Here is a 144,179-nt window from a genome sequence, read left to right as displayed (position 1 = left end):
CCCTCACCCATTTTGATTGTACTAGAGAGGAGTTTTTAAACTCTCTTGATGGTAAGTAACCCCCTCGCCCATTTGGATGGTACTGAAGAGGAGATTTCAAACTCTCTTCACAGTAAGTAACCCCCTCGCCCATTTGGATGGTACTGAAGAGGAGATTTTAAACTCTCTTCACAGTAAGTAACCCCCTCACCCATTTTGATGGAACTGAAGAGTAGATTTCAAACTCTCTTCACAGTAAGTAACCCCCCTCGCCCATTTGGATGGTACTGAAGAGGAGATTTTAAACTCTCTTCACAGTAAGTAACCCCCTCCCCCATTTTGATGGTACTGGAAAGGAGATTTTAAACTCTCTTCACATTACGTAACCCCCTCACCCATTTTGATGGTACTGGAAAGGAGATTTTAAACTCTCTTCACATTACGTAACCCCCTCACCCATTTTGATGGTACTGGAAAGGAGATTTTAAACTCTCTTCACATTACGTAACCCCCTCACCCATTTTGATGGTACTGGAAAGGAGATTTTAAACTCTCTTCACATTAAGTAACCCCCTCACCCCATTTTGATGGTACTGGAAAGGAGATTTTAAACTCTCTTCACATTACGTAACCCCCTCGCCCATTTTGATGTTACTGGAAAGGAGATTTTAAACTCTCTTCACAGTAAGTAACCCCCTGGCCCATTTGATGGTACTGGAGAGGAGATTTTAAACTCTCTTCACATTAAGTAACCCCTCACCCCATTTTGATGGTACTGGAAAGGAGATTTTAAACTCTCTTCACATTACGTAACCCCCTCGCCCATTTTGATGTTACTGGAAAGGAGATTTTAAACTCTCTTCACAGTAAGTAACCCCCTGGCCCATTTTGATGGTACTGGAGAGGAGGTTTTAAACTCTCTCTTGACGGGACGGTAAGTAATTAGGAAGAGAAGATCATTAAAATTTCCAAACAAGATTACATTAGTAAATTCTAATTGAGTGAGATTAGTGTTTTATTTAAGATCTTAAATCAACCTTCATCTTATGCACTTTTCAGACCAGAACTGAAATCCGTTGCTCAAAGTGAAAAATATTTTTAGAGTTACTAAATAATTGAATCCTTTTCATGAATTTAGCTTCACAGGCATTTTGTAGAATACTTTAAATAATTGGTGTGTGGATGTTTTGATGGGTATTAAACACATGCTTTTGTGAAATAGTTTGAATTGGCTTAAATACAGATTTGTATTTTGTGTTCGACTGTTTTAATTGACATAGAACAAAATGTGGTATGTTTGTTTGACACAGACAAGGTAGACATGGTCGTCATGGGGACCGGTACTGGTGGTACACTGACCGGTGTGGCCAGGAAGATCAAGTCACGCTGTCCAAACTGTAAGGTAAGATCATATTTACTGTGTGAAATAATTTAAAGTAAATGTTTAAGAGTGAGAGTAAAATGACATTTTTCATTTTACTGGAGTATTTATCTGTATTTAATTTAGTTCTAATGGTTTTGTTATTATGCATTTTGTGTGTATTATTATCATTCGTCGGCCCATGAAGTAGATTTCACTCCTGTAAATCATACCTGAACTTTTTCTTGAAAGATTTTCATTATTCATTTATTCCTTTATTCATCCAAATAATTTTGGCTAAGACTTAATTTCCTTACCAATCAACTTTGACACTGTGTTGTTAGGTTATCGGAGTGGATCCTGAAGGATCCATTTTGGCTGAGCCAGAGGATCTCAACCAAACGGATGTGACGTCGTATGAGGTGGAAGGGACTGGATACGACTTTCTGCCAACTGTGTGTGACCGTGTGGTAAGTCATGTGTGCCAATGTTGTAAGGTCAGTAAGTGCATTGAATCACCTTTCAGGTTACCAATGGTTCTAATGGCTAACAAAACAATGTGTGTCAACAGTTGGTAGGAATGTTGCTATTGGCAGAGATGGTATGAGGGTTGCTATTGGTATAGATGGTATGAGGGTTGCCATTGGTACAGATGGTATGAGGGTTGCCATTGGTACAGATGGTACGAGGGTTGCTATTGGTACAGTTGGTAGGAGGGTTGCTATTGGTACAGATGGTAGGAGGATTGCTATTGGTATAGATGGTACGAGGGTTGCTATTGGTACAGTTGGTAGGAGGGTTGCTATTGGTATAGATGGTATGAGGGTTGCCATTGGTACAGATGGTATGAGGGTTGCCATTGGTACAGATGGTACGAGGGTTGCTATTGGTACAGATGGCAGGAGGGTTGCGATCGGTACAGATGGTAGGAGGGTTGCTATTGGTATAGATGGTATGAGGGTTGCTATTGGTACAGATGGTATGAGGGTTGCTATTGGTATAGATGGTAGGAGGGTTGCTATAGGTACAGATGGTAGGAGGGTTGCTTTAGGTACAAATGGTACAAGGGTTGATATTGGTACAGATGGCAGGAGGGTTACTATAGGTAGGTACAGATGGTTGGAGGGTTACTATAGGTAGGTACATTTGATTGGAGGGTTGATATTGGTACAGATGGCAGGAGGGTTACTATAGGTAGGTACAGATGGTTGGAGGGTTGCTATTGGTACAGATGGTAAGTGGGTTGTGATTGACAGTTTTTGGCAACTCTGGTGTTATTTCTAACTTGATAGATTTAAAGCCACATTATATGTAACTATCAACAAAATATCAAATTAAATTCGACTCCGATATTGTTAGTATTTGTAGATGTAGTCGATATTAAGATATATTAAAGAATGGTTATAATATAATTTTTAATAACTTTGGTACAGCAGTTGTTGAAAGTTGATACATGTAAACATGCCTTCATTTTAAACTGGTCGCCATAGAAGTACGATTATTGCTGAACGGAAGTTGGAAAGTTCATGACCCGTTTTCGGAAGAGTTCAGACAGACATTACACAGTTACGGTAGTCACATGACGTTCTCGGCAAAGACGTTACAATGTTGGACAACTTTGGCTTGTTTGACTAAGTAGGATTCACCTAGCGATGTTTGATATTTATTTGATTTCGATTTAGTCCTGTCTCTGCATGATTTAAAACAGGATTTTTTTTCAACATTCTTCTAAACGAAGAAAAAATATAAGAAAGATACGGATATTGGGCCTTAAATTTTGATGATGTAAGTTATTTGATCTATAAATGATAATATTTGTTCTATGAATATGATACAACCACCAATGAGAAGTTGTCACATGAAATGGAATGAGATTAAGGATCGATATTATAAAGAGATCGCAATCTTCAACACTACTAGCAGATATATTATGATGTACCAGTAGTGGTGTTCCAATTAATCAAGTTCGTCGAGTATCGTTGGTTTGAAGTGTTTGACCCAAGTTTCGATCATCAGAATGGTCCAACATCATGATAAACAAAAGGATATAATTAGTGGATCAGTAAAACGCAAGAAATGTCATGGAAAACTTGTCGCAATGTACCTGGTGTGTGTTGTCACTTATATCATTTCAAATTTCAAGGGTCTAAACGAATTGAAGAGCGCATAAGCCTTAAATGGTAATCTTCAAAGGAGGATTTTATTTGTGAAAATATAAGCGACCCGAGAACTTATACACCAAAGTGAAATATAATTGATTTTGATCGATCATCGATTGGTTACACAAAAAAGACGATCAATCATAAAATTTCAACCGATTCCCAACACATGTACCAGACTATAATGTTACTGTAATTTTAGCTTTTCACTCATTTTTTTATTTATTCTTATTTTTCTCAGATCAGGATCACTTTGTCTTGATACCCAACAAATCGAAAGCCTTGATTGTCTAACTGTATAAATTGTTTATAATACTAATGAATTTTCAGCTGGTAGATAAATGGTACAAGACTCGAGACAAGGAGTCTTTTACAATGTCACGACGTCTGATCAGAGAGGAGGGTCTTTTATGTGGTACGTATCGTTTTAAATTACACCCACTAGTATTATATGGTATTGGGATGGGAATGAAAGCTATATACATGTTCCATATTTTCCTTGTTAAGAGCGCCCCATCTTACAAAGGTGCCACCATGATTTTTGCTGAAAAAAATCAACTAGTTTCCTACAATTATTCTGGCAGATTATGACGATTTGTCTTTACAGGTGTTAATAAAATAATGTTTTACATCAGTTTGACGCTTAGATAAAATATCTATATCATCTTGAATAAGAACTAAATTTTTTGCATTGGACAACTTGGATATTTTTGCCGGGTGTTTATGCATAGAATCATTCAGATCACGATGTTCTTCTGGTGCATACATTTCTTTATAATTATGTAATTTCAATACTTACTTTACTTTAAAACTTCAGTTTGTTTTAGTAAGTTTCAGACAAATATGAAAGAAAAATCAAGATGGCTATAGTCTGTTTCACAAAAACACATCTACCAGGTTTGGTTTGGTTTGTTTAGTTTTACGTCCTATTAACAGCCAGGGTCATGTAAGGACGTGCCAGGTTTGTTGGTGGAGGAAAGCCAGAGTACCCGGAGAAAAACCACAGGCCAGCGGTCAGTACCTGGCAACTGCCCCACATGGGATTCAAACCCGCATCCCAGAGGTGGAGGGCTTGTGGTACCAGGTAAAAATGGTTTCGAATAACAGCGCCCTCCTCAGCCAATTGCCTGCACCTGGCGCCCTTAATAGGAAAAATACAGTATGTCCTTCGCAAGTTTTATTCTGTAATGGGAGTTCCTGGTTCATTGTCTGTCCATAGTTTGGAGGGACCCTCTGGTTCAATTTAATGTTTTGTGACTTTATCTTGTCGTATCGTTACTTGTTTATAGGTGGCAGTTCTGGAGCGTCCATGTACACGGCCATCAAGGCCATCAAACACTTCGGATTGAAGGAAGGACAGACCTGTGTTGTGGTTCTTGCCGATTCTGTCCGTAACTACATGTAAGTACTTCCTCCAGGAATGATTTGTTCGTTACAGTCTAACCTTTCGATAAATAGACACCGAAATTGGTTTGCTAGACATTTGTTATTTGACCACAGAGCCAAGAAAATGTGTAAAATGAGTCAAAAAGATGCATAATTCTCATGTATAACTATGCATTTCTCAATGTCAGTTTAAATATGATTTTTCTCATTTTTCAGAATTTTTTAGTTGAAATAGAAGTATTTGGTATCTTTTTTAATATCTAACTTCATAAAGTGAAAAACTAAAGCGATGATAATACTTGTAATCATACATATGGTCTACATGTTAAAACCCTCTTGATTTATCATTGGTAATAGGACAAAGTTCCTCAGTGATGATTGGATGAGTCAGAGAGACTTCTTGGAGACGGAGAAGAAGGTGGCTCCTTCTGATGGCAAGTAAGTATGGATGACATGCCACATAGACATGTAGATCTTGTGATACATGGATAAAACAAGTTGACTTCATTATTAGCCCACCTGGTCCGAAGGACCGAGGTGAGCTTATGGGATACGCAGCGTCCGGCGTCCGTCAACAATCAACTTCTTCTCCATAACCGCTGGTCGGATTTCAACAAAATTTGACTGGTAGCATCCTTATGGGCTACTAACTATAAATTGTACAAATGATGGGGCTGACCCCCCAGGGGCCTGAGGGGCGGGGCCAAAAGTGGTCAATTTGGCTATTTCCATATAAACGACTTCTTCTCTGAAACCAAGCATGGGATAGCACCCATAATGCTATGGTAGCATCCTTATAGGGTGGGGATTCAAAATTGTACAAATGATGGGGCTGACCCCCGGGGGCCTGATGGGCGGGGTCAATTTGGCTATTTCCATATAAACGTCTTCTTCTCTGAAACTATGCATGAGATAGCACTCAGAATGCAATGGTAGTATAATTATAGGGTGGGGATTCAAAATTGTACAAATGATGGGGCTGACCCCCCGGGGGCCTGAGGGGAGGGGTCAAAAGGGGTCAATTGGGCTATTTCCGTATAAATGACACTCTCTGCAACTAAGCATGGTATAGCACCCATAACGCAATGGTAGCATCCTTATATGGTGGGGATTCCAAATTGTGCTAATGATAGGGTTGACCCCCCGGGGCCTGAAGGGGGGGGGGGGGGTCAAAAATGGTCAATTTCCATATAAATGACTTTTTTCTCTGCAACTTAACATGGGATTCTCTGCAACTTAACATGGGATTCTCTGCACGCTCATAATGCAATGGTTACATCCTTATAGGGTTTGGATTCAAAAATTTGCAAATGATGAGGCTGACCCCCCCCCCCCCCCCCCCCCCGGGGCCTGAAGGGTGGGGTCAAAAGGGGTCAATTTAGTTATTTCTATATAAACAACTTCTTCTCTGCAACTAAGCATGGAAGAGCACTCATAATGCAATGGTAGCATCCTTATAGGGTTGGGATTTGAAATTGTACAAATCATAGGGCTGACCCCCCGGGCTTTAGACGGCAATAGATGCGGGGTCAAAAAGGTCAATTAGGCTAATATTTTCATATAAATTACTTTGTCTCTGAACCAATGTATTGGATAGCATATTTGTATGGTATCAATAGCATCATTGTATGGTTGTGATTCAAAATTAAACTTTGGGAGTCAATTTTGCTTATTTTTCTAATTGTCAGAGTCTTGTGATAATTACTAAAAAAAAAACCAGGTGAGCGATACAGGCCCTCTGGGCCTCTTGTAAAATGAACAAGGTTCAGCACATTAGCTTTAACGTAAAGGTCTTGGCTCTGACTTTGTTAGATACTGTACACATTGGAAATTCATGTGAAGATAAAATTTCCACTGATTACATGAAGGTCCCTTGACTGGAATAATTCCCCCTGTGTGTAATATTTTTGCATGTATGAATTGTGTAGCCAAAAGTATAAAGGTAAAATAACACCACTGCGAAATTAAGCACTCGTGAAAATTATCAATTTTTACAGTATTTTTCAAGATTATTTCACATACTTTATTCTTACGAATAGTCGGGAGATAAACGTATTCTGTCTTTGAATATTACATAGTTATCTGCCCTTCAACTTGATAAATTATGACGTAATAAGTTGAGTGCTTTTCATTCTAAAAATATGACACTACACTCATCAACACATGACATAACAATTAAAACATACCCACAAGGGCAGATAACTATGATATTAAAAAGAGTATGATTAGCAGTTATATGAATTTACATAATATTGTGTATAACTGTAATACCAGTATTCATGTAGCATTATATTGCCATATTAGTTCTGGGAAAGCTTCTGGTAGCCTGGTTGAAGTAGCTGTATACTTGAACATTTGTTTTCATTTTGTCTGTTTCCGCTGACAGTGACAGGTAAATATACACTAGTCCTGTGGGATTTTGCTGTGCCACTGCTGTCTTGTTCATTTACTCACTTTGTAACATGTAGCTTTCTTTGTTCAACAAAACAATATTTCATTTAGCAAATCATCAGAACAAGTAACCCTTCAACCCCTAGAGACATGTTTAACACTTCAGAACATTTTTTTTTTTTGGGGGGGGAGAGGGGGGTATTTGACATAATAAAATTATACTTAATTACACCGTTCTGTCCCATTCTGTAACTTTATGTCCAAATTTGAAAAGACATGGACACAAAATCTTTCTATATTGTCATTATTTGTGTCATTAGCCGGAAAAAAAAATTTCCCACATATTGAAGGAAATGATATATACTGTATCCAACTTTTATTGCCTTGCGATTTACTTTCACGAATTTTGCATTTCAAGTAAATTTACTGAAGTTTATCTCTGCGAATCAATATCTAAAAATAAAACATCATCTACATTGATAGAAATTATCATTCAATTATCAAATCTGTGAATACTAATTATTACAGTATTGTATTAGTCTTAAACTTACTCTCTTTATCTCATTACCACCATTATAAGATAAAAATGGAGGTGGTTCTTATACTAAGTTGTTGATGTGCAGAATTAATCGCATTGCAGTCCAACACAATGGTCTGTTTGAAATAAAGCAATATGTAAAAAGATATATGTCGGAATAAATAGTACAGTCAAACCTGTCTACAAACACTGGTCACTTGAAAAATAGCACTGATAGCCAAGTATTCTTTGTATCGAAATTGAGCATTTTGGACCGGGTGAAAGTAATCTTATTAAGCAGGTGAAAACTCAAATAGGTTTGACTGTACAGTAAAATATATTTAACACAAACTAGACTCGTTTGCTATTAACAAACATATTTTTGTCTGAATAAATTTGTAAATTTCTCAGGTAATAAGAAATCACCAAAAATTAATTGCTATGAAATTTAAAATGTTTCATATAAGATTAAGCAGAAGCATACAAGTAGATGGTGAAATAAAATTTTTGTGATTGGAAGAAGATGTTATATAAAGATATAAAATACAGGAAATTATTATGTTAATGTGGCAAAAATATGCAAATTTACAGTAATTGGAAGGTTTTTTTTTAATAATTTAGTAAATTTTTAACCTTAATATCATCAGGAAAGATTCCTTTTACTAATACTGTTTAATGTATTACAGTAATATTATATTAATATATTTTCTCGCACCTCGGCCAGGGAAATCTCATATGAAACCCGGTGCTAGATTTTCTATCTCGTCCAATTTTTTTGGTACCTTTACATGATTTTTGCCAGAATTTTACCCCATTCATGTAAGAGTCTGCGCATGTGATGCCCATACTCTCGAATTGGTAACGTCTTGTGCTTCAGATAATCAATATTATTAGAAATATATGCATTTAGTCATTTACAATGCATTGTTTGGTTGTTGTTTTTAATTATTAAAACAGTATGAATTGATTGAACATCTTTATTCTTTGAACTTTTTAACTTCAAACTTCAAAAGTTTCATGAGGAATGACTGAATTCATAGCATAGATGAAATGTTTAATCAGTTCTGAACCAGGAGGCCCAAGACGGGATGATTTTACATTCTGAGTGCATGTACATGTATAAATGGGTCTTGTTATATTTTAGAGGTGCGAGAAAAAAAAATCAATTACCTATAAGTGATGGAGATCAAGTATCTCAGGCTAAGATTTTGGTACATTCCAACCAAGGCGTTAGCCTCGGTTTAGATTACAATGCAAAATATTAGCCCTCGACGGAGATAATCTGATCTCGATAAGTTACAGGTAATATGGAATTTATTAATATATCAATTTTGATTGACTGGAAAATGTTTACCAGTCTCCCAGTATAAGACAGCACAGAATGCCTTTCTAGACAACACATAAATCATCAGAGTTCGTTTTCTGATAATTGTTTTTTTTAATTTTTATTTGTGAATCTATCCTACGACCAAAGTATACTGAATCTATAATTACCTAATAAGGCTTTTGATAAACGTTTTTTTTATGATAAACAGATTGTAATTATACATTTCATTTCTGTATTTTTACTTTTAAGTTTGCCCTGGTATGTATTCAGCATTGACAATTTTGTTTTATTGCTTGATACTACATCATTTTCATTCCATTGATATAATTATATATAATATATATGATTTTCATATGACAGTTTCTAACCTTTGGTGTTCCAGATTATTACATGTTCGTAAATCTAATTTAGTACTGTGAGTTGTGTGTTTGAACAAAATACACATCAATATGTTGTGTGAACCAAAAAAAAAACCAATATATTGTATGAACCGAAATCATACTGTCTCTGTCTTTCCATTCCGAATGGAAAGAGTTTGTTCAGACACATGACCTTGACCTTTACTGTCATTATTGTATCTATAAAGAGATTGATTTGGAGTCTTCCACATCACACAAATAAAACTTTCTTTTAATATTTTCTAATTTAAAATTAAAATATGACTGTGATTCAGACCGATTGGGCTTTCTTTAATATTGGTCAATTACTGTCACTGGTAATTAAGGGGAGATAACTATTGATATCATTCAATTTTACTGTGAAACTGTAATGTCATGATGTTAATACATAATGATTTAGGCAGATTCTTAAGTATATAAGGACAAAATCTACATGTATGTCCTGTAAATTCTTAACTTAGACACTATTGTTTATTTAAAACAATATCTTTGTCACTATTTCAATTATTTGATTGTTATGCTTATAACTAATCAACACATGCACAATCAAAGTCTATATAGTTACCATAAAACCTAGCCTCCCCCCCCCCCATAAAAAAGGGAGACTACCAGTACATCATGTACAGGTTTTTACATTACAATGGTACATGTTGTGTAATACCTTGACACATATTATACATTTATTTGTAGTAGAAATAAAAAATTTGTGATTGTGTTTGTGCATTGCAACTTTTCCTTCTGAACAAATATGGTATTTAAAGCATTAACATATATAAGTGGTTATAAATATTCTTCATATATACTTGCCTACTTGGTATGCAAACACACTATTTTGATGACATGTAATTATGGCCTCTCAGTCCATAACTTAATGTGACTCCTATATCTGTACTGCAATCTTAACCTTATTCTGTTTCTATCTAATTAAAATAAGACTTGTTATTCCGCTCCACTACAATGCTCTACGTTACGCTCCAATACAAGATCTACATGTAAAACGCGCCCTGTTCAGGGTTACCTTAGTATGACCCTGGCCTAGAATGAGAATTTCTTGGGACGAACTAGGAGCCGTTTATTCTTCCGAAAGATTCATCCACAAGGAAGATTATATAGGTGACACGCTGATTGGCTAACTGTAGGGGTCATGCTGAGGTGACCCTGAACAGAGAGTTGTTAGATCTTGAATTGGAGCGTATCATAGAGTATCATAGTGGAGCAGAATTATTAGTCTGATTTTAATTAGATTGATTCTGTCTATGCACATTATAGAGTACAGTTACTAGTTATATTGATGTAGTGTCACCAAATGAATTTAAGCATGAGCAAGCTCTCCCCCATGACTCACTATAGTATTGTGGGATCGCACAAGTTGCGAAAACGTGTTTAGGTGGCCATCATGAATTAAACATCACAGTAAATAAAGCAGATGTGTTCTGATTGTAACACGGAGTTACTTCCCTTACAGGTAGGTTTCTGTTGTGATGTCACTATTTTGTGAGCTAAAATATGCAAAAAAAATTTCTCTGAAAAAGGATTATGTTTCGCTCACAAACACATGCCACCATAACCAATACTTGTACCTATCAGCAAGGGCAGATAACTCTACTGTGTACAAGCACTTAATCTAAAAAATATGTACAGTCATCTTTCCTAGTAAACTTCACAAACATGAACAGGTCTAGAGTGACTGAGGCTCGAGACTCTAAAGATGCTCCATCGCCGACAGAGCATATAAATGATACTCATCATTTGAACAATAATTGGCATTTAATCGTGTTTATGTATACATATTAGCACAAAAAATAATATTAAATCATTTATTTTGCTTTTTGTGTATGCCCAATTAGTGCTTCTTTCCATATAGGACATAGTGCCATGGATTTTTTTCGGGATGCAATTAATTATTTTTAATATTTTTATCTTGAAGTAAAATAAGAAGCTCAAACTTTTCAATGGTGGTAATGTTGTAAAGAAAATAACTTTTATTACTGAAGAAAAATAATTAATCCTCTGATCCTGTTTTTGATAGAGAAAAAAATACCATTTGTCAGCAGTGGAGCATCTTTAACTATATTACTTAACAGTTATTTTGTCACTTTTTAACAGGCAGTTTATTACATTGTTAGCTGTTAGACATACTTTGAGGAAGGTTGCCCTCTTTTTCCTTCTTATCTACCGACCACTCAGACATTAACTGCCCAATGTGTAAACTAATTATTACCTTTAGTACTATTTCTTGACTTCCGCTGGTTTTGGTTAAACTTCAAATTGCTTTAAGGTTATATCCCATCAAACCTAGAAAATAGAAAAATCCTCCTTTTTTGAGTTTTGCTTCAGTTTACGGTAGTTTTTTTTTTTTTTTTTTTTCTCAGTGAGAATTGTACCAATTGATTATACTATACCATAGAAAGTTGTTTTTTTGGCATCGAGGTGGACCTTATTACCGTTGCAGTGTTACTGTGTTAATATCACACCAGCGTAATAATACATCTCACTATTTCTTTGGATTCACAACCTGACCACGCTTTAATAACAATTATCAACAACCTAACAATTTTTACATTTTTTCATTGAAACCTTGTATTAGAATAGTAAAACAATTCCAATTAAGTAAAATGGTAATTTTTTCTGCAGAGAAGACAAAAGTAGAGAGGAAATTTGTTTTGCCTGTTTTCTGACACATAAAAAATTTGTAATTAAAAAAAAAATGTTTTGTTGCTGTTCAAAATATTTTTTTTTAATTTTTTATTTTTGTAAAATGTAAACCTAACAATTATTAATTTTGATGATGTTGGTTTGTATTAATTGATTTTAGCTTTCAATTAATACGTGATGCAAAATTGTCTGTAAAAATGAAAAAAATACAATTTTAATCAATAAATAATTAAATTTTTCCAACAGGTGGTGGGATATGAGTGTTAGTGCCTTAGACCTCCGTGCTCCACTGACCGTGACTCCAAACGTAACTATTCAGGACACGCTTGATCTACTGAACCGTGAAGGGTTTGACCAGGTACCTGTGGTCAGTGATTCTGGGTAAGAATGATTGAAATATTGAGGGGTGAGGAGAGTATAGATAAATAAATATGAAGACTTTTTTGTTGGATAGGTATACAGTTAATATAATTACATATCTGATAATTTGAAAAATACCAAACATCTATTTTTGATGTTGATTTTTATCCCCCGCCCAACGAAGTTGGCGGGGGATATACCAATGGGTTCCGTCCGTCCGTCCGTCCGTCCGTCCGTCGGTACGAATGGTTTCCGGAGCATAACTCTAAAACCAGTAGAGATATTTCCACGAAACTTCATACACACATTGGTCTTATGGTCTAGTAGTGCCTTTTGCTATTTTTAGGTTTTCATTTTTTGTATTTTTTCCGTAACCATGGAAACATTGCTGAAAATATCATATTTTTGTACCAGGTTCGTTTCCGGAGCATAACTCTAAAACCAGAAGAGATATTTCCACGAAACTTAATAGACACATTGGTCTTATGGTTTAGTAGTGCCTTTTGCTATTTTAAGGTTTTCACTTTTTGTACTTTTTTCTGTAACCATGGAAACATTGCTGAAAATGGCAGATTTTTGTGTAAGAATCGTTTCCAGAGCACAACTCTAAAACCAGCAGAGATATTTCCATGAAACTAGACACATTTATGGTCTAGTAGTGCCTTTTGCTATTTTTAGGTTTTCATTTTTTGCACTTTTTCCGTAACCATGGAAACATTGCTGAAAATATCATATTTTTGTACCAGGTTCGTTTCCGCAGCATAACTGGAAAAACGGTTGAGATATATGCACAGAACTCCATAGGCACATTAGTCTTATGGTCTAGTAGTGCCTTTTGCTATTTTTAGGTTTTCACTTTTTGTGCTTTTTTCTGTAACCATAGAAACAATGCTGAAAATATCATATTTTTGTAGCAGGTTCATTTCCGGAGCATAACTCTAAAACCAGCAGAGATATTTCCACGAAACTTAATAGACACATTCTATTTATGGTCTAGTAGTTCCTTTTGCTATTTTTAGGTGTTCACTTTTTGTGCTTTTTTCTGTAACCATAGAAACAATGCTGAAAATATCATATTTTTGTAGCAGGTTCATTTCCGGAGCATAACTCTAAAACCAGCAGAGATATTTCCACGAAACTTAATAGACACATTCTATTTATGGTCTAGTAGTTCCTTTTGCTATTTTTAGGTTTGCATTTTTTTGCACTTTTTCCGTTACCATGGAAACATTGCTGAAAATATCATGGTAAATGTTACTTTGCAAAACTCCACCCATCTTTGTGTATATAGTCTAATATAAATGTCAAGGCTGTATACCTGATTCAACAATTGCAGCCCCGCTCTACTTGAATTATACTCCATCTTTCTTTAGCTCAACTTCCTTTTTTCTGTTTTTTTCATACACATAAGTCTCCACAATCAAACTTACTTCAGCTTTGATATCTCCATTGGCGGGGGATCTGAATGACTATGTGCTTGTTAATCTTAATATGTTGATGAAAAGAAATTTGACATTAAATTATTTATTTACAGAGACATCATGGGAATGGTTACCGTGGGCAACATGATGGCACAGGTCGTCAAGTCAAAGGTCAAGCCTTCTGAACCCATTTCTCAAGTGATGTACAAACAGTTCAAGAAGGTTGGTATTGGAATCCCCTTAAATCAACATGTTTTCTCCATAAAAGAAAGTGAAATATTGTATAGCCGATTTTTCATGCAGGCCAAAATTTTTGCTAATTTATCTATAAAAAAAGAATATTTTAAATTTTAGCAGTTTCATACGATTTGACTTTAAGGGTATACATGTATAATATGATTCAACCATTTTTTAGTATTTCTCAGATCAAAATTTTTGTTATCATAATATTGTCCTGCGAAATCGCTAAAATACCATCCCTGCAAAAATAACCAGCTGTAAAGTATATCTATTTTGATAGTGCAGTAAAAGTACATTAATGGGATGGATGGGGACACAGAAAAGTCATTTTTGCAAAATGTTTGAATGTGATAAAATCATGCATTGTTCACAGATTTACAAATACATTTGTGTACAAATGAAATTTTTTTATCATAAATAGGATTTACAAATACTATCCCACGATCATAATTGTGACTTCCACCAAAAATATTTCGATTCTGACATGTACTGTATCCTTTTACAGGTGAAGATGGACATTTCCCTTGGTCAGCTGTCCCGGATGTTGGACACTGACCACTTTGTCCTCATTGTCCATGACCAACGCCAGTGTAAGTCCTTATCACATGTGTTTCTGTACTTTTCTCATGAAAACAAATTCCCATAGGTAGAATGTTTCCCCATGCCATCTAGATCTACTGAGTAACTTTTTGGGCTAATTCAAAATTCAAAATTTAATAATGAGAAAAGTTTAACATAACTGATACATACTACATATTGAAGGGGACTTACTTGTAGTTGAGTCTGATATCCTGGCGGGTCAGTCATTTAGCAGAGTCCCTCCCAGATATGTAGTAGGTTCTGATATCCTGCACTGGGTCAGTCATTTAGCAGAGTCCTGGTTGGTCAGTCATTTAGCAGGGTCTTCCCTGACATGTAGTAGTGTCTGATATCCTGCACTGGTGGGTCAGTCATTTAGCAGGGTCCTCCCTGACATGTAGTAGTGTCTGATATCCTGGTGGGTCAGTCATTTAGCAGGGTCCTCCCTGACATGTAGTAGTGTCTGATATCCTGGTGGGTCAGTCATTTAGCAGGGCCCTCCCTGACATGTAGTAGGGTCTATCTAATATCCTGGTGGGTCATTCATTTAGCTGGGTCCTCCCTAACATGTAGTAGTGTCTGATATCCTGGTGGGTCATTCATTTAGCAGGGCCCTACTTCACTTGTAGTAGAGTCTGATATCCTGGTGGGTCAGTCATTTAGCAGGGTCCTCCCTGACATGTAGTAGGGTCTATCTGATAACCATGGTTGGTCAGTCATTTAGCTGGGTCCCTCCCTGACTTGTGGGGGTCTGATACCCAGTTGGGTCAGTCGTTTAGCAGGGCCTTACTTCACTTGTAGTAGAGTCTGATATCCTGGTGGGTCAGTCATTTAGCAGGGCCCTCCCTGAGTCATCACCAATCTCTTTACCAAAATTGTCAATGAACATTTGGCATGCTTGAAAAGAGTGGCATTTGTAGTAAATTTGTATAATAAATTAATATCTGGTACCAGGTGCAATTACATGTAGGAAACTGTACTATTTATTTCTCCATTAACAGATGAAGGACCAAGTAAAATGTCTAAGAAGCAGATGATTTTTGGCATAGCCACACGAATTGATCTTTTGAACTTCATCACCAAGCAACCAGTCCATGAAGCCTAGACATGTGACATAGGCCTTATAGAAAGTGTTTGTAGGGAGGTCTAGCCAATGGAACCACCATGCTTTCTAGCTGTATTTAGTGCTCTGCTGTAATATTAGGGACACGAAATAGTGCACTGAAAATATATTGAAAAACAGACATACAGTAAAACACGGTTATAACAAACCTCTTGGGACCAACAAAACAACCTTGTTGTAATTATAATTTGTTATACAGATAATGCAGATATATTATGGAAACCATGATGAGGAATGAACATTTCTTTGTTATAACCTTGAATTCATTGTAAGCGTGTTCGTTATAAACATGTTTTACTGTATGATAAATATATTTCCTGGATATATAACACATGTAATAATAATTTATCTTGGATCATACCTGTTTTAATATACATTTATCCTTTTTATCAGTTAACCAAGACATATAAATGTTTATTATGATTTGGGGATAAACTTTGGTTGTGTTTATTATTTTTCTATTGACTTTAAGAATAGCCATTTTGTTAATAAATTACCACTGCATAAAAGCTTATAGCAATCTGAATTTACCTTGTATCGGTATGTGTATATATATACATATACTTTTTTTGGTTTTGAGTCCCCAAATATCTGCGAATTTATCCAGTTTGCAAACAAAATTTCCTTCATACCTCAATGAAATAAAAAAATTGATGCTTTATATAATATAAAATATAATGTTTAATATTGTTTAGTAGCAAACATGAAATAACGAAAACAAATTTCCTCAACATTTAATCTAAAGTTCACACATGTATTAGCTGAAATATACAGACAATTAGATACGTCTTATTATTTCCTTAATTACTTGTTCAAACAGTAAGCCTGTCTAAGCAACCACCTCTGTAGAAAGACCACCTGCCTAATAAGGCCACTCTCCAAGCGTCCCAAATGCTCGACACTAACAAATTTGACTGCGGCCGGTGTATAAAGATTTTTAAAACAGTTTGTGTTTTTGTCCTTAATTAATTGGGAAATTTTTAGACATGTTTTGACTGTGATGTTTGTTGCAACATGTAATTTTATTTTGCAACAGAGGGAATATTACATGCAGTATACATAAATTTATAAAACTTTTTCATTCTAATTCTATAGTATTAGGGAAGGGATGAACGCACAAATCTCAATAATCTGCCTTCTAAATTAGTGTTGATTCTATTAAACAATTTATATATCATATTTAACAGTAATCTAGCTTGTTTCAGAAGGTACATATTAATCTTACTGTTTTTTGTTACAAGGGATTATTTTATTACATGTATACTGTAAATAGTAATACCGGTATGATTTTAAATGTTTTTCGGTGTGAGTGTCCAAGCTTACGATATATATATATGCTTCTTTACACGAACCTCTTAACAAGAGACCTCAATTGTTTCCTGGTGGTATTGAATTGTTGCTTACATTTTTTCTATACTCGTTTCTAATGAATAATGTTTAGAATTGGATTGCTAGTAATCTATTATTTTCATTGTGTCAAGAATCAAGGTTACAGTGATCTAATTGTCACAAGTTTTATCAGTAACTGTATAATTTCTAATTTTACACTATATCTACTGACATATGGTAATTTGTGTCTTGAAACAAATATTTGTTGTGTCACATGACAAATGTTTATTGCTTCACATGACAAATGCATGTTGTGTCACATTACAATTGTATTTTTCATCACATGACAAATGCACATTGTGTCACATGAAAAATGTATATTTTCCACATGACAAATGTATGTTGCGTCACGTGACATCGTATTTTTCAGTACATGACAAATGTTAATCTACAAAGTTTTTTTATGACATGGACCGCGCGTTCCATTTATTGATTCGTACCAGTTGTACTATATTGATACGACACTGCCAAATGGAATGCGTTTGGATTTTTCCATGATGGTGACACCTATATAAAAGATACGCTTCGAAAATAACAGACAAGTACTTTCGATGTTAACAATAACATGGACATAAAAGTAATACCTGAAAAGTTTCGACATACAATTCATATAATTTTATCGAATTATGATTTACGGTCTTAACATTTAAACAAATAGTAAAATATTATTACATAATAGTAATATATATATATATATTTATTATACCTCAAATTCACTGAGTTTTACAAAAACTTTAAGCTTTAGATTTTAACAAACACAGGAGACAAGACAAGAATATTTCACTTAATGCTTATTGTGAGTATTCTTTTTTTACAATGCAATGGTAATAAGAGCTTTTGAGTAGAAGCTGATATGATATGCTATTTTACTTCCGACGGTGAGTTTTTGACTTTTGCTAAAATAAGTTAAAATTTTTCAATAGATTGCAAAAAAACATAGTTTTGTTTCTAGACTTTTGGTATAATAAAATAAATCCTACCTGCATTAGAGGATGACAGTGCCTAGTGTCACCCTGTATTATTATTGTCAAGTATTTTTTGTGCATTTTCTCTTTCATTGAATATGTTATATTATACATATATATGTGAATCTCATGTTAGTGATGCTTTTAATGAACAATATTCCTCAACATTCATCTATTTTATTGTCTAATTTAACTATGAAATATGAAAATATTTTGTCATGCTGAATGCAGTATCCAGATAAAATCATCCCGTAAGAATCTCCTATTTTTATCCTGGTTTGATTGGAATCTCTCCATTGTTAGCTTAATGCAATATTTTTGACTAAAAGTGCTTTGAAATCTTTATTTTTTTTTTACTTTGTTGTTTTCATGAATTGTTTTGGTTCTTTGGGCAACGGTAACGTAATCATATTTCTGAATTGAAATAAATGATGTCTTGTGACTTACCATATTGGAGTTTGTTATTCAAGGCATTAATAATTTGTCAAGTGTTTTATTAGAGCATACATGGTAGTTTCTACCACTGACCAAATTAACACGACGTAATTGTGAAAAAAATGTCTGTCCAATTGTACCATCATTTCCTTACATGACCATAGCTGTTTATATGACGTTAATAAGTCAAACAAACAAACAAAAAAGGTGAGAAAAAGCATCATCGCCTACTTCCCTTCTTTCCACTCCGTCAGTACTTAATTGTCATCATTACTTGAAATGAAGGAAACTGTATATTGTATCTTGTCTAAGCAGCAATAATAAAAGAGAGTTAATGGACATCACAGTGTCTAAACTCCACAACGCTCCGTTTATATCGGACTGCAACATATATAGTACAATAGACTGAATTCGTGGGTAACCGTCGATGCTACAGACCAATCTGGCTACATTACCAAACAAGCCAAATGGCGTTTATAGTTTATATAAGCCAAAATGTTCGTGTTGAGTAATAACTATACATGTAAATCAATGATGTTAATTACAGAGTTATTTTCAGTTACATCAAAATCTGACCGTTGTACATGATTCCTATAGCTACAAGGCATACGAGGGGTGTTCCAAAATTATTGTTACTTTGGTGATTTCTTTTTGATAGAAGTAATTCTGATCACTTTACTTTGCCCTGTCCCTTGAAGTACTCCCCCTCTGCATTTATGCATCGTTTCAACCGATCGATCCACTTTTGGAAACAGTTTTCGTCTTGAATTGGTATACTCATAAGATACTGGTAAATGGCAGAGCCAAGGGCATTTCTTGATTTATATTTTGTTCCAGACAGGTGAAATTTTAGTTTGGGGAACAAGAAAAAGTCACGGGGGGCCAAGTCTGGTGAATATGCAGGGTGAGGGAGGACAGTGACCTTTTCTGCCTTCAAAAACTCCGTTACAATGCGCGCCTTGTGTGCTGGCGCATTATCATGTAAGAGCCTGAGGTACTTCAAACCTGTCTGTGGGCGGCGGCGTTTGTAGACTTTCTTAAGTTTTCGAAGTACAACGTCTCTATAATACTTCGCTGTGACAGTTTTGCCTTTTGGAACAGGGATTTGAATGAATGGACCCTTTTCATCAAAGAATATGACATACAAAACCTTCCTCACGGTGCGTATTCTTTTAGCAATGCTAGGGCGCCTGGCGTTTTTGTTTGCCCAGATTCGATTAGAGCATTTTCTTTTGGGTTCGAAAAAATACACACATGTTTCATCACCTGAGACCAAATTATCAAAAGCCTTTTTGCTGTATTTTGGGTATTTCTTCAATAAGGATTTGGCCTTGTCAACCCGGGACCTCTTTTGGTTGTCATTTAGTAAATGGGGTATCCACCTGGCATTGATCTTGCCCAGCTTAAGATATTTCTTTAAAACGCAATGAATACGTGCTAAAGACAAGCCTGTCATTTTAGCTAACTGCCGGTAAGTGTACCTTGCGTCTTTTTCAAGGATTTGCCGAATTGGTTCAATGTTATGCTTTGTTGTTGTTGTTGCAAGACGACCTGTGTGGGCAGCATCTTTAAGCTGCTGGTGTCCCGACTTAAATCGAGCAACCCACCTACAAATAGTCATATATGACATTTGACCCTTCCCATATATATCACACACCTCACGATGAATATCCACCGGCTTTAAGCCAAGTAGAGACCTACCTTTGAGACAGGCCGTAATTTCAATTACGTTTTCAACTCTCTTGCCAACCAGATTTGTATAGAGTGTAACGAGTGCGCTACAACACAATGTACACAGCACCAAGGTCAGTGTAATTGTGGGCGAGATATTTACCTATATCACAATTCAGATATCACGCTATCGCCACGAGGTAGTTTTAAGCCCATTTAGCACGATTTCCACGAGATATTGCGCAAGTAACATTAATTTCGGAACATCCCTCGTATATACACCCTAGTCCGCTAAACCTGCCTATATTATTAGTTTTTTTTTTTTAAATTTTATTTGTTTTTGATTAGGCAAAAAAAAAAAAGATTTTTTTTAAAAGAAAAAGCCTAATAATATAGGCAGGTTTAGCGGACTAATATACACCCCTGTATAAACTTTCATTGATGTCTGAACAACTTGACCGGCGATATGCGTGACAGGTCCCTAAGGACACAGACAATTAAACATGACCAATATGATACACATAGCTATGTATTACAAATATACAAATATTATTTCTAAATTTAACTTTTCCATATTATATCACAATTGAGTCGCAGTTCACACACATAATAGTTACGAAAACTTGGGTGTACAAGGATATTGTGAAGAAGTTTCGTGGTTGATGAAATGCCACGCTCTCTGCACTGGTTGTATGTCTGATATCTTTCCTTTTTCTCTTTGGGAATTACTACTTGTGACGTTCCGATAACCACACTGTAATCTTCATTATCTGTCGGATATTTGTTTGCCATGTCTTTCCTACAAACCCCTATATGTTTGTTTTCTACCTATATCAACCACAAGACTACTTCTGGCTTCCATAAAATGCTCCACGCATGAGCAATAATAGGAGACACTGAACGACCGATTGCAGTACGGAAGCGATGTTTGTGATGTACAATTGAAAATATGTGTGGTGGTCAACACTACTCGTAGTCTCAGTTCCTTACGTCGGATCTTGTCGGTCATCGAACGATGTCAATATACACTGTAAGTACAGGAAAATACAATGCAAGATGATCTCTTCGTCATTTTAGATTAGAATTATGTTTGACATATAGTACTTCCTGTCAAACTTATTCAATTTTCCGATTGCCCTTACACCAGAGGCAAATACTAAGTTGAATATTACTGAATAAATGTCCAAATCCTTGTCGTTTTCCTTGTTTTTGAACTTCGATTTAAAACAAAATATTACCCAGAATTCCTTTGGATTGAGTTTGGCATTTATAAGTAGATTTTGAGCGCATTTTGATATTATATAATTAACTTATTTTCATTACTTTTGGTTTTATTTTATTTCGACTTGTTCCTGTTAAAATTTACTCAGTTCTGCATGCCTTATCAAACCAAGATTTATTTTCCATTTTTGCTTTCGTTTCGTTGTTGGCCTCTAGACAAATCGTTATATTTACTTATTCATAGGATATTCATATCATTTGAAGATTATCGACGTGAAATTAATGTAGTATGTGTAAAAGATACCGCCTAGTAATAAATTTTACTATTTATTTTCATAAAAGTGAAAATGCTTACAATGTATTTCTAATGCAAAACGTATCACCTTGGCGTATAGGAATCGGATATGGTGTCATGGTGGCTATCTTCGATTTGATATCAACGCAAAACATTTCGTCGAGACCATGCCAGAATCATTTCAGGCAAACTTCAGTCAAATGATACCAGTAGAACTTGAAAAGAAGTTCCAATGATAGCAGCGGTGTTCGACATCTTGGATTTCAGATCGACCCGAAAAATAACAACTCTTTATCGGGACCATGTCAGGACAATTTCAGACACGTTTCAGCCAAATCGCACCTGTAGAACTTAAGAAGTTCAAAATGTTTTTTTTTCAAGATAGTTGCTGTGGTGGCCATCTTAGATTTCGAATTGACCCCAACAATAACAACACTTTGTAAGGACCATGTCAGGATCATTTCAGTCATGTTTTAACCAAATCTGGCCCTGCAGGTAGGGCGTTAGAATTGTACCTACTGCCCCTATTGCATGATCGTAAAAGGCGACTAAATTTAGGATCTGATCTTTTCTCTTCTTCCTAACTGACTTTATTTTTCCTAATGCCTTCCTTGGCACCGCCTCACTTTTGGCCTTGAGTTGAGCGTTCGCCCATGTGAGGAAGGCTCTGGGTTCTGTCCCCTGGCCGAGACACACCAAAGTCTATAAAAGTGGTAGTTTCTGCTCCTGCTTAGCGTTCAGCATACAGGGAGTGGGACGACTGGTTCGCCCGTTGTCAGTATAATGTGACCGGGTGGGGTGTGTTGCTTAGTGTCTTCGGCGGCATGCTTCAGTGATATATTCGTGTTATGTCTTTTTGTATAGTAGAACTCTTGCCCTTTTTATAGTGCTATATCACTTAAGCATGCCACCGAAGACTCCCATGTTGATCAATTTAAAGAACATTCTCAATGACTTCTCCCACTGACGTAAGTTCAGTCTTTTTGCGACCTCTTGAACAATAGTGAAATTAGTATACCAGAGCTGAAACTTGCAGGAAATAATCCTTACATGGTCCCGATCAAGTGCTTTTATTTTTCGGGTCGATCCGGAATCCAAGATGACCGCCACAGCCGCATTCTTGAAAAACATTTTGAACTTCTTCTACAGTTCTGCCTGTGCGATGTGGCTCAAACTTGCCTAAAATGATCCTGATATTGTCCTGACAAAGTGTTGTTATATTTTGGGTCGATCCGAAATTCAAGATGGCTGTCACAGACGCCATCTTGAAAATATGTTTTCAGCTTCTCAAGTTTTACTAGTGCGATTAAGCTGAACCTTGCATGAAATCAGCCTGACATAGTTCCGACGAAATATAAGGTTATTTTTGGGGTTGGTCTGAAATGCGGCCACAGCCACTATCTTCAAAACGCATTTTGAACTTCGACTTGCGATTTGGCTGAAACTTGCCTGACTGATATATAATCTTGATAAAGTGTTGTAACAACTCTGGTTGATCCCAAATCGAGGATGACTAACTGACTTTATATCCTTTCCTAATGCCTTCCTTGGCACCGCCTCACTTTTGGCATTGAGTTGAGCGTTCGCCCATGTGAGGAAGGCTCTGGGTTCTGTCCCCTGGCCGAGACACACCAAAGTCTATAAAAGTGGTAGTTTCTGCTCCTGCTTAGCGTTCAGCATACAGGGAGTGGGACGACTGGTTCGCCCGTTGTCAGTATAATGTGACCGCGTGGGGTGTGTTGCGTAGTGTCTTCGGCGGCATGCTTCAGTGATATATTCGTGTTATGTCTTTTTGTATAGTAGAACTCTTGCCCTTTTTATAGTGCTATATCACTTAAGCATGCCACCGAAGACTCCCATGTTGATCAATTTAAAGAACATTCTCAATGACTTCTCCCGCTGACGTAAGTTCAGTCTTTTTGCGACCTCTTGAACAATAGTGAAATTAGTATACCAGAGCTGAAACTTGCAGGAAATAATCCTTACATGGTCCCGATCAAGTGCTTTTATTTTTCGGGTCGATCCGGAATCCAAGATGACCGCCACAGCCGCATTCTTAAAAAAACATTTTGAACTTCTTCTACAGTTCTGCCTGTGCGATGTGGCTCAAACTTGTCTAAAATGATCCTAATATTGTCCTGACAAAGTGTTGTTATATTTTGGGTCGATCCGAAATTCAAGATGGCTGTCACAGACGCCATCTTGAAAACATGTTTTCAGCTTCTCAAGTTTTACTAGTGCGATTAAGCTGAACCTTGCATGAAATCAGCCTGACATAGTTCCGACGAAATAAGGTTATTTTTGGGGTTGGTCCGAATTCCAAGATTGCGGCCACAGCCACTATCTTCAAAACACATTTTGAACTTCTCAAGTTCGACTGGTGCGATTTGGCTGAAACTTGCCTGAAATTACCCTGATATATAATCTTGATAAAGTGTTGTAACAACTCTGGTTGATCCCAAATCGAGGATGGCTATGGTTTCAATCAGACACACTTGTTTTTTAACTTTTGTCATTTCTATGCGTATTCCTGCAGTGTTTTAAACACGGCTGGTTGGTTGGCTTTTAATAGTCCCAAACCTCATTGGTGTTTCACTTAATGTCTAATTCTCTCATATATGACCTAGAGTTTTATTGGTCAATATGTATTCTCACATTGTAATCACGAGTAACAATAAAACAATATCAGAGTTGAAAAACAGTGTAGACGTTGTCAGTGACTTAAAGCCAGCAACCAAAGGGTGCTTAACATCTATGGAATTGTCGGGATAAGTGAGTGACTAGCTATAGTTACCACATTGAGGTTAACGACTACACGGTACTCGGCGACAAAGATTAGTAATCAGGAGTGACAGACAAAACGTGTGATGCGATGCATTGTGTGTATGAAGTGCTTGTGTATTTTGGGATACAGCGGTATGGTTGTATTATGCCTCTTTGGAATAGTGGCCATAATGCACTTGTATAATGTGGGATTTGCTATTCGGTAGCTTCAGTGAGATAGCACTATAAAAAGTACAGGAGTTATTATAAGAAAATACACACCACAATCTTCCAAAAACATAGAGAGATTCACGCACGCAACCCTTTGTATACAGGAGAGGCCGTCCACAAACGACCTTGAAAAGTCGTTGGTGATAAAACTAAATGTAAGAAAATAAAGTTTTACAAGATCAGAGTCATACGGCTACTTGTGTGTATTTACTTTAAAGTGCATCACATTATGATAAAGAAACATTTACACGCATTCTTCAACGGGGCACCAATCCCACTCAGTGGTTGGGTCCATCGTGTAACACCATGGCTTTCCAAATCCTTCCACAACACAGTAGTTTTCCAAGTCAGTTCTGCCCTGGTTATATTTGGGAATGTGCGGAGTATTGCTATCCCACCGTTGACATTGTACCCCTGTCCACGTGCAGCTAACACGGCCAGAGTATTCTGACGTGGTCGAGTTCAAACAGTCCTGACCTGAAAGGATAAAAACAAAATATATCCATGACGACCCAATCTAGTTTTAACGTTGAGTTATAACAAGAAACTGAGTTATCGAACAGAAATTAATTAATGTTAATTAAGTGTTGAAAACAGCAATATTCAATTGAAAGTGATCATTACTTCAACATGTGTATTAGAGCTAAATTAACATAATTTGAAATTATCTATAGGTATATTTATTTTTCCTGCCCCAGAGTGCCTGCGTGTCAGAACCATTGTATTTACAATATATGCACCCCTTCTCCAAAGATGTTTCTGGCCGGTTTTTATTGATATAATGCACAACTTGAGGGATCCTAAGTATTAGCAATTAAAAAGCAATGTTGACGGACGGACGGACGGACAGGAGTTGGACGATGCGTCATGGCATAAAGACATCGGCTCTCCGACCAGATGAGCAAAGCATGGTATATGAAAGGATAGAAATAAGATAATAATGTAGTTGCAACGCTATTTGGTTTCAGAAGTACGTTCTAAGATGAAAAAGCGATATAGAAAATACAGTATGTAAGATAAGTGATAAATAGATATATTGGTCTAGTGATTCAACGATCTGTAAAAAATGAGAACTTACTAGAGCATGACATAGAGGGTTGAGTCCAATTTGCAGTAGGAAGGCACCTTGTCATTGGACAATGTGCTACGGGAGCTGGATCATCATATGTTTTACACCTGTACCTGCCGACCGAGTAGGCATCGTTGAAGGGATACTCTAAGGAATAGCGGGAGTCGCTGATAGGTTCATCACCGCACACGATCTTTTCATCGAAGGGACAGTAATCCCATCTAACACTAGGGTCTGTGGTATAGCACCAAGGCCGGTCAGATATAACTGGCTGACACCAGTTATGAAGGTCCGACCTATTCTGTAAATACTGCGGGTCGTGAGGAAAGATACTGTCCCATCTCTGGCAAGGAATGCCGCCCAGTGTACAGGAGACTTTTCCTTCATATATTTCGTCTTCAGGATACAAATGGTCCTTAGCTGTGAATGATACAAGCTCATTTAGTGTAGGCGTTCATAGCACGCATGTCATACGCAGTCATAAATAATACAATGTTACACACAGTCACATATTAAAAATATACATACAGCATACAACACTATATTAATTTGAACACAAAATTACATCCAAACATGTATCATGTCATAAGAATCATATATACTTATTAATTTACTACTTTCATATCGGTAACAATATGAGAAATATCATAACAAAACTGGCCCAGTATATGGATAAACTTGGCCAATACATGTACAAGATAAAGTGGGCCAATATTGAAATCGAGCCAATTGATCGATTATAGATTACATACAATGTCACACAGTTATACATTACATACAAAGTACCATAGTATTTGATTAACTACAATGCCACACATTTATAGATTACACACAATGTCAAAAAGTTACAGATTACATGTATTTTCACACAGTTATAGATTACATAGAAAGTCACACAGTTATATAATGCATACAAATTCACACAGTTATAAATTACATACAAAGTCTTACAGTTATAGATTACAAACAAAGTCACACATTTATAAATTGCATACAAAGTCACACAATCATAGATTACATACAATGTCACACAGTTATAGATTGCATACAATGTCACACAGTTATAAATTGCATACAAAGGCACACAATCATAGATTACATACAATGTCACACAGTTATAGATTGCATACAATGTCACACGGTTATAGATTACATACAATGTCACACAGTTATAGATTGCATATAATGTCACACAGTTATAGATTGCATACAATGTCACACAGTTATAAATTGCAATAATTAATTTTTCTTTGTTTTCATACCAAATCTGGCTTTCTGATTGGCCAATATTTTTTTTGCATACCACTATGAAAAAAAAATCCGAGAATGGCGCGAAACCCCGACGTTAACGTGACGTCACAATAGAGACATTGACGTTGCGTATTGATTCGGAAAAAAGAATCCCTTGAAAAAACACTATAATGTTACATTTAAACATACTTCATTTTATCAAATAGAGTATAAAATTAATTATAAGTATTGATGTCACTATTTTTTAATTTTATCGGGTTATGAAAAAAAAATTGTTTGCAAACTTATGTGAGAATCCGCTACGCGGATTCACACAGTTTGCAAACAATTTTTTTTTCATACCCCGATAAAATTAAAAAATAGTGACATCAATGCTTAATACAAAGGCACACAATCATAGATTACATACAATGTCACACAGTTATAGATTGCATACAATGTCACACGGTTATAGATTACATACAATGTCACACAGTTATAGATTGCATATAATGTCACACAGTTATAGATTGCATACAAAGTCACACAGTTTTAGATTGCATACAATGTCACACAGTAATAGATTAAGTACAAAGTCACACAAGATCACATACAAAGTAACACAGTTATACATTACATACACATTTAAAGTCACACAGTTATAAATTACATACAAAGTTGTTGTCGTAAATTACATACAAAGTCAAACACACCATGTATTACCGTACTTACTACACAAAAACCTAAACTGTGGTGAAAATATACGGTCAAAATCAGCATAAGCAATATTTATAATTTAAATTCCTACCTGAACAGGACAAAGTGGCTTGAGTCCACGCATCGTTTACACACCTAGAGACGGGACAGAAACTCTTCGGCTCAGGATCCATAAACTCCTTACATCCATATCGGACCCTTTTGTCGTCATTTAAGAAAGGTCTGGTGACTTCATAGCTACCACTATGGTGACGAAGATCTGGCGTCGTAGCACAGTCGTCTGAAATAATTGCGAAAATTTTATTGAAATTCTAGACCAATATTTACTGAAAATAATCAGTAACAAATTTCTATATTTTTCTAAATTATGGCCTGTGTAAGATCTGATGAGATAGGCAAAGTTTCTGTAGGCAAAATTGATTCTAGATTATCATTTCGAAATAAATACACCAAAATTAATACATATCTAGAAATAAATAAGCAATCTTGAAGTAAACTTTAGACATTTGCACTGTTTCCACATTATGTATGATTATTCATAAGTAAAAATGATTTAATTCTCCTCAGTGTATTGTGAAACATATTCTACAGGCTGGTAAGAATGTTATTTAAATGGTTATTTGACACAATAAAGAAAAGTGTTACTCGTGACGTTTCGATGACCGCACTGTATCTTCATCAAACTTCATCTTCATCAAACGTAAATGACCAGTACAATATATATAGTGTCACCTAACCATTTATTTACATGACCGGTATATAACCGTTTATGTTTGCTTATCTGTTATTTAAATGATCGCCACTTCTATCCGGCATTACTACAAACCATTTTAGATGAAAATATTAAATTAAATCTATTTTGCTATTGAACTATATTAATAAGAAACATGTTTGTAGTGTTATATATATATTATTAAAATGTAATCATTTTCATGGTTATGATAAATATGATTTTTTTTCTATATAAATGCATACATACCACACCGTGGGTCAGCATGGCTTTGTTCACAGTTCCCCGTGTTCTCATTAAACATAAGATTGGCTGGACACACCATCAGATGCGGGTAGCCATTGGAGCAGGCAATGAAGTCATAACAACTCGTTGGATGCTCATAGTTACCGTTAACTTTGCCTTTGCAGAAGTCTGGGGAGAAATATCATATTGTTTGTGAGTTCATGTCTTTTGAGAGACTTCGGCGTATTCGTGCTGTTTCTTGCGATGAGATTATTGTTTCCTTTATGTTCTTAACTAAACCACAGAAACTGCTACTCAGTTCGGTAAGAAAAAACCAGAAAATTAAAAGGTGGAATGGAATGTCAGGTAATTACACAAGGACGTTTTGGTGAGTTTTATCTTAAGATGATATTATATTTACTCGATGTGAAGCGTAATGAAGGTCAGCAGACATTTTTTTCTAAAATTGTTTACCAACAAATGGTGTTTGTATTATTAACAGCAAACTGATAACGTTTTGAACAATGGCTGTGTCGTCCTCGGTACTCCAGGGGTTCCGATCATTGACGATCTTTACACCCCTTGACTATTTCATAGTAAAACTGAAGGCAGCTCAGGGGAACAAATCTGAAACAATCAGAGGCCTACAGAAAATCCTTTGAAGAGAGAGCGATGCTCAACTTCAAAGCCACACAGTCAACCACATTTTACCATTACACGGCTCTTTTAATGTGCATCAAAGGATTAAATTACTGTTCTGTTGCCTCCAGTTTTACTATGCAATAGTCCATTGGTATTGAGATCGTAAGTGATCGGAACCCCTGGAGTATTGAGGATGCAGCTATGTATAAAACAATAGGATATATGGCAAAAAAGGTGATCTGACTACCTTGCAACCCAAACATTCATTCATACTAAGCTTAGTTTTCAAAGAACGTTCAACCGTAAACCATTTCATGCAGAGTTAAATATAACCTGAGACGACGATAAAAATATTATTTAGGTTTAGGGTGAAATCTATGGCTGCCATCTGATGTTGGCAGCAAAACATAAGTGTCTACAATGTGATTTTTTTATCAGTCTTCCTTCCATTTTTTGCACGAGTTTTTTTATATATATTTTCAACAAAATCAGTTGTGAACTTAACAACCAACGACATTAAAGCAATAGAATTCGGAATAAAGAAGGAAATTCGTAATACACGTGTAATTTTACAGTATGTAGGAAAAATGAAGCCGATGAGATAAAAGTGTTCCGTTTGCAGTAGGAAAGGTTTATTTACCGGCTGGAATATCTGGAGGTGCTCCTGTAACCGTATCGGCCATGGCTCCGGGTCCTGTACATCAACAATATAGAACTTTTCGTTTCAACTTCAATAGGAACATTGAATACCGTGTAAGAAGAAATAACCGTGGGTTCTTTCTGTTGTTGTGTGAAACTTTCAAATAATTTCATGAAAAATAGTCATGGTTATTTGATAACATGCCGATACTAATGATGAGAACATTAAACGAACTTCGTTAGATAAATCATAAAGATAAATTGTAAAGGATTTGTCGCTGTAAACCTGAACGTTGTCTCTGGAGAGTAAATAATCTTCAGTATCATTGTCAGATCTTGCAGATACTGCCACCATTGAAGTTTCATGTGCACTGTAAGCATGTTACTTATTTCTTGTGTCCTGCACAGTATTGAATTAGAAATTTATCACTCGCGTATCCCATTTGGTAATGATAATAAAAGGAATACTTACCAAACACCAACGGAACTAAAGCAACGAGAGCAAGCATTAACGCGTCCATCTTGATTCGTCAAGTGCCATGGATCTACCGTCTTCCAGTTTTATACAACGTCATTAGAAAATTAGCGAACCACGTCATTACGATTCTTCAACATTCATTGGTTAGTATAATCTATTATACAAAATGATAACAATTAGTGAACTATGACTGAACCTACGTCTACTGCAATACACCAGAACACAATATGCATTTGTGTATAATATACATATATAATAAGTAGTTCATTTATCATATATAAACAATAAAAAGCGTACTCTTCATAGATATTCTTTTCATATAAATATTGACTAAATTAAATGATGATTAAAGGTCATGTAACATGAAAGTTTTATCAAAACAAAATATAATGTTCAACTTGAAAAAAAAAGTTTTACATTGTAATTGATGATAAGATACTGGATATGACATACAAAAAATAAAGTTATTTTGTATCTAGTGTATTGGCTATACAATACACAACTATCAATCTAATTAATTCTGTATCACTACGATGCTCTACATTCATTACGTTCCAATACAAGATTTCAGATGAATTCGTTCAATAGTTTTCATTTTTGCATAGCCCTATATTTCATATCCATGCAACAATAATGAAGTTTCTCATACATTTTTAAACTGTAAGTCAGCTGGTAGATGTGGATTTTTTATCTTGTGATCAGTTGAGATTTTTGTACTTGCTCACATAGCTTCTGTTTTCATTTGAAAATGTTTTCATTTGAAAAATACCAATGTAAAAAATTACACCCAGGTAACTAAAACTACAAACCTCTTCTATGATTTTAACGTTAAACTTAAATCCATGATGGCTGTAAAATTTGCGTCAGGAAAAAAACATTTACTTTGAGCTTTTATGTTTAATAATATTTTTGAAAAAAACCCATCAAGGGCCTTTGTTAAACATGCGGAAGTTTCCAACAAAAGAATGTTGTCATCAGCATACAATTAAAGTTTTAAGTGAAAATAGGTCTGATTTGTAGGTTAATTGGCTAACATGAGTACATAATTATCTTGATATTTTCATACATATTCTTTATAATATTAATTCCAAAATTTACTTTTACGAAGATTTTTCCATGAACCAACTTTCCATATAGTACCGAACGCCATTCTAAAGTCAACAAATGCTGTTTATAGGTTTTTTTTTATTATGCAAATTAAATGATATAAGTGTCTGAAGAACAAATATATCAACATCAGTTGAATGTCCGTGTCAGAACTTAATTGACTTTTGGATATTGTATTGTATTTGCTTGAAAAAACGGCAAGTCGGCTATTCTAAATACTAGTAAAACGTTTTCCAAGGCAGCTAATTGATGCTTTGCCCTTCGGGATCATTTCAGGCAATTTTCAGTCAAATCGCTCCTGTAGAACTTATGAAGAAGTTCAAAATGTGTTTTAAAGACAGCGGCTGTGGTAGACATCTTTCTAATTGACCCGAAAAATACGAACAATTTGTCAGGACCATATCAGGATCATTTCAGCCATGTTTTAACCAAATCGCATCGGTAGAAATTGAGCAGAAGTTCGAAATGAGTTTTCAAGATAGCGTGTGAAGTCCATCTTGGAATTCGGATCGACTCGAAAAAATTATCTGCACTTTGTCAGGACCAAGTCGTGATAATTTCACGCAATTTTCAGATAAATCTCACCAGTAGAACTTGAAAAGAACTTCAAAATGTGTTTTGAAGATGGTGGCTGTGGCTGATCCCCCGAAAAATAACAACACCTTTTCGGGACCATGTCATACGACGACGGAAGAAACATGATGACTATAGGCGGTATAAAAATTACCTCTGATCCTGTTGACTCTATTTTCTCTTATTGATATCTGGCTGGATAGCAATAATCACGCGACATTAATAAATATTGACTAATGATATGTCCATAGGGATGATCCAGTTTATCCGCCTCGAGATGTATTTGAGAAAACTAATGACTGAGGGATAATTCAGCAGTATTTGATACCATTTGTATTGATATGTCTTTAATATGCCGATATAAAATGTACATGGTAATACATTTTCCGATTTAAAAACACTTACATACACGGGAACCCATCTTTAAAAAATCTGAAAATTCTCACACAATATTGTGATAGTAGTGTTTGACAAACGGAAATAACAGAAGGTCAATGTGAGTGTATTTAGTTGTTGTCATAAAAAGTGGATACATGTGCATTCATTTCTTTAAAACATATTACCGTCATTCATGATGTTGAAAGGTTTTTAACATAGTTGTTTTTACCGCCACGATATTTCCTTATGCTGGAAATGAAATGCACTTTACAATATAATTAAAACCCCCGAAGTCAATTAAAGGTCACTTATACCAAAATGAAATATTAGCCATTATGTCTGATAATTGACAGAAAATCGCTTATCATCCGCTATCTTTATTTAACACTATTCGCTTGTATTGCAGCGGAAACTATAAAATGGAATTATAAGTGATCTCTTTTTATGAATGATTCGTTGATTAAAAGGTGTAAAAGGTGTACACAATAATATTTAGGTCATCTGGTCCGAAGGGATAGTGTACTTATGTCATGACGCATTGTCTGTCCATTGTCTGTCCTTTCGTCGTCCATCTTGAAGTATCCAAACATGTTCCTTTTTCCACTTGGAGGATGTGAATATTGCTATTGGTAAAAAAGCGATGATTTAAACACATGAAATAGACAACTGTAACATTGTACAAGTATATACCAGGGTAACTTCCTGAATTTTGAATTCGTCGAATTAATGTTTATTTATCCCCTGAAGATTCTTCTCAGTATCCAAAAATACTACATGTGGTATTGTATGATGCTATGGGGTCCTTACTGCTTTTTTAAAACAATAATAATCACCATATTTGGATTATTTAAGACATCTTTGAGAGTATTATAAATGATTACAAAAAATCAGCAAGACCTTACCAGGTCTAACTAATTTTTCACTGCTATCCTTTTACTCAGAGCCAAAGAAAGAGGCTACGTCCGCGTAAATATTTTTGCGAACCATTGCGAGACGAGTTTCATAAAATCTAATTTGAATACATATTAAAAACACTTTTTATCGTAGAACTACAACCTACATTTCGAAAAATTTCATCACCAAAATGTGTAACGAAAATTCAACGAAGGCCGCCATTTTGTCACGACGTCCTGGAATAATGACGTCGAGTCAGGAGGTTTTGTCCTTGATTTCCTGTCAAGGAAAAGCGCACCAGGTTATACAGTATTACACTATTGGCATATCCAAGGACGTATATGAAAAGGATAAGTCACACTGGGTTTTGGGAAAGTGCAACGCAGGCGCTTTTGTGTTTGTGCACTGACCGTGACGTTGGGCGATGACTGATTTTCCTTTGATATCTGCCGGCGCAGCCTTTGATGTAGCTTGCGGGTGCGAGGTTTACCGTCTTGCTTTCTGAAGCGGGCCGTAGGTTCATGAGCTGTTGTATTTTTTAAAGAAAATTTAAGACATATCTTCTAAATCTTCCGTCCTTAAAGCAAGCAATAAACGTTGTGAAATTTAATAAACTTTACATTGGTGTTTCGTTTGACTTGATAAGACAAGTATTTGTTGAGAAAAATGGTTTTTATTCCCGGTTCATAGGCGTCTCGCGTGGTGTTTAGTAATGTAAAGTGAAAGTGACGAATCCTTCCCATTTATAAATCCTTGGCATATCCTATTACTTGAGTGAAGTCATTGAATATCGGAGGATTGTTTGATAAAGGCACAATACATACTGCGTTATCTATCGTATATATTACATGTCTAAGTCAAACCAAGGTTAATGCTAAATTTCAGATAAGAATTGCATTACGACAGAATTAACGATACATTTTGGCTGGCGAACGTTAGGCTTCCCTAGCAAATACGGGATACCCCTATCAAATATGGGAGAAAACCCTTGTCAAGTATGGTATAAATAAAACGAATGCAACGAATGTAGCTCTGGTATTAATTTAACAAAGGATTCCCGAATTATATATTATGTAAAACGAGGATACTGTTTCAAAACATATCGCGGAAAACGTATCGTGAATTGTTTACGCTTCTGGAAATAGTCCCTGTATACATAGGAATGCATATATCTTATTTGGCAAACCTCGGTTGATTTTGGCATCATTTAGGTGGGTACGGAATATGCCGAGTAATATTAGCTGCCGAATAACAGCAAAATTAATAACCGAACATTACGGAATATAAAACATGTATGACGTAAGCATTCAACATATCTTGAGGGAAAACTATACTTTTTTACTATATAAATCCATAGGGAATATAAAATGAAGGCATGCCAATAAATGGTTGTTGAATTAAACATTCCATATTTGCGTTATAATCACAATATTTAATTAAACTTTTAACAGTCGTATAAGAATTAGATATGGTGGCTATCTTCGGTTTGATATCAACGCAAAACATTTAGTCCAGACCATGTCAGGATAATTTCAGCCATGTTTCATCAAAATCGCACCTGTAGAACTCAAATAGTTCAAAATTTGTTTTCAAGATAGCGGCTGTGATGGCCATCTTTGATTTTTAATTGACACGAAAAATAACAACACATTGTCGGAACCATGTCGGGATCATTTTAGGCGCGTTTCAGTCAAATCGCAGCGGCAGAACTTGAGAAGATCGAAATGTGTTTAAAAGACGGCGGCTGTGGTGGCCATCTTGGATTTCGGATAGACCCGAAAAAATATCTGCACTTTGTCAGGACCAAGTCGTGATAATTTCACGCAAATTTCATATAAATCTCACCATTAGAACTTGAAAAGAAATCCAAAATGTGTTTTGAAGATGGTAGCTGTGGATGATCACCTTTTCAGGACCATGTCAGATGACGACGGACGAAACATTAATGACTATAGGTCGTATAAAAATACCTCTGATCCTGTTGACCCTATTTCCCTTATTGATATTTGACTGGATAGTAATGATTACGTGACATTAATAAATATTAACTGATGTTATGTCCATAGGGATGATCCAGTTTATTCGCCTCGAGATGTGTTTGAGAAAGCTAATGACTGAGGGATAATTCAGCAGTATTTGATACCATTTTTATTGCTTTTCCTTTGAGATACCCACATGAAATGGCATGGTAATAAATTTTCTGCTTAACATAACCTCTTTACTTCGCGGAAACCATTTTTTAAAACGATCTGAATATTCTCAAATTATAATAGTGTTTTGGCGATAATAATAGAAGGTCAATGTGAGCACATAGATTTAATGTCATAAAATGTACCTACATATGCATTCATTTCTCTAAACATATGACCGTCAATCATGTGTTAAAAGACTTTAACATAGTTATTCTTACCACCACGATAAGCTGGAAATTACACTCCATCATACAATTTTACCTCCAAAGTCACTTCAAGGTCACTTATACCAAAATAAAATATTAGCAATTATATGTTATAATTGACAGGAAAGCGCTTATCTTTACCATCTTAATTCAACACTATTCGCTACTTTCACTGGGAACTATAAAATGGAATTAAAGGTGATCGGTTTTCATGAATGATTCGCTGATTAAAAGTTGTACACACTAATATAAGAGTCATGTCATGGCGCATGGTCTTATTGTATGTTCTTTCGTCGTCCATCTTAAAGTATCCAAGTATGTTCCTTTTTCTCAATTGATGGATGTGAATATTGCTATTGGTATTAAAAGCTAGGATATAAACACCTGAAAAAAGACAATTGCAACGTTTACAAGTGTATACCAGGGTAACTTCCGGATGATGTCACAAGAAATCTTTTGTTTTAAAAATTTGACATCCCCTTTTAGAATTTTTAGTAGGCTGTAACAAATTCTAAATTCGCCAAATTAATGTTTATTTTCCTCGAAAATGCTTCTTGGTGTCCGAAAATATTACATAATAATTAATATTATAGTATGATGTTTTGGAGACCTTACTGCTTTTGTAAAACAATAATTATCACCATATTTGGATTCGTTAAGATATCATTTAGAGAATAATAATTACATTACCAGGTCTGACCATAATTACATTACCAGGTCTGACGGAGTTTTCACTGCTATCCTTTGACTCAGAGCTAAAGAAAGAGACCAATCTTTAGAAACGTCCAAGTACATATTATTCCAATGATGTTTTTCTCCTAATTTATACTATCACATCCATTCAAATATAATTAAACCTTCAAATAATTCAATCTTGCTCGTAGCAAGCATTTTTATTGGTTTAAACATGTATATTATCATTTTATACCGTAAAAGTAATTTTGTCTCTGATTGGCTGAAATGGTTGCATAGAGCACATTAGAAAACATGGAAATATCCGTAAATTGGTTGAAAAAATTAAAGTATTAAATTTTACTACTAATCATAACATACTGCATGGATGTTAAGCTCTGTCGAGGCGCGGCTGAGTTTTGTGGGAGACTGCGGTATACTCTTATGTTTTTTGTATAGTGGAACTCTTGCCCTTTTTATAGTGTTATATTACTGAATCATGGCCGTCGAAGACTACAAGAATCAGTACCACCAATAAACCAGATGTGCAAAGATAAATATAGCACGCCGATCTATTTGGAATATTTTAATCGTAATAATTTTCGTATTGATCAATTTTCAGAACTTTCTTCAATGACTTCTCCCACTGACGTAATCTCAGTCTTTTTGTGACCTCTTGAACATTAATGAAATGTATGTTAACTTTTCCCTGCTTTATCTCTCATACGTGTATGTAAACTTTTCCTTGCTTTATCTCTCATACATGTATGTAAACTTTTCCTTGCTTTATCTCTCATACATGTATGTAAACTTTTCCTTGCTTTATCTCTCATACATGTATGTAAACTTTTCCTTGCTTTATCTCTCATACATGTATGTAAACTTTTCCTTGCTTTATCTCTCATACGTGTATGTAAAACTTTTCCTTGCTTTATCTCTCATACATGTATGTAAACTTTTCCTTGCTTTATTTCTCATACATGTATGTAAACTTTTCCCTGCTTTATCTCTCATACATGTATGTAAACTTTTCCCTACTTCATCTCTCATACGTGTATGTAAACTTTTCCTTGCTTTATCTCTCACACTCGTATGTAAAATTTTCCCTGCTTTATCTCTCATACGTGTATGTAAACGTTTCCTTGCTTTATCTCTCATACGTGTATGTAAACTTTTCCTTGCTTTATCTCTCATACATGTATGTAAACTTTTCCCTGCTTTATCTCTCATACATGTATGTAAACTTTTCCTTGCTTTATCTCTCATACATGTATGTAAAATTTTCCTTGCTTTATCTCTCATACATGTATGTAAACGTTTCCTTGCTTTATCTCATACATGTATGTAAACTTTTCCGTGCTTTATCTCTCATACATGTATGTAAACTTTTCCCTGCTTTATCTCTCATACGTGTATGTAAACTTTTCCCTGCTTTATCTCTCATACGTGTATGTAAACTTTAACTTGTTTTATCTCTCACACATGTATGTAAACGTTTCCTTGCTTTATCTCTCATACATGTATGTAAAATTTTCCTTGCTTTATCTCTCATACGTGTATGTAAACTTTTCCCTGCTTTATCTCTCATTCATGTATGTAAAATTTTCCTTGCTTTATCTCTCATACGTGTATGTAAACGTTTCCTTGCTTTATCTCTCATACGTGTATGCAAACTTTTCCTTGCTTTATCTCTCATACATGTATGTAAACTTTTCCCTGCTTTATCTCTCATACATGTATGTAAATTTGTCCTTGCTCTATCTCTCATACATGTATGTAAACTTTTCCTTGCTTTATCTCTCATACGTGTATGTAAACTTTTCCCTGCTTTATCTCTCATACATGTATGTAAACTTTTCCTTGCTTTATCTCTCATACATGTATGTAAACTTTTCCCTGCTTTATCTCTCATACATGTATGTAAACTTTTCCTTGCTTTATCTCTCATACGTGTATGTAAACTTTTCCCTGCTTTATCTCTCATACATGTATGTAAACTTTTCCTTGCTTTATCTCTCATACGTGTATATAAACTTTTTCTTGCTTTATCTCTCATACGTGTATGTAAACTTTTCCCTGCTTTATCTCTCATACATGTATGTAAACTTTTCCTTGCTTTATCTCTCATACATGTATGTAAATTTGTCCTTGCTCTATCTCTCATACATGTATGTAAATTTGTCCTTGCTCTATCTCTCATACGTGTATGTAATCTTTTCCTTGCTTTATCTCTCATACGTGTATGTAAACTTTTCCTTGCTTTATCTCTCATACATGTATGTAAACTTTTCCCTGCTTTATCTCTCATACATGTATGTAAACTTTTCCTTGCTTTATCTCTCATACGTGTATGTAAACTTTTCTTTGCTTTTTCTCTCATACATGTATGTAAACTTTTCCCTACTTTATCTCTCATACGTGTATGTAAACTTTTCCTTGCTTTATCTCTCATACATGTATGTAAACTTTTCCCTGCTTTATCTCTCATACGTGTATGTAAACTTTTCCTTGCTTTATCTCTCATACATGTATGTAAATTTGTCCTTGCTCTATCTCTCATACATGTATGTAAACTTTTCCTTGCTTTATCTCTCATACGTGTATGTAAACTTTTCCTTGCTTTATCTCTCATACATGTATGTAAAATATTCCCTACTTTATCTCTCATACATGTATGTAAAATTTTCCCTGCTTTATCTCTCATACAGGTATGTAAACTTTTCCTTGCTTTATCTCTCATACGTGTATATAAACTTTTTCTTGCTTTATCTCTCATACGTGAATGTAAACTTTTCCTTGCTTTATCTCTCATACATGTATGTAAACTTTTCCCTGCTTTATCTCTCATACATGTATGTAAAATTTTCCTTGCTTTATCTCTCAAACGTGTATGTAAAATTTTCCTTGCTTTATCTCTCATACATGTATGTAAACTTTTCCCTGCTTTATCTCTCATACATGTATGTAAAATTTTCCTTGCTTTATCTCTCAAACGTGTATGTAAACTTTTCCCTGCTTTATCTCTCATACATGTATGTAAAATTTTCCCTACTTTATCTCTCATACATGTATGTAAAATTTTCCCTACTTTATCTCTCATACGTGTATGTAAACTTTTCCTTGCTTTATCTCTCATACGTGTATGTAAACTTTTCCTTGCTTTATCTCTCATACGTGTATGTAAACTTTTCCCTGCTTTATCTCTCATACATTGTACATGTATGTAAATTTTTCCTTGCTTTATCTCTCATACATGTATGTAAACTTTACCTTGCTTTATCTCTCATACATGTATGTAAACTTTTATCTGTTTTATCTCTCATACGTGTATGTAAATTTTTCCTTGCTTTATCTCTCATACGTGTATGTAATTTTTTCCTTGCTTTATCTCTCATACGTGTATGTAAACTTTTCCGTGCTTCATCTCTCATACGTGTATGTAAACTTTTCCTTGCTTTATCTCTCACACTCGTATGTAAACTTTTCCTTGCTTTATCTCTCATACGTGTATGTAAACTTTAACTTGTTTTATCTCTCACACATGTATGTAAACGTTTCCTTGCTTTATCTCTCATACATGTATGTAAACTTTTCCTTGCTTTATCTCTCATACATGTATGTAAACTTTTCCCTGCTTTATCTCTCATACATGTATGTAAACTTTTCCTTGCTTTATCTCTCATACGTGTATGTAAACTTTTCCGTGCTTTATCTCTCATACGTGTATGTAAACTTTTCCTTGCTTTATCTCTCATACGTGTATGTAAACTTTAACTTGTTTTATCTCTCACACTTGTATGTATATTATTCTTGCTTTATCTCTCATTCATACATGTAAGCTTCCTCTTGCTTTTTATTTTAAACAACATAGGATTTGAAATGATTGTTCCATTTCGTGCGATGTTTAAAAACAACAATTATAAAAACTTGTTATCTTTGCGAGCCTTTTGGGTGTGATATTTAAAAACCCGAGCCTTTTGCGAGACGAGTTTCATAAAATATCATTTGAAATGAATACATATTAAAGACACTTTTCATCTAGTAATACAACCTACATTTCGACGAATATAATCATGAAAATTCAGCGAAGGCCGTCATTTTGACACGACGTCCTTGAATAATAACGTCGAGTCAGGATGTTTTGTCATTGACTCCATGTCAAAAATAAGCGCACTAGGTTATTCAGTATTACCATCTATTTTCGAATAGCAAACAGATGTCGTTATTGAAGGAAGGCAGCCAGAGTAATCTCCCCTTTCACAATTAATATGTTTAATTAATGTTGTTAGAACATTCTTGTAGTTTCCCTTTCTTTACAGGAATTAAGTACAGCGCATGCGCTTCCTTGAACTTCCTCTTAGAATATTTTAGAATATCAACTCCTGAACTTTGACCGCGGACACTCTGAGTATCCAGGGTTAGATAATTTTGTGCCCTCGTGAACTTGTGACCTTGAACTTGTGCCCTCTTGAACTTGTGAACTTTGACCCCTTTTGAATGTGTGTCCTTGAACATATTTGCTTCATTTAAGGCTCGCCATAATATTTGTCGGTAGCCCGGTTTTAATCTTTGTAAAAATAGAGCCGTGACCATTTACGCCACAATAATTATAATAATGAATAAGAGTAATTACAGTGGAACTTCCCAAAACCGAACCTTCTCAAAACCGGCCGAAATTATGTGCACCCACCATGATCGGTTTCGGGAGGTTCCACTGTAATAGGCTTTATTAGTTATGTTTTATTTGCCTTATCTTAGGTAATACACTTGTGGCATTTCCTATTACTTGGGTGAAGCCATTAAATATCGGCTATCAACATCAGTTTTCTAATGACCTATACAAACTAGTGTCTTACATTTAAGTGTTTATTGTCTAAAGAAGGGGTATTACCTTTGACCTTTGACCTCTGAAATTATCATGATCGCAGAAAAAATAGGATAATTCTGAATAGCATACAATATATAGCTGACCCTAATGTATCTTCATGCAAAATATTTTGCTTATCACTGAGTGGACGTAAAACGGCCCAAAGTGATATCCTTCCTTTGTCTTGAGTACGAAATTATTTCAGAAATACATTTATTCAAGTTCTCCAGTATTTATTGTAAACTCGATATTTATCTACAAAGTCCTGGAATCTGATTGGCTCAAACATTCCAAATGGCATCATATCATAATGGCAAATAGGACATTGTCAGATCCTCTATATACCACAGTAAAATATTATATACGTATAACAAATTTGTTGGATTACTATCAATAAAACTTTCATTGCGTTAATTACTCGACTTGTATTAGAACTAACGCATGTCGTAAAACTAACGGAATCCTTCATGGGTGGACAGCGATATCTCATCCCGAGTGAAATATATTGGCTGGCGAACCCGAGGCTTCCCTAGCAAATGCGGGATACCCCTATCAAATATTGGAGAAAAACCCTGTCAAGTATGGGATAAATAAAACTAATGTAACGAATGTAGCTCTGGTATTAATTTAACAAAGGATTCCCGAACTATATATTATGTAAAATGAGGATACTGTTTCAAAAAAATTCGCGGAAAACGTATCGTGAATTGTTTATGCTTCTGGAAATAGTCCCTGTATGGCAAACCTCGGTTGATTTTGGCCTGTATGGCAAACCTCGGTTGATTTTGGCATCATTTATGTGGGTACGGAATATGCCGAGTTATATTAGCTGCCGAATAACAGCAAAAGTACTAACCGAGCATTACGGAATATTAAACATATATGACGTAAGCATTCAACATATCTTGAGGGAAAACCATACTTTTTTACTATATAAATGCATAGGGAATATGAAATAAAGCCATGCCAATAAAATGTCGTCAAATTAAATATTCGGTATTTGCGTTATAATCACAATACATAAAAACCAACCAACACTGTACACATTTTACATACAACAACATGATTTACGATACATATTTCAGATTTTGCTTAAAATTACTGTAAACCAATTTCTTTCGAGGCTTCTTAATTTCATTTCAAAACATGTTCGCGAAGATTAACATTCACGGATTGAAAAAAAATCAGTACCAATGATTTTGATGTTAGCTCGCGGAGAAAAACTTTCGCAAATTTATTCGGATCGCGAAGTTGGTTTACAGTACTGTATGGTTTGCTTTAGTCATGACACCAACGTACAATATGTTTAGACGCAAAACGCTGTCTACCAAACCTTACAAAACCATGGTCGTTATTCAGAAATAATAGCAATTAAAAATCATGTCCGTTATTCAGAAATAATAGCAATTAAAAATGACTCATTAAGAATGTCTCTTTATATAGAAAAGCTTCTTTGGCCGTGTGACATACTAATGGGAATATCAGACATATTCGATTTGTTTGTCTCTCCATTGCACGGTAACGGCGGGTTATTCATAGCAAACCAATCACCGTGCGCTGATATATTTACTTCCCTCCTATTTGACAGATCCATTTACCAGCGACGTACCGGTAGGGGGCGCAGATGTACCTGTAGGAGGTGCAGATGTACCGACGCCATTCAAGTCCAAGGCGGTATCCCTCCTAAAATATAGAAGTCGAAAATGATGCAGTTTTCTTTGCAGTAAATGTAAATACATGTATACTTAGTTCAACAAACTATCGCTGTGGGGCATTCTAATAGTTCAAAAATAATGGCCAACGTGGTTTCTTATCGTTTATGTCAAGTCTTCATGTCTAGGAATACACATTCAACAATTTTGTGTCAGGATCTTACAACTTCGAAATATATTTGTCATACAAAAAAAAAACTTCAGAAGCACTAATTCGATCGCTGTTGCATCTTATGACAGTGATTGCGATCACGGTACTTTAAGATATTAAAACGTTACAATGATACAGCCGTGACCAGACAGTGTTCAAACAGACAGGACATTATAATGTTTGAACACAACACCGCGAAATTATTTTAAGACGTGGTTTTAATCGTTGAGGGAATAAAGTTTTAGAAGAACAACGTTTATCTAGCACAGTTTCTTTTGTGTTTCATACAATACAACCATGGTTATATAACCCAGCCAATTTTACAAAATAAAGAATAAAACAGTTGTAACTCGAAATAAGATGATTTAGCGGGATTTGTAGCATCAGCTTATGTTTGTGTTTCAAATGCATTGCTTTGATTGGTTGATTAGGATTAACCTTCTATTAACAATCAGGGTCAATTCTCCCCTGTATGTAATACGTTGTTGTGTGATATGTACATAATGTGTTGTTATGTGATATGTATGCAATATGTTGTTGTGTGATATGTATGCAATGTGTTGTTGTGTGATATGTATGCAATGTGTTGTTGTGTGATATGTATGTAATGTGTTGTTGTGTTATATGTATGCAATATGTTGTTGTGTGATATGTATGCAATGTGTTGTTGTGTGATATGTATGTAATGTGTTCTTTTGTTATATGTATGTTTTGGGATTCTAAGATATATGAATGTTTTGGGAGGTTATGTTATATGTATATTCTGGAGGCTGTGTTAAATGAATATTTTGGGAGGCTGTGTTATATGAATGTTTTGGAAGCTGTGTTTATATGAATGTTTTGGGAGGCTGTGTTATATGTACATGTTTTTGGAAGCTGTGTTATATGTATGTTTTGGAGGCTGTGTTTATTATGTTTGGGGCTGTGTTATATTATGTTTGGGAGGCTGTGTTATATTATGTTTTGGGAGGCTGTGTGTTATATATGTTTTGGGGCTGTGTTATATGTATGTTTTGGGAGGCTGTGTGTTATATGTTTTGTGAGGCTGTGTTATATGAATGTTTTGGAGGCTGTGTGTTATATGAATGTTTTGGGAGGCTGTGTTATATGTATGTTTTGGAGGCTATTTAATGTATGTTGAGCTTGTTTTGGGTTGGAGGCTGTGTTATATGTATGTTTTGGGAGGCTGTGTTATATGAATATTTTGGGAGGCTGTGTATGTATATGTTGTATGTTGTTTGGGAGGCTGTGTTATATGTATGTGTTTGGGAGGCTGTGTATATATGTTTTTGAGGCTGTGTTTTATATATTGTATGTTTTGGGAGGCTGTGTTATATGTATGTTTTGGGAGGCTGTGTTATATGTATGTTTTGGGAGGCTGTGTTATATGTATGTTTTGGGAGGCTGTGTTATATGTATGTTTTGGGAGGCTGTGTTATATGTATGTTTTGGGAGGCTGTGTTATATGTATGTTTTGGGAGGCTGTGTTATATGTATGTTTTGGGAGGCTGTGTTATATGTATGTTTTGGGAGGCTGTGTTATATGTATGTTTTGGGAGGCTGTGTTATATGTATGTTTTGGGAGGCTGTGTTATATGTATGTTTTGGAGGCTGTGTTATATGTATGTTTTGGGAGGCTGTGTTATATGTATGTTTTGGGAGGCTGTGTTATATGTATGTTTTGGGAGGCTGTGTTATATGTATGTTTTGGGAGGCTGTGTTATATGTATGTTTTGGGAGGCTGTGTTATATGTATGTTTTGGAAGGCTGTGTTATATATATCATTAACACAAAAACATATTTATTCCCCTTTGGTGCATGCGCAATAAGTACATCATTCCATAAAGGATATAGTGTCACGGAATTTTTTCGGGATGCAATTAATTATTTTTCATATTTTCAACTTGAAGTAAAATTAGAAGCTCAAACTTTTCAACGGTGGTAATGGTGCAAAGTAAGTAACTTTTGTAACTGAAGAAAAATACTAAATCGTCTGCTCCTGTTTTTGATAGTGAAAAAATACCATTTGTCAGCGGTGGAGCATCTTTAAGCAGTGGCAGAAACTACCATTTCTAAAGGGGCAGGTTTTATAAACCAAAACCTTCCTCACAAGGGCGAAGGTCGACTGAGGCCAAAAAATAAATGCATTGTCAAGGGAGACATTAAGAAAAAGATAATAACTTAAGAGGAAGAGTAAAGATAATATCCCCGGATTTAATTGCCTTTTATGATCATGCAATTGGTGCAGGAGGTACAATTCTAACAGCATATCTGCTTCACAGCGAGTGGGACGACTGGTTCGCCCGTTGTCAGTATAATGTGACCGGGTGGGGTGTGTTGCTTGGTGTCTTCGGCGGCATGCTTCAGTGATATAGCACTATAAAAAGGGCAACAGTTCCACTATACAAGAAGACACAACACGAACATACCGCAGTCTCCCAGTACACTCACCTCGCACAACATACACGCAACACACCGCATACATGGGAGGCCGTCCTTACATGACCATAGCTGTTAATAGGACGTTAACAAATCAAACAAACAAACAAACAAAGCTTCACAGTATTGAAAGAGTTTCTCCTTATATTTAAAAATAACATGTCCTTACCCAAAATCTTGTGGTTTCACCTTTGGTCCAAAATACTTTCGTTTAAAAAGTAAAGTCCGGAAACCTAAAAATTTGAACCAAATGAAAAACACATGTATCATAATTTCAAATATTTCATTGATATAAACATGTTTTGAAATTTGCTTGCAGTATAAACTAATATGCTGCTATGTTAGTTTATTTTTATAACATTCCTCAGGTTTTATAACCTTGATGACACGGTCTCGTTTATTTTATTTAAAATTAATAGGAAAAAAAACAAATTCTTATTATCAAATTATTGGATTTCGATATATTATTGTCATTGTAGATATTTTTGAAGGTATATAACTCTATATAAGTTTATACCTGGGAACTTCCAGAATCCAAATAGGCCTATCAGAAGCAGTAAAAGGAGCAATGGCGCCACTACGGACGCCACAATTACCGCTGACGTCACACCATCTGACGGTGTGGAGGGTTCCGGTTTAGAGCAATCTCCGTTACAGGGTACTACAAAAAACACAAACATCGGTGACGTCAGTATGACGTACAACGCAAAAACATCCATCTTGTTCAGCCTATAGTAGATAGTAGCATTGTTGAGGTAAGCCATTCTGTATGTTTGTCTTTTTTCATTTGTTGAAATAGGCTTTAGTCCAAATTATTTTTTTCACTCAAGGCCCCACAACACAAGAGAAGTACTCCAAAACAGGTATAAATATATCAAGTGAAGTCAGATTAAGAAATAGGTCTTTTAGGTCAATTCATTACAAAAGTCGAATTATTCTTAATGAACCAACCGCATTCATAACACACTGTAACTATGATTCGCTGGACAGTCATGTACAATATAGCATATTGAAGAATTTAGGACTGTTTCTTTGATTATCTGTCTTTACTTAATTATGTGTTTTACACAAATCATACTGTCATCACCACAACTGTTAATTCGAGACTTATATAATTAAATTTATAAAATATATGATGGCATATTTTATATTTTTTTCCCAAAATCTAAGCCCGAGCTCAGTTGAATACTTTTTTTATAACAGTCGTTCATATTATTGCAGATACACAATCCAGATAAAAACAACAAAAGGCAATAGGAATTACTAGTACAATTTAACAATGTAATTTATTTTCAATTATATGCAAAAGACATCAAATGAAAAAATAAAACTAAAAAAAAAATCATGTTCCTCCTTTGTAAGGTACTGTCTCCTGGTAAACAGAAGACATAAACTAAGTGTGCAATGCGCATCGATGTTTTAAGGTTTTGTGAAGTCATTTTTGTTTTGTTTTTCATATTACAATGGGAAATGCTTTATTTATCCAATACACCAAATAAAAACTTGCATCACGTCCGTTTGATTCCCATTATTAATATAGAGAGGCATCTTAAACAAAACCATTCCCTGCATAAAATCTTTCCATTGCAAGAATCCTTTTAAACATTGAAGATGCTCCATCGCCGACAAATGGTATTTTTTGCTCAAAAACAGGAGCAGACGATTAAGGGAGCAGACGATATTTTTCTTTACACCATTATCACCACTGAAAAGTTTGAGCTTCTAATTTTACTTCAAGATTAAAATATTTAAAATAATCAATTGCATCTAAAAAACTTCCGTGGGACAATGTCCTATATTGAATGAAGTACTGATTGCGCATGCGCCAAAAGCAAAATAATTTATTTTATATCATTTCTTGTGTTAATTAGAAATATGTATACACACGAATAAACACCAAATGTTGTTCAAATGATGAGTATATTTTATGCTCTGTCGGCGATGGAGTATCTTTAAACTAAAAGTGTGTGTTTTGATTTCCGACACTTTACATACAGTTGTCTTTTATGATGTGTAAAAACAATCACTGAGAGCTATTCAGGTGCGTCTAACCACCATCAGATGTGTTCATGAAATAACAAGAATTATTACAGCATAAAAACTTAATTTGAGTTGCGATTGATATATGGTGAAACACAAAGAAAATGGTGTAATGTATCTAGCTATGATCCATGAACAAAGTCAAGATTCTGACAATGACAAAATGGCAAACCGTGGTAACGTCGATTAAATTAACGTATTAACAGTCAGGGTCATTTTAAGGACGGTCTCCCGTGTGTGTAGCGTGTGTGAGTACATGTGGGTTTTGAAGACTGCAAGACGTTCGTGTTGTGCTTCTTTATAATAGTGGAACTGTTGTTTTTTGTATAAAGCTATCTCACTGATGCATGCCGCCAGACACAGAACAAGTATACACCAACCGGTCATATTATACTGATAATTTTTCAAGCTCCCGCAAATCATATGAGTTGACATTTGATATAATATACAATATATATTTGTAATATTTAATTGTTCCTTACTTGCAATAATGGTAAATGTTGCATTAAGATACGCGCTGTTTGGTGTCGGTCCGACGATACAGTTGAACACCGTCTTCTCATCGGCTGAGGTGACTGTCCAAAGGAGTTGACTAATACGTCTAAGCTGACAGGAACCGGTGCCAGCCAGCTCTAAGAGGTCACTTCCGTTTATGAACGTGTAATCTGTGTCATTAACACGCTTGAATCTCCAGAAAAGGTTTAAAGGAGGGTTCCCTACTGTGCTGTTACATGTGATTGATACAGTCCGACTGACGGGAAACCTTCCTTCAACGGCCAATACGAATTCATCTAACTGCCCTTCAATCGGCTCTATTCTATCAGGCAACGCTGACAAAGATTAAGGGAAAGGTTAGTATATATTCCTCGAATGAATCGCCTCTTGGACCGTTCTACTGATGCAATTGTAATTATAATTTTACATAATCATTTGAACCTTTTAAGGCAAATCATTTGAGGAACTTACAGCTTAAAGTAGAGTATTTTGTACAATATCTTAGAAAGTGCATATATATTTATAGCCGCATTATCTGAAATACGCGCATAAAACGATGATTGTGAAGGAATATGAAAGTAATAACAATTGGTTTAGAAACACAATGCCGTAAAAGAAAATTGTACCTTTCATTTCAATTCCTCTCTGGTACATTCACACATGGCTTTCTAAAATATTATTTTCAGAATCAAGATACTACATACCTTGTACCTCCACATCTAGCCTATCTTTCTTCGTGAAACCATAGACCCCTACTTGTCCCTGTAAGACACACTCATAAGCCCCGCCATTCCTACAATTGGCATGTTTGAGTGTCAACTGCAGGTATGAGGTGACTAATGGTGCAAGACTTCCGTTAGCTGACCACAGTTCATCCACTCCAGTGTTATGCCAGGTGATGACATCATTTCCGGAACTTATATTATTTGTTAAGGTTACAAGTAGGTACCACTGAGATCCCTGCGGTTGGTGGTATATAACCATTGACGTGTTTTCAATTAGACCAATGCCTGTCGCGTTTTGTGAGCACGTGATCTGAAGGTCGTCAATTCCACCAATCACAGACTTCGTCCCTTGTATGACCATATCTACATCAACTGTAGTAAAACATTCTATTACATTTAGTATTGCATAACAAGCACAAGAAAGTAATATTTATCCCTATTTCACCTATTGTCAAATATTCAATTAAGAGGAAGTTATATAATTAATATAATTTGTTTGTAGATTGTTTGACAGTCAAATGAACAAAATCATCATTATGAAAAAGGTAGAAAGTTACATTACATATATTTTCGAAGTTTTAGATTACTTTTTTGAAGTATCGTTTTAACATTCAACATTTTATATCATATATGGCCAATATAGATGTCAAGAATGTTAAAAACGGTATGCATAAAGCGCAGTAGCTTCTGTCTGAAAGCTTCTGTCTAAGCATTTTGTAAAAAGAGTAAAAAGACTGGTTTTCCCAAGTAGCAAATGCCAATAGTATGTTATCCCCAGTGAGATTGTTTTCTCGGAGACTTTGACAGTTTGATGGGGTATCAAATCATTTCTATCACAATGAGACTATCAATGATTTTATTTCCTAATTGTAGAAATAGTAAGGGATTACCCTTGTTGAAGATGAATATTTACCGCCGTATACAGAGAATGTTGAATTGAGAACGCTCTGTCCACATGTCGAATTGTCCCCCACTTCACAGCGGTATAGGGTTGAGATGTCGGTGTCCTTAACCTCGGATGTCAGTGTGCTGATACTCCAATAGTTACAGGAATCGGATAGAGAGTAAGTCTGGTTGATGTGTGATGTGTTTGGATACGGTATCCAATGGCTTTCATTATACATTTTCGTACACCAGTGCATGTTCATTGGGGGATTTCCAAGGGAACTGTTACACGTCAAAACGAGGCTTGAATTTACTGTGAATATTCCGCCACTATTGGCTTGAATAGCATCACCCTTACCATTCACCTCCTCTATCTTGTCAGGAAGAACTAAAATGATATGGAAAAGGTCATAAGTCACTTAATGGACGAGTTTTACATGCATTTAAATATATAGTATTTTGATATTCAAGTTGTACAATGTATAATAAAATGTGAAAGATAATAGAACCGTGCAATATCTACACGCTTGAATTATATACTCTTATTGAACTTCAGAGCTAACGAAGTGGTCCTGCAGGTAGGGCGTTATAATTATACCTGCTGCCCTATTGAATTATCCTAAAACGCGACTATTAGGATCTTATTTTTTCTCTATTTCCTGACTGACTTTTTTCCTAACGTCTCCCTAAAATACCGCCTGTTGAGCGCTCATCCTTGTGAGGTAGGTTCTGTCCAGTCCTTAGCTGACTGTTAATAGGACGTTCATTAATCAAACAAACAAACAAAAGAGCTAACGAAGACAGCTGATAATACGCTAGGTCTTACCAATAACAGTCACCGAGGTAGTATTGTCTTGCTTTTCAGTACCGCCTGATGACGTATTTCCAGATATTTCACATCGGTATAATCCACTGTCTATGCACGTAACGAATTCACCTTGAAAAGATAATTCTAACTTCATGGTATCAATATCTGTGAGAACAATAGAGTAATCTGCCCTTGTTTGCAGTTCCGGTTCCCTCCAGATGACATCGGTGCTATTGGTTTTGCCAGCATGTAGTAACGAAATAATTATTATTTCCTCCTCTGTATCTCGGGATGTATTATGGTATATACTGAACATCCAGTCGTAAAGTAGACGCAGACCGCTAACAGAACACGTGACGGTAATATTATCCAATCCGCTTGTGGCTAATGGTGTGGATTCGGCATTAACACTGATAACAGCTAAAAAGTAAACAAAATTAACTTTTAAAAGTTTGTTTTATTTGTACAAATTGCTGCATACACTCGTCAGAAAAACCATTTCCATTTGTTATATTGTCGTCCAATATGCTAAATTACTGTGACGTCATAAAAATGACATGTACGAATGCCTAATTAAGTTCAGATCATCACCTACTAATGGCAATGGCTAGTTGGAATTTATTTTTTGGTCATGATTGCAAATACAAATTAACCTTATGGATATTAGTTAATGAGATAATTCAAAGTACTTTGCCTTCAACCGACAAAGTGTTTTATGATTTGCTCGAGAAGATATCGTGACAATCAAGTTTTGTAGTATGATATATGTATCGTTTTAAATGATTTGGCAAGGTCTAGCGACAATAAAATGCAAACAATATACATCAATTCAAAAGCAAAAACAAATTGTTTACTCCATTTAAATAATCAATTTTTCAATAATTATTTGTAACTAGTTTCATAACATCACCATCCATTAAATGCTGATATCATTTCATCGCGTTTCTTTGAAGATTTATCTCGTATTAACATTTGTGATTTCTAGTGGTTAGTGGTGTAATTTTATGTTCAAAACTTCTTCGTGTAGACTACTATTTGCCCTTTTCACAAGGTTAGATTAAAAATGGCATGACCCATATCATAAAAATTTATTACACTCCGATAAGCAACTTAATTATCTGGACTGAAAGGAATTCTTTTTACTAGACAGGTATTATGACAACATCTGTACAAACTCACAAGTTTGGTCGCAATCATTTTGTACGACCATATTACCTTAGCTGTAAACAAAAACAACAAACACTGTGTATCCGCCCCTCTTTTTATTAATCCAAACTATGACAGTCAAACAAGCTCACCTGCATACAGTGTGAAAGCTGAGCTAAGATGACCGAGACCACAAGTTCCATTTGATCCGACGACACAAATGAAATCCGTTTGGGTATCCTCGGACTTGATGGTGTACAACAGTGAGCTTGAGCGGGTGAATTGACACTCTCCTATTGGATTAGGTCCCGTGTCATTGCTGAAACCTTCGTACACTACCGGAAACTGCCCCTCTTTTCTAACACACCAATGCAGTCCCAGGGGTGGGTCTCCAACCGTACTGTTACAAAAGAGTGTGGCACCAGTCCCCACCGAAAAGACACCCTCCTTGGAGTATAGTCCATTATCTGTCTGGGCGATTACATCAGAGATCGAGACTGGTTTCACTGTAAGAATACAAAAGATAACCAGACATATCAACAGCTTAACTGAATGTGATGTGATAATCTAGTAATTGCATGTGCTATATTTATTTATAGCGGCAATTGCAGTAATATTGTATATTTAAAATTGCTATCCCATTTATCCACACATTTCATATGGTCAAATTATGGTAATAACATGCAAATCAGTATTCCGCCTTCTTTATATTCAGCTTTGCGAAGTAGGGAAAGGGAAGTTTTGATAACTCTCGGTTAAGTGTCCTCTGACAATCAATTCTATAATATGCACGTTTCATTTACAAACGACATACCGTAAACCTCCACTCTAGCCTCTTCCCGCCACATAAACCTTTCGTATGTTGGTGACACACCCACTAATTCACATGAGTATAACCCGGAGTCAGAACACGTCACTTCCGCTTTGTCGATGGTAAGGTTAATGTATGCAGTTACCATGTCAACAACAGACCCATGTACAGATGCTCGATGCTGTGTGGATAAATCAAACCACGTGATGTCGCTCTGATTGGTTGAGCTGTTGTATGTCACAGACACTATCATTTGTAGCGCTGTAATGTTTCCAGAGATTGGGGCTCTTGACAAGATAAATATGAGATCCTGAATATCACCTAGTATTTCTCCAGACAGCATGCATACGATACTTAGACTGTCTTGACCACTGGTTACATAAGTGGTGGCATCCATTGTTAGATCTGCAGATACTAAGGTTTAAAACAAACAAAATATTTAGTGTTAATCACACAATACGTATATCACTTTTACGCAAGTACATTTGAATAAATTTTTATGTTTTGAACTTTCCAATACATCGCCAATATTTTAAATGCCTTATTTAAATCACCACGCTTTCTAGAAGGCAAATATCTGAAGGATTTTTTTATTTATCTATTTGGCCCCATTTAAACTGTGTCTACATGAAAAACTCAGCACATCCAGCACATCCGTGATGTAGTTGGGTATTTGATAAAATACTATATTCTCGTAATAACAAAAAAAATAGAAAAAAAATATCTAAAAGACTACGTATGGTTTTTCCCGTTTTGACCCCCAAATCCATCGGGTTTTTTTATCAGTAATAAAGAATCCAAGTTGTATTAGATAATTCATTCTCTCATGCCTATGGTTGTAATACTGGCTGGTCTAGTGCAAAGCACACTTGTCGCCTGTGGTAGAATTGTATGACTACACATGTAATACAGCCTCGTGATGTCACATACGTTGTCAATAATACTATTTTCTCTGTAACATTTTTTTTTTCAGAAACTATACTGGTTTTCTTATAATAGATGTAATCAACGGTACTTGCGTTTTTCACGTATGGAAAATTGAATTGAAGTCGCGGTTTTTTTTCGAACTATTTCAAAATGGCAGGTTATTATAGTTGTAAAATTGCAATAAAACGTCGAGATATGATAGCAATATACTCTTTCATAGGTGGATATGAAGAATTGGGATATACTCTACCCTCGAGATTACAAAATTTTTACAACATTTTGTGACCTCGAGTAGAATATCCCTATTCTTTATATCAGACCACATATACCAGAAGTTTTCTAATTTTACCGTTTTAGTTATGATAACCATACGAAATATGCATATATTAAGCGAGATTTTAAATGTTGTCACTTTTCTTTTCAACTTTATATAGTTAGCTCTGATAGGTATGATTTTTACATTAGAAACTTTGTAAAAATTAACTGGCCACAATTGCTTTTCAAAAGTTATGTATATTTAGAACGGCTACTGAAGTAACTGCAGCTCCAACTATGCACAACCATTATACCTTTAAAAGATGAAGTCGAGTTTAGGAATTCAACAATTCCATCACTTAATTACAGTTTTGAAAATTTCACGGACTTTGTGGGCCAAAATGACACAAACCATACATAGAACGTATTAGGTGAAGACAACACTTTGAATATGTTGCCGAAATCAAACCTATCAATTAAATCCAAAGTTCTACCACTGCGTTAAATCTTGTACAACTGTAACAATACAGATATGTACAAACCAACCAGCTAATAATTCGAAGACTTCGTTAATGTATCCTCCATCACATATCCAGTCGTTTCCTGCTTCACACATAAATATGGTGTGCGCGTCCTCTGACGTCACATTGATGTATACGTCACTGGTTCGTGTGTACTGACACGGACCCACAAATGTGGCCTCCTGTTGTATACTCCAGCCTGTGTACCGGATGAATTCTGTGTTGTTGACTCTCCGGACGCACCAGTGTAAATCGACAGGCGGGTTACCAACTGTGGCGTTACATGAGAGCATCAGGGACGTCCCTACAGATAACGACGTTCTACCTGTAACATGTCTACCGTCCATGACGCCATGTATTAGTTCCATATCGCCTGGTTTCACTGCGGATAGATATAAAAGGAATATTTCACACTGAATCTTTTCTATAACGCATACTTTACAGCAAGAATGAAAAAGTTTACTCAATATTTCATGGACTTTGACGTTTGCTTCAAATATATATCTTTCGGTTGACCCAATGACAAACTTGTTGATACTCTGAAGAGCATTGTTCCATTTAAAATGACAATGTAAACATATTTATTAATTTCATTGTCTATTCGACATAACCGTTGACGTGATGTTAGCCACATTTGACCTTTTCGACAATAAACAAATAAAACAATTTCTACATTTTGGTACGTGAACATGAATTTTTATATAATAAGTATAACATAATCATTACAACTATAATATTGGAGACCATGTAAACTATCGAGGTCGTGTTCCAAGTCTTACGTCAATAATTTAAATTCTGTGGTTACACCCTCAGAAAGTAAACATTATAAGCCATTAATTTCCTTTATAGCGCCCTAATAACACGATTATGATTATATTTTCAAACCCAACTCTTTCCACTGAAGTGCCCATACCGTCGATATGTATCTGTGTTGTGTTCCCGCGGGTATGCCAGTCATCCGTTGGTGTGACACCTGTCATTTCAAACCAGTAAAAACCGCCATCTAGACACGTGGCATTGTTGATGACCAATGATAAGTATGCTGACTCTGGGTCCATCACATCTCCATCAATCGTCGCCCTGCCTTCTACTGTATCGTCATACCATAAGATTGTCGATATGTTAGTTGTACTGTTAAATGTAAGGGAGAAAACTGGTTCATTTGTTGCACTGATTGCATCCGAAGTGTTCCGGTACAACGTTATGCCAATGTTACTAAGTTTCCCGAGACCGGAAGCAGACTGGTAACACGTAATGTTAATTGTTTCTCCGCTAGAGACTGTCGATGTGACGTCAGTTGTCAGAGCCAGGTCAACTGAAAGAAAATGTTTAATTTTATTATATATATTTTCTGTTTGAACTATTTATCTATGGCTTAATGCCCGATACCAAACCTACTTTTGCAACCATTTTAAGTCCTAAATAACAAACACATCTCTATGAAAAAGAATTATTTTGAATTTTATACTTTAATTTATTCTCGTCAACTAAAGTTATTTCATACTTTACTAAAATTACTAAATTTTAATTGTCAAGATATTTGAATGAAATGTGAGTCTGCACTGCTGTATCTAATTTTTAAGTTATATTCCTGTTCAACGACCCTTTCAATAAAGTATTTTAAAAACCAACCAGCAAATAATTCGAAGACTTCGTTAATGTATCCTCCATCACATGTCCAGTCGTTTCCTGCTTCACACATAAATATGGTGTGCGCGTCCTCTGACGTCACATTGATGTATACGTCACTGGTTCGTGTGTACTGACACGGACCCACAAATGTGGCCTCCTGTTGTATACTACAGCCTGTGTACCGGATGAATTCTTTGTTGTTGACTCTCCGGACGCACCAGTGTAAATCGACAGGCGGATTACCAACTGTGGCGTTACACGAGAGCATCAGGGACGTCCCTACAGATAAGGACGTTCTACCTGTAACATGTCTACCGTCCACGACGCCATGTATTGAATCCATATCGTCTGGTTTCACTGCGGATAGATATTAAAGGGATATTTCACACTAAATGTTTTAAAGATTTTTATAACGCATACTTTACAGCAAGAATGAAAAAGTTTTCATTGACTTTGACGTTTGCTTCAAAACTCTCTTTCGGTTGACCCAATGACAAACCTTTTGATACTCCGAAGAGCATTGTTCCATTTGAAATGACAATGAAAACATATTTGTTAATTTTATTGTCTATTCGACATTACCGGTGACGTGATGTTAACCACATTTGACCTTTTTGACAATAAACAAACCACAATATTTCTACTTTTTTGATAAGTAAACTTGACTTGTTATATAATCAGTATAACATAATCATTACAACTTTATCCTTGGACTGAAACCCTCTCTCAAGATCAAGTTTCAAGCTTAGCGTCAGGAATTTAACTTTTCTTGCGAGACACTGAATATTTCACACTTAATTTCTAATTGTTTTCTTTAACACATACTTTGCAGCAGGAATAAAAAAGTTTACTCAATATTTTATGGAGTTTTACGTTTGCTTCAACTACTTTTATCTTCTAATGTAGACCCAATGACAAACTTTTTGATATTCTGACGAGCGTTGTTCCATTTGAAATTACATTGAAAGCGAATTGTTTCATTTTATGGTCTATTGGACATTGCCGTTGCCGTGATGTTAATCACATTTGACCTTTTCGACAATAAACAAATCAGAATATTTCTACCTATTAATAAGTAAACTTGAATTTTATATAAAATGAATCAGTAAAACATAACCATTACAACGTTATTCTTGGACGGAAAAACTCTTTCAAGATCAAGTTTCAAGCCTTGCCTCAGAAAACCCTCAGAATGTAAACACTAGTTTTTTTTAAATTCCTATACAGAACCCTAATAACACGATTGTTAAAATTATATTGTCAAACTAAACCCCTTGAAGTACCCATACCGTCGATATGTATCTGTGTTGTGTTCCCGCGGGTATGCCAGTCATCCGTTGGTGTGACACCTGTCATTTCAAACCGGTAAAAACCGCCATCTAGACACGTGACATTGTTGATGACCAATGATAAGTATGCTGACTCTGGGTCCATCACATCTCCATCAATCGTCGCCCTGTCTTCTACTGTATCGTCATACCATAAGATTGTCGATATGTTAGTTGTACTGTTAAATGTAAGGGAGACAACTGGTTCATCTGTTGCACTGATTGCATCCGAAGTGTTCCGGTACAACGTTATGCCAATGTTACGAAGTATCCCGAGACCGGAAGCTGACTGGTAACACGTGATGTTCATTGTATCTCCGCTCGAGACTGTCGATGTGACTTCAGTTGTCAGCGCCAGGTCAACTGAAAGAAAATGTTTAGTTTTCATAATTTACAAAAATGACAGATACCGAACTTATCTTTGCAACCATTTCAACTCCTAACTAATAAAGATATTTCTTCGGAAAAGTATTATCTTGAATATTTTACTTCATTTTATTCTCCTCGTCTAAAATTATTTCAAACTTTGCTAAAATTAGTGATTTTCAACTGCTGGAATATTTGGATAAAATTGCGTCTGTACTGCTGTGTTCGTTTTTAAAGTTATTATCCTGTTCCTCAACCCTTACAACAAAGTATTTTATAAACCAACCAGCAAATAATTCGAAGACTTCGTTAATGTATCCTCCATCACATATCCAGTCGTTTCCTGCTTCACACATAAATATGGAGTGCCCGTCCTCCGACGTCCCATTAATGTATACGTCACTGGTTCGTGTGTACTGACACGGACCCACAAATGTGGCCTCCTGTTGTATACTCAAGCCTGTGTACCGGATGAATTCTTTGTTGTTGACTCTCCGGACGCACCAGTGTAAATCGACAGGCGGGTTACCCACTGTGGCGTTACATGAGAGCATCAGGGACGTCCCTACAGATAAGGACGTTCTACCTGTAACATGTCTACCGTCCACGACGCCATATATTGTTTTCATATCGTCTGGTTTCACTGCGGATAGATATTAAAGGAATATTTACCCGAAGTTTCTAATAGGATCTAAGGACGCATACTTTCAATCAAAAATATATTAATGGAATGCTTAAAATTCAGAGACTTTTCCCGCAAATATCTTGGTGTATTCTGTTGACCAGCTGACTCATTCTTTTGATATTCTGACAATTTTTTTCTATCTTAACTGTCAATTTAAACATATTTTTCAATGGCATGACCAATTCGACCATAAATGACCATACACTGACCACATTTGACTTTGATCTTTAAGTGACCATGATCGTGACCTTTTCAACCATTCGCAAATTACAATATTTCAACTCATTGATCAGTAAAATTTAATTCGCATCAAATTATTACAACTGTAAACTTTTTTTTCAAATTCAAGTTACAACCCTTAATTCATTGTTTCCTTGTTAGACCCTCAGAAAGTGATCACTAGTCTTGTTTCCCATATGCGACCCTGTTGTTATAGTCATATTGTCAAACTAAACCCCTTAAAGTACCCATACCGTCGATATGTATCTGTGTTGTGTTCCCGCGGGTATGCCAGTCATCCGTTGGTGTGACACCTGTCATTTCAAACCAGTAAAAACCGCCATCTAGACACGTGACATTGTTGATGACCAATGATGAGTATGCTGACTCTGGGTCCATCACATCTCCATCAATCGTCGCCCTGTTTTCTACTGTATCGTCATACCATATGATTGTCGATATGTTAGTTGTACTGTTAAATTCAAGGGAGACAACTGGATCATCTGTTGCACTGATTGCATCCGAAGTGTTCCGGTACAACATTATGCCAGTGTTACGAAGTATCCCGAGACCGGAAGCTGACTGGTAACACGTGATGTTCAGTGAATCTCCGCTCGATACTGTCGATGTGACGTCAGTTGTAAGAGCCAGGTCAACTGAAAGAGTAAGTGAGATCTATGATGTACATTTACTCCCTACTTATCCAAAAGACTTGATATTGCAAATAATTCTAACGAAAGAAATATGATGCTTAAATGACTGATACCTTACCTATATTCCCAACCATTTCAACCAACATCTTACTAAGAAAACAACTCGTTGCAACAGTTACATACCATTGATATCAAAAAAAAGTATATTGAAATATTTCTTATTAGTTTAAACAATGCCTACCCGCATAGATCCGTGTCCGTCTGCCCACAATCCCAGAATTACATATTGATACGTTCCCAACCTCGCACTGCACAAGTGTGTCTCTATCCATCCCCGTCACATTTAAGTTTATATCACTGGTTTGTCGGTTCTGACAGGAACCGGAAATCACAGGGCCAGAGGAGGTTTCTTGTCCAATCAAAATGAACTTGTCGTCGGATTCACGACGTACACACCAGAACAGAGCAAGAGGTGGAATCCCTATTGTGCTGTTACAGGTCAAGGTCAGCTGTGATCCAACCGGAAATGCTCTTTGATCTGTAGTCTCATTTGTGTTGGTCTTTACAATAATTTCCGCCATGTGTTCCGGACGAACTATTACAAACCAAATGACTTTGTTTTTGTAAGTAAGAAAAACAAATTTTTTACGTAGTCATTATAATTAACACCCTTCTATAATTAAAAAGAATCACAAGCAAAGAAGAAATAATACAATAATCAAATTATATCATAAGAGATTTTGAACATATCTACTTATAAAAGTGTCCTCATTAAATCACACCTCTGTCCCACTTGTACCTTTTCCGAAATAAGATTTGGACTATAACTACAAGTACCTACCTTTAACATCCAGGAAATCAGCATCTTCGTAAGAAAAAACTCCATTCCCAATATAACCATTCAAAACACACTTGTAATTCCCGCCGTCGTTACAGGTCACGTTGTTAGCGTTTACGGAAACATTCAAATATGCTGATGTGAGGTCACTTACATCCCCGAAAGCAGCAGCCCTCGCTTCAAAGTCTTCGTCAAACCACGTGATCGTACTCTGATTGGTTGCTTTGTCGAAAGTCAGTGACAGAACAGCGGTGTCGTTTATGACAGACGAGTTGCGATACAATCGTATTTCAGGGTCGCGTAACAGACCGATTCCTGCAGCCGTTTGGGAGCATCTTATAAGCAAGTCATCAACACCAGCATATATCTCTTCTGGTACACGTGAACGTATTGCAATGTCCACTGAAAACATACCCAAGACCTTGTAATTTAAACAGTACCATTTACCTTGGGTCAACTAAACAGTTGTTATTTTAAGATTGGATTAGATATTGATTGCTGTATAATAATGATAGAGATGAATAAGATGTACTTCAAACCTATAAGCTTAATGTATTATTTATCTTCCCCCATGACAGTAATACACAACCTTCTCTGTATATAGTTACATCCATCCCTTGTCACAAACCAAGACAAAGTGAAGTCTATGGGGATATGACTGACAACCAAAACGTGACCATTATGACGTTAATAATGCTGACATGAGAACGTCATCTATTACCGTCAAAATCACTTTTCTTGGTCTAACTTACTTACACAATGCTAATGCAGAATCTCCAAAAATGCTTTAATACTGTACATATAAGTGGTTCGCATTATGAGATGATTGTCTGAAAAGCTCTCTCTCTAGCATCTACATAGACCATAGATTCCATAGGAAAACGGTTAAATGCTTAAATTGTGCATATGTTTTGTGAGTGCCGTCGAGATTTTGGGGGACTGTGATATATGAATTATCGTTCTCTTCTGTTGACAATAGATCATGCCGACTACATATGGCATTATCTGATGTCACCGTGTCCGCAAACCGATATCCTCATACTGACAGCGAGCAAACCAATCACTACATTAATGATAGTGAAGCCTTTGTAGCAGCAATTACTACTATATTCAGATGTTCTTGGTTATGAAACAGATCGTTTTTCTTTACATGTACAACGTTACAAGAGACGGTAGAAAAAGAGAAAAATGCAAAACCTTTATCGGAAATTTCATCGAAATTTGCGGCCAGGGGACAGAATCCAGAGCCTTTCTAACAGGGTGAGTGCTTAACTCGTGGTCAAAAGGCGGGCAGCAATGGGGTGGAGGGCGGGCTAGTGTGGTAATACCGGTACATGACATGATATTCAGAGACACGGCTCTTCCAATTACAGGGAGATGAGAATGAGATTAGGTTTTGATATAAGCATATGTGGGGTATATTGTTCGTCACAGCATCCTTCTTCCTTTAACATTTATAGATAGACGTCTAAAATGATATATGGACATTGGTGTTCTTCCCTATAAACTTACATAATTCTTGGATCACTGTGTTTCCAAACAGGTGTCATTGATTCATGATATTTCAGCGCTAGTGACTATAAAAATCGATTTATTTACCTGCATAAATGGATACTTCTGACGCCAAGATGCCATCACCACATACTTCGCCACCAATTTCACACATAAACGTCGTTTCTATGTCCCCTGAGGTAACGTCATATGTAAGTGTACTGTTCATAAAATTTTGACAGGCATCGGCAAAATTCACATCCGATGTAATGACGTCATCATTGTGTGGGTAGTTTAAAAATATACCTCCATATTTTCTTATGCACCACCTCATTGACTGTGCAGGACGTCCAACAGTCCCATTACAAACAATAGTGATTGTCTCCCCTACCTGAACAGCACCCCCTGGCGGTACAGAGTCTCCAGCGCTGTCCTGGATCCTTAGCGGACTTATATCCTCTGGCAATGCTGACAAGACACAAACATCCTACATTGACCGGAAATACTCTATTACTGTATTAAATTGATATATATTGAAACTGAAATTGTTTCTCTACAATGGAGGCAATACAGCATCATTTTGGACAGCTAATACAAGTACTGCTACAGAGGAATAAATCAATGTATACATGTAAAACGCTTTCAGAAGTAAAATAATACCATAATGCGATGTCCGACAAACATTATGTTTGCTGATATTGTTATCTAACTATATTGCAATGTTTAAACACTTACTTTCTGAATATATTGAGATATCCATATAGTCATTGACAACAGTCTCAGCTACGCTGGTTGCAGTCAGTTGGCACCTGTAGGCGGCGATATCGCTACACTCACTCGCGTTGGCAGGGATAGTGAGCTTGATAAAAGCACTAGAGGGCATTGTGATATCTGCTGTCAGTAGTGACCTCCCCTCCAAGGAATTGTCCCACCATTCAATTGCGGTATTACCATTCTCTAGAACAGCAGACACGACGCTGGTATTATCACGGAAAATTTCCATTCGGTCCACGGATTTCAAACCTTCTCCTGTGGTGGCCTGGTAGCAGAAAACCTCTACATCATCTTGTCGTAACGTGATATTTGTTGTTGCATTCATGTTCACCCGACCAAATACTGAAAACAGAAGACTGCAATGCAAGTAAACTAATCTGAACTATCAGAACTATCATGTATTTAATATAAACATGACATAGATATTTCGTACTTTATTTACACGTGATTTGTGTAGACCATTTTCGTTTTTCACACCAGAGAACTGGATTTGATTCCTGTTCGGAGCACTCAATAGAAACGTGTATTTTCCCCCGTCCTGTTCAATATACCGATAGTGAATTATCACTTTCTTTAGATTTACTTTAGATATAATCACTTAAGAATGCGAGAAGAGAATGTTTACTAAATTTAACCGGATTCAGATTTCACAGATATCGTATGGTAGATGTTGTAAATAGTCTGCCTGTGAGTTTGCTTTTCATGTTGATCAATATGTAATTCTTTATGAACGGCTTTTAGTTTCATGATTGTCGATTTTTTCTAAACATAATAATAATAGCGATTTGATCTGCCCCTACTTTACTCTCAACCTATAATGATTTGGACAAGATCCAGAAATTAAAACACCATACGTGAACACTTAAAAATTACTGTTGATGTACAGACGGAGGGAACAAATGTCATCAGAACATTACTTATAGTGGAATGTCCTCGTAACCTACAAAACTTGTGTGATACTTATAGTGGAATGTCCTCGTAACCTGCGAAACTTGTGATACTTATAGTGGAATGTCCTCGAGTGGAATGTCCTCGTAACCTGCGAAACTTGTGATACTTATAATGGAATGTCCTCGAGTGGAATGTCCTCGTAACCTGCGAAACTTGTGATACGTATAATGGAATGTCCTCGAGTGGAATGTCCTCGTAACCTGCGAAACTTGTGATACTTATAATGGAATGTCCTCGAGTGGAATGTCCTCGTAACCTGCGAAACTTGTGTGATACTTATAGTGGAATGTCCTCGTAACATGCAAAACTTGTGATACTTATAGTGGAATGTCCTCGTAACATGCAAAACTTGTGTGATACTTATAGTGGAATGTCCTCGTAACCTGCAAAACTTGTGTGATACTTATAGTGGAATGTCCTCGTAACATGCAAAACTTGTGATACTTATAGTGGAATGTCCTCGTAGCCTGCGAAACCTGTGAACGTTTTCATATGCAAGTGAATAAACATGACAGATATAACAAAAATAGACATACCGACATCAAATGAATAGGATGCGTTGAGTTGATTTGTCACACAATCTGAGACGTTTGTAACCTCACACATGATTTGAGTTCCCATGTCAACTTCTGTCACGTGGTACACCAGGGTGCTCTCCTGTCGGTTCTGACACGCCCCGTCCGCCATAACTCCTGACGTACTTATCTGATCGGCGTTTGGGAAGGGTGATAGATCTGACATGTTCGATGTTTTTGCACACCAGTGCATGTCGAGTGGTGGAAGGCCAATTGTAGCATTGCATGTGACCACAAGTACAGAGTTGTAATCGTAACGGCCAGTAGCGGAACTGAAACCACTCTGAAGGACCACGTCAAGTCCATAGATCTGGTCCGCCTTACCTGTCAACATAATGCATAACGTATTGTGTATTTTAAAATATCTAAGAGTCGGTTATCTTCATTGAGATAGCACTATAGAAACGGACATAGATGTAAAAAGGTAATATCAACAGTTAGGAAGAAGAAATCTCGCCAGAAATAATCTAAATATGCGTCAATGTTCTGAGATCAAACAGCAATCACACATTAGATTATATACAAGGTAATTTACGAACGGTCCTGTATGCACGTTAAACTTTATGAATACCGAATATCAAATGTTTGCAAGGGAAAAAAAGAGAGATTAAATTCAGAAAGAAATTGTTTAATTCCTTATATTACCTTACATTTGAATGTATCCTTAAGAACATTAAATGTAAGATATATCTACCTAGACCAGTAACGCTGAAATCCAGCAGACGAGAAGATGGGGCGCCAAAGTTGGTACCCGAAATCTCACACCGATAGTTTGCGGCGTCCTCACAGAGTGTAGTATTAGCTGGTATAATCAACCGCAAGAAACTGTCAACCGTGGGACTGAGAGCACCAGTTGCCTCTCCCCTCTCTTTAACTGACAAATCACTCCATTGAAACTCCTCTTTCAGAAATGTAAGGTCGAGGTACATAAACACGAGCTCGGATAAAGGAGAGCCTATCGTCCCTCTTGTGTCTTTGTAGAGCTGTATTCGTGTTATACTCTGTATGGTCCAGGACGGATTAGGCCTACATGTGATATCCAGGTCTTCGTATCCAATTACGACAGATGGCATGGTCTGGATGATGACATCAGTCTGGCACTGGGCTGAAATATAGAAAAAAAATGTGCATACCATGTATTAATATTGGTTTATGATTTCCTTTTAACATTTTAGTACCGGACAACAAACTCCACCTCGTTACATTATACTGACAACGAACGAACAAACCAGTCGTCCCACATCATATATTCTGAGCGCTAAGTAGAAGTAGAAACTAACACTTATAAAGACTATAGTGTGTCTCGGCCAAGGAACAGAACCCAGAGCCTAGCTCACAATGGCGAACGCTAATCTGAAGGCCAATACTGGGCGGTGTGATGGGAGACATTAGGAAGAAAATAAGTCAATTGGAAAGAAGATAGAATATCCTAAATTTAGTTACATCATGCAATAGAGGCAGAAGGTACAATTCTAATGCCCTATCTGCAGGAATGTCAACACCAAGCGGGGTGAAAACTAGATCTTCATTGGGATATGAACTCAAATCCCTCTAATCATGCTCTGACTTTGTAAACATTTATCTGCGACCTTATTACCTGAGAAGTGTTATTTGAGGAGCTTTTTTACTTTGTTGGTCCCCAAAAAAGTTTATAGTCGCCGACGGCGATGTCTTATGAGAGAAACATCGCTAGTGTCTAGAGGCATAAATATAAAGTATTACTGAAGAAACGAAGTTTAGTTAAGTTTAGTTCATCAGCTTATCAGCTGTAAAGGTTGTCTTAGCTGCTGTTTGATGGAATAACAGGATTTCCTACACAGTACTATGCTTAACCTTTCTTATACTGTCTTTTATCTATAAAAGGATGTCGGCGAAATCCATTAGTACTGTAAGTAAGTTATTTCCGTGCATTTTTTTGTTTGTTTTTTGTAATAATATCATTTAAGTCATCGATGTCATTTGGTTGCTTTCATCTAATAACGGGTGAAGTTGGGGTATTATTCATTTGAAGTTCTAGTTGTTTTTGCTTAACGAGGGTTATCAAAGACTATCCAATGTTTCTTTAAAAATAATAACGAAAAAGAATTTAGTCGTATCTTACATACAATGCAATGGCTGAAACAGGTACACTGTTATCTTCCCAGTTATAGGACAATTTACGCTAAGGGTACAAGTAAAGGTCTAAAGTGATGGTTGTCACTTCAAATACAAGTGCACTTGATCTACAGTATGTGTTTCTGGCAGCTCGAGTCCAAATACATGTAAACTAGGTGAGAAGTTAAACACGTACTGGGGTGATGTGGCATTAACTACCACCAGTATTGTCGTGAGTGTTTACTGAGTGATTAGTAATCAATATTTAATGACAGAATTTTATTGTATTATTATATTTATTCCTGACTGTCCTACTGTTTGTATACACTAGATCACCTCTCTGTCACTAAATCATTCGGTTATGTCGTCCTTGTGAGAATTCTAATCATTTGAAGGTTCATCAAATCACAAAATATTTACAATCACATAAAGCGACATAAAATGGCAGAATTTTGGGCAATCAATGGTTATTTAAAGTGGCTTGGAACGCCCTATAAATTGCTGGAGTCATATAAGGACGCTTTCCCTGTGTGCGTGACGGAATGATCGCACATGTATGATGACTTCAGATGGTGAAATGATAAAAATCTAACTGGATTTAATTGTTGAAATATTTGTTAATAGAACAGCAGGATATTCATAAAACTATTCCATCATTCAGCATTAACTCGATAATTCGAAAAAACATCGGTTGGTTGGTAGGTAAATTACGTCTGATTTAACAGTAACGGTCATGTTATATATGTGGTGAGTACAGGTGTCTGATACAAACTGCAAAAGATATCGAACAACACTTTCCACCCTGTCACAATATACTAGCAACGGGCAAACCAGTCGTCCCGTTCTCCTACTGTGCTTCAAATGTGCAGCAGAAGACAGAGGTATTCAATAACGTCATTTCAGCGGGGGTATACCCGCACAATATCTCTCTTGGAAGAACCCAGACGGGTACCGAAAATAACGGATTTCTTACAATTCACTTGTTTTATTAATTTTTTTTTCTTAATAGCCAATAGAAATATAAAATAGAATATAAAATCAACACATAATTATATCAGCCATGCCACTATACACTTATAACCTGCTTCACCTGGCAGTGTTTTGATGTAATTTACTCACCAAAATAATAGAATTTAAAAAATGGTGATAAATTAAAAAGCGTACTCTTAATATTTATATACATTGTAATATTGATCCGAATTTTGTTTTTGTTTAACCACCTTTACTTTTGGTGGCCACATACACTATTTCAAATTAATGGTATCTACACTAGGAACTGCTTTTTGGTAAGAGTATATCTTGGCAGAAGGACAGAACAGCTTACATTTTAACATGGGCAAAATCAGCCAACTTACACCAAGTTAAGGCTATTCTCCTGTCCATATGGTCATAACATCATGATTTTAATAGTTGATTATAAGAGTTCTGAATAGGACTTGCTTGAGACTTATCTATACAAAAATCATTTGCGTCGTGGAAGTTTTTTTTTTTTAACCAGCGAATATTGCCAACCTTACCAGAAGGTTATCAAGTGTGAAAACTCAAAACAGATAAAACGTTCCGTCCATTTTCTTTTCACATAGTTAGGGACAGGTTTTTACACAAATGCACTTGCACAAATCTGTAGTAATTTCAAACTGAAAACATATACACTGTATTTGTAAACTTACTTTTACATTTCTATTTTTCTACATTACGCATATGATATACATTATCTAGGTACAATTTTATTTGAATTCAGTTTAAAATGTCATTTCAGAAATAATAAAGAGATAAATAATTTCCAATGCACATGTGACCTATTCCGATTATTGTTTTATTTGAAAAGCTATTTTACTCCTTGAACTTAAATTTAGTGTGACTTCAACATCTAATCTATTATCATAATCGGAGCTGTTAAATTTTTTACTTTTTTTTGTAATTTACTTTCGAAAATGTGAGGGTATGTTTTAGCTACAGTATGTAATTTGAAATGGGTGTACTTATTTATTCATGCATTGAGATGAGAAAGGAAATAAAATTTGAATTGCAAATCTTGACACTTAAGTAATTAGAGTGAAGATACACAGCGCAAAATTAATCACACCGCTAACAGTTTGGAAAACATCCACATTTACAGTATATACTTAGGAAATCGAAAATAACGTTTAAACAGACATTTTAAATTGCGTGTTTCTTACCTGACGCCAGCCACCAAAGTAATAGAAGCAAAGATGAATAAGCCATCCGTCTTCCTGAATCAATTTTGTAACGATTGGACGTGTCCACTCTGTGTAAAGCAGTGATTAATACAACATAGAGCTCAACAAGGCAATCACTGTATCAAATTCCATTCGTCCGTCATCCAAAACATGTACAGGTATATTCATGAAACTTTTGCATAAGTGCATCTGTAAAATTTACCATTTTTATTATAGTATAAACACAAGTGTCTACCCGTAATTGACTGTTTCAAGGCGTAAAGTAGCAGATTTATGGGTATAATCATGCCCTTGTGTCCGGCCTAAGTGTGTGTCAAAGTCGGCTACTTAACCCCGTGGAGTAGGCTAGAGGGTATAGCCGGGTTGTCTCAAGCATTTCGAGTAATTACTCTGCTAACAGGTATTCATACTTCTGATTTTATAGACAGTTTTCGTGAGCATATTATTTTCGCATTTGCAGGATATGAACATTTCGGCATGTTTGTGAGATAATGGTTTGAGCACAAAATCTTTTTTTTTCTGTGTTATGTCACCTTATCAAATCGCCGTGCAGGATAATAAGACTCGTTCATATGTGGATATGAAGGATAGGGATATTCCACTCGAGGGTCACAAAATGTAGCAAAACCCGAGGCTTGACTATAATATCCCGCCATTTTGAAATGAATTCGAAGAAATCCACGGTTGAAAGTCAAATTTTCATACATGAAAAATTACGTGATATTTTCAACAAAAATTTCGTTATTCGCATATTTTATAGTAAAAACAGTAGAGTTTGTGAAAATAAATGTTAAAATTTTATCGAGAAAATAGAAATTTTGTTGACGCCATGACGTTAAGGTAGCCATGCAATTGAGCCTCAGGCGTCATGAGCGTTTTGCCAGCCAGTATTACACCCATAGGTATGAAAGAAAAAGTAACCTACTAACTCATGCGATATCTCTTTTTTTCATCATATTGTAATTGTTACAGATTAACCATATCTTTCATCGCCAAAGTGGATGCGTACAAGTTGATTAATTATCACGTCATCATCACCGCCTGTGCTGATGACGTTATCGAAAATGTGTATGGATGACGAACGAACGAGTGCGCTCAAATTTATAGAGAGGACGTGTTTTCATTAATATGAAAGTATTCATCCCAGTTTATAATGTAGGACATTAGAACTGTACATGCTGTTTATTGCATGACCATAAACGTACATTTGGGGTCGCATTTATTCTTTTCTTCCTAACGTTTACCTCGACATCGCCCACTTCTGGAGTTCTTTTGAGTTTAGTGCTCGCTTCTGTGACGAAGACTCATGGACCTGTCCCTTGGTCGAGACATCCAATCGTCTATAAAAGTGACAGTTTCTTCTTCTTTTGAAAGACCCACTACGTTTGTGAAGGGAAAACATGAAAAAATATTCAGGACATCTACATCGATGGACTAAGATGAAGGTACAATACTAGATAAATGCAAAATCCCATGTTTAAATCTTGTTGTTACAACAAGGAAGGGTTATTTTCATTTGTTTGTTTGTATGTTTGATGAAATGAACGCCCTGTTAACAGCATGCAAGGATGGCCTCCCATATATGTAGTGCGTTGTGTGTATGTAGTGCGTGTTTTGGGAGACTGCGGTATGTTCGTGCTGTGTCTTCTTGTATAGTTTCTCTTGTCCATTTCATAGTGCTATATCACTGAAGCGTTTCATCGAAGACACCCAGCGACACACCCCACCCGGTCACTTATACTGACAACTGGCGAACCAGTCCTGCAATGCTGGGCGCTAAGCAGGAGCAGAAACTACAACTTTGACAGACAATGGTGTGCCTCGATCAGGAGGCAGAACCCAGATCTCCTACCTCGCAGCGTCTTCGCTAGCCAAGGCCTCTGATTACGTTACACTCCATGATGCTTATGTTCTTGGAGTGTAACGTAATCAGAAGCCTTGGTTAGTGATGATGACCTCGCAGGGACAGCGCTCAACTGAAATCCAATACTAGTGATGTGCAACTGTCACACGATAGTTAGGAGGAAGCTAGGAAACAGAAAAACTCCCCGAGTTATAAAAAATAGGCCCAGAGGGCCTGTATCGCTCACCTGGTTTGTAATGCCAAGTAATGTTCTGAATACAGGTTCATTGTTTCTTTTCTGAAGGAATTTTAATATTAACCTCTAAATCCCCTATTGGGCCCCACCCCTCCTGCCCCCAGGGGGTCAGAGCCAAAATTTATACAAGTTCTGTTCCCCTTCCCCCAAGGATGTTTATGGCCAAATTTGGTCACAATCCAAGGTTCCCCTTCCCCCAAGGATGTTTGTGGCTAATTTTGGTTACAATCCATGCAGAACTCTAGGACAAGTAGCGATTTAAAGGATTTACCTCTATTTCCCCTATTGGGCCCCGCCCCTCCGGCCCCCGGGAGGTCAGAGCCAAAATTTATACAAGTTCTGTTCCCCCTCCCCCAAGGATGTTTGTGGCCAAATTTGGTTACAATCCATGCAGAACTCTATGACTAGTAGCGATTTATAGGATTTACCTCTATTTCCCCTATTGGGCCCCGCCCCTCCTGCCCCCAGGGGGTCAGAGCCAAAATTTATACAAGTTCTGTTCCCCTTCCCCCAAGGATGTTTGTGGCCAAATTTGGTTACAATCCATGCAGAACTCTATGACTAGTAGCGATTTAAAGGAAATGTTGACGGACGGACGGACGCCGCGCCATGACATAAGCTCACCGGCCCTTCGGGCCAGGTGAGCTAAAAAATAACATTTTATTTATCTATCTAAAATTGTTCTGGAAGTGATGATGTGTATAGTATTAACATTTAACTCCTTAGCTTTCACAGTTACACTTCAAAAAATATGTCGGGTATACTATCTGTGACATTATTTATGTAATTTTAATAACCATAAAATACTTTACTAACCTTTGAGAGCCTTGTAGAAGATTAAAGTACAGTATATTGTATCCTAATTATTTCATGATGGCCGTCATAAACTGGAGTTCCATACTGATGAGAACAACATATATAACACAACGGCAATTACTCCTTTGTTGATATCTCGACAGTATGCTTCAGCGAGAGAGCACAATAAAATGTGCTAGCTGATTGAACCTACAGCAGCCTCCCTAAACACACACGTCCTAAGATGACTTTTGTTCTTGAGGAGGTTAAATAACAAGAGGTCAAATGGGCCTTAAAGTTCATCTGACTGTAAATACAATATGTAGTAGAACTGAAATACGCAGTAAGTTGTATATCCAAGCATGCTACTGGCCCAATAACAGTACCTGGGTCCCTTAGCAATTCAAAATAAGTTGTTTGAAGATTTTAGCCTTTTTAGCCCATGGCCTTGAATGTAGGCTAAGGTCATTCGTTTAAACAAACTTGGTATCATTGCATTCTAGCATGTAGTAGTTTAAATGAACTTGGTAGGCCTTCATGCCTCATTCCAGCATGCTTCAGACCCAATATTATATCTCTTAGTTATTGATAAGAAGTTGTTTAGAGATCTTAGCCTTTATGACCCCTGCGAGCTTGAATGAAGTTCAAAGTCAATCCTTTGAATAAACTTGAAAGCCCTTCATCCCAGCATCCTACAGGGCAACTATGTCTCTAGGCGTCTTAGTTATTCACAGAAAGTCGTTTAAAAGATTTTAGCCTATCTGACCCCTGTGACCTTGTATCGCAGTCAAGATCACTCATATGAACAAACTTGGTAGCACATCATATATCGGTAGTCATTCATCCAAACATATCACAGGCCCGATATCAGGTCTCTTAGTTATTCACAAGGTGTTGTTCAAAGATTAAAGCCATTTTGACCCATATAACCTTGAATGAAAGTCAAGGTTATTTTTAGCCCACCATCATCAGATGGTGGGCTATTCAAATCGCCCTGTGTCCGTGGTCCGTCGTCCGTCCTTAAACAATGCTGGTTATCACTATTTCTTAAAAACTGCTGCAGGGATTTTGTTCAAACTTCACAGGCGGCCATCTTGGATTTTGATAGTTAAGGTTTGATATCCCTATTTCTCAAAAAGTGCTGAAGGGATCTTTTTCAAATTTAATATGTAGGTTCCCCTAGGGCCCTTGTTGTGCATATTGCATTTTTGGACCAATCGGTGAACAAGATGGCCGCCAGGCCGCCATCTTGGATTTTGATAGTTAAAGTTTGTTATGGCTATTTCTCAGATAGTGCTGAAGGGATCTGTCTCAAATTTCATATGTAGGTTCCCCTAGGGACCTAGTTTTGCTTATTGCATTTTGGGACCGATCGGTCAACAAGATGGCCGCCAGGCAGCAATCTTGGATTTTGTTATTCAAAGTTTGTTATCGCTAATTCTCAGAAAGTACTGAAGGGATCTGTCTCAAAATTCATATGTAGGTTCCCCTAGGGCCCTAGTTGTGCATATTGTGATTTGGGACCGATCGGTCAACAACATTGCTGCCAGGCAGCCATCTTGGATTTTTATATTCAAAGTTTGTTATCGCTATTTCTCAGAAAGTATTGAATATATTCAAAAAGTAGAGAAAAGATCCATCTTTTGACAGATATAGATCATTCTTTGGTGGGCGCCAAGATCCCTCTGGGATCTCTTGTTTAAATTACTTTATAGTCCTTCAACCCAGCTTGTAAAAGGCCCTAAATCAAGTCTAAGCCTTTTTACCTCTGTTACCTTGAATATACACTACGTCAAGGTCATTTATTTGAACAGACTTGGTATAATCCCTTCATCCCAGCATGCTGCAGACTAAATATCAGTACAATGTGCCTTTCAGTTATTGAGGAGAAGTTCTTTAAATGAAAAGTTTACATATACGCAAGATGATGAACAGTGCATGATGACAATAGGTCATCCTGACACTTTGGGTCAGATGACCTTATGAATATATATTTGGTACCAATTAAACCCTGTGGGACAGGCAAGATAATAATAAGAATGACATCATTACCTTCACATGTCCTGGTCAATAGTGCATTTGGCATGGGCTAGAGCGTGATAAGCAATTTCAAAGGTTGATACATTAGAAACATAATTCTTTCCTTCGTCAGCAAGGACCAATCAAAAACACAAAATATAATTCAGTCTTTTCTGTTTTATCTTGCATACATGTACAACAATTTAAGAATTACATTTGTATTCATAGTGTGTCTGTATCTGTTAGTTTAAAAAATTATTCTTAAATACAATGTATTTGCATATCTACATGGAGATAAAAGTTAGTTTTTTTATTTTATCATATTATTTGCACTCAAACTTCATTCTGACAACTAACACTTGCAACATTTACACAACATTCATGTTTTACACATACATGTATATAAATACAGAACTAGCTTGAACTTCTCTTGCACTTTTAATGTAATAATATACTATAAATGAGAATCAATTAAACTAAAGGTTTTCATTCAGTAAATCTGCAAACTAAAATATAAAAGATAATATAACATGTAAGTAACGTCAGAAACTTGATAAGATCAACCTCCCCAGAAAGGAGTTCTACCAACCACAATATTAAAGTATTTATACTGAAAAATACCCCCTCAATTTACAGGAGTGGCGACTCTCCTCTGCTTCTCCCCATATCAAAGAAATGGAAAATTTCCACCATTGTGTATTCATCAACAAGTTGAATTCAAACTTTGTCAGAAGTATTATAGATTGTTAATTCATGCCAATACCTTACAGACAATATGTATGGTTTTCAATCCTAAATGATAAATCTCAATAAATAATTCTTTAAAATAAATAACAGCTCTTTTCATTTATACTTTAATAAGCACACGTTCCAAATTGCCATTATTTCAATTACTCCATATTCATCAATTTTCAAACAGTCTGTAAGAGATTAGCCATTAAAGTACAATTACCGTATTCGACCCAATAAGCGCCATTGATAAAAATGAAAAGGTGCTAATAAGTCGAAATTATTGCAAATCTATACATTTTTATGTAATTTTGGTTCTTATTTATGCATGGGCAATTGAAATTGAGGCCTCAAAAAGGGGGAGGGGCTCTTATAGGGACATGGGCGCTTATTGGGTTGAATACGGTACTATACCTCACCCCTCCTCCATCGGTGTCTCTCCCCTTTATAAAGGTATAAAAACACTCTTACTCTAAGAGATACTATGCTGCTACACAAATACATGGATCCCATTATTCTTTATTATAAATGAATTACATAAAATTCCTTTATATTTATGGATGTCGAAGTTGGAATTTCTAAATTATTGAACATCATTGTTTTAAGTTGTTAATCTTAGAAACGAATACTGTGTTGTGACGGCAAATTAAACTTGATAACCCAAAGACAAAGCAGACAGGATTTAATCCTACAAATTTGTATTACACTGAATTTAATGTAAATGTAACAAATATAGATATTTGTGTTTTATAAAATTGGAAATCAACAACATCACATAATGACACCAATATCATTACAAAAACATGTCTACTTTAAAACCATCAGTTTATGCACAACAATAATTTAAAATTCAACAATTACACGATAAAAATAACTGAACACGATACCACTTTTAACATTTTCCCAAAAGTATACCACTTTCTTCAGCAGGAAATTTAAGTTAACAAAACTTTAAGTTAAAAGATAATAAATAGTGCAGTGAGACCAAGAAATATTCTAATATAATATATTCTCCTTCATGGATCCAAGCAGATTACAAAGTATCTCAAAAACCATACGAAGATCTAGACTTGAATGAAATAAATCATCCTCAGGAAATCATAGCAGGATGGAAAAAAGTTCTATCTACCTAAACATCATCAAACAACTGTTATCCTGACTCTGACCAACAATTGTATATTTTATCAAAAAGACTTTAAACCATTGCCCAAGTTATTTTTACTTTACCAATAAAGTAAAGAATGAAAATTTAATGTCAGTTTATATTTAGCACCACTCACTATATATGTTTCAATTCTTATTTACTTATTTGTATGAACTGTTTACGTTAGTGTCTATTTTTACCAAGATACTAAAACTATACACAGAAATTAGTACTAATTATAGAATATACTATGATCTGTAAAAAATACTTGTACAAATTCAAAAGCATTAAAAGCTGAATTGAAAACTTAAATAAAAAATTAAGCATTTCAAATTGTAATTTCATATCAGTTACTAACATTCTAGTTGTTTCACTCCTGTAAACCATGTACCTTTAATTTGATAAACAAAGTTTTTATTTAGAAATATTCCTAAAAATAAACAAAGTTTTTGTTTAGAAATATTCCTAAAAAATACATATATCCAGAAACATGTTGCACTTCATTTTAATATCCTAAACTGTAAAATCTGCCTAGTAAGAAAAGCTTTGTTTTGCTCTCAAATGTTGAATTCCTGAGGCTTATGTCATGCATGGCGACTTCCTATTTTGTGAGCCTGTTACGGTTGATTTCTGGAGACAAATTACCAACAGCTTTAGTTAACTGTATCCTCAGGATTGATCAGCCCCTAGGGAACCACTTAGGACATTGGCAGCATACTACTTTTTAACCACATTCCAATATAACAATGGATCTATGAGGTTCAGTTTCACTGCAAATTATAACCCTTCAAATTCAGAGAGTAAATCAAGTTGAGTTCCGTTATGACATAAGTTTGATTTGATGCCTAGCATATCCCGACACAAGGGCCAATCAAATATCAGCTGATCCTCCTGGGGCCAATAGATTTACTGGAGCACACATTTATTACAGCACTGTTCTGTCCACCAACCTGGATGACTCGCACTAGATAGAAGTTGACTGAGACCACCCAGCTCACCACTACTACGAGCCTCCAGATACGTCTGGGATGATACCATGTGATTGTAATTGAGCACGTAATATTGCATTTTCATTTTTCATGTCCTCACACTGTTGCCGCAAAAGTTCCAGATCAACAGATAAACGTTCAGTTTCCTTTAAACTTTCTGCCATTCGCACATTGCCATTTCTAAGTTCAGTAATATAATCACAGGCTTTCGATAAGATTCCTCCTTTGCTCTAAATAAGAAAGTATAATTCATATAAGTAAAGTTATATGTAGAGAAAAACCATATCAAAATTTTGTCTTCTCGCAATATTTTATAAAATACAAACCTTACTGGATGGCAAGTATACACAAGTTAATAGGTCTATTAAGGATCGTGTTAGTCAAAATATCATTCTTCACTATGCATACTGGTCACAGATGTATCCTTCATATAATCCTACTTGTCACCATCTACATAAATACCATGTAATGTTTAGGAACAATAGAACAAAGAGGTATCTAGATGGAACCATGTGGACCTAAGCCAGAAATCTGAAAAAAGCAGGAACAAGCTTATATCCAGATGGCCACATTTGAACCATGTGCTGTGAAATCATTTATTTTCATTGGGGTCAATTTTCGTGGATTCTAAAATTTTACAATTTCGTTGGCACTTAAATTCGTGGAGAAGACCTTACACATTACCGTTAAAATACACAGTCGACACTGTCACCTGTACTGTGTGATCGCTCAAGCGGAACTAAGCTCTACCACACACCACTGTGAGTTACAATCACAAGCTACAGTCGGTGCTCAGCCAGTGTTTTTACATACATGTATGTATCCAACAAACAATTATCTTGTCACATTGATAGAGTCATGATATACTCAATCAATTATTTGTTGGAACATGTTGATTAAGTCTATAAAATTCTGAAAACTTTCTTTGCTTGAACAATATTTTCCAAATTTGTACTTGTCATGCTTGTTCCCGAAATATATTTTATGTAGTGAAGTACTAATCATCCTACAATGTATGAACGCATAAACTTACATGACATTAGTATAGGTATATAAATTTTCGTGGGAATGTAAATTCCTTGATTTTGGTCGAAAAACGAAATCCACGAAAATTAAGCCTCAACGAAAATTAATGATTTCACAGTAGTTTTTAATCCATCCCAAAAAGGTAGATAGCTTGAGACCAATGAAAACCTATCCATGAAATCTGAAAATCATCTCCTCGCCAGTTTCTAGGACATTGTGGAAACAACTTTTAATTGTCAATAATCAAACATGCTACCAGTCAACCATGCTATTTTCTAATGTATTCTTAAATAAAATATGTACAACAAGCAAGATTAATTAAAAAAAAAATTCAGAATATTTGTAACTAAGACATTATAAGAACAATTAAAGATGCTCTTATTTTTTGTAATTCTAACTTGAAGTAAAATTTAAAGCTTTAACTTTCCAATGGTGGTAATTGTGTGAAATAAGTAACTTGTGTAATTGAAGAAAAATACTGAATCCTCTGCTCCTGTTTTTAATAGTGAAAAAAATACCATTTGTCAGCGGTGGAGCATCTTTAAAGAAAAGAAGGAATGGCAGACAAAACATGGCCAGTGAAAGGTAATTTGAATAACCCAACAGCAGAGGAAATGACCAAGACATCCCCCCTTAAATCTTAAACTTCCAGCTGCTCAAAACCATTGGTCTATGATCCTATACACATTGTGTGAAGTTTAATCAGAATCCTCCAAGGTATGAAGTTGCTCTACCAGGCTTTGATAGGAATGACGTTATCAGAAAATACAAATTTTTCTTCATAAAACAGTACCTTTTGACATTTTAAAAACAGTTTTCTAAATACATTCTACTAGTACCTCATATGAACTTGGTGGAACCATGTTAATGTGAACAAGAGGCCCACGGGCCTTAACGGTCACCTGAGTTAGAATATATAATGAAACAAATAATGAAACAAATTAAAGACATATAAACACTATATGCTTGGCCTTGAAGTTGGTCAGTGATTTATAAATTTGACCTTTTAGACTATGAAGAGTATTTGCTTCCATCAAACCTGTGAAATTACAGGTATTTTTTCAAATTTTTATCATTTTGACCCTGTTTGGTCCTGCTCCTCTGGTCCCCCAGGGGGTCATCGAGGACAGATATGAATGTTAAAATGCTATATATTAGGCTAATAATTCTGATCAAGTTTGACTAATTTCCTACGAAAGTTGGGCAAATAATGTTCACAAATATCTTTTCCAATATCAACTAAGGTAAACTTGACCCCTCCCCAGGGGTTAACGTGAGACCCCAAGGTCATACAATTCACAATTTTTATAAAACATCTTAAGACCTTTCCATCTATAATAATTTGATTCTACTTTATCCAGAATTTTAGAAGATTTTTGAAGTTTTAGCCTATTTGACCCTTTTTTTTGCCCCTCCCTCTGCTCCCAGGGGGTCGGCCAGGACCAATGTGGATATGATATTAAAATGCTATCTCAGGCTAATAATTCTAACCAAGTTTGACTCATTTCCTATGAAAATTGAGCAAAAAATGCTCATTTATGTGTTTTACCTATATAAACTATAGTAAACTTGACCCCCTCCCCAAGGGGAAACAGGAGACCCCAGGGTCATATAATTTACAATTTTTATAAACAAACTTTAAGACCTTTTCATCTATAAAGTGTATTTGATTATACCATTTCCAGAATTTTAAAAGAATATTTTTGAAGTTTTAGCCTATTTGACCTTTTTTGGCCCCGCCCCTCTGCCCCCAGGGGGTCGGCCGGGACCAATATGGATATGATATTAAAATGCTATCTCAGGCTAATAATTCTAACCAAGTTTGACTCGTTTCCAATGAAAATTGAGCAAAACATGCTCATAAATGTGTTTTCCCTATATAAACTATAGTAAACTTGACCCCCTCCCCAGGGGGAAACGTGAGACCCCAGGGTCATATAATTCACAATTTTTGTAAAGGACCTTAAGACCTTTCTATTTATGAAAAGTATTTGATTCTACCATTTCCAGAATTTCAGAAGAGGATTTTTGAAGTTTTAGCCTATTTGACCCCTTTTGACCCCGCCCCTTAGGCCCCTGGGGGTCAGTCATAGAAAATTTGTTAATAGGATTAAATGGCCATCTCATACTGATAGTTCTGAAAACATTTGACTCATTTCCTATTACAAATGACCAAATAATGCACAAAAATGTGTTTCCCCAATATAAACTATAGTAAACTTAACCCCCTCCCCAGGGGGAAAGTAGAGACCCCAGGGTCATATAATTCACAATTTTTGTAAAGGACCTTAAGACTTTTCTATCTATGAAAAGTATTTGATTCTACCACATCTGTGAGTAGAGAAGAAGATTTTTGAAATTTTACTCAATTTTACCCCTTTTGGCCCCTCCCACAGCCCCCGGGGGGGGGGTGGGGACCATATAATTCACAATTTTGATTGGCCTTATGCCTTAGAAGGTTTGTGCATAATTTCATTGAAATTGCTTCAGCAGTTTTGGAGAAGAAGACGAAAATGTAAATTGTTTACGGACATACGACGCACGACGACGGACAAAAGGCGATTAGAATAGGTCACTTGAGACTTCGTCTCAGGTGACCTAAAAATTTGAACAAATCAAATGTGATTTAAAAATGGGATACAAAATTTAACAAAAATAAAAGTAGAAAGTTACTTACATTTTCACTTACCTTGGTCTGGCCCTGTTTCACATGTTCCTGGGCACAGTCTGGTACTAGCTTTGACAAGGTTACAATCCAATTATTGATTTTATCTCGTCTTCGTCTCTCAACTACAAAAATATCAAAGTTTAAAAAAAATAAATAAAAACATTCCTTTCTGAATTCTTAAATAGGCAATTTTCTAACTTCAATGCTATTCATATCTCAAGTATTGGAACAGGCTTGTTATAATCCAAAGCATGTATAATTACACCCAATATATCATCTAAAATGTAGTCTGATATAGAGCAATGTTATGTTTTGTTCAATCAAAGGTTGCACATCAGTTTTCACATACTTGTAATATTGGCATTTAAACATAAATTCTGGCATTGCTATCTTAATGTTCTGTACTGTAAATGTTACATATCATGAAAGATTGATACATTGCTTATATATATATATAATACAATTAATACAACATTTAAAAAGTGAATTTTGTGATGAAGATAAACCCATTTGGGAGTTGAACACTGCCCAGTGACAACTCTACATAAATGTACAGAATTTTACTGATACTGATATAACTTAAATGTAGGAATAATATGTAGAGCTAAGAATTTCTGCTTAAATGTAAGAATAATATTTAGAGAATATAAGCATTTCTGAACAAGTTGCCCCCAGTCAGCAACAAACCTTCATTATGTGTAGCCCTTCTTCGGTCATCACGACCAGATCTGCCTCCATCTATTTTGGGCGTATTAAAACCTGTCCTCGGGGCAATATTTCTCTGGCCTTGGAGGACATCTTGTGGTGACATCATTACATAGAACTGACCTAAATCAAGGAAAACAAACTGATCATGCTGTAAATTGTACATAGCAAGCAATAATTTTAAATTACACCTAGTATAAGATGGGTCATTTACTGTATCTATTTTTTTTTAAAGTGAAATGGCATATATACATGATACAAGACACATTCTACAAGAAAAAAACAACAACAATTCATTCATCTTATTTTGCTTTCCATATTTAAAGACTATATTTTTGGATTATTAAAAGAATTTACTCTCAGATCAAAAACCAGTATTTTAGGTAGGCATTGAAGCAAATTCAAGATTTAAATAACTAAAAGTTTTGAGGTAAAATAGCATTTCTAAAGAAGGAAAACAGATAGCGCATATATATTTTAACTTGACTTCAGCAATTATTTCAATACCAGCGAGGTTACAAAATTACCTTGACCAAGGGCTGCATCATTTGACCATGCACCTAAAAAAAATAATCATCAGATTTGAGAAACAAAAACATTATATAAATTTCATTTCACTAATAAAATCTTTTTATGATTTAGCAAAATTATAAATCTAAAAGTCTTAATAAACTTGACCTTATTACGAATTGTTCAAGTTAGGGACTCAAGATTTGACTAATATATCTTGATCAAAAGTATGAGCAATCTCCATCTAAGTCTAATTAACAGAGCTATAAGAAAGACTACTCCGTGTTAAGATAGGCAGTCGACACTACGACAACCGTTTTAATGAAACACCAACATTAATTACTGACAGCAGATACAATAGCAAATAGCTGCTTCATAATAAACCACAGAGAATGGGCACTAGATTTAGAAGTTCACAAATTGTGCCTAAATCAAAATAGTGTTTGTTCGTCAATCTTGGTCATTTTTTTTTTTTATAACAAACATTTTATTATTTCATTTTAGGCCTTGGAGATTGAGTCCTGACAAGACTACAGTCAGAATAATAGAGCCTGAGAATTGATTTCTGACTGCTGTACTCACCAGCCCCTGTGGCCACTTGACCGATTGATGCTGTAGCCACGTCATTCTGTTGTCCAGCTGCTGTTTGGTCAGTAGTTCCTGCAGGGAAGTAGGTGTACCGTGCATCAGCCTGGTTGTCGGGGGTAGGACTACCGCCATTGCTGAATGGACTTTGTATCACAGCCTGTTTCAACATTATTTATTTTCTTCATTAGTATACCAACGATATATGTTTGTATTATAAGAACCAATCAGATTAAAATGCATCCTTAATTTCACTCCGCTTCACAGAAAATCCAATCCAATCAAAATTAGACTAGTAAATCTGCTCCACTATCATGCTCTACGATATGCTCCAATACAAGATTTAACATTTCTTTGTTCAGGGTCACCTCAGCACAACACCATTGGTTGGCCAATCAGCGTATGAAATTATCAGTGTGGTTGATTCTCATGGAAGTATAAACCGCATCTAGAAAATCCCGAGATGTTTTCATTCAAGGCCAGGGGTCATGCTGAGGTGACCCTGAATGGAGAGTTGTTACATCTTGTATTGGACTTAGAGCATCATAGTGGAGCGGAATTACAAGTCTAACTTTAATTTAATAATGGAGCATCATAGTGGAGCGGAATTACAAGTCTAACTTAAATTTAATAATGGAGCATCATAGTGGAGCGTAATTATAAATCTAACTTTAATTTGATTATGATATATAACCAAGAAATTATGAAACAGTCCTAAAACTGCTGGGTGTGAATACCTGAGAGCCTTGTGGGAAAGCGCTGGTGGTGACTACTTGAGCTGCTGCCTCTGTCCCGTCCTGTGCCACCTGTACTACGCGGTATGTTACTTGTCCTGTAATGAAAATGCTGTACATTACCTCCATTTCCTTCATGAACTAGTACCGACAATATTTTATTTGACTGTCTTATCACAGCCCAAACATGAAATTTCATACAACAATCATCATCAAATGAATTATGAATGAGTAAATCTTCGGAGATGTGCATTAATCACAATAACCTATTGACATGAAACAAAGGCAAAGACCTGATCTGGGTTCTGTGGTTGTCTCTGATGAGGACCTATTGAAATCTAATGACTCAAACAGATTACAGCAGATCTTACCTGTTTCTGTGCGGAACTGGTACTGTATATTTGGGTCCAAACTAATTGTTGCACCTTGTTGAACTGATGCCATTGCCTGACTGTCAGGAGATTCACCTGTCAAATCAATATTAACTAATTTCACTATACCAAATTTAACCTTGCCAGCATTGCACATAAGATAAAATATTTAAGTCATACTTTGTGCAAAGTCCCTCCTCCCCCAATAATTTTGGAATTTTGTCAGTGAGTTTAGAAAGTATGCAATAAAAATAATGCAAACTAACAACTTTCAAATGGCCAAAGTTCATGTAAATGAAGTCAAAAATTCAGAAAAAATACAAATACATAGTTGTTTCATATTGGATGAGTGAATTTGAAATTAAACAAATTAATCCATCACTACACGAAAAACTTACATATTTACAATCAATGGTTTCAAATAAAATGAATGATTATTTAACATTTTATGACAAGCCTAAGTATTATGTTACATAGCAAACTAAAGTGAACAGTTATTGCAATCAAAAGTCAAAATCTTACCTTGGCCACTTAGTTGGACATCATCAGAACCGTTTGAATCGTTTGTTTTATCATGGCTGAAAAGATCCAAAAGAACTTCAGTTATTCATGCTAGAAGTACCCTCATGATCATACAACTTAGCTAATCAGTATCGTACAAAATAATGCAAGAGATCCCAGAGGGATCTTGGCGCCCACCAAAGAATGATCTACGTCTGACAATGGAAAGAGGGATCTTTTCTCTGCTTTTCAAAACTTTAACTACGTCTACGTCTGACAATGGAAAGAGGGATCTTTTCTCTGCTTTTCAAAACTTTAACTACATATGAAATTTGAGAAAGATCCTTTCAGTTCTTTATGAGATATATAACAAACTTCAATTATTAAAATCTAAGATGGCTGCCTGGAGGCCATCTTGTTTTTCCGATCAGCCTCAAAATCTGTATTGCACAACTAGGGATCAAGAGGACCCTACATGTGAAGTTTGAACAAAATCCCTTTAGTTAATCTCAAGAAATAGCGATAACAAACTTCAACTGCCAAAATCCAAGATGGCTGGCTGGCGCCCATCTTTTTTATCGATCAGCCTCAAAATCTGTATAGCACAAGAAGGGACTAAAGGGACTCTACATGTGAAGTTTGAATCAAATCCCATCAGGAGTTCTCAAGAAATAGCCAATAACCAAGTTCATCTGCCAAAATCCATGATAGCTGCCTGGTGGCCATTTTGTTTTTTCGATCATTTTCAAAATCTGTATAGCACGACAAGGGACCAAGGGAACCATCCATGTGAAGTTTGAACAAAATCCTTTCGATTGTTTTTCAAGAAATAGCGATAACAAACTTCAACTGCAAAAATCCAAGATGGCGGCCATCTTGTTTTTCCGATCAGCAACAAAATCTGTATGGCACAACTATGGACCAAGGGGACCCTCCATGTGAAGTTTGAACAAAATCCCTGCATTAGTTTTTAAGAAATGGTGATAACAAGCATTACAGACAGACGACAGACACAGGGTGATTTGAATAGCCCAACCATCTGATGATGGTGGGCTAAAAATCCCAGATATAGGTTTAACTTTTAAGCAAGGTTATTATAATATAAATTAATATTACATACATTACACTCAATGAAGTTATAAGAATAAATACCAAAGTTTATTCATTGCTGTACAGCATCAATATGTCATAATAGTCATATATTAATGTTCAAGGCCACACCAATTTGTAAAATAGTTCTTCAGGAATTTGAAATTAAAAATTGGAGCGAGAGGGTGGATTTTTATTTTTTTATTTTCATGTCTCATTTTAGAAGAAATCGGAGCGAGCGGGTTGTTAAATGCTATATTTTAATATATGTAGGATTTAACATGTCAGAATTCATTATATTTGAGTGATATTTGTTTGGTTTATGTTCTTGAAATGTTTTGCTAGCTTTTATTAGCAAATAAAGGTAGTTGATAAACTTCTTGTCGATTTTGTATGATCAAATCATAAAAAATTTACATTGTCAGTATTACCAGTTTTAATATAGTATCTCAATAGTATGAATTTGGAAAAATATTTAGGATGGGGTGGTAATTTATGTTTTATTGCAAAACACCATTAAATAAATCTCATGCAAGTCATTGGAAATTGAAGTGTTTCAGTTGGAAAAAAAATAACCAATTTAGTCTCAATGCATGGACTCAAAATGATTCTGATATTTTCTCCAACATATGATTCAATAATAATTGATGTTTCTCATATAAGTTTCGTTTTACTGAAACAATATCACAACAATTTTATGAAAAAACACCCTTTACTGGATTACAATTTTGATATTATATTTTAATAAAAAATAACACAAACATTGAATTTTATAAAACACTTCAAAAAAAAAAATGTTTTAATGTATCTCCAGAAAGCTTCGAAGGAAGTGAAATTGTTTTTTCATGCGTTCATCACAATATCAAACGTTGATTTTCTACAAAATTCTAGGCCTAAAATAGAGTCATGATGCTTTTTCCCAATCACGTAAATTTCACTTAATTAACTCATCACAATCATTTAACGCCATATGATGAGAAGCTATATCGATACTAGAACAAATATACGTACCCGGCCTACTTAACCTTTCGGCCGGGTACGAATTGGTCCATATGTGTCGTAGTGGAGCGCTGCCTCTGAAAATCACTCTGGCAGTTTTCTGTACTTCTTTGTAGGTTTCCTATTATTTTATGCATATACATGCATTTATATATTATTTTTGTCCAAAAAAAAACATACCTGGTAACTACCATTCTTAATATCTACGGTACCGCTCACACGACATCATATTCACAATTTCTGGACTTGCCGTAAAAATCCCTTTCAGAAAGACCTTCATATGTATTACATAAAAAAATAACGCCTCGGTGGGAATTTGATAATCTATGTGGTTCAGTTTTATTGCCTAGTAAGTAAGCGATATCGAACAAGTAAGAGATAAAATGCAAATAAACGTTTTATAATGGTTTTCATAATCATTACTTTGCTCCATTAGCAGTAATAGGCACCAATTGTAGCTCTAAAGACGACACCATTTTCTGTCTAAAAGTCTTTTGAGCTACAATATTGCAGCTATTTCGATACAACCTTTATCTGGTGGTTTTGAAAAATGTATGCTTGCATTGCATGTTAATCATGTTTCCAAAATATGACCGTCATTGCGTCAATCACTATCAACGGCGGCAACTCTAGTAAAACCAATCTTCACAACATTCTGTTGTCGTGCAAGGGATGTCCTGTTTGTGATTTAACATTCACAACTGAGATTTTCATCTTTCCTCTTGCTTTACTTCAGCTATAAAGTTACAGTTGTAGAAAGCGGCAAATGAAAGAATGTTTACATCCTGCGCCATTGTTGTTTTTCTTTCGTTTTTCCGATCAATTCAAGCGTTTGTGAGACCAAAATGCGAGAAAATAATATGAAAAAACAGAATTCGTTCATCAAAATCCAGAACTCAGAAAACAGGAGCAGGATTGTTTTTCTTTTATATATTTTTCTGAAATTTTAGGTGCAGTAATTCCCGACAAACTATTTTTCAAATTGTTGCGGCCAAAACAGTGTTTTCTTTATGTAAGATATATACAGTATGCATATTGTACCAACAATTTTAGACCCAATTAATGTTTTCAAACAGTTTGTCATTGTGTGTGTGTGTAACACTTTTCTTGTATATAAAGTCATTGAATTTTAAAGTGATCTTACTTTTCTATATTGACACCTTTAAGGTTTTTTTTAAGCATTAATCATTAAGTCAGGGACAATATCAAAGGCGATTTCTTTATTTTTCAAATAAAAGTTCAAGGTAGCCTTAGCCTAACAAAAATGAAAAAAAATCCCTACTAGAATGTCCAATAGTACGTCAATTCATCCAATACTGAAACAGAGACAAATGGTTGACCTAAATAACTCAATCAACCAGGAACAAGAAATATGTAAACTTTCTGTAGGACTTGTGGATATGCATAGTCATATGACTTTTTACACCAGCATACAAATCACATGACCACTAAAAATTAAGCGATGCTGATTTTGACAGGTCGCAGACAGTTCCTATCCTACCTAAGTATGTTATATCCACTGGGCGAATAACGCCAAATCAACAATTTTAGGCCGTGTCAACTCAGTAACAGTACTGTTTTCAATTACATATCACTTCTTTTTTCAAGTAATTTCTCACCAACCTTGCTTCCAAGGCCTCGTCTAGCATATCCATGTGGCTTTTTGATGGGTGTTTGAATTTGCCAGGAAATAATGCAAGCTTGATCACGGGGCCAAACAACAGGTCATGTGAGATGGGAAAATGAACATGTGACAAAGATGGCTGATCTTGCTGCAAAACGTCTCAGCGCAGTGATACAATGTCGCAGCGTTATTCATGTTTAAGGATTTCCCAAAAAGGTATTATCATGAAACAAATATGCAAAAAACATACACTATTTTATACTATAATCAAATCGTTTACACTGTTGGTTTTATAGTTTACATGTATGGATATAAATATTAACGGTCTACTTTGTTAGCGTAATGTTTGGGCCCATTTACTATGCATAGTGGATCAAACTACGCGTCATATTGTTAGCCAATGAAAACCTTCGACAGAGTACTCGTTTAAGTTCGGGAAAGTACGTCTACTTCCGGTTATGAAATAACTACTTCCGGTCATTAAATCGAAACATTTTGACACGAGAGAAAATGTTGGACTTCTTCGCTATTTTCAGCAAAGGGGGCATTGTTCTCTGGTATTTCCAGGGAACATCCCAACTTTTTACACCATCCATCAACTCCTTGATCAAGACCGTTATTTTACAGGTAAAAAAATTAAGAGTTTGTACCACACGTGTCAACAAACCTTAAAACATATGTTTCATTGCGTGTCATCATTTGTAAACAGACAGACGTTAAGTTACAACATGTGTTTTATTCCATAGAACGATTGAATTGTTCAAGATATTGCGGGAAAACGAACAAGATGCCCATTCCACTACAATCTTTGTTTGCGACGTACTAAGTTAATTCTATCTACCACAATATCTAAACCTTAAATGATCCCCAAGTGTGTCCCAATATATGATTACCAACTCAATACAAAACAGCAGTAAGAAGTATAACAGCACGAATATACGTACCCGACCTTCTATGCTTTCCGTAAAGGTACGAAGTAGTCTCTATGGGTGCTATTGGAGCACTGCTGCACTGAATCACTCCTTCAAATGTTTTTATTGGTTTCCAATTATTTCATACTTATAGCTAGATCCTACTCCCATAACATGAAAGTCGACTGGTCAGCCGTTTTTTTTTATCGGACGTTACTTTGCTGTTTGACGACTCATTTCCGAAGGCCTATTTCTTTGATGCAGCTTCCGACGTCTGATGAAGTTGGAAGGAAAAATGCAATAATATCAATATTTATAGCTCTAACACAGATAACATTGATGTGTACTTACAGTTTAGGTATTAATTATCCCATTTATCTAGTAAAATCATAACTTGAGGCCTCATAAAATAGTATTTTAGCGGATTAGATATGATGAATACTTTCCGTAACATTTTGACCTAGTTTTAAACATGGCGACTGGTTGTGGCAGGGTAATTAATTATGTAATTAATTAAGTAACTAATTAGTTTATGTAATTAGTATTAGTGTATTGATGTATAGTAATAAGTTCAGCTGCACCCCTGCACTACATGTATGTGCTGTCCCAGTACTGTCTATATGTCACTGTCTTGTTTACCTGTATACCTGTATATTACCTGGAATGAGAGAGTGCATGGATGGATGAGCACATTCTTTGTCTATAGGTGTGGGTAGGTACCAGTCAGGTGACTTACCTGGCTGGTCAGCTGATTGTTTTTATTGATTTTATTGGTTTATAGATATAATAATGTGTGTTTTTATTGGTCAAACATTTTGACCTAGTTTTAAACATGGCGACTGGTTACTACAAAAAACGGAACACGAATTCAAGCAGGCAGAATACAAGTAAAAGTAATGGCAGGTCAAGGGTTTTGGGACTTTGCAATTCGTTTTTTCTATTTACCGGCCGGATTGCAAGTTTTGTCTGGGTCATGAAAGTTAAGGTTTAATAGAAGATGTAAATATTTGTTTTAGATGGATTTTACGGCTTATTTTGTTAATCTATGAAAAAAAAGAGGTAGGTGTTTGACATTGATGACTATTTAAATATGATTTAAACGTTTTATATTGTCACAATCCAAACTTTGAAAATGTTACCCTCAGCATCGGGTAAATGGCCTATCGGAAGTTAGAAGTTAGACACGACGTAATGTTCCAAAAGTGTCTCGTCGTGCTAGACCTCTAACATTGTTGGAGTAAGCTGGATCCATGCTAAAGCATATTTTGTGTACTGGCTTGCGACATATTATCGTGAAGAAGAAATTATCATGATTTGGATTGACTAGTTTGACGCGGCATTCCAAACACGAGTTTTAAATGGTTTAGTATTTAGAAAGATGACATTCCAAAATTATCAACAATATTTTCAATTTCAGAAGAAAATAAACTTTTTAGCATAAAAATACAAAATTTCAGCAAATATTACCTCACCAATACAATGTTAGTCAGGGGTGATGTATGATATCGGCTTTATTCTAAGATAAATACTCTCGAATCAATTTATATATTGTCTGCTTTCTGTGACGACAAACAACAACATCCAAAAAACGAAAGTTGTAAGGGAGGTAATTCAATCTTAAAAAGATTTAGATAGTATACTATCTATATCTCTGAAGATAGTCAACTAATACTATGTCGATTTAATTTGTTATTTTATTAGTTACAGAAATAATTACCATAGGAAATCATTCAAATATTTTTAATATTTATTCAGAATGTTACATATTTACATGTTTCAAATATTTACATGTACTCCCAAAAGACATTATAATTATATGTTAGCAACATCACATTTTGCCAAATAAAAAAGAAGAATTTAATGAACACTTGGACTAGCTTATATATGTAGCAACATACATTTTGCCAAAAAAAGAAAATTTAATGAACCTTGGACTAGCTGTGCCATATTTTTGCATTGATTAATTGGGTTTTTTTTTTTCATTCTTACTGAAAAAAATCTTAGGTTTTATGAGGTTGGATATAGTGAAATTAGCAGCAATACAACTTTAAATGATACACCTACCTGAACACCTTTGAAACCTATAAGTTTATACTGAACATCTTTTTTTCAGGAGCGATCAGGAAATAACTCCTTCACTCATGAGGCTTTGACCTTGAAATACAAACTTGATAATGAGTTTGAATTGGTGTTTGTGGTAAGTCAATTGAAGTTAAGGATGATTATTTTGAAAAACAGAAGAAAACCAAGCTTAAGTATGGAAATTATGTCTTAATGTTATCAGTGAGTTACATGATTTTCCTGTGGAACTAGCCAAATTTTTGAGAAAACTCTATATTTCTTTGTACTGGGACTCATTAAAACTGTAAAGTAAACTGATTGATTTTTTTTCACAGCTCTCATATGTCAAGCTGAAATAGAATTTATTGTTTTTGTAGGTGGGTTATCAAAAGATACTGCAGTTATCCTATATTGATAAGTTTTTAAGCGATATACAGCTTGAGTTTCGTAACAAGTACAAAGATGATATTCAGAATGGGAAGATGTCACGAAATTTGGATTTCAGTGATGTGTTTCACTCTGCACTGAAGCTTCGTGAGGAAGAGAGTCGAGTGGAGAAAGTTCGAAGGTAGAGTTACTCATATCAGTAGTTATCATAGTCCTTGTCTATAGTTATATTGGCTCTTGATTAGTGCATTTATTTAATATCATAGATTTGTCTGATAAAAAAAAAATCAGTTTTTATCTTTATTGCTCAAATGTTATTTGGTTCAGGGTTTTTTTCAATCTGACACTTTTACCTAAAGAGGAATAATTTAAAAAGAAATTATTTGAATGTTAAAGATTTTAAATATTGAAGTTCATTTATTTATGTGTCAAGATGTAGATCAAATTTAGGTTTATTGTTTGATGGGAAAGTTTATTTTTAGTTTTGTTACAATAATGATATGTGTGTCTATAATTTATAAATTATAATTGCTTTTTTTGTGTCTGAGGTGCTATTGTTACCTAGAAATGTATTTAAGATTCAGTACTAGATAGCTTTTAAATGAAAAAAAGATGTTTTTAAAACTTTAAGTGTATGGTATGTTATTACATTGCTATATCAGACCAATGAGGAGCTTTGAAGATTCTAAGAAGTCTCAAAAAACCGTGTCATCTATGGTGGAAAAGAAAGGTGAAGAGAAGAAACCGACAAAGGCAAAAGGAAAAGAAAACAAACCTGTAAAAAGTGAGTCCATTACCAAAATTAATAAAAAAAAAACCTTTTACAGCTGTTGATTATCAGATTAAAAGTGATTTAATCAAATTTCTTCTGTATGTCATAGTTATCTCCCCTAGTCCTCCAAGGAGTGTTGTATATGATTAATTTGCAGCACATGGGAAATAACTCCCTTTAAATAAGAAATGGTGTTGATAGCCATAGTAATGGTTTCCTTGTTCCATAATATTTCCTTTAATTGATATAATGATATCATGTATCTGTGTCTTCCTTATGAATTGTTTTAAACCTTTATTATGGAAGAAATAATTGAAATAGAATTATGATTATGCATTTGGAAGTTACATACAGTAAAACCCCTATAACCCCTATAACAGCAGGGGACCAGGTCAATAGTTCGAGGAATACAGTGTTTTCAACTCATCCGAGGTTGGTCACGAGCAACAGTCAAAATGTCCGGTCTCAAACTATGACAAACAATGCACGGCAATGACATTTTAATTACCCTATCTTTCAGCATTTTGGATTTCTTTATTTAAGTGTTTTATTGATAATAATATCAAGTTGAACAAAATATGTATAACATAAATTGAGCGTTTGAAAATGCTTACAAGAAAGCCCTAAATTAAATGTCATTCACAGCAGAGTAAGCAATCGTCATCTAGGTCAATGTACAATCCATATTGGTCAACAAAGGGTGCATTTTCTATTATTTAATTATCACAAACCATTTAAAACATTTAAAAAATACATACTCACAAGTTATTAACCAGCATAAAAATTACGAACATAAGTAACGATACCTATAGATTTATTTTTTGTAAAAGTGTTGAGTTACATGTACATGTGTTCACGAGTAAAGTTACCAAACACAATACTGTATACGGGAAAAGATACGGATGCACTGATAAAATGTACTTTGCATATTATATGGTATCGTTACATCTTTCGATAAATAACATTGTGTTGGCCTGTCGAATGAAAACAACATAGAAATTAAAAAATGAACTAATATAGTTAGGCAGACATTAGGGATTTCTTCCGCCTCTTTTGTCATTTCACAATGCATATATAAACATGCATCAACAACTTTATTATATTCGTAATTACAGCGGAGAGTTACGAGTGAAAGATAGATAATTTAATGCCTTTTCTAAAATGTTCAAATAAATTTAACATCAAACAATGACTTGTGATCGTGTAGGTAGGTAATACTGACACCGTTAATCCCTTAATTACCTAAAGGCTTGATACGACACCTGTATAAACACAAGTTCGTGAGCAATTATCCATGTTGGTTGGTGCATTCAGGTGTGACACAGGTAAAAAAATTCTCAAGGATCGAACACCTGTTCAACGAATACATGGGTAAATACTATGTATTTGATGAAACAAGAATATATTTCTGTTGGAGGAATGAAGGATATTCGATGAATAGCTTTTCGAGCTATCCGGGGTATTGTTACATAAATTATATAGGGACACTGTAGGGACAGTACGACCAGTTCGACGAATAGGGGGTATTTGAGGAATTCCGGATTCGAGTTAGAGGGGTTATACTGTATATATATACATAGTTTAAACTTAAGATATTCTCAGATAAAAGTTACAGTTGTTTGAGTCTTCCATCTTGTTTCGTTTCAGCTGTGACTATAAAAGAGCCTGAAGTAGTAGAGAAAACCTCGCCTGCTGTCAATGGAAGCCTTGATGAAGAAACACTGAGAAAAAATCGCGAAAAATTCTTTGAGAAAATGCAGGGTGGAAAGAAAGCGAAAAGCAGGCAAGACTGTGTTTTCTATATGTTTTTAGTTCTACGCTTTGTCATTATAGAACATTGTTTTATATGGTGTCTGATTTTGGTTCACCCATGCATTCCTTGTTCTAAGATATAAAGTATTGCAATATGTAACAATTATTACAACTGATAGAAAGCTTGGATAGTTGAAAATTTATGAAAAATCGCAATGTTGTATGAACAAACTGATTATGTGATCAATTTTATTTGCTGTCTGTTAAAACAAATTTTAATGCATGAATTAATATTTGTTGTTGAAATAAAACAGAAGCTATGGTACTAATGCATAAGAAAATTCATGTGAAGTATATATACCATTATAGTACTTTTATTGTAATAAATCTAGCTTTCTGATGATCCAAGGAAAATGTGAGGAATACGAAATGATTATGATGATGTTGATAATCTGTGTTGTTTCAGCCCCAAAAGCACTACCCCTGAGACTAAGAAAAAAGGAAAAATTGGTCGGGTATGGGACGGAGCTGGAAACACCAAAGACGTTAAGAATCTGGATTTCAGCAGTACTAATGGTGACAGCAGTAAACCCCCAGATGAGGAATTTGAGCCTTCCATGGCTGAGGTCAGATTTGTTCTCTTATTTAAATATTTTGAGTACAAATTAGATCAACACCTCCCATTTCTGTGAGATCTGTGGTTGTTAAACAAACTTTTTCACACTGTGTCAGTGTGTATTGTTGGCATGCTCACATGGAATATGGCCCATTTCTGAACATCTTTATTTCTAAGATAGTATTTTGTTTGATAAGGAAAGTAACATCAATTTTTTCATTGATTTTTTCCCATTTTTACCTCAACTGGCTCAAAGGGCCGCTGAGCTTATGTCATGGCGCGACGTCCGTAGTCCGTCAACATTTCCTTTAAATAGCCACTAGCTATATATAGTCATAGAGTTCTGCATGGAATGTACCAAATTTGGCCAGAAACATCCTGGGGGAAAGGGAACAGAGTTTTTATAAATTTTGGCTCTGACCTCCCGGGGGGAAAGAGGGGTTGGGCCCAATAGGGAAAATAGAGATAAATCCTTTAAAACGCTACTAGTCATAGAATTCTGCATGGAATGTAACCAAATTTGGCTTGATACATCGATCCTTGGGGAAGAGTAACAGAGTTTGTCCCAATAGGGAAATTTGAAGTAAATCTTAAAAGAAACAATGATCCCATATTTAGAACATTACTTGGCATTCCAATAAAGCGATACAGGCTCTCTGGGTTTCTTGTTAAGTGCTCTGTTTTATTTTAAAGGCTCATATAATGTGAAGTTTTATGTAAAAGTATTATTTAAGTTCCGAATGCAACAAGCTATAAGCCCGAGATGACTTCAGACAAAAGTCTTGAGTGATGTGTTACATTTTATTGATGTAGTAATATGAATGGCAAAAATGGCTGTGTTTTAAAAGTCCTGATCATTCATTACAGAAGTCTTTGGTCGGCTCAATGAAAGGTGGCATCAAGGACATCGAGGAGGAGGAGGAAGAAGATGAGGATGATTATGAAGAGGAGGTGAATCAGACAGCCTCCAAAGGAAACACTAAGTATGTGCAATATGTCATATATATGTTATGTCTGGCAAGTTGTCTGGTTCTATTATGGTGTATTAAATTGGATTGTATTTCAATTTTTTCCTGTAAAGAATTTCTTGGTTAAAGATAAGGGCATGCAGTTAAGCACCTTCATCATCATTCTCCTCAACTCGTTGGGAAAATCATTCGATGATTATGTATGACAAATAGATTTTGATTAATAGTGATAACTGATGTAAATCTATTGTACTGGTACACTCACACTTTATCATAGATTTGTTATAATTGGTATGTTTTCTGATAGAAGGAGTAATATGGTTATTGATTATTTATCTAACCTCAAGACTCCAAATTGCAGCTTACCGAGTACCTTTGAATATAGGGTTGGTTCAATAAAAAACTTTTTATAGTACTGCATCTTTGATGTGGAAACCCAGTTAGTGTATTTGTCTGTTTCTTCACAATTGGGTTTCCAGTGATTTCCTTGAACACCAATAAGTCTATATGGTTGCCGTTGCCCCTAATTTAAAAATCATCCAATTTCATTGCAAGTGGCCACCTTGGCATCATCAAGAAGAAGGATTTATCAAAATTGCTTAATTTTTCCAAATTTTGTGAATAGAATATCCTTAGGAATGCTGACATGGTCACAACTGGTAGTATTGTACCACTACATTTGTTGCAGCGTAGAGTTGACTTACTGGTGGTGCAAGGCTTTCTGTCGGATAGATATCAGTTAACTAGTTTTACAGTCTTTGTCCTTCTTTGAATTAACCTTCTGCTCAAGTTGATGAGTTTTACACTGATTTAATATGATAGGATATCCATGATAAGCAAAGTAATTTCTGTGGAGCTGGTGCTGGAATAGCTTAAAAAAAACAATCATGATTTAGTGTCATTATTGCTTCCAATGTTTTATAACATTAGTTTCCTTTTGTACAGGAGCAGTGCTAAAGCTGGTGGATCAGGGATGTTTAGTATGTTTAAGAATCTGATTGGATCTAAAACTCTGACTAAAGAAGATCTGAGTTCTGCCCTGGAGAAAATGAAGGACCATCTTGTTTGTAAGTACAGTAGTATACAGGAAGTTAGAGTCCTACATAGGTCTGAATATCTCAACCCTAGTGAAAAACTTGGCATAGATGATAAACTGAAAATTGATTTCCTGGGTATTTTTGAATATTTCTTAAATAACTCACTTGATATTGTGCTGGATATTTAATTACACAATAATAAAAATATTTTCGAAGTCAAAGCATAAAATAAGTTCTGCATAGTGTCATTGAAGGTAGTTTTAGCTATCCTTCAATACCTATCAATAAGTAAAAAAAAAGGTAATGACTGTGTTTATAATTTATATACATATATAGTTTACATACTTACATTCTCAATACTGTGTCTTTTCAGCTAAGAATGTTGCATCTGACATCGCTGTGAAGTTGTGCGACTCAGTGGCTGCTAAACTTGAGGGACGCACTTTGGGAACTTTTAACAGTGAGTTGTCTATAGTCCTACAGTAGTTTTACCTAGTGGTAATTTGAAGCATTGTTGTGTAAGCTTGTAACAATATTCCTAGCTGATTAATGTTATTTTGCCATCTGTGATATTCTTATTATAAGCTGTCTTTTCTTCACGGGGAGATAATGTGCTTCAATTTTGTTTTACAATACAGTTGAGGTTCTCTTGTCAATGTGATATATTTGATTAAAAATGGTTATTCGTTGATGTGTTGCTGAAATTCATTTATTATTATACTTTTCACTTTGAGTATGACATCCAGCTTACCAAATGTGTTAAGTCTCTGTTGTAAAGCAATGTTATCCTGTGTAGGTATTTGATCATCAATTTAGTTATCTGTTGTACAATATAGATGATGACTCTGGACAAGTTGACTGGTACAATAACACCAAGCTTGTACTTTTTTACAGCCGTTGCCCATACTGTGAAGACAGCCCTAAATGAATCTTGTGTCCAGATTCTGCTGCCAAAACGTCGAATCGACATTCTTCGAGATGCAATGGAGGCTAAACAACAAAAGAGACCATACACAATCACTTTTTGTGGAGTAAATGGTGTTGGTAAATCCACAAATCTAGCCAAGGTGAGAATGACTGTGGTTTTTAATACTGAAGCAAAGTTAGGGGGATCTGAAAAAGCCAGGGTTTCTTTGCTTAGTGAGAATTGCATTTTCTCCAATACTTCACAGGGATATCCCGTGGTTGCTAGGGAAAGATAACTCTATCTTACACAGGGGGATGTAAAACAGCTCACAAGCGCTAGACAATGAAGTGATGTCATCAATTTTGACGCATAACGACATTCCTGCGATAATGCTGTGATGAAAAAACTGGAAACCAAGTGGAATTTCGTCATTTTTTTCTACTGAGTATGGGAGAAAAAAGAATCAAAAGCCTCGAGTTGATCACCCAAAATCTTTCACACGTGTTGAGATATCCCTGTCCACTTCACAGACCCATGTTTGATTCTATTAGGCTTTGTACCTTCATACACGATTGGTATTGAAGGATAGCTAAAACTACCTTCAATGACACTGTGTAGAACCTACTTTATACTTTGACTTGGGTGGGTGGGAGAGGAGGGGGAGAGACTTTGACTTGGGTGGGTGGGAGAGGAGGGGGAAAGGTAGGGATAAATTCCGTGTCTATACACTCTAAAATATTGTGTCTGGTTGGTTGCATAGGGTTTCAAGATCTTGATAAAACCAGTGTGCGACTTTAAGCACTAGTCCGATGCCCACGACTAGTAATTTTACAACCGGACTAGTGCCAATTGAAATGAACTAGTCGAGTAAGACTAGTGGCTCTGCGTGCAATTAAAATCAGTAAATATACTGTATTTACAAGAGCGTTGGTCAATTGCATTTTTAATCACATTTTGAGTGCATAGTGTATCCAATTATTTCAGTCGGGATGTATTATTTTGCGAAAATTTGTGTTCATGAACGTATCCAGGCTGTAATTTGTGTCAAAAATCGTAAACTTATCATGACTGAGGTGCTGAAGCAAAGTGGCGGTATATTTCATTTGGACTAATGATTAAATAGTCGGACTAGTAAAATTTTGGGGTTTACTAGTCCAAATGACTAGCAGTGAAAAAAGTTACAGTCACAGACTGTTAAACAATGCCCTTTGTTATGTGAATTAGTTTTTCTGGTTGGTTCACATTATTGTGTTTCTAGGGTTCACCATTGAGTGACATTTGTTTTGTAGATTTGTTTCTGGCTCATTGAAAATGGATTCCGAGTATTGATTGCTGCCTGTGATACATTCCGTGCTGGTGCGGTAGAACAGTTGAGGACACACACTCGAAAGCTGAATGCCCTTCACCCTAGTGCCAATGGAGATGGTCAGCACATGGTCAAACTGTATGAGAAAGGCTATGGCAAGGATGCTGCTGGTATAGCTATGGAAGCCATTAATTATGGTAGGTTTTAACGAAGTCACACACGTAAATATGCCTGATTTTCTTTTAAAGATGCTCCACCGCTGACAAATGGAATTTTTTCACTATCAAAAACAGGGGCAGACGATTTAGTATTTTTCTTCAGATACAAAAGTTACTTACTTTATACCATTACCACCATTGAAAAGTTTGAGTTTCTAATTTTACTTCAAGATAAAAATATTAAAAATAATTAATTGCATCGCAAAAAATTCTGTGTCTCTATATCCTATATGGAATGAAGTACTGATTGCGCATGCACTAAATGCGGAATAAATTATTTTTAGATTATTTGTTGTGTTAATTAGACATATATATACACGATTAAACACCAATTATTGTTCAAATGATGAATGTCATTTATGCTCTGTCGGCGGTGGAGCATCTTTAAGATTTTCAAATCTATTTTAAAGAGGGTTTTATTGATTTGTGTGTGGTGTTATGATAATAATTAAAAAGAGCCTTAGCAATACAATACACAAATATGTACATTTCATTAAAAATCACAGTTGCAGTTAAAAGTTTTAGGTTATCCTAAAGAGACCTATTTTTTCAGATAGAACTTTTTCTCCTTTGTCATATTTAAACTATGATGTGTTATATTTGCAGCTCGTGACTACCACATTGACGTCGTCCTGGTGGACACTGCAGGACGTATGCAGGACAACGAGCCCCTGATGAGGGCTTTATCTAAGGTAATTTTCAGACGAGACAAATAAGGCCATTCTTTCTCCTAAAACTCCTCCCAAGAAACAATATTAAAGATCCAATATGAGGCGATGAATATACTTCATTCTTCGAAATATGCATTAAGGTGTATGAGACTTTAATTTCAAAGAGGTTAATAAGTGTTGCAATGAAGAATTTTACAGCTTCCCATGTGTGTAGTTTTAGCATGAATGAGATTTAAAAAGTACCTAGAAAGTCAGGATGTGATTAATTTTGTATTGTTTCCAATTTTCAGTTAATTCGTGTGAACCAGCCGGACCTGGTTCTGTTCGTAGGAGAAGCTTTAGTTGGAAATGAGGCTGTTGACCAGCTGTCTAAGTTCAACAAAGCCTTGATTGATCACTCGGCCAGTGAAAATCCCCGTGTCATAGATGGTATCATTCTTACCAAGTTTGATACCATTGATGATAAGGTCAGTTACATCTATTTTGTAATTCTATGAAAAGATCAGCCAGTTAAGATATTTCTGTAGTTCGGGGCAGGGTTGATTCTGGAATTATTTGTTTGTCATGATTTCAGATAAGGGGTTACATGGATGTTAGTTAGCCATTGGCTTAGAGTTCAAATTAACATGATTAAAATGTCAAAATGATGTTAAAAGATAATACAGATGTTTAGATTACAAAACATTTTTGTAGATTGGTCAACCATTGAATCTAGTTTTTATCTAAAAATATTGCTTCCATGCAATGCTATGGAAGATATTAACTCTTTCTGTACCGTTGTCCACTATAATAGATAGGATTTTCACCTCTCTCTTTCCCATTGTCGACTATAGTGGACACTCCATATCAACATATTTTTTTTTCACAATAAATCTAATATTTCTATGAGTTCAAAGCAAACTTCCTGGATGCTAAATAAATATTTATATTGATCATGTAATCTTTTTCATAGCAGAAGAATAAAATAAATCAAACAGGCATAATCATTAAAAAAACGGCAGTTTGTTGCACCATTGCAATATCAAAATAGATCTTGATGCAGGTTTTAAATAATTCATAAAATGATTTGAAAGAGCGCAAATCATTCCACTAATCTTAACATATCTAAATAAAATGAATTTGCACATAATATTAATTATACATCTTGTCCAGCATTTCCAAAAATATTCACGTCAAGATTAATAACTACGTCTAGGTACGGAAAGAGTTAAAGATTTATTTCATAGGTTGTACCTCAAATATGTTTCAGAGTCCTAAAGTATAGATCTTTTACTTAAATTTTCCATTACAATACTGCATTCTATGTAATGCTTGTAGTAAAAAACTAGTGTATTGGTTGTTAAAGTGTTAAGGTAATTTCAATGCACAATGTTTTTGCAAAGTATAGACTGATGTTTTGTAGTTTTGTGTTATACAAATTTCTTCGTTTTGGGTGATACATTATGTAATTTTTTGTAGCATTCTTTTACATGGCATGAGTACTTTGACTACATTTTGTGTGAACACTTATTTTTCTGTTGTTACAGGTTGGTGCGGCTATATCCATGACTTATACCACAGGCCAACCCATTGTATTTGTGGGAACGGGACAGACGTACACAGACCTCCGCAACCTTAATGTTAAGGCTGTGGTCAGTTCTCTCCTCAAGTAATCCCACATCATTTATCCTCAGTTTTTCACACTGTGTTCATCCTTGATATTTTGATTCTCATTTTTTTCCTCAGACTCTTTGGATTCTTATTTTTTCTCTTGTTTACTCTTGCAATGCAGGAGAAGGATTTAATGGAATTTTTACAAAGAGAATCATATTATGTTAAATACAACCAGTTTTATTATTGTTTTTTAGACTTAAAATTGAAACTTTTTATATTACTGAAGCATTTCAAGGCTAAAATAAAAATATGCATCAAAAGATAAGAAAGTTTGATGTGCAAATATTCACATAACCTGCTCTTTTGATATTCATTGACATGATGGGATATTCAGTTTCATTGCAACATTTCATGTTCGGAAAGGTTGTTGTACTTTAAAAAAATGAAAAATAGCTAAAATTTTAATTAAAGATTATGAAAATTGTCTTGATTGGCAATAATCTGACTTAAGAAGTCAGTGTGATTTTGTTTGTTAACTTATTTTCTTTTGATCACATTGTAAATTATGTTTATAACTTTATGAAAATATTCATGTACATACTAAATTTTTAATGTATTCATCAATCTATCTAATTAGATTAACGTATTCATATGAGAAACAAAAGGTACATGTAGAATGATGGTGTATTTATTCGAGAAAGAAATTTCTTGCATTAAATTGAAATGAAATTTTCTGTAGATTTTATCAGAAAATATTTGTCTGTTCAGTATGTTCTCAGGTAAAGGCTGATTGTTCAAGAAACAAAAAAGTGCACGTTTTGTTATAAAAAAAGGTTACAAACTGATCTGTGGTCTTGTCTTCATTCTTTTGACTTAACCTATATAAATATATGTGACTTTTATTTCGAAGAGTTTTTAAAGGGACATTTCAGTCTAAGAGTACATTAAAATTTGTACATATATCGGAAAAAAAATCCAGTTCCAATGGAAAGTAGATCAGTCGGTTCTACTGTGATATGCCAGAACAGCCCATGGTGGTGAAATGCGTGTGAAATGTTCAAACTCGCTCACTGTCCGCCATTACACATTGTGGTCGAACATCTTGTATGCCGAACCCTGTCCCCTGCTCGTAGAGTAATACAACCTTTGTCTAGAACTGCTCAAATCGCTCTGACAGTAGTGTGTTTACCTTATTAGACGAATTATCTTGCCTCAATATCATTTTATCACCTCCTCAGTGGTTATGTAGTTCATTTGTTTAACGTGTGTGACTTTGGCTCGGGTATGAGTACAGCGTACATTTGTACCTGCTAAATCGTATTGATCAATGATTTGTATTTACGACGGTATCAATTAAAATACTAAACATTGACGTGGAATTTGTCAATATTTTATGTTATATGTTTCATAAGAAATGTAGAACAATATGCCATAGTTTGTTTCTTGATTATGTAAAAGAATTAACTTGAGCGAATTGTCTCTTTAAAAATATATATTGTAACTTCCTGGACGTTGTTTTTACTTTGTCCGAACCAACCTTTGTTTCTTTTTTTATAAAACTATTTAAAGGTTAATACTACGAAAGTGTATAAGGCTCACATAGGAATATATTTTCCAGAATTACGTAAAATTCATCTGGTGACCGACACATAAGTTTTTGCCAGTTGGCTTAAGCAGCGCCCGCCATATAATTACAAGGAGTATCTTTTAATCTGTCTAGTCTAGTAACTGATCTATATACTATATTTTTACATGTAGTCTAGTCTGCCTACGTTAAACACCAAAGTAATTGCAACAGAAACATTTTAAGCTAAAAAATCAATTATAATACCATAAACATAATATTCAAAAAAATTATTTTGAATATGTTGATTTACGAGCTTCACTCGATTTGCCCTCTTCTTCTTCCAGAATATAACTTCTATTCACTCAATTGTAGCTCTTCTGCTTTTGACAGCTCTTCCGTCTATAGGCTGGAAGATCTACTGAGAAGACTTCTCTTCTTAGAATATATACATATAGGGAACAAGGAAGATAATTGTGGATAAGACAAATACAGAGGATGACATACATGCGTAAAATTACTAAATATAATATAACAATTTCAATAACTAAGCAACATCTGTCGGTAATATAGAACTAATCTTGATACAGAAGTTGGCATAGGTAAAAACACGGTAAGAAATAATGGACATTGAATTGTTTGGAATGTGAAATCTATAATGAATTTCATTTGTTACTCGTGTGTGAAAAACTTTGGATTTAGGAAGAAAATCAAAATGTATTTTGGAAATCCATCTGTATTACAACATGTAAAAGTTTCAGAGTTATTGAATTTGACTAGTACACTGTATAAGATAACTTCAATGGTTGGTTAATTTATATTTGTACAAATAAAATTACCGGTAGAACACAAGTGTGTATCATGTATATATACTATATATATAGTAAGTCCACTCTTTGTACACGTATTTTTTAAAATTTAAATTGTGATATATATGTTTGTAATCATTGATCGGCAATGAATCTACAAAAATTAAAAAAAAAACCACAAAAAACTGGTATCCGCCAGTAGTAGTAGTCGTCGATATCTTTATGGCGGCGGCCAGATAATTATTTCAGTAATCCTAAAAATATCAATGTGCTTAAAATACTGATCCTTATTATCACTCCATTAGATAATGTATCTGACAACATTCCATTAAGGGTCACGTTCTAAATGGCCAATGGAATTGCTGCTTCTAAAATCTTGGAAATTATTTTCAATGGACGAAATAGTTTGAAAGAGCTGCCAGTGCCGAAACTATTTTCTTGTACGTAGTCATCTCGCCCAACTACCACTAAAACTAAATGAATATGTTTACTTGGATGAAATAATGCTTTCAATTGATGATGTAAGGGGAAGAAAATGCATCAGAAGTAAACAGGTGGTATAAAGGTCACCAGAACGTGACCTCTTGTGGAATGATGTCAGATCCTCTATTAAACGGAGGGATTTTATGGATCTGTATTTCATTCAGATTAAAAATATTTTTTTTAATGCTTCACTATAAACTTACCGAGAGTGGATTTATGATGGAGAATCTCTTGCTTTTGTACTTGACGCAATCTGTCATAATAGGTTTCCCATTGTCAAATATTCTAGCATTGTCAGAATGGTCTTGACCATGCAAATGTTTCCGTTGGGTCGGTTCGAAACCTAAAATAAAACACTGTTTTTAAACACTCATTTAAAACGTTTCCAATTCCTCGCTCATACCATTGAAAGCAACCTCGCTAGCCAAAGGTATTCAGTACAATATTTCCAAGGCGAGCGAAGTTGCATGGAAAGATAAACGAAGAAGGGAAGCCTATCAAGTGTTGTTATTTTCTGCTCTCAAAACTCTAAACAACGTCGAATGGTGCCTGTTAAAATTTCTCACTGTCAAATATTCAGCATTGTTGGATTACTACTGCAGCCTGCTGCCATTTTGTTACGTCTCAGCACTGAGATACCGAGATAACATTAATTATTTTCTAGGTCGGTCTAAAATCTAGATATGAAGATGCCTTTCACAATTTGGACCATCAAGATTCTTTGTCAAATAATTCTTATTACTTAAGTATTATCTGTTGTATTTCAAAAAGCAGTGCGCCATTTATAGCTTGCTGAACCGCTTTTCTTACACGTACGAGAATGAGTGCGTGCTGGCGAGTCCGTTGAGGCATTTGACTTCTGGTGTCTCCCGTTGCAGTATTTGTTTTTTTATTCGAATGATAATAAGATATGATTTCCCTCCTTTATTTGAAACATGAAAATACCTTACAATATATCTGTTGACTTCTGCATAACAAGTTCAAACATTTTGCTTCAAACATCACAATTAAAACAATGTACATTCATGCATTGATATCAATCTTTCTATATCTGACAATACAGGAATATTGAATAATTCAACAAATATTATACAATGTGTATTTAATGTACATATCGCAAATATAATTATACTTTATGACAATTAAAAAGATATGTATCATTAGTTTGGTTAAGTTGACTAAAGTAACATCCTATTAACAGCCTTATACCCTAATACTTTTGGAGGCTACAGTATATTTGTATCATGTCCCCTAGAAACAGCGAAATACTTGCCCTTTTATAGTGATATCAACACGACAACCAAATAACTATTTATCTATCTATCAATTATGGTTCTTTGTTGAAGACAATATGATGTTAAACTACTCTGACAGAATTAAATAATAACCTTGTGTCCTTATGTTTTATTCTTTCAGGGCGATATAACACTACAGGGTTGTCCTGCAGGTAGGGCGTTAGAATTGTACCTGCTGCCACTATTATATGATCGTGAAGGCGACTAAATTTAGGATATTATCTTTTCTCTTCTTCCAAACTAGCTTTCTTCTTCCTAATGCCTCCTTTGATACCATATCGCTTTTGGCCTTCTGTTGAGCGCTCGCCCTTCTGAGGTAGGCTTGGGTTCCGTACCCTGGCACTCACCAAAGTCTATAAAGTGGTAGTTTCTGCTCCTACTTAGCGCCCAGCAAACAGTGAGTAGGACTATTGGTTCGCTCGTTAAATTGTCATTACAATGTGACCGGGTGTGTTGTTTGGGCAATAGTAGTTCCACTTTACAAGAAGACACGAATATATCGCAGTATCACAGAACACACGACGTGACTGCATACACGCTAAACACCACATACACGGGAGGCCGTCCTTACATGACCTTGGCTGTTACTAGTAATAGGACGATTATTAATTAATCAATAAAGAATGACAAAATGTGACTAGAATAGGTCACCATGAGACTTTGTCACAGCTGATCTAAAAACTGATATTTTCAATCGGATGAATAAGACCATATACATTTTCACCATAAAACCTTGTATTTCCCCGCAAAAAATGTAATAAATAAGTAAACATAATGTTTGTCATGGCAATATTTGCTCTTGTATATGTCACAAGAACGATGGGTTCCTCAGGGTGGAATCCTAGAACCATCAACGTCTTGCATTACAATGGATATACATAGTGCTACGGATAATCTTTTTTTTAACAAACTCCATATCGAATATACAATGAAAGGCATTTGACTCGGTCAATGCTACATTATACTGATCTGCCAGAATCTTGATAAAAAAGTGTGCTCCTAAATGGCCTTTGAAAGCTCTACAATACATAAAATTACCTTCTAATAGTGACAATAGTCATTGATATCTGTTGACAAAACAATATTATCAGCAAAAAGATATATCATATTCTTTTAATTCCCATACGACAATACAATACGTCTTGTTGCATTTTAATATAGACACGACAAAAACTTTACGTAATTACACAATTAAATTGCATTTTTACCAGTTATCATTTCCTTGAAATGCACATTTTTCATGTAGTTTACGACAACTTGATAACATTTTGTCTGTCTAAATCTCCCACGACAAAAAAATGTATCTTTGTACTTTAAACTTTACTACACACATTACGAAAAAAATCATTTTTGGTGATAATTTTTGTCTTTTTTTTTCACTTTTCATTTTTCGACACAAGAGATTTGTAAAGGCAACACACGATAAGAGTTTGAATTTACATTTTATGTGCTAATTTTCCCGCGATAATAAAATTTATCTTTGTACTTTAAACTTTACTACACATATTACGAAAAAATCATTGATGGAAATAATTTCTTTTTTTTTTCTTTTCATTTTACGACGAAAGATATCTGTAAAGGTAACGCATGATTAGAAGTCGAATTCGATCTATATTATGCATATTTTATCGCGTAACGTCACGTTTGAAAGTAAATCATATGTCCGATTTATCATTCCATAGATTTATTTTCTTATTACATGAGAATATTGATTGAATCATTTCAATATATATTACATAACAATAAGATTGACATGCAAGCTATACAACTTCATTAATTATTGTACGTACATGCTAAAATCACTTAAAACCGTTACGATATTCAATAACCCGTATCGTATATGTCATAGTCAAATCTGGACTGAAGTATCATATGATTTCTATCGTCTATAGAACATAACAAGTATTGGGTTAACTACTCTGTAGCATGTACAAAGCTTGATAACATAAGCTGTGGCCATGCTTCAACCATCTTCACTTGCAACGGTTATCGGTACGATAGTCTCCATTATACTGGATCGCAACTCTTGGTAAGCGAAGATGGCTTCATCCATACTGCAATCATATGCTTCTCTGATGTACAGTTATAGTATGGTCTAAGCACGATCCAGAATGCACTGACTTTAATCCACACCATGAATATAACCTACACTAGATAATGAAAGTACTATTAAATTATTTTAAACAGCTAGGGTCATGTAAGAACGGCCTCCCATGTACCTCGCACTTCGCACACGTTACACACTATTGAATAGAGAATAGATACGGATGCGATTGGCAAAGGAATGTTGAACAAACCTGATGAACCCTAATGTCTAGTGCTCATAAATAGCAAAGATTTAAAATGTCCGTTTGAATGCCTGATAAGTGATAAAGATAAAAGAAGTTTCCGACTTTTCAGCATATACTAATTGTTTGTGACATGAATTTTATGTAGACCAATTCACTGCAATATCCGACCGTGCATCTCTATGAATCCAAGGGAGAAAAACACGAAATCAATATAGTGGAACTCTTTTTTTAAGCATTGGTGTTAATATTTTTTGTTTAAATTTTATAGAAGTATGAAACAAAATATGTTTGCAAACTGTGTGAATCCGAGTAGCCAAAGTTCTTGAGGCGGTGTCAAGGGAGACCTTAGGAAGAAAAATCAGATTGATTTCTAAAATAATCTAAATTAACGGTCACCTGATATTTTATACAAACAAGTCATTTACTTGCCAACTGATGTCTTTTGTTCTTTTTGACCCAAAAAATCACGAAATAGGAAACAGGTTTTGGGGGAAAAGTGAAAATATGCACATAACATATAGTAATTAAGAACATCAAAATACAACTTATTAATTGATCATTGATGTAATTTTTAAGTTCCAATAATGATTATTATTCCTAAGGATAATAACTCCGTCACTTAATTACAATCACATCAAGCCAATTTTCAAACTTGCCAAAGATATTTCGTATTTTAGTCTGCATACAAACTTTCATTTAGTTCAATTAATATTTACAAAAGTTATATAGAGTCCATAAGTTCCAATAATAATTATTATTGCAAGGGGAAATAACTCCATCAGTTACGATGAAATACGTACATTTTTCACACTTCGTTTCTTCTAATGTTAGTCGATTGGGCTCATTGGTAGAAAACATTGTGGCGTTACTACGATAAAATTACACGTTATTACAAAGTAACAAACAGCAACAAAAAATCTCTGTTGTGGATGTTAATTATAAGAAAAACATTGGTCATAGGAAGTCACCCTGATTAACTCATCATTTGACAATAAAGTAGACACTAAGTCGATATGCTTTATAAGTCGATGACAATTGTGGAAAATCATAGCAGAACGACATTTAAAGCATATCGACTACATGTAAGACCACATTTCCAAACAAAACAATAAAAAAGCTGAAAAGACGCGGTTTTCACACAAAAGCTATTAAACAGAGGGTTTCAGGAATGTTTTCAAACCTTCTTAACGGTCCTGAATCTCGCGTCGACATAATATTTTGCCATACAGACTAGCAGGACTACTACAGACCCAATTTTTAACACCATAAGAGCATTAGTGCTGAAGTTGATGGTCGACTTCTTAAGTTCGTATTTATTTCGATATGTCTGGATACAAATGTAATGACCATTATTGTAATTCACAACATCTGACGCGTGAATTTTTGTTCCGTTTAACACGAAGGACTCCGCTTCATTAGTCGACAAACTTAACACGGTGTTATTTAGGTCTTGCTCATCCGAAGAGTTTTGGATAAGGTAGACTTTTACAGCTGGACATGGTAATGGGGTTCCAACCCAATATTGTTCCATTATATATACAGGATTGCTGAACGAAACATTTGTTTGGCATGTCGATTTGGTGACGTCACTGATATGATGAACGATAACTCCAGGGATAACGTCCTTGCTATAGTTTAAAGCATGGTTTCTAAGTAACTGCCACTCGTATTCGAGGCTGCAGTCGCCTGTTAGTTTTTTCTTCAGTGGGTATCTCATCCTCACCATTAAACAGTTCTGAGAACTGGTATATTTACCATGGTAAACATCAGCAGCCATCTCTCCCGACCTGTGATATAAAGGGTTTAACCTACACCTCCGCAATACAGACCAAAAATCTTCAAGCATTCGATAAAATAGCGTTTCAGATGCATAAGAAATAGTTCCCGGATTCACTTCAAACAGGAGATCCAAAATTACACCAGAAGCAGATTTAATGATATTTCGACATCCTCCGCGATAAGGCTCCATATTTATTGGACAGTACAGTTGCTGACACTTAACCTAAAAGAAAGAAAAAAAAAACCATAATAGGTTTTGAATGAACATTTATCAATAACTCCTACAGGTACTAGATCCATCAACAACTCCTACAGGTACTAGAAAATGGAATTTGAGCTTTATCTTTGATACCAAAATGTGGTTAAAAATTCTAATCTTTTATTGAAGCTAACAAAAAATTCCAAATTGATATAGTTTCAAGTCAGAATTATTCATCTTATCTTAGTTACTAATACCTTCCTTCATAAGATAAGAATAAATCATAGTCCTAAGTGTACTTTATGTAATACAGAAAGGGAGACAATTATACATTGCTTGTGAGAATGCAAAGAGATGCAAACTCTTCTTCAAAATTTTGAAACTTTATTAGATTTATTGTTTATCCCTTCTGCATATAATAAAGATTCATTTCTTTTTGGAATAGTTTTACAAAATTGTAGCTCTGTTGACAATGATATTTTGATATTTATGAAACATTACATATATAAAACCAGATGTCGTGGGACTCTTTAAATATCAATGTTCTTATTAATGTAATTAAGGATAATTTTCAGTTCAATAATACATGTTTAATAGTCCAAGTGACCATGTTAAAAGACAATTTGTTTTAGGCTAGAGGAAATGGAAACCTTTATTGGACATTTGAGTTTATACCTTTACCCTAGTCTTTAACTTCGTCTTTTATTACTGCTAACTTACTTTATTTTTTTACCTTTTGTTGTGGTTTATATAGCTGATCAGTGCAATGATTTTTCAGAGCAGTCTTTTTTTATTATGATATCTATAAACTGTAATATACTTGTATGTGTAATTAATAAACGGTACCTCCTCCTCCCTCTTCTTTCCTCTTCCTTCTTAGTTCTTATCTTTCTCCCTTAGTATGTCAGTCTATCTGTATGTGTGAGTATGAGGGTGTGGGTGTATGTGTGTGTGTGAGTTGAATGATGCATATGTGTGCCTCATGGTTTGCTATTATATGTTTGTTTGGATGTATTTATATATTTAAATGTATGTATGTTATGGTGCTAATCTATGTTCTGTTAAGCTAGGTATTTGTTTGTTATGCAATGCCACTACGATGATGCTTTTGCATTGTATGTACGCATATATTTTGTACTATGTATACATTGCTATGGTATGTATGCTTGAATATATGCAGGAATGTTTGTATGCATGCATATGTATATATGTGTATGTGCATATGTATATGTGTATGCTTGTGTATACACGTGTTGTTATGGTATGTTTATATGCATGTATCTATGCATGCATGCGGGTATGTATTTACATGTATGTTTGCATGCATGTATGTATATGTATTGTGTCATTTTAGTACACATACATGCTTATAATGCAGGGTAACACCATGGCATGCTATGTAATGTTGTATATATGATGTAACATAACATACACCTTGATGTCTGAGTGTTGTTAGTGAGTGAGTGCGTATGCAAGTGTTTGTGTGTTGGTGTCCATTTATAAATTGTGTAAAATGTTTGAAAATAAAAAAATGAAAAAAAAAACATTTATCAACAAAAACCTTGCAATTATTGTCATGTCTACTGAAACTGACCTTGAAGACATGACCTATTGACGCCCCATAATATGTTCTTCAAGGCAAGCTATAGTTAAGTAAATAGTAAAAGTTAACTATTCAATCAGCTGCCAATTCTATGAACAATGAGCACCTTAGCATACACTTATAGTATCAGCAGATTTCATTTAGTGGTAAACCTTAAAGACATGTGTAACTACTGTAAATTAAAAGCGTGATTTTGTATAGAGATTGAGCAGTGGTTTAATTGCGCTAAAGGTGGTATGGACGCAATGGGATAAGACATATTCAATGTAGCACTGATCTTCTATAAAAAAGACCAATTCAACAATAATAAACCACCAGAATTAGTGATACCCCCTAAATATACAATGTATAACACATTATTAATCAATACCACTGTAATGACCTATGGGCAATGATATGACTTTTAAATTTTTGACAAGTCTTGGTTAAAGACAAAAACAAAATTGCCATACCGCTCAAATGCCAATCCATATATGGAAGCTAACCAATCATATATTTACTTTAGGATGTCATCTTAATAATTGAATTGAATTGATTTGGTTTGGTTTTGGTATATTATTTATTTGTTTATTTTATTAAATTCACGTCCTGTTAACAGTCAGGGCCATGTAAGGCCGGCCTCATATGTCTGCTGTGTAGCCTGTATGAAGTGCGCGGTGTGTGCTTTTGGAGATTTTGGTATATTCAAGTTGTCATCATGTATAGTGGAACTGTTGCCTTATGGTGCTATATCACTGAAGTATGCCGCCAAAGACACCAGACAGCACAGCCATCCGATCACATTATACTGACAACGGACGAACCAGTCGTCCCACTCCCGGTATGTTGAGTGCTAAACAAGCAGAGGCTGCCAATTTTATAGACTTTGGTGTGTCTCGGCCAGGGGACAGAACCCAGAGTCTACCTCACAGGGGCAAGCGGTCAACAGAAGGCCGACAGTACTAGTGAGGCGATGTTCACCAATACGCGAAATTTCATTTTTTTCTTCTACCAAAATGAGCCCAGTCGGCTTTCGTTATTTCCTATTTCCAAAAATCTATACGAAAAATAAAATTTAATACAAGAAAATTTTTAACTTCGCAGAGGAGTACATTACATCCTTAAAACTATTTCTAAAAAGTTTTAAAATGGCCGGACATCTTTCAATTTTGAGAAAACCCTCTAACCAGGATTTGCCTATCATACAAGTATATACCAGACTATACATTGTTTGGTAGGGCCAATGAGTACAGACCAAAGCTGTTTCTTTATTATTTGATTACTTATGATATAAATATTTGATGTTATTTTTTTCACAAAAAAATAGTGGTAGTGTAATTTATATTTCACTTGTTAGAAACAGTTGCCAAAAACATTATTTTTTCCGGTCCATATTAGAACTGAATGTTATACCTACTGTACTCAACACAATATTTTTTTTGATAATGAAGTTCAATTTGTCGGAAAAAAACCCCTTATATTTTATTACCCGTCTACCTGTTTAAAATAGTTACAAAGAGTTTCTTTTCATTCTTCAAAAATCCGGAAAAATAATTGTATGTTTTGTGTAATAGTTTTGAACATCCGGTAATTATTGGCTCGCTTTTCTCCTTTTCAGTTGTCCGTTCGTCTATGATGGTAAACCTTAATATTCAAATTCTAAGGTCACTTACATGTATGAAACAGGTAGCAATTTCATAGTTTACTTAACGAGCAGAACATATGCGTGATCTAAACATTTTATCAGCTAATTGTCAGGGCCTAGGAGATTATATCAAGATTAACGACACTTTTTTCTTAGGTCTGAAATTTTAACATCTATTGTTTACAGGATACACACTTTACAGAGTAAAATGAAAATACTATACGTAGATAGTGTAGGGGCTATGACTTATTTCAATTCGTTTAAATAGATCAAATGCCAGAGGGATCGCACTACTATTTAGTAATAACTTTGAATCAAAGGTAAATAAAATCAAGATATGACAGGGAACTTTCCAGCTATTTCAATGGAGTTGAACAATTTGAATTTCACAATTATATATTCAATATATGGTCCAAATTCAGACGAGCCCGATTTTGACAATATTAAAAACGAAACCATTGATGGTTTGGGAAATGATAGGGTAATTATATGTGGAAACTTTAATCTTGTCATCAACCCGGATAAGGACTATGATAAAAACTATAGATCAATTAACAATGCAAAGGCAAGAGAAAAAAATCTTAGAAACTATTTATGATAAAGAACAACACCCAGAAAACATTAGATACACATGGAGAGAACTAATTCCAAATAAACAGTCAAGTTTAGATTTTTGTCTAGTTTCCGAAAATGAATTATCGCAGGGCAAGAGAAAAAGAATAATGGTCCCTAAAATAACTGTTAAACTTAATGGATTTAAGAAAGGTAAAGGATAATGGAAATTTAACAACTCCCTATTATATGACACCGAATGTGTAGATGTAGTTAACATCATTATTGTTTAGAAATAAAATTGTTTACCAGATTATAATCTGGAAAATATTAATGATATAACTGACTCAGAATTACAGATGTCTTTTGATGGTCAACTTTTTGTTAATGAACATAAGGGGCAAAACTGTATCTTATGCCGCGCCTTAAAAATACAAAATTTAAATCAGAACCAGCTTAAATTTTAAGAATTTTAATAACAAAAAAAGAACCTAGAAGAAATCAGAATAAAAAAAAATTAAGGAGAGTATTGTTGTAAGATCCACGGCTAAATTGGGAAGAAGGGGAGAAACCAAACAGTTTTTTTCTTCATTAGAAAACAGAAATTTCACATAAAAAATTGTTCTTGGTTTTTTAAAGCCCTATAGTGCAGATGATTCGTTAGAAGATATACACTGTAGAGTTTTGTTTTAGATACTTCTGGGAGCAGTTAGGCAAATTTATTGTCCCTGAACTATGGTTACATTAAGACAGAAATGTCTATTACACAGCGCCATGAGGTTATCACTTGCATTCCAAAGAAAGACAAACCACGACAATTCATCAAAAATTGGAGGCCAATAACATTACTAAACTTTATATATAAAATAGCATCATTGGTAATAGCAAATAAAATTATGTCAGGTTTAGGAAAAAGTATTAGCAAGGACCAAACAGGATTTCTGGCTGAGAGGTACATTAGGGAAAATAGTATGTTATTATTTGATGTAATGCAATACACAGAGAAAATGACATTCCAGGGATGATTTTAATGTTTGATTTTGAAAAAGCTTTCGACTCGTTCTCTTGGAATTTTATACATAAAGGTCTAAGATTCTTTGGCTTTGGAAATGAAATATGACATTGGATGAAACTTTTTAATATTAATGTTAGGGCTTCTGTAAACCAAGGGGGATCTTTCATCTGTTTTAACAATTAACAGAGGGTGCAGACAGGGTGACCCAATTACACCGTATATCTTTATTTTATGCGCAGATATACTCTCAATTCGATTTGGAAATAATATAAATATACATGGTGTTAATGTTGAAAATATTTTAATATGCAGACAATACTTCAGATGGAACGGAACAATTTATGAAAGAATCATTGCATAAATGAAAGTAATTGCATCTATTTCAGGGTTAAAACTTAATATCTATAAAACAGAGGTCATATGGATAGGTAGTAAAAAGTATAGTAAAAAAACTTTCTTACCTGAACTCAACTTACAATGGGGAAAAGAGAGGTTTATAGTCAAGAAACTTTCTTACCTGAACTCAACTTACAATGGCGAAAAGAGAGGTTTACAGTCAAAAAACTTTCTTACCTGAACTCAACTTACAATGGGGAAAAGAGAGGTTTATAGTCAAAAAACTTTCTTACCTGAACTCAAGTTACAATGGGGAAAAGAGAGGTTTATAGTCAAAAACTTTCTTATCTGAACTCAACTTACAACGGGGAAAAGAGAGGTTTAAATTTAATGAAACTTTCTTATCTTAACTTAACTTACCATGGGGAAAAGAGAGGTTTACTTTATCAGGAATTGATATCTGTGTGGATATCCATAAAAAAGTAAAAATGAACTTTGACAAAAAACTCATTAACCTAAAATGCATAATCAATCCCTGGAAACAACGAAATATAACACCAATAGGGAAAACCCACTTAATAAAATCGCTTATGATATCACAATTTATTCATTTATACATAATATTACCTAACTCAGATGAAAAATATTCAAAAATATCAATTCTTTACTTTTTGACTTTTTATGGAACCGCAGAATAGATGTGAAAAGATCTGTGGTAGGTCAGGAATATAAAAAGTTTGGCTAAACATTTTAAACATTCACAATTCTTTAAAACTCAGCTGGATGAAAAATGTATTTATCTGCATGAAAATGGAAATCAAAAATTGTAAATTTTGATAAACTGTAAATTTTAATAAACTGTTAAATTTTGGAGCAAATGTTATAAATTTAAGTCAATAATTGTTTACCAATAAATTTTCGAAAGATGTCTTAAGGGGCATGGTCAAGACTGAAAAACTGTTATAATTATAAGCAAATAGTCGAGAGGAGATCAAGCACACAAACTTCAGTCTGGTATACTAACAATATAGAAATTTGGGCTAAGACTGTCTTCTATTCAAACTTGCATGAAAAAGGTGTGTATCTCATTAGTAATTTTTATAAAGATATTTGCTCAAAAACATTCTTTTCATATGAAAAGTTTACAGTTCGATATAACATAAATACAAATATATTGAAATATAATGGAATATTGTCTGCCATTAGAAAATGTTAACAAACGTTTGATACAAGCGGTATTGAATTGTCTTACCTTGTTTCGCCAACACATATCTCATAATTTCTTGAAAATACAAAAGGAGTGATTTGTTTGTTTGAGTTTTACGGCCCATCGACAACTAAGGTCATTTAGGGCACAAAAGGAGTGAAAAAATATTCATGAATTATTAAATATTAAAGAAACGCTAGAAGCAAAGGCCATGGAAAAATGGTAATAACACTTTGAATATTAAGACGAAGATTGGATATTTATACTGTACCTTATAGAGTAACAAAAAAAATCTCTGAACTTCAATGGCTACAATTCAGAATCTCTTATCACATTTTAACAACCAACTCTTTACTTTTTAAATCAAAATGAGTAAATCAACCTTTTTGTAATTTTTGCCATTCTGATATAGAAACAATTGTGCAGTTATTTTAGAAGTGTGATGAAGTACAAAATTTTCTCGAAACTCTAGATGAGCTGTTGGTTACACTTTATATTCCTTTTACAATAAATAAACATACTGTGTCATTTGGTAAGCTAAATAATAACATCAGTCCAGCCTAAAAGTTAACAATCAAATTATTTTATTTATAAAGCAGTACATGTATAGGTGCAGATGTTTACGTACATCTTTACATATTCAATCTTTTCTGTACCCTATTGTACATCACTATCAGGTACAAAAACTTCTTACCAACAAGGCCAGTTTATAACATATACGTTTTTTAAATAAGTAGAAGAAATGGGAAAAGCTAATACAATTATTTGATTAAGATATGTTTATTTATTGTAGTCAGTTGTTGCGATTATAATGGCTTACTCCGTCATATGTATACTCATATAGCCTTTTTAGCCTGTACTTCTTTACATTTAAGTTCCCTCCTGCCAACGCGTTGAGGAGTTTGCAATTTTCTCCATCTTCCTTTCTTTTCCTTTTCTTCATAATACATGTATTTTGTAATTAAAACTGTTTCAATAGGAATTTCACCTCTTAAATACATCCTTTTTCTAAATCTTCTCTCTTCCTCATATCCTTGTGTGTGTAAGTGAGTGCATGTGTATTGTAAGATTGACTGTGTAGGTCTCTTACGGTATTGTGATACAAATAATGTAGACTACGGAATTTTAACTTTATGAATAGGAGTGTATGTAAACTGTCTTGTTTGTCATTACATTGTACATGTAAGTGTGTAAGTATCATGTTTGTAAATGTGTATGTGTGTGATACAATTAAAAGACGTATATATAAGAAAGTATTGGATGATGTATGTGAATGAAAGAGCCTGTATGAATTCCTTGTATTTTATGATAAATGATATTCTTCAAAAATAAGACAATTATAAAAACAATTATTGACTCGGTATTCTATGACCATAGTGGTCAACAAAACAAAAAATAAAGCCAAAACTAACTGCACTCACCTGGTCAGAAATATAAATCTCTTTTTCACCACATTTCATGTTGGAACTCCTGTTAAACAGAACAGATATATCAATGGTACTATATAGGGTATCCAAACGTAATGTGTTATGTTTGGCTTTGCCCAGAAAGCACATCGTAAGAGATGGCAACAACAGATTATGGTGACCGTTTTCGAAAAAACACTGTAAAGACCTGTACACAATGTTATTGACGGCAACTGGCTTTATCACACGATTATCACATGTCGTGGTATTATATGAAGACAAGTTTTTCCTTGGGTCATAGTCAAACTGGTTGAAACACGATCTTGCCTTTACAGATAGAGGAGGTATGAAGCGGTAGCTACAATCCTTAATTCCATGCCTGATTGATGCCAACAGCGAGGCGTTCGTGTGGTACCCTTTGTACAGAAATGACTTGATTCCACAATGCATTTCTATGTACCATGGATCCCAGTTCTGTACATGATTACATTTTGCACAGTGTCTGTTTTTGAAATGGATATTGGTAAGGATGTCGGATACAGGCACACTGTCCAGTATGTCACTGTTAGATGAATTGCTTTCACATTTTAATGTAATCTCGTCTCCAAATCTGCTTTCGGGACAGGATGATATCAAAAAAGCTCTCTCATGTAAGTCTGTAGGTTCTTGTTCTCCGTAACTGATTGCTTCACATACTGTCTTGTCTAGAAACTTTAACTCCTTAGATAAGATGTCTGAAAGGTCTTTCGTTGGACGTCCCGCATCAAAACAACAATCGTCATAGTATTGACAAAGCGAATCACACTGGCAAAGTCTGTTCTTTCCCATGAAACAGGAATGGTAACTACTGTGGCATTTATTAAGATAATCAGAAATTTGTTTTTCAAAGCAGAAAAATGGTTTAACGAAAACGTTTAAAATAATTAGATATTCTGGTAATTTCATGCTTACGTTGCAAAAATGGAGCTCTTAAACATTATGTAAATTCGATAAATAGTCTTGAAAGTTCAATTTGTTACACAGGAAACATATAGTACTTCATATTTGGCCCAGGATAGCAAAACTTCTAAAACTCAATGCATGCTTAACGAACGTCCCTGTATAACATAGACCGCGCCCAGGATCTCTAACACTACACAATATCATCATTCACATTATTAGATAGACTACTTTTCATTTGCTGGAGGACAGGTTACATAGAAGAAAAGTATTATTAGAAAACGATTAAATATAAACAAGACAGCTGCATCCACCAATCATCACTCTTATGTAACAATTTATGGACACATATACATGGCGATTATGCATAGTTGTGAATTATTAAACTAGAGGCACCATGGAGCATATATCCCTCGCTTGGCTCATGTATATTCACTCAATGATGTAGAATTACCTCCAATTTGCTTCCAATCCATTATGTGATTTAAAGGTTTACCACTAACACGAACATCTAGCTGTTAATATAACGCTTCTATGACCATCACTTTTGGCCTTCGGTTGAGCGCTCGCCCCTTAAGATACGGGGTTCTACCAGTAGTCGTGATTGATTAAGGAAAAAATGTGTTTGCATCTCACAAAACTCATTATTTCCACATAAACATAACAACTACATCATGATGAATTCGTCAACAGCTCCAAACATTCGGAAACCTGGACATACAGTGGAATATGCACATAATCTACTACTGTTCCAGCACGACTACTGTTCCGATACGTCTACTGTTCCAGCACGACTACTGTTCCGATACGTCTACTGTTCAAGCACGACTACTGTTCCGACACGACTACTGTTCCAGCACGACCACTGTTCCTACACGACTACTGCTTGGGTCCCAGTATGCACTGGATTTTGTACCCTGGCAGAGACCTTACACACCATAGTCTATAAAAGTGGTAAATTCTGCTCCTGCTTAGCGCTCAGCATAAAGGGAGTGGGACATATTTTAGGACTTAGCCACTTAACTGTAAAGAATACATGGTTAACTGTAAAGAATACATGGTTAGTATCTTACAATACAAGGTTTATTTTGGTGCGAGACTTAGGAAAGCCGAGATGACGAGGTTTTTTTAAAACAAGGATGGTAACACACATGCAACACACACATACATGGGAGGTCGTACTTACTTGATCCTGGTTGTTAATAGGATCCGTGTGCTTTTAACGTTTTCAAAACATGTTAAGATTTTATTAAATTATTAGGTTTTAAAAGTAAAATTTATATGTTAAAATCTTTTATACGTTTCAAGACAATATATCGTACTCTTAGGATGGATTAAAACAATTTGCATAATAACTTAAGAATATAATATTGGGTTAAAGACTCAACCCTGTGGCACATCTCATACAGTTCTTTAAGTAGATTCGTCATTGTACGAAAGCAAATTGTACTTGAGAATGACTATTTAATAGCTGACTTTGTTGGATTAAAACTGACAAATAATTTGATATCTTCTCCCCGGTAAGTTATTATCATGATTAAAAATTGATAAGACCAGGTGTTGCTGAATGAAATATAATTAGATCTACAGTGGAATACACTATTTATGAGTTTAGATATGCCAGTTTTTAGCCATAAATTTATCATATATCAATACTGATGAAAGAAATAATGTGAAATAACATGAAAATACAATAAAAATGTAACAAATGTCAGTTGTATATATCATAACTACAAATATCTACAGTACCTAAGACGATCGTAAAGTATTGATTTCAGGCCTGTCACCACAATCTCGCTGAGTAATGCAGACATTGTTACATTAAATAATTTTATTTCGGTTCTTATTTCGTGTCATTATTCCTGCGGTCACGGAGATTGTCGTCTGTGGCGGTTTGTCAGTTAATTTGGCGGATCCCTTACGGTAACGGCTAAAATATGCTGTATATCAGCTGTCCATGTGTTTGGTTCATCATATTTACGTCCTATTCCGTCTTTGCATATTACAGAGTTACCTCCCTTGCGGTTAGGTATCGATTGTTACGTCACTATTTTGTGAGCACATTTCACGTCGTTTTCTCCGAAAAGTATGACGTTATGCTCGCAAACACATGACGTCACAATCAATACCTACCCGCAAGGGCAGATAACTCTGTAATATGCAAATACGGAATAAACAGCCAGGGTCATTTAAGGACGGCCTCCCGTGTATTTGGTGTCTTGCGTGAGTGAATTGCGAGATGCGTGTTTTTGAAGACTGTGATGTATTAGTGTTAAGTCTTCTTGTGGAACTCTTGCCGCCGAAGATACCAAGCAGCACACCCCATGCGGTCACATTTACTTATACTACAATGTGCAACCAGTCGTCTCACTCATCTCGGGACGTTCTAGTAGCCGTTTACATTTCATGATTTCCCGCACTCTTTCTGTACTTAAAAGACTTTTGCACACTTTTATCATTGTTTTTATGATTGCAACTTCTATAATTTGCATGTCTCCAAATACATACACAATACATCCATGCAGGAAAGACCGCCATAAAATTATATTTACGTTAGATGTTAATAGGACAATAATTCAATCAATCCACCATGTTTTGTTGTGAATGTTGTATCCAGGTCATCCCCTGTATCCAGGTGGTCACGGTTCATGTGTGGTTGCATATGGTCAATTTCCTAGAAGGAAGGTACTTTTTTTCCAAGTGTAGTATAGCCACAATCTAATTAAAATATACTTGTTATTCCGCGCAACTATGATACTCTACGTTACGCCCCTTGGTATAGCATCAGAACATCTCGGGACGTTCTAGTAGCCGTTTATACATACAAGAGAGTCGACCACAGCGAAGATTTCATAAACGAAACGCTGATTGGCTAACCATAGGGGTCATGCTGAAATAACCCCGAACGGATCTTAATTAATTTGTGTTTAGATTGGTTCTATCCGGTACTATATATACGATCTAAAGGTCTTAGTCTATAAAAGTGGTAGTTTCTACTTCTGCTTAGCATTCAGCATAAAGGAGTAGAACGACTGGTTTGCTCGGTTTCTCTGGCGGTATGTTTCAGTGAGATAGCACTATAAATGGACAAGAGCAAGAGTTTCATGAGTTACATATCTCAGTCTCATAAAATATGCCGACATTTACATAAACACGTCAACAGGAGAGAGCCCTGGTTGTTAATACTATGTTTATCTAACAAACAAATCATACATATTATAAACTAAATCATGCATATTATACCAGTATGTAATACTTTAATATTATCGAATTTGCAATTATGGAAAATCGACGCCATAGTCAGCAGCAAAATCTGATTTAGGTTTTAAAATAAATTGGAAACTGTCATTGTAAATGTGTGAAAAGTTTCATACTAATATCATGATTCAGCCCAAAATGAGGCATACTGTCATAAAACATACAATGTGTGAGTATAAACATATTTAGATGGTTCTGATTCATAAAACCATCAATATACTATTGACATAGTGGTAAATGTAGCATGAAATATCGCACGTTTTGAAAGAACCGCCACAGTCAACGCCATGTTTAAAACTTTCGGGTAATATCGGAAAATTGAATTCCATCACGTGACCGAAATCAGCAATACCTGTACAGATCGGAACAATTCGAAGACTGCCGAGTTATTTTAAACGTGTACACGTTAAAAATCATTATTTAAACTTAATTGTGTAATAACTTTGCGAATACGATCTTAACAAAAGTCGGTAAATATGGAAAGTTTAAATTTTAGAGAGGCAGAGAAAAATACGTAGAACACTTTAAATACTTTTTCTATGCCAAAAATATAAGTCACAGACCATACAACTTTGAGCGTCCAGACTAATTCTTCCGGGATTGATGATAGGTGATGGTAAAGTGATAACTGCTAGGTCTCTGGTTTGGTTTAATGATCACTTTCTATATATAGTGCATAGGCTTTTAATTGATGCAGTCCATGGTAATAGGTAAGTTTATTCGTTCGACATCAAATACTTATGACTGTACCACATGTGTCGTGTGATAATTGCACAATAAAATATTGTTTCTCTCCCGATATGTCTGTGCGTATCGCATCGATTATAACTAAAAACGATTTATATTTCTATTTTGCTTATAATTTTATGATTCTCAAAGCTGATGTTCCTCTGACAAGCGCACAAGCCACAACAAGAAGACTATCAGAATGGCGATAGTGGATATATACTACCAACATGATCCCTGCTCGATTCGTTCTGAAAAGCGGCTACCGGCGAACGCCGATCACGTGACCGGGCGACGACCAGGCGATCTGGCAAAAAAGAAGCAAAACCGGCCTATTCCATCATGGATGACAGTTCTTCCGAGCTTTAGTAACATTTTGCACCAAGCACAATTAAAGACTGAATTTAAGTTGATCTTATAGATAACACGACATTCTAATTTTGTTAATATTATGTTATAGTAAACATTAATTATGTTCATATTATATTTGAAAAATTAAAAGCGATTGAATAGTCGACGCATGCGCGTGGTTGTCTCTGTTTGGTAATGAATGATTCGCTCAAAGTACATCGTTGAAAGTGTTTAGTGTCACTTGTTTCGATGTATTAATAGTTCTTTCAATTAATGAATAGCGTACAACGCGTACTTAGAAATTGACTTCCGGTTGCTTGATAGAATAAATATATACAACGTATACAGGTCTTGTGATTTTAAAAAGAAAAACACTGTAAGGTACTTCTTCACTTCTTTTGCAGGCTTATTCCATGCTTAAGCATTAATGGGTAAAGTGATATCCTCCAAGGAAATGATGTAACTATTTAAGTCTATAGTCAATTCATATGGTATTATTTATAAATTTTAACTGCTAGTCAACATTCCTACGTGAACGAGGATTTAAATTTAACTGGGTGCTGATGCCATGCCTTGTTCAGATTAGTTTTGAAGCAGTTCACGGATGTAGAGGTGACTGTTTTCTTTTCTGGCAGGGAATTCCAAGTGTTTACAATTCTGTTACTGAAAAAGTGACAAGTTCGTTGTAATCGGTGTTGTTTTTTTAATGGTTTCCTGGAGTGCCCCTTTGTTATTCTTTGACCTGTTTTCTGGAAGAGTTTTTCAACATCTAAGATATTCATTCCTTTCAAAATTTTGCATGTTTGGATAATATCCGCTCTCATCCTGCGATATTCAAGAGTAGGAAGTCCAAGTTTTTTTAATCTTACTTCATATGAGAGATCTTTTAACGCGGGTATTCTTTTTGTGGCCCCTCCTTGAACATTTTCGATGGTAATTTTGTCCTTCTGAAGTATAGGAGATGTAACTGGCGTGGCATACTCCAGGTGTGGTCTAATAAGCGTTTTATATAAGGTCAGGACAATTTCAGGGCTCATATAGGAAAATGTTTTGAAAACAAATCCTATCATCCTAGTTACTTTAGTGCTGGCCTGGTTAGCATGGTCTTAGAATTGGAGGGATTTGTCTATGTACACTACCAGATCTTTTTTTGACAACACTTTTTTTATCTGCGAAGTATCGGCAAGCCTCGGGTTTTACTACATTTTGTGACCCTCGGGTAGAATATCCCTATCCTTCATATCCACGTAAGAAAAAGTCTTATAATATTTCACCGCAAAAAAATGTAATAAATAAGTAAAAATAATGTTTGTCATGGCAATATTTGCTCTTGTATATGCCAAAGAACGATGGGTTCCTCAGGGTGGAATCCTAGATCCATCAACGTCATGCAATACAATGGATACAAATAGTGCTACGGATACTCTTTTTAAACAAACTCCATATCGAATATACAATTGAAGGCATTTGATTCGGTCAATGTTGCATTATACCGATCTGCCAGAATCTTGATAAAGACATTGTGCTCCAAAATGACCTTTGAAAGCTCCACAATACATAAAATTACCTTCTAATAGTGGCAATAGTCATTGTTATCTGTTGACAAAATAATAAAGTTAAATCATATTCTTTTATTCTTTTATTTCCCATACGACAATACAATACGTCTTGTTCATGTTTCATTTTAATACAGACACTACAAAAACTTAACGTAATTACACAATTAAATTGCATTTTCACCAGATATTATTTCTTTGAAATACACATGTAGTTTACGACAACTTAATAAAATCTATCCACATCACACGACAGTTACATTTTGTCTGTCTAATACTCCCACGACAATAGCGGTAACAAGAATTGTTAACTGACGGACGGACGGAAGGAATGACGGGCGGAGCACGGACGAAAGGCGATTTCAATATCATCAGATGGTGGGCTAAAAACCCAGTAAATACCGTCATTCCTGGATCCACTCTAGTAGCGTGTATGAGTTAAGCCTACATACTATTCAGCAATGCTATAACAATGATGATTTGATGTATATGTTGACGTGTATACTCATGCACATATATTTACACTTGCTAGGCTTGGTCACTATACGCTAATACTAGCCGATTTTGTTTACCATAACTGCATGGTAACATTGAACTTTGAACTTGCGTAAGGAAATGTTCTGTGCAACGTAAAAGGACTACTTTTTTTAAAATGAAACACATGGCTTTGTTTACATTTTGACGCAACATTACGTGTATATTGTTGTTTTTCATAGAATTTTGGAAAAAAGTAAACAATATATACATGTTTTATATTTATATATGATTCAAACAATTTTTAAATTAACAATGGTATAAAGAATCGGAAAAAATATCCCGACCGGGGCGACGTGCTTTCATTTTTGTTAAAAATGATGGGTGTCAAATGTAAACATTACCTCTGTGCCTATGTTCGTCCTACGATCGAGTCTTTGGGGTAGACGGGTGTGAGACCCTGTGATAGAGGTCAGTTATAAACATATCCTCTTGTCTTTGTTCTTTGAGTATTAATCATGTGTATTATAAAACATGCACCGCTAATAATCCACGTGTTGACAGTTCCGCGTCACCACAAATACATTGTATCCATCGAACACAAGTGAATTTGTTTTATCTATCGATGGCAAATATGGATCTAAGCGTAGATTATATAATCACATGGCTCCCAAGGATGTAAAACCGTCAAGTCAGACGACAATTCAAACACATTGAGCTACTTGAAAATCGGTATTCCACAACATTCGGCAAACTCCAGTGTGTAAGCGTGCGTCAGCTTCGCCTCGCTGCACAATAACGGTCACCGAGTTCACACATGTGGCCTGTGTACAAATTCTTTATGTTATTACGCTATATATTAACTTTTAGCAAAATTGAATATATATTTAAAGTTCTATTCTGATTTGATTAAATAGAATTATCTCTGAAATTTACTTTGTTTGTCATGTTTATTTTACACTAAAATATTGAACTTTTTTGTCGTCGCGGATGAATAATTCTACCTTACGTGAAGCGTCATCATTCGCTGTTCAATTGAGTAAGCTCCTCCCACTTTTGACCGACTTTTATTGAATAATTACGTCACTTTCAAATGACGATTTTATTGCATAAAATATAAATAAAAAGTCGTGTGAGTGTAAATATAGGGATTGGATTTCGTTTTTATGTTAACCATGCTTGTATGGAGCAATTCCTCTAAGAATATATTCAATATGGGGCGCTAACGCGCCCCATAGAATATATTCTTAGAGGAATTGCTCCATACAAGCATGGTTAACATAAAAACGAAATCCAATCCCTATATATACATAACAATTGATCGTAACCATAGATCTCCAACATCCCCACGGGATTAAAATGTTCTTACAACAAAACCTTTATTGCTTCTGCTTCTCAATTAATACCAAAAGTAATCTCCCCTTCTCAATTAATACCAAAAGTAATCTCCCCTTCTCAATTAATACCAAAAGTAATTTCCCCTTCTCAGTTAATACCAAAAGTAATCTCCCCTTCTCAATTAATACCAAAAGTAATCTCCCCTTCTCAATTAATACCAAAAGTAATCTCCCGTTTTAATATACTGTATACATTTTATATCAATTTGTAAAAATAAACATATCATCTCTGTAATATTTATGGAAACAAAGTCTTACGACGAAGATGTTACACCATCTTTCATGTTTCAAGTTCATGACAAATTGGAAGTAAATGCAAACGTTTCCTCCAAAACAATGAGTAGTGTGCAAGAATATGAATTACCTCCCTTGTGTCCTGCCGATGTATAACACATTCCCGTTCGCATCGGTACATTTGTACCGATATGACTTCGATAACGTCATCGACCAAGTTCGAAGGAATCAGATTAACCGTTATATTCCTCGTAGAAACGAAATATTTATATCAACGGAATCAGTGATTTCTCTATTTTGTGTTCATATAAATTTCACAAGTTGGTTTGCTAGAATGAATTAGTCCCCTGTAGGTTTCAGTCGAAAAAATGTCCGTTAAAAAGTGCCGAAAATGCCGTTAAATTTGCCAACGTTATTCTTGAATAAACCGCTCGAAAAGTGAATATAAAATATCGCAGTATTGTTATGACATATATCACCGAAAAACTTAGATTGTAAGCAGGAAAAAGGTGTTATTCATATGTCTTTATTTTATCATTTTATAGAAAATTTTCTCAAATGAAAAACACATGCGATGTTTTTAGTTAAAAATTAGTGTTTTTATGTATTCAGAGCTGGAAAATATAAAATCAGTTTAGATTATAACTTCATGAAAATACGGTGTGTTAATGCCACAGATCAAATCCTTTACATATCAGCTTTAGATTTGAAAATTGGTTTTCTTGAAACGAAATTATCGCGATTTTACTTTACCCTACTCAAACGAAAAATCGCAACGTTACTTACAAATGTGTAACATTATGACGTTACGTTTCATTTACGTTTATCGTAACATCATGATCATGATCCTGGAGAAGCGCATTGGATGATTGTTTATCTACATTAAATCGAAATATATATAATGCTGTTGAATATTACAGATATACCATTCAACGAAACTACTCAAAATAATCTATGTAATTTGCTAGTGTGAGATCTGAAAATAGCATCGCCTTCATATTATGGGATGCTAAATGCGAGATTACGGTGATTCTGACCTCGGACGGTCAACGCTGCGGCCTAGGAAACTCCCTTTTGATGGAATATACTTTAAAGAGAACACACGATTAGAAGTCGAATTTGATCTATTTTATGTACACATGCCATCAAGTTTTTATTTACTTCACATTTTACACAAACAACACATATGCATTACAAGTAACACAATATGCATTACAAGTAACACAATATGTATAATGTTAACGCTGTTAGGCCTATGCATATTTATAACGTCACGTTTGAAAGTAAATCATATCATCCGATTTATCATTCCATAGATTTATTTTCTTATTACATGACAATATTAATTGAATCATTTCAATATTTATTACATAACAGTAAGATTGACATGCAAGCTATACAACTTCATTAGTTATTGTACATGCTAAAATCACTTGACACCGTTACGATATTCAATAACCCGTATCGTATATGTCATAGTCAAATCTGCACTGAATTATCATATGATTTCTATCGTCTATATAACATAACAGGAGTTAGGTTAACAAGCTGTGGCCATGCTTCAACCATCTTCACTTGCAACGGTTATCGACACAATACTCTCCATTGTACTGGATCGCAAATCTCCATTGGTAAGCGAAGATGGCTTCATCCATACTGAAATCATATGCTTCTCTGCTGTACAGTTCTAGTATGGTCTAAGCACGAACCTAGCATGTACTGACTTTAATCCACACCATTAATATAACCTACATTAGATAATGAAAGTACTATTTGTTTGTTTGTTTGAATATCTTAACGTTTAGAGCCTCCCATGTACCTCGCACTTCACACACGTTACACACTATTGAATAGAGAATAGATATGGATGCGATTGGCAAAGGAATGTTGAACAAACCTGATGAACCCAAATATCTATAGAGCTCATTAATAGCAAAGATATCAAATGTCTGTTTGAATGCCTGATAAGTGATAAAGACGTTTTCGACTTTTCAGCATATACTAATGTTTTGGGACATGAATTTATGTAGATCAATTCACTACAATATCCGACCGTGCACCTCTATGAATCCAAGGGAGAAAAACACGTAATTAATATAGTGGAACCCTTGCCATCTTTATTTAAGCATTGGTGTCAATATTGTTTTTTGATTTTATAGGGGTGTGAAACAAAATATGTTTGCAAACTGTGTGAATCCGCTTAGCCATAAGGCCAAAAGTGAGGCGGTGTCAAGGGTGACATTAGAAAGAAAAACAGATTGATTTCTAAAATAATTTAAATTAACGGTCACCTGATATTTGATACAAACAAGTCATTTACTTGCCAACTGATGTCTTTTGTTCTTTTTGACCAAAACAATCACGAAATAGGAAACATTTTTAGGGGGAAAGTGAAAATATGCACATAACATACCGTAATTAAGAACATCAAAATACAGTAACTTATTAAAAACTTATTAATTGATCATTGATGTAATTTTTAAGTTCCAATAATGATTATTATTGCTAAGGATAATAACTCCGTCACTTATAATTAATTACAATCAAATCAAGTCAATTTTCAAACTCGCCAAAAACCTTTCGTATTTTAGTCTGCATACAAACTTTCATTTAGTTCAGTTAATATTTACAAAAGTTATCGGGTCCAAAAGTTCCAATAATAATTATTATTGCAAGGGGAAATAACTCCATCAGTTACGATGAAATACGTACATTTTTCACACTTTGTTTCTTCTAATGTTAGTCGATTGGGCTCATTGGTAGAAAACATTGTGGCGTTACTACGATAAACTTACACGTTATTACAAAATAACAAAAACAAAAACAAAACATTCTGATGGGGATGTTAATTATAAGAAAAAAACATTGGTCATAGGAAGTCACCCTGGTTAACTCATCATTTGACAATTAAGTGGACACTGAGTCGATATATCTATTAGTCGATGACAATTGTGGAAAATCATAGCAGAATGACTTTTAAAGCATATCGACTACATGTAAGACCACATTTCCACAAAAACTGACGATATCTGGAGGATAAAAGCCAGTAGTACATGGTGTGAGATAAAACACCCTTCTCTGTCATACCGTAAAACAACTTTAATTTCTTTATCGAACATTTAAATCTGCGAACTTTCGTAGCCGCAAAAGAAAGTTTTACATTATCTAACGGTAAAATGTATCGGTGATACTCCGGCCAAACAAACGACATGAGTAAGGGAAAATAGACATACATACCATACCATAATTTATGCAAATTAATGTCAAGCACAAACGACTGGTTCGCTCGTTGTCAGTATAATGTGACCGGGTGGGGTTGTTGCTTGGTGTCTTCGGCAGCATGCTTCAGTGATATAGCACTCTAAAAAGGGAAATAGTTTTACTATACAAGAAAACACAACACGATCATACCGACCAAAACACGCAACTCGCACTACATTCACACCACTCGCCGCATTTGGGAGGCCGTCCTTACATTACCCTGGCTGTTAATAGGACGATGATTAACACACAAACAATAAAAAAGCAGAAGAGACGCGGTTTAGACACAAAACCTTTTAAACAGAGAGTTTCAGGAATGTTTTCAAACCTTCTTAACGTTCCTGAATCTCGTGTCGACATAATATTTTGTCATACAGACTAGCAGACCTACTACAGACCCAACATTTAACACTATAAGAACTATAGTGCTGAAGTTGATGGTCGACTTCTCAAGTTGGTATTTATTTCGATATGTCTGGATACAAATGTAATGACCATTATCGTAATTCACAACATCTGACGCGTGAATTTTTGTTCCGTTTAACACGAAGTACTCCGCTTCATTAGTCGACACACTTAACACGGTGTTATTTAGGTCTTGCTCATCCGAAGAGTTTTGGATAAGGTAGACTTTTACAGCTGGACATGGTAAGTGGGTTCCACCCCAATATTGTTCCATTATATATACAGGATTGCTGAACGAAACATTTGTTTGGCATGTCGATTTGGTGACGTCACTGATATGATGAACGATAACTCCAGGGATAAATTTCTTGCTATAGTTTAAAGCATGGTTTCTAAGTAACTGCCGCTCGTATTCGAGGCTGCAGTCGCCTGTTAGTTTTTTCTTTAGTGGGTATCTCATCCTCACCATTAAACAGTTCTGAGAACTGGTATATTTACCATGGTAAACATCAGCAGCCATCTCTCCCGACTTGTGATATAAAGGGTTTAACCTACACCTCCGCAATACAAACCAAAAATCTTCAAGCATCCGATAAAATAGCGTTACAGATGCATAAGAAATAGTTCCCGGATTCACTTCAAACAGGAGATCCAAAATTTCACCAGCGGCAGATTTAATGATATTTCGACATCCTCCGCGATAAGGTTCCATATTTATTGGACAGTACAGTTGCTGACACTTAACCTAAAAGAAAAAAAAACATAATAGGTTTTGAATGAACATGTATCAATAAAAACCTTGCAAGTATTGTCATGTCTATTGAAACTGACCTTAAAGACATGACCTATTGACGCCCCATAATATGTTCTTCAAGGCAAGCTGTAGTTTAGTCACTAGTAAAAATTAACTATTCAATCAGCTGCCAATGTTATGAACAATGAGCACCTTAGCATACATTTATAATATCGGCAGATTTCATTTAGCATATAGTGGTAAACCTTGAAGACCTGCGCTACTTCTTTGAATTAAAAGCGTGAATTTGTATAGAGATTGAACAGTGGTTTGTTTAAATAACGTCCAATTACCAGCTATGGTCATGTAAGGACGGCCTCCCATGTATGCGGTGTGTTGCGTGTATGTTGTGCGAGGTGTTGCGTGTATGTTGTGCGAGGTGGTGCGTGTTTTGGGAGACTGCGGTATATTCGTGTTGTGTCTTCTTGTATAGTGGAACTGTTGCCCTTTTCTATATCACTGAAGCATGCCGCCGAAGACACCAAGCAACACACCCCACCCGGTCACATTATACTGAAAACGGGCGAACCAGTCGTCCCACTCCCTGTATGCTAAGCGGGAGCAGAAACTACCACTATGATAAACTTTGGTATGTCTCGGCCAGGGGACAGAACCCAGAGCCTTCTTCACAGGGGCGAACGCTCAACTCAAGGCCAAAAGTGAGGCGGTGCCAAGGGAGGCATTAGGAAAGATAAAGTCAGTTAGGAAGAAGAGAAAAGATAAGATCCTAAATTTAGAGAAAAGATAAGATCCTAAATTTAGTCGCCTTTTACTATCATACAATAGGAGCAGCAGGTATAATTCTAACGCCCTACCTGCAGGGCCTTACCGCTCAAATGCCAATCCATATATGAAAGCTAACCAATCATATATTTACTTGAGGATACCATCTGAATAATTGAATTGAATTGGTTTGGTTTTGGTATATTATTTATTTGTTTATTTTATTAAAATAACGTCCTATTAACAGTCAGGGCCATGTAAGGACGGCCTCCTATGTATGGTGTGTAGCCTGTATGAAGTGCGCGGTGCGTGCTTTTGGAGATTGTGGTATATTCATGTTGTCTTCTTGTACAGTGGAACTGTTGCCCTTATAATAATGATATATCACTGAAATATGCCGCCAAAGACAACAGACGGCACAGCCATCCTGTCACGTTATACTGACAACGAACGAACCAGTCGTCCAACTCCCGATATGTTGAGTGCTAAGCAGGAGCAGAAGCTACCAATTTTATAGACTTTGGTGTGTCTCGGCTAGGGGGCAGAACCCAGAGTCTACCTCACAGGGGCGAGCGCTCAACAGAAGGCTGACAGTACTAGTGAGGCGATGTTCACTAAGTCATAAAATGCCATTCATCATTACTACGCGTTTAAAAGAAAACGGTATCGAACAAATGACTATCGTAACAGGCAACATGCTCCATGGTAAGCCCAATTGCTCTAGGTGCTTCAATTCGATGCCTAATTTGCCAGTAACCAGATCTCGATCATTTATTGACTAGTGTCTTTTTGAAGGATATGGAAACTATTTTCTTGTTAACCATATGTAGAAAGTTTGTATGAAACATCCCGAAAACTAACTTTGACCAAACTGTACCTGGAATGTGAGATGTTATTTTGAACAAAGGACTGAATCGACACTATACTGCTAACCAGCACAAGCACACACTACATGTATGATATATACGCGTACAGACAGGTGCCCGATTTGTAGAGAAATGCACACGTTTGTTTATTTGTTGAGCCAAGAGGAGAACCCCATCGACAACCAAAGGAAAGTAGAGAAAGTGGTGTAGGAGTAGACTTCCATAACGTCGGTATGGACGATTCATTAGAAGAGATAAATAAGACACTCCGGACACTCATAAACAGAGATTATATGGACTCAGTGGTAGCTAAACTAAAGATCGATATCCGGAAAGAGAACAGAAAAATGATGGGAAATTAGTCAGAAAAAGAGAAACTTAGACAGACAATATCCAATATGGCAGCGAGATCGTACGAACTTGAATTCGGAAAAAGGGAAATTGAAGCCATGTACTATGGCCTTGAGCAGCATGGCAGGAAAACTTCGATCAGGATTATGGGTTTGACTGGCCCTTCAGAAAAAAGAGACTGTGGAGGAGTGTATTGGACGGGTGGTGAAACTTGTAAATGAAAAACTTAAAGTGCCTCTACGCAGCGACAATATAGATATCGCACATAGATTAGGGCGATACTCCAAGAATAAACCTAGCAACATTATAGTAAAATTTACGAATCGACGGAAGAAACATGAGATAATCAAAGAACGCAGAAAGCTGAGACAATCTGGGATCACGATCTTTGAGGACTTAACGCCATATAACCAAGATAGACTTCGCGATGCCTTCAAGGTTGATTTTGTGAAATCTTCCTACAGTCTGGTCAGTAAGTTGTTTGCAATTCTACATAACCGTTAAGTTGTTTGCAATTCTACATAACGGTAAAAAGCGACAACTTTGTTTTGATTCCTCTCTGGAGGAGAAGTTTCTACTGGCTGACGCAACTTCTTACGAAGGTCAACTTATCATTAACTGCAATGATCGGTATGTGTGACACTATAGGGTATGATCGGATGCCCATTTTACCAATCGATGGTGCATAACTTATACAGTGTTGGTTGTGTATTATTTTGTTATTTTAGATTTCGATGAGGAAATGTTAAACGTGGTTTTATATTCATTATAATGCAAGCAAGCCAATTTTACTGTTAAATGTAGTCAGTTCTAAATTAATAGTCGTAAAGATGCAAAAGAATTTGTAAAAACCATACAAAATATACAATGCAAAAAACGTATTGTGTTATAAATAAGACGTAGTTTTTATAAATACTGTACAATACATGTATATAGACATGTATATTTTTATATATACAGTATACATGTACATGTAACTTTTGTATCATATATCTATTTTTATAAAATAACAAATTAAAATTATTCCCCAAGGAACTCAGTTATTGTGTATATGGTAAAAACGGGAAAATTCCTGTAAAATCCAATATTTTGTCAACTAGGTATCTTTGAGTGACAATAGCTCAAAAACAAGCACACGGGCATATGTTATTTCTTTCATTTTCTTTTATGGTATTAATTTCTACGAAAGCCGATTGGGCACGTTTTGGTATATGATGTTATACCACCACAATTTGCAGAAAAGGAAGTCTTTATTTTATATTTTACCGGGGCAGTATAACACGTATATGCACATTAAGCGAATCGGAGGCCTCTAATTTATAACTTGATAATAATTTTCTTTGAAAAATGTCAATGATATTATTTGAGGTGCTTGTTAGTAAGAAAAAGGATGGCCATAAGACGCAACCCTGATGAACTCAATGTTTTTGGATAGTGGAATTTAAAAGTTCAATATGGATGCGACTATGACGTCACAGTACTAATATTAAAATGATGTTTCTACAAAATGATCCGATTCCTTATGATTTACATCGACCTCCGCGTGACCATTGGATTAGTGGAAATTTTTGTCGTATACATTTTATTTACAACAAAGAAGTAACGTTTAAAGGAAATTCATTTGCACATCAATGGATTTGTTAGGAAGTATAGGGAGTTATTTTAGGAACGGTATATATACAAGCAAAGAGAAAATTTGCTTCTTATAAATTGTGTGTAAAACGGTAATCAGAACCTATTCTAAAATGAAAAGCGGTATCTAAATCGATTGGGATTAACAAGATGGAAACAGTTTTCAGATAATACGATGTTTCAACATTTATTTTGAGAGAACTTCAGCATCCCGGACAACTTCATATGTATAGATGACAACGTTCTTGCTCGTCCATATCACATTTGGAATCAAAATGTGGCTTCCGAGGGCTCAAACAATGTAATTATTTATAGTATTTTTCGCGCAATAACGCCAAAGTTTCGAATATAACGCCAAAGTTTCGATTTCATATATTTTTCTTCTACCAAAATGAGCGCAGTCGTCGGCTTTTGTAAATTCTATTTCCAAAAATATATACTAGAAATAAAGTTTAATACAAGAAAATTTTAACTTCGCAGAGGAGTACATTACATCCTTAAAACTATTTCTAAAAAGATTTTGAAATGACCGGATATAACATCTTTTAGTTTTAAGAAAACCCTCTAACCAGGATTTGCCTATCATATAAACATATACCAGACAAAACAGTGTTTGGTAGGGCCAATGAGTACAGTCCAAAGCTGTTTCTTTATTATGTGATTACTTATAATATGAATATTTGATGTTATTTATTTTTCACAAAAATAGTGGTAGTGTAATTAATAGTTCACTTGTTAGAAACAGTTTCAAAAACATTATTTTTTCCCGGTCCATATGAGAACTGAATGTTATACCTACGGAACTCAACACAATACAATTTTATATGATAATGAAGTTCAATTTGTTAGAAGAAAAAACAACTTAAATTTTATTACCCATCTACCTGTTTAAAAATAGTTACTATTTAAAAGTTTCTTTTTATTCTTCAAAAATCCGGAAAAATAATTATATGTTTATATAATAGTTTTGGACTTCCGGTAATTATTGGCTCCCTTTTCTCCTTTTCAATTGTCCGCTCGTCTATGATGGTAAACCTTAATATTCAAATTCAAAGGTCAGCATTGACAGACACTTACATGTATGAAACAGGTAGCAATTTCATAGTTTACTTAACGAGAAGAACATATGCGTGATCTAAACATTTTACCAGCTAATTGTCAGGGCCTGGGAGAAAGGACACTTATTTTTTTATCTAAGGTTTGAAATTATAACATCTATTGTTTACAGGATACACACTTTACAGAGGAAAAGAAAAATATTATACGTAGGTAGTGAATGGGGCTAAGACATATTTCAACTCTTATAGATCAAATGCCAGAGAGGTCGCAATATTTTCAGTTAAATAATTTGGAATGTAAGATTACTTGATCAATATATTACAGGGAGCTTTCTAGCCTATTTCTCGTGGAGTTGAATATTTATGATGGAATTTCACAGTATATATCATATAGAACGCCGCGAAATTCAAGTAGAGCCCGATTTTGTCTACATTAAAAACGAAGTAACTCTTGAATATTTTTTGGGGAAATGATAGGAGGTTACATTATATGTGGATGGGGGGGGGGGGGGAGACTTTAATCTTGATCATCAACCCGAGATAAAGACTGATGATAAAAAACTAAAGATCCATCTTAAAACTATCGCAAGGCTACAGAAAAAAACTTAGAAACTAATTTAATGATTTACATGAGTTAATTTAAATTAAATAGAGAACAACACCAATACTAGAGATTTTGATTCATATCCCCGAAACGTAACTGTATCTATAAGTCTCTTATAATTTTGAAGGATGAATATCATTAGACTTGACCGGCAGAACAATGAGAAAAAAAAGAAAAATAATAAGACCCCTTGATATGATAAATACAAGGTAGAGTTTTGTTTAAATTACTTCTGGGATAGTTAGGCAAATTTTTTGTCCCTGAACTATGGTTACATTAAGACAGAAATGTCTATTACACAGGTAATAGCAAATAAAATTATATTAGGTTTAGGAAAAATTATTAGCAAGGACAAACAGGATTTCTGGCTGTTTTGAGAAAATGTATTTATTTGATGTAATGCAATACGCATAGGTATGATTTTAATGTTTGATTTCGAAAAAGCTTTCGACTTGGTCTCTTGGAGTTCTAAGATTGTTTGGCTTTTGGAAATGGTATAATCAAATTGGGTGTAAACTTTTTGATTTTTTATTTTGGAATCAATAGAGGGTGCAGAAAGGGTGACCCAATTGCACCGTGTATCTTTATTGTATATGCAGATATACTCGCAAAAGAGAGGTTAATAGTTAAGAAACTTTCTTAACTTATACTCAACTTACAATGGGGAAAAGAGAGGTTTATAGTCAAGAAACTTTCTTAACTGAACTCAATTTACAATGGGGAAAAAGAGAGGTTTATAGTCAAAAAACTTTCTTAACTTAACTCAACTTACAATGGGCAAAAGAGAGGTTTATAGTCAAAAAACTTTCTTACCTGAACTCAACTTACAAATGGGGGAAAAGAGAGGTTTATAGTAAAAAAAACTTTCTTACCTTAACCCAAGTTACAATGGGGGAAAAAGAGGTTTATAGTCAAGAAACTTTCTTAACTGAACTCAATTTACAATGGGGAAAAGCGAGGTTTATAATCAAGAAACTTTCTTACCTGACCTCAACTTACAATGGGTAAAAGAGAGGTTTATAGTCAAAAAACTTTCTTAACTGAACTCAACTTACAATGGGTAAAAGAGAGGTTTATAGTCAAAAAACTTTCTTACCTTAACTCAAGTTACAATGGGGAAAAGAGAGGTTTATAGTCAAAAAACTTTCTTACCTTAACTCAAGTTACAATGGGGAAAAGAGAGGTTTATAGTCAAAAAACTTTCTTATCTGAACTCAAGTTACAATGGGGAAAAGAGAGGTTTATAGTCAAAAAACTTTCTTATCTGAACTCAAGTTACAATGGGGAAAAGAGAGGTTTATAGTAAAAAAACTTTCTTATCTGACTCAAGTTACAATGGGGAAAAGAGAGGTTTACTTGATCAGTAATTTTCAAAATATATTGAAATATAATGGAATATTGTCTGCCATTAGAAAATATTAACAAAAGGTTTGACACAAGCGGTATTGAATTGCCTTACCTTGTTTTGTCGACACATATCTCATTATTCCTTGGAAATACAAAAGGAGTGAAACATATTTATGAATTATTAAATAATTAAAGAAACGCTAGAAGCAAAGGCCATGGGGAAAATGGGAATAACACTTTTAATATTATAACGAACATTGGATTTCTATCACACTGTACCTTATAGAGTAACAAAAAAAACCTCTGAACTTCAATGGCTGCAATTCAGAATCTCTTGTCACAATTCAATTTAACAACCAACTTTTTACTTTTTAAATCAAAATGAGTAAATCACCCTTTTTTGTAATGTTTGCCATTCTGATAGAGAAACAATTTGTGCATTTTATTTTAGGAGTGTGATGAAGTACAAAATTTTCTTGAAACACTAGATGGGCTGTTTTGGTTACACTTTTTATTCCTATTACAATAAATAAACATACTCTGTTTTGGTAAGCTAAATAATAACAACAGTGCCTTTAAAATTGATTATTTTACTTTTAAAGCAGTACATGTATAGGTGCAGATGTTTACGTACATCTTTTACATGTTTCTTTTCTGTACTCTAGTGTAGATCACTTCAGGTACAAAAAAAATCTTACCAACACGGCCAGTTTATAACATCAAAAAATACAATTATTTGATTAAAATATTTTATATTCAGTTGTTACATTTTTTCATCAAAAGTTTTTCTTTGAGACATTCATAAATTTTCATTATTAAAACAATTTTGTGATGAAGAAATACTCTATGAAAGGTTGTGTACCCTAGCAACCACTTTCAAATATTTCCTCCTTCACATAATTGAACACTTCCCTAACAATAATATTGCATTCATACAATAGAAATGATCAAATTTTGTGGTTGCTAAGTTATTTTTAATCAAAGATCTTAATTTCTATATTAAATTATTAGCATCAAGGGGATCTATGAATGTCATATGTAAACCAAACACTGATAACAGGGCTGAGGTATTTGGTCACATGAATTCCAAGGTACCTGTTTGAAGGTCAGTGATTTTTATCAACGTACTATGTCTTCCCGCTATTTCCTAAACCTGGCACATACCTAAATGTCCCTGGCTGTTTAAAGGAAGTTAAACAAAATCAAACTTGAAACCCATAAGAATTTCACATAGAAATATAATAGAAGCAAGTAAATAACAAATATTGTTTATGGATATTTCCCATGTATGTAAGTTTGAATTAAATTCCATTCCAAGATCAGAAAAAATTACAAAGTGAAAATGTTGTGTATGGACATGTAATGGCACTCTATGATGGCAACAGACAAAGCACAATAGCAAATTGGCATCCAGGCTCTGATGCAGCATCATTTTATAAATTATCTTTTATAAAAAAAAATCATCTTTTAATTATTGAAAATTTGTATCCTTAAATAATGATTACCAACATCAATTCCTGTAATATTTGATTTATTCAAAAAGGAAAGAAAGAACAGAACTTGAACATGTATAAGATAGATGCTCTGCTCATTGAAAAAGTTAGAATTGACATAATCACAAATATGACATAATGAACTTTTACAATACATTCAGAAAAAGTTCTGAAAAAGGAAAGATTCACCATTAAAACTGTCATATTGATATTCAATGTATTGTCTATACATAGTATAGATTATTAGAATAGAAATCCAACATTTGATCATAATGTTTTGTTTCTAATATCTATGAAGAAATCAATCTTTCAGCACTTGTGTTGAATGATTACCAGCAACACTCGATCAACTATGATATCTCTTAATTGTTTCTGCGACCATATTTCTATAATTCACTGGAGTGAACAAGGCTTGAGTTATGTCCCCTTGAAAGAAAGCTGCAGATTCAGTTTTCAAAATTTGCAGACAGGAATAACAGCTCAATTATACTTTTGAAAGCACAGACTGACATAGTGTTAATCATCACAGTTTGCAGTTGGTGACATTTTCCAATCATCATGGAGCAGTGTCCTAAAATTTGATAAATGGACATCATTATACAATAGGTACATGTAACAGGATAGTGATGGCTCAAAACAAGTCCTTTGAAAAACTTGTATTATTAATTCCTCACTAAAACACCAAATGAATTACACAGGAAAATCCATTAAGCTATTATCAGTTTAATTTACAAATAAAATTTACAAATATAAAGTACAGTGCAATACATAAAACCTTTTCACTGTAATTAAATAATTTTGACTTTAATATTAATGAACCTTAATGTAGGTTGTGGACGAAATATTTTTAACACTTTCTGTACTCATGGCACACATTAATCTGTTACAGTAAGCATGCATATATGCCTTTTTTATCCTTTGAGACGCATTCTTATGTCGTGATTCACATGTAAAAGACTTGTTCATGGAATATGGAATACAAATCACATGCTTTAAAACATTGTTAATTCCTTGGCATGGGGGCGTTTTATATATAAATTCAACTTCCACTCTTTTTCAGAATAGGGAGGGGCGCTCATAGGGGGAAGGGCACTAAGTATGTCGTATACGGTACATACACATATTTACAGATTACTGCCTTTGGCATAATTTTGACCCAAGTCATGTAGATTGTTTTCAAATATACACACCTCTAACAACATATGAAAGTGCTCTTGTATTGTCCTCTTTCTGCCAATCTCTCCTCGAATCCTGATAAAATAAAGATGGGTTTGTTACCTGACAATTTTATTGATTTAATCATTCTCATAAATTGTACCTATTATACGAATTATAAAAAATCCACACAAAATGTTCAATGGATACACTTTTATTGTACATTTTATCAAAGTTTTGAATTCATTGTGACTGTGAACAGATATCCAGCCAATAATCCACACCCAAGGTAAGACAGGCATTTTTTTTATCTAGGATGTACATGAAGAAAATAGATTTCTTTTATAATATTTCATCCCTTCAATCTTGATTGTGATCAAGATAATCCATTTGAACTGAAGGCCATGGCCAGTATGCTACTGGTCAATACATAAAATGTAATGTAAATTGTAGGTCAAATTAATTATGAACCCATACATGTATCTCTTAATTATGACTCGGTAATGTAGAAAAGTATAATTATATCACAGTAATTGACAATACACACCACACAGAGACATGATTAAACTTGTGTTCACTTTAGATAATTCATTCATTCATTTATTTCAAAATTTCATATTGATACAATTCAAATATTTATTATGAAATCAACCCATATTCATATGTCAATTTTTATGAAGTACACATGTTTACAAAGGGTTTACGAGGGGCGTAGACATCTCCAATCTTCTTTAAGAACTCGGACGTGGTCAACTCATCGTGGTCGCACTGGTCCAACATGGTGTGTACGCGACCCTGGATGCGTCGGAAGGCGACTCTCTGATGACATTGAAGCGCATTCTCTGACACCAAACGCTGTTGGATGGTCACCATTGTAGCCTCCTTCAGCAGCAGCGGAACCAGCATGTAAAAGGGGAGGTTGGCGCGTACAGCTTTGCCGTTCAAGCGATGATGCAAGCCTGAAAAAAACCATTAAATTATATTAGACATAGAGATGCATCAATAAATTTCTTATTGTCACTTTATATATATATAATTATATGTGTATATATATTCAGTATGACCAATTATTCATATTTTATTATGAATTAATTTTACTACTTCTCTTTCTTTATATATATATTTGATTAATTTGAAATACCGGGATATTTAACATGACTAAAATAGCACATCTTTATATCATACATACCTTCTACATCATTGTTGGTTCGCCCCGGCTTCCGATAGACGCACAAATTCGTCGGCGACCAGACGCGGCACCGGATCCACTGGCTGTCGATGTAGCTAACCAAGTCCCTCAGTTCCGGAGTGTTGGCCCTCGCTGATAAGTTCCGGAAGGATGGCTCTACCTGGGCAGACGGAAGAAAGGGCAAAGCTAACAACTGTTTAACGAACTGGTGAACTCTGCGAATATAAATAAATAATATAAGAAGAAGCAAGCATAATTATCGTAACTTTTAACTTGAAATCATTGTCAAATAAAATGTCATTTCTTTTATGAAACATTATAGTGATCGAATGCTGTTTTTTTGTTATAGTTTTGTATTTTTACTTATGAAATATGCTTGATTTTTTTGTTTATTTTACCTTGTCTTCAGTCGTACGTAGGCCTCAATCCCAAGTTGGCAACCTTCCTGAGAACGGCCTGTGCCCAATGGAAGGAGCAGCCCTTCAGCTCTGTCCATAAGTATATTAATATATTTAAATGTTGTTCCTTATAATATGTACAAAATTCCATTCTACATTAAAGTTACAGCAATGTTTGAATAAATGAACAAGTTTTTTATTCAGTTGTTAACAACTTACCCGACTCAAAGTCCATAACAAAACCCTGAACTGCTGTCGGACTACCAAGACACTCCTTCAGCTTCTGGAACACCTAAAATGAAAAGATTTGTACATTACATTACAGGTACATTAACGTTTAAGTATTACTTTTCAATTAAATTTATTTTATAATTAAAATAGATAGTTAAAATCAAATACTGTAGTACACTATATTACCACTTCAACATTTGATAAAAGGAATATGCCTCTATTATTTACTTACAGCTTCATAATCAACGGTCCTGCGGCTAGACATCAGTATGAAGGCCAGTGTTACCTGCTTGCATGAATCTCCCGTCTGAAGGAATGCATGGACCGAGTAGAGCTGCTTGAACGGATCTTTCCGGACCTAATAAAAATGGATCACATTATCATTAATTATCTGATAATTAAATATCATTATCATTATTAATATTCATGTATAATAAAACACTATCAATGACCGCAAGTATGCTTAGTAGACATATTTTTGATAGAGATATCTTGTACGACTTTTTTTCTGGAATGAATAATATTATCACACTAGTCGGCAGAAGTTGACCTACCTTGAATGTACCGTCCAGATACAATCGTCGAGCTTGGCGAAGAAGATCTAGTTGTTGATCAGTTGCGAAGAGGATATGCCGCTGGTTATCAACTCTGACGTCACCAATGACGAAGGCTGGACAGTTGAGGAAGGCGTGGTCGATCTGTATTAAAAAAATTGTTTATAAAAGACATTGTCAATTAAAAAATCAACCCGCTGTTTTAAGAACATATTCAACATAATTTCTTTTTTACTATTTATGATAAAGCCGGAAAAAATATATTCCTTTAACATTTTGTATACTTACATCAAAATCCAGATCCTTAGGGTCTTGTGGTCGCAAGTTCTGACGAAGTCTGTTTGCGGCCCGGGCAAGGTAGTCGGGTGTGGGGAGGTTGAAGTCCCGGTCATCAGGTGTTCTGTCATCACGGCCTCTGCTATGCTCCCGGCGGAACGATGAATATGAGCCAAGGCTGAGTCCTTCATCTGTACAATGATAATGAAAGAAATGAATAAATATACCTATAATAGAATAGTATAAGACATAGATGTATTTGTTTTACATTTACAAATGTATTACAATGTAATAAAAATATAAATATGCATATATGTATCATGTATTATTAAACATAAGATATATACCGTAAAAATACAGATAAGATGATAGTTATATACATATTATGTACATTTACATACCTCGGTAGCGATCCGAACCCTCTTCATGGCAAGGTTGTCTGGCGCGTGAACGTGATCGCAGGATCCCTGGACGAAGGTGTCTCCTCTCAGCAAAACGGTTGCCTTGCACCAGACGCTCTTGTTTCTTACGCTGCATCTCCATGTAGTTGTTCTGCTGCTGGCACACTATCAATGATAAAATGTAAAAATATATACATATATCGAAATACAAGTTTACAGATGTATGCAAAATTTTAATAAACGGCTATCATTCTATGTAAACAACTATATAAGGTAAATAGTATTTTGTGTTTTATTATATCAAAAAAAAAATAAACATCATATTGCAATTTGCATGTACATAAATACATATGAGTCTATATCTATATTTATACCTTGACAGTGTAGGAGAAGCCGTCGGTAGAAACAAGCTTACGACGACGCTTGTTGGTCCCGGTCTCTACTATCTCATATTGGACGGGCTGGTCCTCCAGGATAGTATCCGATGGCAAGACGTCGTCGAGAGATCTGCAAAAAATCAAATAAATAAACTAAATTAATTAAAAAATTCAATTTAAGCAAAATTAGAATTCATTTATGTCATAATATCATACATTGTGCATGTTTTTATTTTGACGTATCATTATTATTGGTATTTTTGTTTTTTTTGATAATATATACTTAAGAATTTGTACTTATATAGAAATAATTATTTACCTCTCTATGATTGGCGGATCATCCTGTGGTCGGTCGCTGAGGTTGAATGTACCATCTAGGGTTGTGGGTTCATTGATGTCGAATGATGCATTCAATCTGTAACATAAAAGAAACCTGCATTATATCACATGCTCTAAATACAATTGACATATTTCAAATTTTCGGCTTAGAGACGTCTTTGCTCAACAGATTTAAAATGCACACAACCAAATTATTATGATACTGTACATACCAATAAAAATTTGGATTTAATTATTAAAGTCGTGACATATTATCTGAAACGCCTTGTATATTTTTAAAGTTTTAATAAATTGGAACTTAACAGTGTCGCACAATCGATGTTGCCATATATCACAACCATCGCACTGCAGCGCATAAAATCGGTAAATCCAAGGAATCAACGAGAGTACTTTACTACACAACAGTTGTATAATAAAAGGGGATATTTTTTTACTGTATGCCTATTTTGTGTCGACTTCTGACCAATAAGCGAAAGTGTTGGTTTAACAGAGTCACTTAAAATTTAAGGTAATTATGATAGCCCAATCAAACTAATTAAGCTGTACAATCAAAATCATTAGGATAATCATTAATAAAAACAAGCCCGCCGTAGTTAGCGCATGTTGTGTTAGAGAAGAAAGCAAAATAAGTTCAAAATTATATATAACATATTTGGAATCTATATTTCTATAATTTTTATTTAAATTTTTGTATTAAATGTTAACTAGTAAAACATAAATACAACATTAATAATTGTAATAATTTTTAATAATTACATATTTAATTTCCTTATTGTGTATGTAACAAGGTGCAGGATTCACAATAAAATTAATACCTGCCTCTGCCAGGGATCGAACTCGGGACCTCTGGATTACTAGCTGACGCTCAACCGATCGAGCTAAAGAGAAGTTCTCTCTAGCGGAGCGATATATTGCGGCTAGTATTGACCAGGGTTGCATACTCCCCCTCCAGGAATCAACTCGTCCTCGAGTTTCCAGGGGTCACAACGATTCCTTCGCAGGTATCGTGAAGTATCATTCCCGAGTCCTTACATGGGCGCCAATGTAACAGGGTGCAGGATTTACAATAAATTTAATACCTGCCTCTGCCAGGGATCGAACTCAGGACCTCTGGATTACTAGTCTGACGCTGAACCGATCGAGCTAAAGAGAAGTTCTCTCTATGCGAACGATATATTGCGGCTAGTTTATTTTTTTACGTCCTATTAACAGCCAGGGTCATGTAAGGACGTGCCAGGTTTATTGGTGGAGGAAAGCCGGAGTACCAGGAGAAAAACCACCGACCAGCGGTCAGTACCTGGCAACTGCCCCACATGGGATTCGAACCCGCATCCCAGAGGTGGAGGGCTTGTGGTGATATGTCGGGACATCTTAACCACTCGGCCACCGCGGTCCCCATTGCGGCTAGTATTGACCAGGGTTACATATAGGTCCATACGTGAGTAATTGTTATATATTTACTTTCATGTCATAGAAATATCACGCATCGCATCAATCTTCAGATAAAAATAATACGCAAACAACACACATCTTTTATTAAATCTTTTATTAAAACACTAAATTAAAAAAAATCAATACTAAATAACGTTTAATACATCACTATCTATATCACTATATAATAGTAGGGCGGTTTTTA

At 35.1% G+C, this 144,179-nt stretch overlaps 6 protein-coding genes across 7 annotated transcripts in view; 3 read left to right on the top strand and 3 right to left on the bottom strand.

Annotated features, from left to right (window-relative positions):
- LOC138317533 (cystathionine beta-synthase-like) overlaps nucleotides 1-18,698 on the top strand; it is a 144,300-nt gene extending 125,602 nt beyond the window's left edge. The window contains exon 17 of the transcript XR_011207773.1: nucleotides 17,104-18,698. The gene's annotated coding sequence lies outside the window, so the exon portion shown is untranslated. The remainder of the gene's footprint in view (nucleotides 1-17,103) is intronic.
- Nucleotides 1-18,698, top strand: part of LOC138317534 (cystathionine beta-synthase-like protein) — a 19,077-nt gene extending 379 nt beyond the window's left edge. The window contains exons 2-10 of the mRNA XM_069259276.1: nucleotides 1,290-1,381; nucleotides 1,684-1,809; nucleotides 3,829-3,913; nucleotides 4,788-4,899; nucleotides 5,242-5,322; nucleotides 12,419-12,553; nucleotides 14,067-14,175; nucleotides 14,699-14,783; nucleotides 15,774-18,698. Of these exons, the coding sequence (XP_069115377.1) occupies nucleotides 1,301-1,381; nucleotides 1,684-1,809; nucleotides 3,829-3,913; nucleotides 4,788-4,899; nucleotides 5,242-5,322; nucleotides 12,419-12,553; nucleotides 14,067-14,175; nucleotides 14,699-14,783; nucleotides 15,774-15,877 (918 nt within the window). The 5' untranslated portion in view covers nucleotides 1,290-1,300 and the 3' untranslated portion in view covers nucleotides 15,878-18,698. The remainder of the gene's footprint in view (nucleotides 1-1,289; nucleotides 1,382-1,683; nucleotides 1,810-3,828; nucleotides 3,914-4,787; nucleotides 4,900-5,241; nucleotides 5,323-12,418; nucleotides 12,554-14,066; nucleotides 14,176-14,698; nucleotides 14,784-15,773) is intronic.
- A 6,352-nt stretch (nucleotides 18,699-25,050) lies between these two features.
- Nucleotides 25,051-30,692, bottom strand: LOC138319908 (plasminogen-like). The gene is made up of 6 exons (XM_069263024.1): nucleotides 30,590-30,692; nucleotides 30,119-30,172; nucleotides 28,861-29,025; nucleotides 27,973-28,161; nucleotides 25,944-26,354; nucleotides 25,051-25,342 (listed from the first exon to the last, which is right to left on the bottom strand). Exons 1-6 carry the CDS (start codon nucleotides 30,636-30,638, stop codon nucleotides 25,110-25,112), a joined length of 1,101 nt encoding a protein of 366 aa, XP_069119125.1. The 5' UTR covers nucleotides 30,639-30,692; the 3' UTR covers nucleotides 25,051-25,109.
- Nucleotides 30,693-42,517: 11,825 nt separating this feature from the next.
- LOC138317530 (uncharacterized) lies at nucleotides 42,518-58,352 on the bottom strand. The gene is made up of 14 exons (XM_069259270.1): nucleotides 58,012-58,352; nucleotides 57,321-57,722; nucleotides 56,032-56,388; nucleotides 55,313-55,714; nucleotides 54,425-54,781; nucleotides 52,700-53,110; nucleotides 52,038-52,391; nucleotides 50,758-51,159; nucleotides 49,960-50,319; nucleotides 49,026-49,418; nucleotides 48,309-48,656; nucleotides 46,304-46,447; nucleotides 45,956-46,019; nucleotides 42,518-43,167 (listed from the first exon to the last, which is right to left on the bottom strand). The coding sequence occupies exons 1-14, from the start codon at nucleotides 58,277-58,279 to the stop codon at nucleotides 43,062-43,064; spliced, it is 4,368 nt and encodes a 1,455-aa protein (XP_069115371.1). The 5' UTR covers nucleotides 58,280-58,352; the 3' UTR covers nucleotides 42,518-43,061.
- A 14,929-nt stretch (nucleotides 58,353-73,281) lies between these two features.
- LOC138317529 (upstream stimulatory factor 2-like) lies at nucleotides 73,282-86,970 on the bottom strand. 2 transcript variants are annotated; one of them, XM_069259269.1, is made up of 9 exons: nucleotides 86,793-86,970; nucleotides 83,103-83,158; nucleotides 82,581-82,676; nucleotides 82,213-82,307; nucleotides 81,473-81,635; nucleotides 80,908-80,940; nucleotides 80,363-80,503; nucleotides 79,697-79,797; nucleotides 73,282-76,211 (listed from the first exon to the last, which is right to left on the bottom strand). In XM_069259269.1, the coding sequence occupies exons 1-9, from the start codon at nucleotides 86,822-86,824 to the stop codon at nucleotides 75,996-75,998; spliced, it is 933 nt and encodes a 310-aa protein (XP_069115370.1). In that variant the 5' UTR covers nucleotides 86,825-86,970; the 3' UTR covers nucleotides 73,282-75,995. The 2 variants fall into 2 exon arrangements, with proteins under 2 accessions (XP_069115370.1, XP_069115369.1); XM_069259268.1 differs by having other exon boundaries at nucleotides 79,685-79,797; nucleotides 86,793-86,969.
- Nucleotides 86,971-87,242: 272 nt separating this feature from the next.
- Nucleotides 87,243-100,837, top strand: LOC138317528 (signal recognition particle receptor subunit alpha-like). The gene is made up of 14 exons (XM_069259267.1): nucleotides 87,243-87,420; nucleotides 89,818-89,901; nucleotides 90,143-90,333; nucleotides 90,815-90,936; nucleotides 92,572-92,707; nucleotides 93,143-93,302; nucleotides 94,160-94,275; nucleotides 95,206-95,327; nucleotides 95,671-95,757; nucleotides 96,192-96,364; nucleotides 97,494-97,707; nucleotides 98,335-98,420; nucleotides 98,690-98,866; nucleotides 99,926-100,837. Exons 1-14 carry the CDS (start codon nucleotides 87,304-87,306, stop codon nucleotides 100,049-100,051), a joined length of 1,911 nt encoding a protein of 636 aa, XP_069115368.1. The 5' UTR covers nucleotides 87,243-87,303; the 3' UTR covers nucleotides 100,052-100,837.
- The last annotated feature ends 43,342 nt before the right edge of the window (nucleotides 100,838-144,179 follow it).

The sequence above is a fragment of the Argopecten irradians genome, chromosome 3 (assembly GCF_041381155.1).
Source record: "Argopecten irradians isolate NY chromosome 3, Ai_NY, whole genome shotgun sequence".
Lineage (NCBI taxonomy): Eukaryota > Metazoa > Mollusca > Bivalvia > Pectinida > Pectinidae > Argopecten > Argopecten irradians.
The sequence above is the reverse complement of the archived record's forward strand: the minus strand, read 5'-3'. Positions and strand labels throughout refer to the sequence as shown.

Excerpts from the sequence above, each read along its gene's own strand:
- LOC138317530 (XM_069259270.1), bottom strand. The coding sequence starts at position 58,279 with ATGCTCTCATGTAACGCCACAGTGGGTAACCCGCCTGTCGATTTACAC. Across the intron at positions 54,782-55,312 it reads AACACAGATACATATCGACG|TGAAACCAGGCGATATGGAA; the intron begins GTATGGGCACTT and ends ATCTATCCGCAG. Across the intron at positions 46,020-46,303 it reads TGGATTCTGGAAGTTCCCAG|GTTTCCGGACTTTACTTTTT; the intron begins GTATAAACTTAT and ends TCAAATTTTTAG.
- LOC138317528 (XM_069259267.1), top strand. The coding sequence starts at position 87,304 with ATGTTGGACTTCTTCGCTATTTTCAGCAAAGGGGGCATTGTTCTCTGG. Across the intron at positions 97,708-98,334 it reads TATGGAAGCCATTAATTATG|CTCGTGACTACCACATTGAC; the intron begins GTAGGTTTTAAC and ends TTATATTTGCAG. Across the intron at positions 98,421-98,689 it reads TGATGAGGGCTTTATCTAAG|TTAATTCGTGTGAACCAGCC; the intron begins GTAATTTTCAGA and ends TCCAATTTTCAG.
- LOC138317529 (XM_069259268.1), bottom strand. The coding sequence starts at position 86,824 with ATGGATATGCTAGACGAGGCCTTGGAAGCAAG. Across the intron at positions 80,941-81,472 it reads TCAAGTGGCCACAGGGGCTG|GTGCATGGTCAAATGATGCA; the intron begins GTGAGTACAGCA and ends TATTTTTTTTAG. Across the intron at positions 79,798-80,362 it reads AAGGGCTACACATAATGAAG|TTGAGAGACGAAGACGAGAT; the intron begins GTTTGTTGCTGA and ends ATATTTTTGTAG.
- LOC138319908 (XM_069263024.1), bottom strand. The coding sequence starts at position 30,638 with ATGGACGCGTTAATGCTTGCTCTCGTTGCTTTAGTTCCGTTGGTGTTT. Across the intron at positions 29,026-30,118 it reads ACCTCCAGATATTCCAGCCG|ACTTCTGCAAAGGCAAAGTT; the intron begins GTAAATAAACCT and ends ATTTCTCCCCAG. Across the intron at positions 26,355-27,972 it reads AGCCACTTTGTCCTGTTCAG|CTAAGGACCATTTGTATCCT; the intron begins GTAGGAATTTAA and ends TATCATTCACAG.